Source organism: Schistocerca gregaria, chromosome 8, assembly GCF_023897955.1.
Source record: "Schistocerca gregaria isolate iqSchGreg1 chromosome 8, iqSchGreg1.2, whole genome shotgun sequence".
Classification (NCBI taxonomy): domain Eukaryota; kingdom Metazoa; phylum Arthropoda; class Insecta; order Orthoptera; family Acrididae; genus Schistocerca; species Schistocerca gregaria.
The window spans coordinates 80,192,976-80,337,154 of NC_064927.1; the positions used below are offsets into that span (position 1 = coordinate 80,192,976).

The window sequence follows — 144,179 nt, forward strand, 5'->3', positions numbered from 1 at the left end:
TTTATGATTTCTGAGAATTTGACAAGGTTGGCAGCAATATAATTTTGTGTCGAAATAGGTGATGCCAACATGGGGAGTAAAATCTAAAGTGAGCTAACACGGATGTTATTTACAGATGGAGCTTTGTTTACAGGTGCTGTGTTTGAGCTGCTCGAGCAGTTACGTCACGACTCGACAACGCTCGGCTACTGCGCCTCACCAGCTAGCGACTTCTGTCAGTACAGCCGCCATTGTAATAATAGTCCACTAGAGCTGCTTTTTCGTATCTTTATTTATTGCTGTCGAATTCGAGCGTGGCTCATTTCAACGATTACGCTAAGCATCGTAAATGTTCTTTTTTCAAATAAATAATTTGCGAGTAAAATGTCACGTGATTGCAGCATATCGGGAAATATCGAGCCTTTAGAATGGAAGTGATGTTTTCCCACACTTCTGGGAAGGAAAAAAATAATCATTGATCTCAGGATAACTACTTTAATTTTTAATTGTTTGTTCGACTCATTTATTGGGTGGTTCAGGCTTCGTAGAATTACAGGCAGGTTATGATAAAAAAATCATATTCTGCGAAGAAGCTTGATTATGTTGGAAGCACATGAATATTTTTTTTTGGGCGTGGGGAGGGGGGGGGGGGTCATACGTGTTCCGACTGGTTTAATGCCACCCACTACGAATTCTTCTCTTGTGCCAACCTTTTCATCTCAGAGTACCACTTTCCATCTTGGTCCTCAATTATTTGCTGGGTACATTCCAGTCTCTGTCTTCCTCCATTGGTTTTACTTTCTATAGCTACCTCTAGTACCATGGATGTTAAAGAAACTTTCTGGCAGATTAAAACTGTGTGCCGGACCGAGACTCGAACTCGGGACCTTTGCCTTTCGCGGGCAAGTGCTCCACCAACTGGGCTACCCAAGCACGGCTCACGCCCCGTCCTCACAGCTTTACTTCTGCCATTACCTCGTCTCCTCCCTTCCAAACTTCACAGAAGCTCTCCTGCGAACCTTGCAGAACTAGCACTCCTGAAAGAAAGGATACTGCAGAGACACAGTTTTAATCTGCCAGGAAGTTTCATACCAGCGCACACTCCACTCCAGAGTGAAAATCTCATTCTGGAACCATGGATGTTATCCCCCCATGTGTTAACATATGTCCCATGATCCAGTTTCTTCTTCTTTTCAGTGTTTTCCATACGCTGACAATATTGAGGTGTTGATTTACAGCTGGACTGATATCAGTCTACTGACTGGTTTGATGCGGCCCGCCACGAATTCCTCCCCTGTGCTAACCTCTTCATCTCAGAGTAGCACTTGCAACCTATGTCCTCAATTATTTACTGGATGTGTTCCAATCTCTGTCTTCCTATACAGTTTTTGCCCTCTACAGCTCCCTCTAGTACCATGGAAGTCATTCCCTCATGCATTAGCAGATGTCCTATCATCCTGTCCCTTCTCCTTATCAGTGTTTTCCACATATTCCTTTCCTCTCCGATTCTCCGTAGAACCTCCTCGTACCTTACCTTATCAGTCCACCTAATTTTCAACATTCGTCTATAGCACCACATCTCAAATGCTTCGATTCTCTTCTGTTCCGGTTTTCCCACAGTCCATGTTTCACTACCATACAATGCTGTACTCCAGACGTACATCCTCAGAAATTTCTTCCTCAAATTAAGGCCGGTATTTGATATTAGTAGACTTCTCTTGGCCAGAAATGCCTTTTTTCCATAGCGAGTGTGCTTTTGATTTCCTCCTTGCTCCGTCCGTCATTGGTTATTTTACTGCCTAGGTAGCAGAATTCCTTAACTTCATTGACTTCGTGACCATCAATCCTGATGTTAAGTTTCTCGCTGTTCTCATTTCTACTACTTCTCATTACCTTCGTCTTTCTCCGATTTACTCTCAAACCATACTGTGTACTCATTAGACTGTTCATTCCGTTCAGCAGATTATTTAATTCTTCTTCACTTTCACTCAGGATAGCAATGTCATCAGCGAATCGTATCATTGATATCCTTTCACCTTGTATTTTAATTCCACTCCTGAACCTTTTTTATTTCCATCATTACTTCCTCGATGTACAGATTGAAGAGTAGGGGCGAAAGGCTACAGCCTTGTCTTACACCCTTCTTAATACGAGCACTTCGTTCTTGATCATCCACTCTTATTATTCCCTCTTGGTTGTTGTACATATTGTATATGACCCGTCTCTCCCTATAGCTTACCCCTACTTTTTTCAGAATCTCGAACAGCTTGCACCATTTTATATTGTCGAACGCTTTTTCCAGACCGACAAAACCTATGAAAGTGTCTTGATTTTTCTTCAGCCTTGCTTCCATTATTAGCCGTAACGTCAGAATTGCCTCTCTCGTGCCTTTACTTTTCCTAAGGCCAAACTGATCGCCACCTAGCGCATTCTCAATTTTCTTTTCCATTCTTCTGTATATTATTCTTGTAAGCAGCTTCGATGCATGAGCTGTTAAGCTGATTGTGCGATAATTCTCGCACTTGTCAGCTCTTGCCGTCTTCGGAATTGTGTGGATGATGCTTTTCCGAAAGTCAGATGGTATGTCGCCAGACTCATATATTCTACACACCAACGTGAATACTCGTTTTGTTGGTACTTCCCCTAATGATTTTAGAAATTCTGATGGAATGTTATCTATCCCTTCTGCCTTATTTGACCGTAGTCTTCCAAAGATCTTTTAAATTCCGATTCTAATACCGGATACCCTATCTCTTCTAAATCCTCCTGTTTCTTCTTCTATCACATCTGACAAATCTTCACCCTCATAGAGCCTTTCAGTGTATTCTTTCCACCTATCTGCTCTCTCTCTCCTCTGCATTTAACAGTGGAATTCCCGTTGCACTCTTAATGTTACCAACGTTGCTTTTAATGTCACCAAAGGTTGTTTTGACTTTCCTATATTCTGAGTCTGTCCTTCCGATAATCACATCTTTTTCGATGTCTTCACATTTTTGCTGCAGCCATTACTTCTTAGCTTCCCTGCACTTCCTATTTATTTCATTCCTCAGCGACTTGCATTTCTGTATTCCTGATTTTTCCGGAACGTGTTTGTACTTCCTCCTTTCATCAATCAACTGAAGTACTTCTTCTGTTACCCATGGTTTCTTCGCAGCTACCTTCTTTGTACCTATGTTTTCCTTCCCAACTTCTGTGATGGCCCTTTTTAGAGATGTCCATTCCTCTTCAACTGTGTTGCCTACTGCGCTATTCCTTATTGCTGTATCTATAGCGTTAGAGAACTTCAAACGTATCTCGTCATTTCTTAGAACTTCCGTATCCCACTTCTTAGCATATTGATTCTTCCCGACTAATGTTGAACTTGAGCCTACTTTTCATCACTACTATATTGTGATCTGAGTCTATATCTGCTCCTGGGTACGCCTTACAATCCAGTATCTGATTGCGGAATCTCTGTCTGACCATGATGTAATCTAATTGAAATCTTCCCGTATCTCCCGGCCTTTTCCAAGTATACCTCCTCCTCTTGTGATTCTTGAACAGGATATTCGCTATTACTAGCTGAAACTTGTTACAGAACTCAATTAGTCTTTCTCCTCTTTCATTCCTTGTCCCAAGCCCATATTCTCCTGTAACCTTTTCTTCTTCTCCTTCCCCTACAACTGCATTCCAGTCTCCCATGACTATTACATTTTCGTCCCCCTTTACATACTGCATTACCCTTTCAATAACCTCATACACTTTCTCTATCTGTTCATCTTCAGCTTGCGACGTCGGCATGTATACCTGAACTATCGTTGTCGGTGTTGGTCTGCTGTCGATGCTGATTAGAACAACCCGGTCACTGAACTGCTCACAGTAACACACCCTCTGCCCTACCTTCCTATTCATAACGAATCCTACACCTGTTATACCATTTTCTGCTGCTGTTGATATTACCCGATACTCATCTGATCAGAAATCCTTGTCTTCCTTCCACTTCACTTCACTGACCCCTACTATATCTAGATTGAGCCTTTGCATTTCCCTTTTCAGATTTTCTAGTTTCCCTACCACGTTCAAGCTTCTGACATTCCACGCCCCGATTCGTAGAACATTATCCTTTCGTTGATCCTTCAATCTTTTTCTCAGGGTAACCTCCCCCTTGGCAGTCCCCTCCCGGAGATCCGAATGAGGGACTATTCCGAAATCTTTTGCCAATGTAGAGAACATCATGACACTTCTTCAACTACACGCCACATGTCCTGCGGATACACGTCCTTCTGCATCCTCATGTCGTTGATCATTGCTGATTCTCCCGCCTTTAGGGGCAATGTCCTACCCCTAGGACAAGAGAGTGCCGTGAACCTCTATCCGCTCCTCCGCCCTCTTTGACAAGGCCGTTGGCAGAATGAGGCTGACTTCTTATGCCGGAAGTCTTCGGCCGCCAATGCTGATTATTTATCAAAATTTAGGCAGTGGCGTGGATCGAACCCGGGACTGAAGACGTTTTGATTATGAATCAAAGACGCTACCCCTAGACCACGGGACACGGGTCTATGTTTCACTACCATATAATGCTGTGCTGCAAACGTACATTCTCGGAAACTTCTTCCTCACATTAAGACATATGTTCGATACTAGCAGACCTCTCTTGGCCAAAAATGCTCTTTTTGCCAGTGCTGGTCTGCTTTTTATGTCCTCCTTGCTCTTCCCGCCATGGATTATTTTGCTGCCTAGGTAGCAGAATCCCTTAACTTCGTCTACTTCGTGATCCACAATTCTGATGTTAAGTTTCTCGCCTTTCTCATTTCTGCTACTTTTCATTTCTTTCATATTTATTCGATCTACTCTCAGTTCACATTAATATACATTAGACTGTTCACTGTTCGTTCCATTCAACACATCATATACTTCTTCTTCAGTTTCACTAAGAACAGCAGTGTCATCAGTGAATCTTATCACTACATCCCTGCCTTACACCTTTTTTAATCCTGACATTTCGTTCTTAGTCTTCCAGTTTTATTGTTCCCTCTTGCTTCTTGTACATAATGTATGTTACCCGACTTTCCCTATAGTTTTCCCCTATTTTTTTCAGAATTTCGAACATCTTGCACACTTTTTTATTATCGTTCACTGTTTCCAGGTCGATAAGTCCTATAAACGTGTCTCGATTTTTCTTGCTTCCATTATCAACCGCAATGTCAGAAATGTGTCTCTGGTATTTTTGCCTTCCCAAAAGCCAAATTGGTAGTCACCTAACAGAGCCTCGATTTTTTTATATTCTTCTCTACATTATACTTGATAGTAACTTGGATGCGCAAGCTGTTAAGCTGACTGTGCGATAATTCTCGAACTCGTCGGCTTTTCTGTCTTCGGAACTGTGTGGATGATGTGTTTCAGAAAGTCTGATGGCATTTCTCCAGTCTCTTACATTCTACACACCAATGTGAATCGTTGTTATATTCGTATTTCAGTAAACCCATATTTGAATCGTATTAAAGAGAACTACGTGGAAGGGAGAAGTTGTTGGAAGTTGCAGACTACGCTATCAGGAGATGTACGAATGACTCGAACTGGCTGGCCTGCATGCCTCACACTCCGTTCCCGGTACCCACTCACACATATCGGCCCTTTTCGTCGCTCGCGACACTTGTAGCAGGGCCGTGGATTCTCGGAAGCCGGGAGTATTAGCACCGTTGCGAAACATGTGGGCTGGTCGGCGATATGAGCACTGAGCGTCAGGGAAACTTCCGAGAGACTCGACGACTGGGTTGTCAGGTGACGTTCCGATAGTCAGCTTCTGGCTTCAAACGTTCTGGGTAGTTTCTAATGGCCTTCGTTTCAAACGTGATAGACAACCGCCTAATTTGCAAGCAGTACAATGCGATTTCTCACTACGCGTCATATTTATCGCGATGCCGATAAGATATAATCGGCCATCCACAATAGCAGAGTGACCTCGTGGTGGTATTAACGCTGCTCTGAGTCAAGATCGGCATGTCTGAATGTGAAGTTCAAGGTGGGCTGCTAGGCGTGGTTTTTAAAATTTCTATTTTTGTCACTCCTCGCTTTCGGTAGCCTTTCTTTTCCTCGATGACAGGTTAAAAACAACGAGTAGTCTGTATGCAAAATAAAGTACTATTAGGTTGGATTTGTTGTTTAATAAATCATCATCATAAACTAAAGGTTTCGCCTTGTCGTTTTAGCCACGTCCCTCTCTTCATTGTCATCCTCTTCAATTCTTCATATGATTTTATCCCCATATCTTCTTTGACGTTATTAAAATACGTTGCTCCTAAAACTTTTCCTTCAAATACATTCTGTAGGAACTGGTTGCGTCTCATTATGTGCCCTACCATTTTTGATTTTGTTCTTCCTATATAATTTAGGAGCGTTCTGTTTTCATTCACTTCTCTTAAGACCTGTTCATTACTTTTCTGTCTACCCAGCTTGTTCGCGTCATTCTTCTCCATATCTACATTTCCATTGCTCCCAGTCTCTTTTTCTCTGCCTTTCGCAGAGTCCACACTTCACATCGGTATGTTAAGACACTCCAGACAAAAGCTTTGGCAAACATTTTCCTACTTTCTAGGCTTACATGATTGTCTGTTAGTAAATTCCTTTTATTTTGGAAAGCTTGCTTTGCCAAGTCTATTCTTCTATTTATAGTCGTCAGTGACTGTGCTCCCCAAACAACGGAAGTTCTCAATCTGCTCAAGAACATCATCTTCTAGTTTAATATTAACTTTACCATTTTCTTTTGCCTTCCCTACTGCCATAGTTTTTGTTTTCTTCTTATTTATTTTTAGATTAAGTTCTCTTAGGATTTTGGCAAATTTTAGCAACATAAACTCCATTTCCTTTACTGAGTCAGCAAATACTACTATATCATCTGCAAAACGGATACAGTGTATTCGTTCCCCGTTAATTTTAATTCCTTTGGCTTTTCTTTTCAATTTTTCAGTGGTTTCTTTCAATAAATAAGTTGAACAAATATGGTGATAATGGGCATCCTTGCCTTACTCCCCTCCTTATCTACAGCGAAGGACATTGTGTCATCAATTACATTTCAATAAAAAGGATGCAAATTATACCAGAAGATTTAAACAGGGTTGTGCGACGGGTAATAAGCACACAGTCATAGATCTTAACCATCCCTTGCTCACCTGTACGTGATTCCTTGCCTTCCGATCATTTCAATTAAATTTGCGAGCACTAAATGAATATTTGAAATACGGGTAGCGAGTTGCGCGAACTGGTGACATCTTCACTAGTGTATCGATCGCAGTACTGCCAGTAATATAAAAACTATCGATCTCAACACATTTTCAGTGAATTTAAACGGTCTAAAATATGCAATAAGTGGTGCGTTGACAGTTGCGCATTACGCACTCCCGAACTGCTAAAGCCGCGTGACGCACGTGCAGCACGTGTCCCGCACGCCTTCAGTAGACAATGAAACACCTCATCTCTTCCTGACACACTTGTCTGACGTGACAACATGCATTGGTTTTCTGAGAACCGTTATCTCCTTTGTCTTCTCTCCATACCTGTAATTATTTGAAGGAAAATCTTTAAGTTCCATTGTTTATGACCTGATAACGTTCGGAATTACTGAGTTACGTCAATCAGATTTTGCTGCGATACTTACGCAACCGAATCATAACATATGTTGAGACATCGCCACAGACCTAAACAAATACTGATAATGGTAATGTTAAAATACGGATCAAGCATTTTTACTACATACACTAATCAGTCACAGGTAGCAGATATGTTTAGTAATAATTTCTTAAATATCTTAGAAAATATGGAGACAGTTCAAGAGAAACATCGAAAGAGTATGTTGAACAAGCAACTTCCATGAAGTTCAGCAAATGTATGTTTCACCCACTTCTTATTCTGAAATTAAGAAAGGTATACTGTATATTCTCTCACAAATAATGTTGTTTTCAATAGGATACTAAATCCCTAATAACTAAAACTGTCTATTCTTGAGGGTTTTTTTGTTCTGTCGTTGCAATTGCAAAAACACTTCTTTTTTTTTTACCGGGTGCATTTTGCTTTATTGAGCTAAAGCATCATCAGTGGTGTTGATTTTCGCTTGGTTTTTCTCTTATATCGGGAAATGCCATCTGCTAGCTTTCCCGATGTAAGAGAGAAATCAAGCGAAAATAACCACCGCTGATTATGCTTTACCTGAATAAAGCAAAACGTGTCTGGTGAAAAGAAAAACACATTTTTGTGACGACAGAACAAAAATACTCTCAAGAATTGTAAAGCAACTGCGAACGATATGGGTACACAAATGACTGTCTTTTCTGAAATATGTAATGCATCACTCACTCAGGACATGTTTCCAGAGCGATTGAAATATGCCACTGTTAAACCCCTCCACAAGAAGGATGATAATAGAGATGTCAGTAACTACAGATTCATTTCATTACTGACAGCATTTTGCAAAAATTTTAAGCCAAATATTCAAACATATTATCCCACCTGATCAACAATAATATTCTCAGCAAATTACAGTTTGGATTTCAGAAGAGTTGCTTAACTGAGCATGCCATTTACATATTCACTCACAAGATTTTACAAGTATTAAATAACTAAATAGCACCGGTCGGTATTTTCTGAGATCTGTCAGAGGCATTTGACTGTGTGAATCACAATACTCTCTGGAATAAACTGAGGTTTTATGATATTCATAGAATAATAGACCAATCCATAATTTCATTTGTAACTAAAGGAATGTAGAAAGTTGTTCTTAACAATCTAACCAAATGTAGGCAGGGGATATCTTCTGCCTGGGGAGAAATAACTAATGGAGTTCCACAAGGCTCAAGCTTATGTCCACTATTGTTTCTTATGCATGCAAACGACCTTCCATCTAACATTCAACAAACAGAATTAGTTTTTGTGGATGACTCTGGTATTGTAATCAATCCAAACAGACTACAGCGACAAAACAAATGATAAATAATGTGCAACACAATGGTGAGGAAATAATAACTAAAGAGGAAATGTCAAAAGTTTTGGGTCTCCAAATTGATGAGAATTTAAACTGAAAAATGACCTTTTTATTTGAACTCGTAAAACAACTCATTTGCACTTTGTATCATAGCAAATCTTTGGAGAGACAAACCGATAAATTGACATTTTTGCATATTTAGATTCAATAATGTCATATGAAATAAATGTCTGGGTGCAGCACAAGTTTAAGAAAGAAAGCGTTCATTGCTCAAAAACGTGCTGTAAAATTAATATTTGGAGTTGGATCACGATCATATTGTAGACATCTATTAAGGAGTTAGGAATGTTGACTACTGCTTCAAAGTATATTTATTCCCTCATAAAGTTTGTTGTAAATAATTCACTGCAGTTCAAAAGAACCAATTATGTGCGTAAGTGCAATACCAGAAGAAAAATCATATTCCTTGCTCTGGATTAAGGTTGTCTTAAGCATAAAAGGGATTGCACTATGCTGTCACCAAAAATTTTAATCACTTACCCAATAACATAAAATGTCTGACAGACAGCAAAATTATATTTGAAAACAAATTGAAACAGTTTCTTCTTGATAACTTCTTCTAATCGTAGAATTTCTAATTTTGTAATGTGTAAAAGGTGGTGGTGAGGAATCACTCATTCACAACAACACTAAAAAGTATTCACTTACTAATGTGTAATATGAATGTAAAATGAATCGTGTAACTGGTTCACCATTACGATTAATCGTACATCTGGTCCAAGGAACATGAAAATAACCACCTAATTAACCAACAGATGAGCTGAAACGTTGTGAAAACTGCCTACATCGAGACTGATTGCCATCTGGTTGCGCTGCGGACGAATCAGGAGTTATGAAATGAGTGTATGGGATTACTGACCAGGAGATCGCATTCGGGGTCCCTCGATCGCCTAGTGTAAGTCTTTCTATTCGACGTCACTTCAGCGATGCGCGTCAGTGGTGACGAAATTATGATGAGGGCACCGCAGTGAACGAGCAGAGAAGTATCTCCATCCCGACTGGGGTTCGAGCCCAGGGTACCCTGATCTAGGGCTAGCTTTGTTGTCCATTATACCACGAGCTCCAGACACGCGAGACGGGCAGGGAGGAGCGCAGGCGGAGTAGAGGCAAATGGAGAAATCGACTGACATGAGTGACTTTGAAAAATGGCTCGTACGTACGTCCCAACGTCTGAGAAACAGCATCACTTAAACAGCGTAGGCGGTCGGTTACTCGCATACTGCTGCCGTGAGCGTCAATAAAAAGGTGTTAAATGACTGTGAAACCAATTTACCACACAACGGGGAGGTGGGACGCTTGCTTGCTCTTTAATGCATGATAGGCAATGATCTGTTGCAGATCTAACGAGAGCGTACATTGTTGGTGCAGCATAAGTATTTTAGAGCACACCGTTCAATGCACGCGGTTGAACCGTTGAACGTGGGGATCTGCAGCAAATGAACACGTACGTATTTCCATGGTGGTGGTGATGATTTGCGGAGCGCTCAACTGCGAGGTCTTCAGCGCCCATATAAACTCCCAATTTTTTCACAGTCCAATTTTTACACAGTCCAATCTAGCCACTGTCATGAATGATGATGATGATGAAATGATGACGACAACACAAACACCCAGTTCCCGGGCAGAGAAAATCCCCAACCCATGCTGGGAAACGATCCAGGGACCCCGTGATCCAGAGGCAGCAACACTAGCCACTAGCCCATGAGCTGCGGACATATTTCCATGATCACTCAATAATATTGTGAATAGCAATTGCAGTGGGCATGGAACCACTGAGGTTGGACCGCGAATCGACGTAAACATGTCACCTGGCCTGACCAGATAATCATGTTTCTCATTTCATCCAGTGTGTGTGTAATCGGAGGCATCATGGTACCCGTGGACTAACAGCTATGGCATAGCCCAGCTGAATAACGGCTTGTCACAAGGCCAGAGTCGTGCAGGTTGTTATTCGGTTGCTCTGAACCCGGTGGAACGTACCTGTGACGCTGTCGGGCTCCAGCACCGCGCCCACGAACACGTGGTGCTCAGGGACTCGTCATTCGTTTGCTGGGGACGTGCTGGGCGACTCTGGGGTTCCTGAGCTGCGAACCAGTAACTGCTGCAGTCCTCTGTCATAGTGAGCTGTGGCTGCTTCAGCGGCCACTTTGCGGCATGATGGTGGAAGAGGTCGAAAAATCATTAATGGACAGTCTCTGGCGGACTCGACACACTTCAGTTGTATAAGGCTAACCTAGGCATACGGGGCTCTGTCTAGGTGGACTTTTATTCCCCTAGCTGCTCGTGGGACCGAGATGGAAAGCTCTAAATTCTCCCTTTCTCCTCCAAGAGGGAAGGGTGGGCCGCAGGGAGGTTCCAACATCCAGTCAAACAAGAGGGCTGATGCAGCCAGTCCCCCTGAGGCAGAAACTAATTAAAACAGGTTTTGCTCTAGTCACAGAATGCATGCTGGTAATCAGAATGTGTTTGTGGTAGGGAAAAGGAGAGTTCAGCTTCGAAAAATTTTCATCTTTGTGTATTTAAAAAGGCTTAGATGGCATTGCTGGCACTTTAATGTCAGTCAAGTGATTGGGAAATGGGACTCTGTTCGTAGAAACTTTCAGTTCCCAACAAGTTACGAACCTCCAGAAAGCTTAGTACCATGGGGAATATGCTGTCGAACTCAGATACTCACCCCCATGAACTGCAGCGAAGATATTGTGACATGCAGGGATCTGATGGACATTCCCAAGAAGGAATTAAAAGCTGAGTAGGCTCAAGAAGGTACAGCTGATGTGCAAAACACCATGAAGAGGGTCAATGGGGACCCACTACAATTGGACTCCTTTATCCTGCCATTCAATAGCATAAAACTTCCAGAGCATGTCAAGGCATATTTCCTTCTCCTAAGCATGTGGCCTTATGTCCCCAACAAATCCCCAACAAAACATACTGTTTCGAATGTCAGTGCTTTGGGCACGCTATTCTTCAGTGTGAGGGAGAACCCAATTATGGCAAATGTGGTAAGATCATCCACGAAGAAGTCGCTTGTTCATCTCCTTTGAAGTGTTTGAATTTCTTTGGGGATCACTTTGCCTGGAGCAGGGAATGCAGCATATATAATGAAGCACAGAAGATACAAGGGCTTAAAACTACATATCCCATTTTGTGAGACCAAAGAGATGTATAAAGCCAAGCTGCCCCTCATGTCCGCTACCTCCTTGGCTTCAGCTCTAAAAAGCCTGTTTAGAAAGCCAGTGCTGATACACGAACGAAGGTTGCTAGTGTCGGCACTAGTTCACGGGTTTGTCTATGCACATGTGCTGCTGCAGTTATTTTGAGGCCCATATCTCCCCCAGAAGACGACGAAAGGCGGTAGTTGCCGACGTTGAGGAGCTTCCTGCCCCTTGTAATGTTCAATGTGATCCCCTATCCAGCGTTGCCACTACCAGTTCCAAGGTTGCAGCTCTGAATCCCCCCCAGGCAAACAAATCAGTTGAATTAACCATTGATGGAGACAGTCCAATGAGATCGACAGTCGATGTATTTGCTGACGTCTCTCTCGAATAATCTTAAGAGCAGATGGACCTTGACATCGGACTGGGACAATCGTCTCACTCCAAGACTGAGCCCCCCACCCAATGCGGTCTCCCCTCCCAGCAGCAAGTCAGGGTGTAACTGCTACCCTCTGAAACATGGTTCCAATGCTACAGAGGAACATTAATAGGTTCAGGTCACATGTGGTGGAGCTGAAACTCCTGGCATAGGAACGCCTCTGTGCTTTTGTATGCAGCAAACACATTTTACAGCGCCTGGTGCTTTGTACTACAGGGCTATGTGTTGTATCACAGGGATGACTTGACTCAGGAAAGAGCCAAGAGTGGGATCGCTGTGTTTCCCAACAATGCGCACCACTCCTCTGCTATCCCCCTAGCTATTGACCTGCAAGCGGCTACAGTTCAAGTTCATGTGTGTTATAGGATCACTGTTTGCTCGCTATATTATGTCTGTAAGATGAAATTGAGTGTGAGGTTCTAACAGATATTATAGAAAAACTCCCCCAGCCATTTCTCCTACTGGGACACTCTTCACGTACTGTGGGGCTCAACCCACACTTGCCATCAGAGTCAGCTTTTGGAGAGCCTCATAGCGTCTCACAATCTCTGCATCGTCAACAGAGGCACTCCTACTCATTTCTGTGCTGTTACTAGGTCACTGTCAGCCATCGATCTCTCTGCTCTCCAGCCCTCTCAAACTCTGTTCAGTGGGAACTCATTGACGACCTTCAGTGTAGGACCACTTTACAATTCACCTACTGGATTAACGTGTCCTTGAAACGACACAGTCATGATGGGCGATCAGCAGAACTGACTGGACGCTTTTCAGCCAGCTGGCTATGGCTGAATCCGGTGACAGCATTCACACAAGTGATCCATCCTGCCACTGACTTCACCATCCCAAGACTCTCAGGTCATCTTAGGAGGCAACCTGCCCATTGCCGGACTCCTGAGTGGCGTTCAGTAACGTAGGTCAGGCCTGCAGCTATAATGGTTGAAGTGGAATCCAACAGTGGAAAACCTGGCAGCCTTTCTATCAGCGAGGTTCAATGAGAGCAAGAAAGGTCATGGAAAGCGTTCTGCAACAGTGTGGAAAAGGCAGTCAATTACCTACAGCAGGGTTGATGGATCATGGGTTCCTACAGACAACGCCAGACAACATTCAAATAATAGCAGAGCATATTGTAACAGTTATTGCCACTGCCAGCCAGGATCCAGCATTCCGTCATTACTGTGCCACCAGGGAAAGGGGTGAGTTGGACCTCAGGCCTAACACTTTGGAGACCTACAACTGTCCATTCTTTTTGCAGGAGCTGGATTTGTCAGTGTCTGATGCTCATGATACTGCGCCTAGTCACGACCAAATCCGATATAGATTGCTGTGGAACATAGCTCCAGCGTCAAATGAAGCCCTCTTACAATGTTTTGATTCAATATGGAGGACAAAGCCACTTTCCTGCTCCAGTCGCGTATGGTTCGCGGGAAAGCCTCCGTGCGTGCTCGAATCTCTCTAATTTTACATCCGCGATCTCCTCGGGAGGTATAAGTTGCAACTTACTGGTTTTCCTTTTTTTTGTGTGTGTTCATTTAACTCGTTGTCGTCGTATTTTTAATTTATCTGAATTGCATATGTGGTACACCATTCCCCTTTTGAAGAATCTGTGCAGTTTTTGGATCTCATTTTCAACTTGAACTGTCTTGGTTACTAGATCTGAAGAACGTGAAGACAAGATCCCAAATGTCACTGAACATTTTGAATTTCCTTAGCACATGTATTGGGGAGCGCACAGGGTGTATTTTCTCCAGTTTTATAGAGATTTCATACGATCACAGCTGGACTACGGGTGCACAGCGTGTAGGTCAGCGAAGCTGTCGTACCTGAAGACCATTGACGCCGTACACCATGAGGGGATCGTCAGCCTCAGTGCTGAGTTGGTGAACCGCCACTTCCCATGCGGCGGCAGCTTCTCATGGTGCATCAGGCGTGTCGATTCCTCGCTACTTACGCTTCGCCAGGATAACATACTGTTGTTCGTCTAGTCATGAAACGCCTCTTTACCGATCGCCCATGAGTAATAAGGTCGTTTTGGATCCGTGCAAAGTGTGTGCTACAGTCCTTCGGTGTGGGGCTGGATGTAAAGACTGAAATCTGGGTTTAACCGACTGCCACTCTGGTTAGTGCAGATGCTCAGAGTAATTTTAGATTTAGTACAGTATGGGAGAGATTGCACTCCTGTATATGTTTCTAATACATTATTTTCTTTTTAAAGAAGCACCACAACTTTGTAGCTGTATTTACGGATGGGTCTGAACAGCGGAAACCTCGTTGGTTACTCTGTTGTTTTCACTAATCGCGTCCTCAGAATCTGACTGCCTAAAGACTTTGTGTCTGTGAATCGGAATTATATGCGATATTGCTTGCACTGGAGTAGGTGGGACGTGTTTAGAGTGCTAAATCTCTTGTCTGTTGCAACCCCTGAGCACCCTTCACTCTCTCCAGCTCTTGCACCCAGCAGACAAAGTCGTTCAGAATATCCAGGACGCTCTCCTCCAACTGCAAAGGCTGGGGAAGAAGAGTCTTTCTGCTGGGTACCAGGGCACACGGGTATTGTGGGTAACAAAAGGGCAGATGCACCAGCCACGGAGATGTATCACGCTCCTTAGTTCGTTCCGTGTGCCATGTCTCTGCGTGCTGTCGTAGGGTAAACATGGGGTAAACATTTATGAGTCGACGGGACGACGAACAGCTGGAAGTGACGGACAACAAGCTCCATCTAGCAAAGCCCACAACGCAGCTGTGGCGCACCTCCTCCCAGCCACGCCTTCGGATGGACCACAGCCCCGTGACGCATTGCTCCTTGCTCTCGTGAGAGGACCCTCCAAGGTGTGGTGCCTGTGGCGTGAAGATCATAGTGCGCCACGTTTTATTTGAGTGGATTTTATCTTCAGACTAGAGGACTGCAGCAGATTTGCCGAAGATCTATCCTACATTTAAGTGACGCTGAAACTAAGGTGGTGAGAGTTTTAAATTTTTGAGAATTTTCCAGCATGTTTCGTAAGATTTTTGGGAGATCTTAAAGTGTTAGCAGGGTGACTCGGCCACGTTTTTCGTTAGTGGTCAGCGGTCACATTTCACTATGCCGTCTTTTAGCTCCTCAGTCGTTTTACTTACGTTTTAACCCTGGAATAGCACCAATCACACTTTCTCCATTGTCTTAAGGCATGTTAGTGACTATAGGATAGGTACTTGGTGCAGGGAGTGGCAACTGACCCTTAATATAGACAAATGTATTGCGAATACATAGAAAGGAGCCTTTATTGTATGATTATATGATAGCGAAACAAACACTGGCAGCAGTTACTTCTGTAAAATATCTGGGAGTACGCGTACGGATCGATATGAAGTAAAATGATGATATAAAATTAATTGTTGGTTAGGCGGGTGCCAGGTTGTGGTTCATTGGGAGAGTCCTTAGAAAATGTAGTCCATCAACAAAGGAGGTGGCTTACAAAACACTCGTTCGACCTATACTTGAGTATTGCTCATCAGTGTGGGATCCGTACCAGCTCGGGTTGACAGAGGAGATACAAAAGATCCAAAGAAGAGCGGCACGTATCGTCACAGGGTTATTTGGTAAGCGTGATAGCGTTACGGAGATGTTTAGCAAACTCAAGTGGCAGGCTCTTCAAGAGAGGCGCTCTGCATCGCAGTGTAGCTTGCTGTCCAGGTTTCGAGACGGTGCGTTTCTGGATCAGGTATCGAATATATTGCTTCCCCCTACTTATACCTCCCGAGGAGATCGCGGATGTAAAATTAGAGAGATTCGAACACGCACGGAGGCTTTCCCGCGAACCATACGCGACTGGAGCAGGAAAGAGAGGTAATGACAGTGGCACGTAAAGCGCCCTCCGCCACACACCGTCGGGTGGCTTGCGGAGTATAAATGTAGATGTAGATGTGGGTCAACGTGACTGAGGTGGCAGTGGGTCATAAGTGTTGTTTCGCCCTCACTGTGTGCAACAGTCTTAGCAGTTTTATCCACATTCATTTGTCCTAGCATGTGTAAGGGCGCTGGTAACATCGCTGCTGAAACACACACACATAATTTACGGCAATTGCGTGACCTGTGCGTAGAAATCAGTTGACAGATATTTCGGGAAACCTGTTAAGAACTTGTCGAATCCGTGACGCACAGAATCGCTGTTGTATTTCGAACCAAACTTGGAGCAACTCCTCATCAATCAGGTGTTCACAAAGCTTTGTCTAATCTGCGTATCCGCTCACACCTGCTGTTGCGCCTAAAGCTTTAAATCTGCGGCACGTAATGATAAAAAATCTTTGTATGCCATGATTCCATTATTGATAAGTCGCTATTCTAATCGGGCAGCCATTAAAAACGCCTGGGTGTAACAACTTGTAGGGATGTGAAATGAAACGTGTGCACGCGCTCAGTCCTAGGTATAGCAAGTGACAGCCTGCAGTTCGTTAGTAGGGTGCTAGGAAAATGCTAGCAGTCTACAAAAGAGATGTTAGACTACTACTCAGATGTTACTGACCGTAGCCAAATACACTCCTGGAAATTGAAAAAAGAACACATTGACACCGGTGTGTCAGACCCACCATACTTGCTCCGGACACTGCGAGAGGGCTGTACAAGCAATGATCACACGCACGGCACAGCGGACACACCAGGAACCGCGGTGTTGGCCGTCGAATGGCGCTAGCTGCGCAGCATTTGTGCACCGCCGACGTCAGTGTCAGCCAGTTTGCCGTGGCATATGGAGCTCCATCGCAGTCTTTAACACTGGTAGCATGCCGCGACAGCGTGGACGTGAACCATATGTGCAGTTGACGGACTTTGAGCGAGGGCGTATAGTGGGCATGCGGGAGGCCGGGTGGACATACCGCCGAATTGCTCAACACGTGGGGCGTGAGGTCTCCACAGTGCATCGATGTTGTCGCCAGTGGTCGGCGGAAGGTGCACGTGCCCGTCGACCTGGGACCGGACCGCAGCGACGCACGGATGCACGCCAAGACCGTAGGATCCTACGCAGTGCCGTAGGGGACCACACCGCCACTTCCCAGCAAATTAGGGACACTGTTGCTCCTGGGGTATCGGCGAGGACCATTCGCAACCGTCTCCATGAAGCTGGGCTACGATCCCGCACACCGTTAGGCCGTCTTCCGCTCACGCCCCGTGCAGCCCGCCTCCAGTGGTGTCGCGACAGGCGTGAATGGAGGGGCGAATGGAGACGTGTCGTCTTCAGCGATGAGAGTCGCTTCTGCCTTGGTGCCAATGATGGTCGTATGCGTGTTTGGCGCCGTGCAGGTGAGCGCCACAATCAGGACTGCATACGACCGAAGCACACAGGGCCAACACCCGGCATCATGGTGTGGGGAGCGATCTCCTACACTGGCCGTACACCTCTGGTGATCGTCGAGGGGACACTGAATAGTGCACGGTACATCCAAACCGTCATCGAACCCATCGTTCTACCATTCCTAGACCGTCAAGGGAACTTGCTGTTCCAACAGGACAATGCACGTCCGCATTCATCCCGTGCCACCCAACGTGCTCTAGAAGGTGTAAGTCAACTACCCTGGCCAGCAAGATCTCCGGATCTGTCCCCCATTGAGCATGTTTGGGACTGGATGAAGCGTCGTCTCACGCGGTCTGCACGTCCAGCACGAACGCTGGTCCAACTGAGGCGCCAGGTGGAAATGGCATGGCAAGCCGTTCCACAGGACTACATCCAGCATCTCTACGATCGTCTCCATGGGAGAATAGCAGCCTGCATTGCTGCAAAAGGTGGATATACACTGTACTAGTGCCGACATTGTGCATGCTCTGTTGCCTGTGTCTATGTGCCTGTAGTTCTGTCAGTGTGATCATGTGATGTATCTGACCCCAGGAATGTGTCAATAAAGTTTCCCCTTCCTGGGACAATGAATTCACGGTGTTCTTATTTCTATTTCCAGGAGTGTAGTTCTAAGAAAGGATACTCCACGTGTACAAAGATCGGCACCTCAGGTGGTCAAAGTTTAGTTTGTCAGGGGAATCGGTAGATGCAAACCATCCTGTGACAGCCTGCTTGCAAAAGTCCGTGTGAAACACGGCTATGCAAGCCACATTTCATTATAAATATGTCCACATTAATCTAATATAAACTGCACAGGAATGTGCCCTGTGTCTTCATATCTCGTGAACAGAATGCGCAGTATGTGTATGAACCGTTTATTCTATGTTCTGCTCAGCGTCCTTTCTTTCACCTCCTCCCATTCCACAGATAATCTGTCAGCCGTGTGGGCTCCTATCCATTTCTCTTCCGGGCGATTTTCCCTCGTCTCCGCTGGCGCTACCGCCACGTCGTCGCCGGTGGGCCTAATTTTCGCAGCATGCGAGCCGCGTTTTGAACAGGTCCGTGACGAAGCTGGGACTCCGGGCTCAAGCGCTCAGTATGACGGTTCGCCGATTGTGTGGGAGGTGAACGCCAGAGGTTGATGACTATTGGTTTCACATCGAAAGGTTGTTGCTGGGGCAGCCGCCTATTGTGTTGCCCTCCGTCGAAATGATCTCTTCGTAACAAGCTCTCAGTTGACGATTCACAAGCAACCTTTTCGGTCGCCTGTGGTTTCCTCTGGAGCGACCTTTGGTTGGTCAGCTGGTTGTCTCTGCGTATAACGTGCATTGCGTCTTTTGGTCACTTCTGGCTTCTGTGTACTACTGTTTGCCCACGATTCGTCCCTGTTGCTGCACAGTGAGTGGTTTAAGTATTATTTGAACTGCTTGTGGTACTTTTTTGTGCACCTGCGAAGGGATTCAACTAATAGGAGTCCCACACGGACAGGCAGGGGATTTGTTAAACTCTCTTTTTTCTAAATTCTGTTTTAGAATTACATTGCCATCCCATGGAATGTCCACTAGCCCTAGCCATATACAGGGTGTTACAAAAAGGTACGGCCAAACTTTGAGGAAACATGCCTCACACATATAGAAAGAAAATATGTTATGTGGACATATGTCCGGAAACCCTTACTTTCCATGTTAAAGCTCATTTTATTACTTCTCTTCAAATCACATTAATCATGGAATGGAAACACACAGCAATAGAACGTACCAGCGTGACTTCAAACAGCAAATGTTCAAAATATCCTCCGTAAGCGAGGATACATGCTTCCACCCTCCGTCGCATGGAATCCCTGATGCGCTGATGCAGCCCTGGAGAATGGCATATTGTATCACAGCCGTCCACAATACGAGCACGAAGAGTCTCTACATTTGGTACCGGGGTTGCGTAGACAAGAGCTTTCAAATGTCCCCATAAATGAAAGTCAAGAGGGTTGAGGTCAGGAGAGCGTGGAGGCCATGGAATTGGTCCGCATCTACCAATCCATCGGTCACCGAATCTGTTGTTGACAAGCGTACGAACACTTCGACTGAAATGTGCAGGAGCTCCATCGTGCATGTCCCATATGTTGTGTCGTACTTGTAAAGGCACATGTTCTAGCAGCACAGGTAGAGTATCCCGTATGAAATCATGATAGCGTGCTCCATTGAGCGTAGGTGGAAGAACATGGGGCCCATTCAAGACATCACCAGCAATGCCTGCCCAAACGTTCACAGAAAAACTGTGTTGATGACGTGATTGCACAATTGCGTGCGGATTCTCGTCAGCCCACACATGTTGATTGAGAAAATTTACAATTTGCTCACGTTGGAATGAAGCCTCATCCTTAAAGAGAACATTTGCGCTAAAATGAAGGTTGCCACATTGTTGGATGAACCATTCGCAGAAGTGCACCCGTGGAGGCCAGTCAGCTGCTGACAGTGCCTGCACACGCTGTACATGGTACGGAAACAACTGGCTCTCCCGTAGCACTCTCCATACAGTGACGTGGTCAACGTTACCTCGTACAACAGCAACTTCTCTGACGCTGACATCAGGGTTATCGTCAACTGCACGAAGAATTGCCTCGTCCATTGCAGGTGTCCTCGTCTTCCTAGGTCTTCCCCAGTCGCGAGTCATAGGCTGGAATGTTCCGTGCTCCCTAAGACGCCCATCAATTGCTTCCAACGTCTTCCTGTCGGGACACCTTCGTTCTGGAAATCTGTCTCGATACAAACGTGCCGCGCCACGGCTATTGCCAACTCCGCATTTGTAAACATTGCACTGACTGCAAAACCACGTTCGTGATGAACACTAACCTGTTGATGCTACGTACTGATGTGCTTGATGCTAGATCAATGAGTCTCATGTCAACACAAGCACCGAAGTCAACATTACCTTCCTTCAATTGGGCCAACTGGCGGTGAATCGAGGACGTACAGTACATACTGACGAAACTAAAATGAGCTCTAACATGGAAAGTAAGCGTTTCCGGACACACGTCCACATAACATCTTTACTTTATTTGTGTGTGAGGAATGTTTCCTGAAAGTTTGGCCGTACCTTTTTGTAACACCCTGTATATACGGTCTATCTACATTTATACTCCTACATCTACATCTACATTTATACTCCGCAAGCCACCCAACGGTGTGTGGCGGAGGGCACTTTACATGCCACTGTCATTACCTCCCTTTCCCGTTCCAGTCGCGTATGGTTCCCGGGAAGAACGACTGCCGGAAAGTCTCCGTGTACGCTCGAATCTCTCTAATTTTACATTCGTGATCTCCTCGGGAGGTGCAAGTAGGGGGAAGCAATATATTCGATACATCATCCAGAAACGCACCCTCTCGAAACCTGGACAGCAAACTACACCACGATGCAGAGTGCCTCTGCTGCAGAGTCTGCCACTTGAGTTTGCTAAACATCAACGTAACGCTATCACGCTTACCAAATAACCCTGTGGAGATACGCGCCGCTCTTCTTTGGATCTTTTGTATCTCTTCTGTCAACCCGACCTGGTACGGATCCCACACTGATGAGCAATACTCAAGTATAGGTCGAACGAGTGTTTTGTAAGCCACCTCCTTTGTTGATGGACTACATTTTTAAAGACTCTCCCAATGAATCTCATCCTGGCTCAAAAATGGCTCTGAGTACTATGGGACTCAACTGCTGTGGTCATCAGTCCCCTAGAACTTAGACCTACTTAAACCTAACTAACCTAAGGACATCACACACATCCATGCCCGAGGCAGGATTCGAACCTGCGACCGTAGCAGTCGCACGGTTCCGGACTGCGCGCCTAGAACCGCGAGACCACCGCGGCTGGCCTCAACCTGGCACCCGCCTTATTAACAATTAATTTTATATGATCATTCCACTTCAAATCGTTCCGCACGCATACTCCTAGATATTTTACAGAAGTAACTGCTACCAGTGTTCGTTCTGCTATCATAGAATCATACAATAAAGGATTCTTCTTTGTATGTATTTGCAATACATTACATATGTCTACCATTACATACCTAAGGACATCATACACGTACACGCCCGAGGCAGAATTCGAACCTGCGACCATACCAGCAGGGCGGTTCCGGACTGAAGCGCCTAGAACAGCTCGGCCACAGCGGCCGGCTATGGGGACTCCCGGCGAAACTTTGTCGAATGCGTTCGATGTCTGTGTCAGATGCTAGGAGACGACCGGGTGATTTGCCTTTACACAAACAACCTGTTTCTCGGGACTGTTCATACCATCGTCTAATGCTTTGTACTATAGGAGAATTTATACCATACGTAGTACGAAAGTCGCTCTGAATAGTTATTACTGACCCACACTGCGCAAAACGTAAAACACAAAATGCTTCCTGTTGTCCCGACAGCATTTTCACTAGAACTGAATTCGGCGCACACTGCTGCTACCTAGCGAGAACCACGTAAAACTCGAGAGTCTGCTCTTTCCAACAGTACGTTGTTCACGCACATATCTGAAATAACATAATAGTAATGTATACATCGGAGTTCTGGAGACAAATAATAGTTTTATTGCAGTTATTTTTGAATATATCTTGAACTAAAGTGTTATGATCTTATTTAACAGATTGTCATTTTTTTTTTTTTCAGAAAAGGGAGGACATATTTGCAGAAGGTTCAAGGGGTGATTTATTCATATGTTTTACGTGTTTACTGTCTGAGCTTATCTAACACTAATACCAGGTTGTCAGTTTTGCAGGTTGGCTAGTTAACCATGTTGTATGCTGACCCAGCTCCTGGTTGTCCGACTGGCCAACAAATAGTTCCGGTTTACCTCACCTGCCGGCCGACTTATAGGAAGTGGAACCTCACTGCAACCGTTACTCCGTGCCACGGGTTGTCGGTCACTTCAGTTCTTATGCTTATTACGATGATCTTCTTAATTTTCCGTTCCTCATTAAATTTTCCCTTACCTGCCTTCCCCTCCCAGAATCAAGCCTCAAAATTCTACAAACAGGAGGGTTTCAAGCCATCAGACATTCACTAAATTTCACCAAGGTAAAATCTATTGCAAGTTTAGTTCACCACATGTATATATCTCAAAAAAAGTTTTGCATCACCCCAGTTCCCAAAACTCCTCAAAATAGACGTTGACTGTGGATATTGCATCACAGACACAGTCCCTTTCACTGTTCAGAGATGTCACTAAATTCATCCAAAGATGTAAACAACCATGCATGAGCAGCGCCTATTAGAAGGAGAGGATCCGATAGCCGATCAGTTCTAGTTATTCCAGCAGGATGGAGGTACACGGCTCGTGTTGTCTGTAGTTCAACCATGCCTAGACGGTCAATACCGCGGTTCGATCGCGTCCGCATTGTTACTTTGTGCCAGGAAGGTCTCAACAAGGGAAGTGTTCAGGCGTCTCGGAGTGAACTAAAGCGATGTTGTTCGGACATGGATATAGAGAGACAGGTACTGTCGATGACGTGTCTCGCTCAGGCCGCCCAAGGGCTACTTCTGCAGTGGATGACCACTACCAACGGATTATGGCTCAAAGGAACCCTGACAGCAACGCAACCATGTCGAACAATGCTATTCGTGCAGCCACAGGACGTTGCGTTACGACACAAACTGTGCCCAGTAGGATGCATGATGCGCAACTTCACTCACAACGTCCATAACGAGGTCCATCTTTGCAATCACGACACCAAGCAGAGCGGTACAGACGGGCCCACCAACATGCCCAATGGACCGCTCAGGATTGGCATCACGTTCGCTTCACCGATGAGTGTCGCATATGCCATCAACCAGACAATCGTCAACCCGGTCAGGCTGAACGCTCTAGGCACACTTTCCAGCGACTGCAGTAAGGTGGAGGTTCCCTGCTGTTTTGGGATGGCATTATGTGGGGCCGACGTACGCCGCTGGCGGTCATGGAAGGCGCCGTAACGGCTGTAGGATACATGAACGCCATCCTCCGACCGATAGTGCAACCATATCGGCAGCATATTGGCGAGGCATTCAAGGACGACAATTCGCGCACCCATCGTGCACATCTTGTGAATGACTTTCTTCAGGGTAACATCGCTCGCCTAGAGTGGCAAGCATGTTTTCCAGACATGAACCCTATCGAACATGCCTGGGATAGATTGAAAAGCACTGTTTATGGACGAGGTGAGCCATTAACCACTCTGAGGGATCTACGCCGAGGAGTGGGACAATCTGGACCAACAGTGTCTTGATGAACTTGTGGATAGTATATCACGACGAATACAGGCAAGCATCAATGCAAGAGAACGTGGTACTGGGTATTAGAGGTACCGGTATGTAGAGCAATCTGGACCACCACCTCTGAAGTTCTCGCTGTATGGTGCTACAACATGTAATGTGTGGTTTTAATGAGCAATAAAAAGGGCGGAAATGATGTCGATCTCTATTCCAATTTTCAGTACAGGTTCCGGAACTCTCGGAACCGAGGTGACGGAAAACTTTTTTTGATATATATATATATATATATAACCTGGAACTGTTGCCAATTTTCCAAATATTTAAGGCCCTACAGGCCTGGTTTCTGTCACTGCTTTTATATTGTTGCATTCCTGGTAGCCACCTCCATGGCCCACTTGTTTCGAAGCGGGGCATTTACTCTCTTAAACTGTTTTGTAAAAATTGTAAAATATCTTGATCTGTTTGCTTTTTCTAATTTTTTTTTAATGTAATATTCCTAAGGCTTCTGGGACTCTGTTGATCTCGACCTTCTTGTAATACTTAAAATTGTCAAGGCAATTTTAAGCCTTCTGGCTCTGGTTGATTACTGATTCTGGTCTTGTAATTTTTTTTATAGGAGAGAATTTTAAAGGAAAATTTAAGCCTTCGGCGCTCTGTGGTTATTGATGTGATCTTGTAATTTTTTTAAAGGGGATCAATTTCAAAGTAAATTTTTAAGCCCTTCTGGTTATTAGTTGTTAACTGGCTTATCGCTTAATCCTATTATAAAGGAAAATTTTAAATCGTTTCACGAAATTAATCTAGATACTGTCAACCATAAGTGATTTTGAACATGGGGTTTGGCCCTTCCATGAATTCCTGCCGCCACCAATGAAAGTTCATTTCAATCTCTAGTTAGGTCAAACCTATGAGTTTGAACGTCTGGGTAATTTGGTGAAACAAACAGAATTCTTCTCGTGCAGATTGCGTTAGCTTCATCTAGAGGCGCCTGGTTGTCTTCTATATGACATATTGGGGCACTTCCCCCTGATGGTATTGTTATCCTTTTCCGCAAAGTTCCGCTGAGTTCTCGGCGAATCAAGTGGATTCCTGTTTTCTAGCAAAAGGGCGTCTTGAGCTGTGCGCCCCACGAAATGCCCCACGAAATGCTCTCCGGAGCCTAGGATTGCTTCTGACCGCCTTTAACCTGAGTCGTCGCACACGAGATGCTGAACCGGTGGACTCACCGTTCCTCCAGATCATGATTTAAGAGCAGCTTATTTCAGTTAGGGCGCACAAGTGATACTTCATTGCAGATAGTACCAGTACTGTTCGGATGTGTTATTTCTATTTTTTGAACTAATGTAGTTAATTGTGGCTAGTAAATGGTGCAAACAAGCCTTGACATTGTTCGTCATGGAGACGACCACTTGCGTTCAAGAATGGTCTCTTACTCAAAAAATCCGACACCTCGCTTCCTCACATTATCTAGGATCATATTATTTCTGATAGATGCTACGTATTATTTCTGATTTATTTTCGATACTTGTGCTATCTTTACTTGGTCTGCGTGCTGCGTGTGAAATATTCCAAGCTAAGGCAGACCGCTCATACAAGTCCATCGGTAGCAGCAGTCACTGGAGGACAAGAATACCGCTACGGGAATTACTTTGTGCAGTGGGGGAACGTATGTGTGCTGTCTCGCTACTGCTGATCGCGAGTTCCATCTCGGCACTTGCAGACTCCTCTGCCCTCTGGATAGTCGTCTGCAGGAAAAGACAGGTGTTCGTGAGTGTTAAGAAGTGATTCAGTGGCTACTTGAACATAGAATTACCTTCCCTTTCCTCGTGAATTTAGCCATTCTTTCCATACCCCTTTTACCCTTTTATTGCGAGATTCGTGAGCTGGTTTCATTTACAGTTAACTTCTATCTCTGAAAAAAATGTGAGTAAGGGACTGTTATTTTATGTCCAGTAATATCTGGATCACTTAAGAATGGGCCCTGTCCGTGCCAATAAATTTGTAAATCAGTGAGATTGGGCTACTGAAACTGCCCGTAATTTCATCCCAAGTACACGCCTGGAAATGGAAAAAAGAACACATTGACACCGGTGTGTCAGACCCACCGTACTTGCTCCGGACACTGCGAGAGGGCTGTACAAGCAATGATCACACGCACGGCACAGCGGACACACCAGGAACCGCGGTGTTGGCCGTCGAATGGCGCTAGCTGCGCAGCATTTGTGCAACGCCGCCGTCAGTGTCAGCCAGTTTGCCGTGGCATATGGAGCTCCATCGCAGTCTTTAACACTGGTAGCATGCCGCGACAGCGTGGACGTGAACCGTATGTGCAGTTGACGGACTTTGAGCGAGGGCGTATAGTGGGCATGCGGGAGGCCGGGTGGACGTACCGCCGAATTGCTCAACACGTGGGGCGTGAGGTCTCCACAGTACATCGATGTTGTCGCCAGTGGTCGGCGGAAGGTGCACGTGCCCGTCGACCTGGGACCGGACCGCAGCGACGCACGGATGCACGCCAAAACCGTAGGATCCTACGCAGTACCGTAGGGGACCACACCGCCACTTCCCAGCAAATTAGGGACACTGTTGCTCCTGGGGTATCGGCGAGGACCATTCGCAACCGTCTCCATGAAGCTGGGCTACGGTCCCGCACACCGTTAGGCCGTCTTCCGCTCACGCCCCAACATCGTGCAGCCCGCCTCCAGTGGTGTCGCGACAGGCGTGAATGGAGGGACGAATGGAGACGTGTCGTCTTCAGCGATGAGAATCGCTTCTGCCTTGGTGCCAATGATGGTCGTATGCGTGTTTGGCGCCGTGCAGGTGAGCTCCACAATCAGGACTGCATACGACCGAGACACACAGGGCCAACACCCGGCATCATGGTGTGGGGAGCGATTCCTACACTGGCCGTACACCTCTGGTGATCGTCGAGGGTACACTGAATAGTGCACGGTACATCCAAACCGTCATCGAACCCATCGTTCTACCATTCCTAGACCGGCAAGGGAACTTGCTGTTCCAACAGGACAATTCACGTCCGCATTCATCCCGTGCCACCCAACGTGCTCTAGAAGGTGTAAGTCAACTACCCTGGCCAGGAAGATCTCCGGATCTGTCGCCCATTGAGCATGTTTGGGACTGGATGAAGCGTCGTCTCACGCGGTCTGCACGTCTAGCACGAACGCTGGTCCAACTGAGGCGCCAGGTGGAAATGGCATGGCAAGCCGTTCCACAGGACTACATCCAGCATCTCTACGATTGTCTCCATGGGAGAATAGCAGCCTGCATTGCTGCGAAAGGTGGATATACACAGTACTAGTGCCGACATTGTGCATGCTCTGTTGCCTGTGTCTATGTGCCTGTGGTTCTGTCAGTGTGATCATGTGATGTATCTGACCCCAGGAAAGTGTCAATAAAGTTTCCCCTTCCTGGGACAATGAATTCACGGTGTTCTTATTTCAAATTCCAGGAGTGTATTTTCCTGCTGGAGGAAGGATTTCCTTAGGAAAAAAGGTAATAAACTGTGCAGTGAGATGTAGTAATATATTAGGAGATACGGTTGATTTCTTAATCAATTTAATCCATCTCATATGTAGCCGGCTCGATACGAGGGAGTGTTATCGTTGCACATAATTCTAAACCAAAGGTTCATTTTCAATCACTCATCGTTCGACTGTAGAAGCAAAAAAATAGCCTATCACTCTCACAAGATGCAAATTTAAGTGAGTAATGTCGCCCCGTGTGTATCGGGAAGGCGACGTTAGACCATTCACAGTGCGCGGAAGCTTTTAAGTAACCATTCCTGCAGAACTCCACACGTGAATGGACTGGGAAAAGCTCTGGTGACTAGTGCAATGGGGCGTACCCTCTGCCACGCACTTCAGTTTTGAACAGTACAGTGGTCGATACAGATACAAGTGCCAAAATATTTTGGCGCAAATTGTTACGCTGTTTCCACTTAGAAGTGTAAAGAGAATGAGCATTTATATGCATCTGTACGTGATTTTATCGATTAATTTTATCACCACGATCTCTGAGGATGTAGTATGCAGCCGGCTGAAGATTGTCCGTAGCCCTCTTTTTCAGTTCCAGGCACAATCACATTACGAGTAATGTCCATACATCTTAATTGCAGTCAACTGTACCAAACCATCATATTTAGTAAGCTAAATCGAAACACCTTCGGCCGTCTAAATTTCCAGTTTTATTTTATTTGTGTTGTCAGTTTCAGCTTTACACTTGAAATTTAAACGGCTGAAGGTATTTTGATTTGACATTCTGCACTGAACAGGCCCGGCCAGTCGAGTTACCCAAAAAATCATATTTAGATCTAAGAAGGAAAAATTGGCGAAGTGCGAACTTAATTACAAGTGTAGGTAGTTCATTCATCCCTGCAATCTAAAATCTCCAAGATTTTTCCCTTTTTATCGGGACCGATACTGGTAAGATATTTGTCCCCGAGTTTCACGATTTTCGAGAATGTTTTAATTTGGAGCTTAAATTTTTTGTGTAAGTTCGCATGTGTTATTGTAACTCCTGAGAAAAAGGGGTCTTAGACGGCCAAACTGACAGTCGGATAACAAATGACAAAAATAAATTTCCTGTCATACAATTGCAAATTAACAATTTTCGGATCTTTTTCTTTCCTTGTATTTCTTTCCTTGTACTGTAAAGCCTTGCTCCTTGCCAAATTTCATGGTTCTAGGTCAAAGGGAAGTATCCTACAGGTTTCAGTGAGTGATTTGTATCAAAATATGTGGCATAAATGGCGGTATATTTCGATTGCTTTGACTTAGAAGCTTACATTTTTTACATTCCCAAGGGACGGTAGACATTCGTATTTGAAATAAACTTCGACTTGATATTTTTACCCGTTCTTGAGAAAAAAGGTTTTTAACCGTCGGACTGGCAGGCAGTCACACAACGAAGTGATCCTCTAACGGTTTCGTTTTTACCCATTGAGATACAGAATACTATAAACAAAGAGGACGCTTAACAATATTTATAGGCATTCGTTTTACAGGTGTAGCATTCATGTGTGTCTCCACTATGATTATAAGGCTGTACTTCTCATTTGTAAATTTCGCGAAGTAAACTAGAGAAGTAACTCTTTCTTCTAAAGTTTCCTGTCCCACTTCTTCTTTACGTCTCTCTCATTTCGTCGCCAGGCTAGCTTGTGTCCATTTGTATCACCCTTTGTTGCATAAGCTGGACCGCATTTGTTAGTCCTACCTAGTATGTACACCACACACACACAAATTAGTCGCTGTTGCCTCGACATGTCGCAGTTTACGTACGTCACACCAGTGAATCTAAGCCCGTCATTTCCTTTACGTGCTTGATTGGAGACAGACCTGGTGATCGTGCAGGCCACATGTCGACACTCTCTAGAGCGTGTTGGATTACAACGGTGATACGTAGGCGAACGTCATCCTGATGGATATCCCCCTGGAATGCTGTACATGAATTGCAGCACAACAGGTCCAGTCACGAAACTGACATATAGATTTGTAGTCAGGGTGTGTGGGATAACCACCAGACTGCTTCTGCTGTGATACGAAATCGCACCGCAGACCACGTGTCGGTCGTGAGTGTCTAGCACGCAGACAGGTTGGTTGCAGGCCTCCTTCTAACCAACACACCATCATCGCTGGCACCGAGGCAGAACTCGCTTTTCTCAGAATGCGCAAGGGAACTCCACCATGCGCTCCAACGAGTTCTCGCTTGACACCACTGAAGTCGCAAATGGCGGTGGTTTGTGGTCGGTAGTATGCACGCAACAAGGTACGTGACTCGGAGGTACGCCTGAAATAACCGATTTGTAACAGTTCGCTGTGTCACTGTTGAGCCAACTGCTGCTCGAATTGCTGCTGCAGATGCAGTACTGTGCCCCAGAGCCGTACGCCGAATACGATGGTGTTCCCCTTCAGTTGTCCGGAGCCCGGTCTTCTCGTGACCACCTCTGCCAACAATCATGTAAAGTGGCTACATTCCTGCCAAGTCTTTCTGCAACATCGAAGAGCAACATCCAGCTTCTCGTATCCCTACTGCACGACCTCGTTGAAAGTCAGTGAGATTTTTGACAATGACGCATTCTTGATTAACATCAACTCACCGCGTCCAATGTCAAAGATAACTAAGCCTCACGACCGTTACAGAGTGTATTTAAAGCAAACCTCTTATGCGACTGGTGCGAATTTTTAATAGAAATCATCTTTCATATGTAGAAACACGCCTACCAACTTCCGTTTATGTCGCACAAATCCTTATTGGTGTTGCTATCTTTTCCCGTCATTATACGTCCAGAGATTGCATCAAATACACTAATGGCCATTAAAATTGCTACACCACGAAGATGACGTGCTACAGACGCGAAATTTAACCAACAGGAAGAAGATGCCGTGATATGCAAATAATTAGATTTTCAGAGCATTCACACAAGGTTGGTGCCGGTTGCGGCATCTACAAGGTGCTGACATGAGAAACGTTTCCAACCGATTTCTCATACACAGACAGCAGTTGACCAGCGTTGCCTGGTGAAACGTTGTTCTGATGCCTTGTGTAAGGAGGAGAATGCGTACCATCACGTTTCTGACTTTGATAAAGGTCGGATTGTAGCCTATCGCGATAGCGGTTTATCGTATCGCGACATTACTGCTCGCGTTGGTCGAGATCCAATGACTGCTAGCAGAATATGGAATCGGTGGATTCGGGAGGGTAATACGGAACGCCGTGCAGAATCCCAACGGATCTTGTAGCCACGTCTTGATCCCTGAGTCAACAGATGCGGACATTTGCAAGACAACAACCATCTGCACGAACAGTTCGACGACGTTTGCAGCAGCACGGACTATCAGCTCGGAGACCATAGCTGCGCTTACCCTGGACGCTGCGTCACAGACAGGAGCGCCTGCGATTGTATACTCAACGACGAACCTGGGTGCACGAATGGCAAAACGTCATTTTTTCGGATGAATCCAAGTTCTGTTTACAGCATCATGATGGTCACTTCCGTGTTTGATGACATCGCGGTGAACGCACATTGGAAGCGTGTATTCGTCATCGCCATACTGGCGTATCACACGGCGTGATGCTATGGGGTGCCATTGGTTACACGTCTCGGTCACCTCTTGTTCACATTGACGGCACTTTGAACGGTGGACGTTACATTTCAGATGTGTTACGACCCGTGGCTCTACCCTTCATTCGATCCTTGCGAAACCCTACATTTCAGCAGGATAATGCACGACCGCATGTTGCAGTTTCTGTATGGGCCTTTCTGGATACAGAAAATGTTCGACTGCTGCCCTGGCCAGCACATTCTCCAGATCTCTCACCAATTGAAAACGTATGTTGAATAGTGGCCGAACAACTGGCACGTCACAATACACTAGTCACTACTCTTGATGAACTGTGGTATCGTGTTGAAGCTGCATGTGCAGCTGTACCTGTACACGCCATCCAAGCTCTGTTTGACTCAATGCCCAGACGTACCAAGGTCGTTATTACGGCCAGAGGTGTTTGTTCTGGCTACTGATTTCTCAGGATCTATGCACTCAAATTGCTTGTAAATGTAATCACATGTCATTTCTAGTATAAAATATTTGTCCAATGAATGCCCGTTTATCATCTGCATTTCTTCTTGGTATAGCAATTTTGAAAATAAGTATGTTAATCGACAAATTAGTAAACATTTTCATTTTCCTGTTGCCATTCTTCTGTCTACTCAGAGTTGGATGCCACTTCAGTTTTTTTTTGTGCGAAGCAGTGTAATTTTGTATGCTCCTCTTCCTTACAGGTGACGACTTCTCAGTGGCGTGTTCTCTCCACCATTCAGTGCACATTCTCTGCTCAGCAGAATCAATTGCAATATGTCACGTTTTCTGTGTGCTTCCACTTGCTCTGATTAAGAAACAACAATTACTTTCTTTTCCATTTACGTGGGTTGCCCAGAAAGTAATGCAACCCATTTTTTTCTGAGTCGGAAAAAGTGCTACGAATTCGAAACGTTACGTGTGTATTATTTGAAGCCTCCTGAGTGAGCGCGCCAAGTTTCCGTCACTTCCAACAGATAGCGTAGCTGCAGGACAGTTTCAAAATGGCGGCTGTAGGTGATGTACATCACAAGCAACGAGCTGTCATTGAATTTCTCACTGCAGAGAAAGAATCTGCAGAACGCTTGTGCAAAGTCTATGGCGCATCTGCTGTCGACAGAAGCGCAGTTAGACGCCTGGCACGGGGGATGAGGCGGTTCGGCGGAGCTGCACGATTTGCAGCGTTGGGGAAACCATCCATGGCTGTCACACCTGACACCTCTGACCTAGCCCCCTCGAACTTCCACTTGTTTGGACCGTGAAACGATGGAAGGTATTTTGAGGACGATGAGGAGGTGGCTCACACAGTTAGCACTGGCTCCGCCACCAGGACAAGGATTGGTACTGACAAGGCATACACGCCCTTGTTTCGCGATGGAGGAAGGGCACAGAACTGTGTGGAGATTACGTGTAAAGATAGGGTGCGTACATAAAACACCATTCCTTCATGTGTGTAATTCTCACTATGTTCAATAAAGAATTATTGAAGAAAAAACGTGGTGCGCTACTTTCTGGGCAGACCTCATGTATAAAATACTGACATGCAGTTTCGTATAGGGGTTATTTGAGCACTGTCCGTCTCTTCTTTCGAATTTTCGTTGTACGGGACGAATAATTTCTTCGTTAGTAACTAACTTACATATTTATCTCTTTTCAGTATTAGTGTTATTACATTAACATTTTACCTTTACATTTTAGTTTTTCGGAGAAAAACCAATTTTTATTTTTGTTCTTAATTTTTTTAAATGGTTTTCATGTATCTTGTCTTTCAGCTCTCAAATATCATTAGAAAGAAGTTTTTATATGTGAACCATAGCTCGTACTATTTTTGTGTATAACGCGATTTCACAAGCACCTTCTACAGAAAAATAATTATTAGAGTTTGAAACGAATATGGCTAGCAAACACACGTAGTGACTACCGAAAGCAAGTCACAAACGTCGCCTCACACTATGACAACAAATGTGCTGCATTATCAAAAGGAACGGTTCTGCTGCAGTGCGGATAACGAGCACATCTTGGTGCTGGAGTCAAATGGCGCAGCAACTGGAAAAGCAGTCCAGAGTTGAAGTACTGGAAATGCAGTGCAAAGCTGGCCTCCGGTAGCGGAAGTCTGCGGTCGGATCGCAGCGCGCATTGGCTGCTGAGACAACACACTCCGCCCCTTTCCAGAGTGGCCACCTTACAGCTTATAGAAAAACGAACGTGGCATGGAGTAATGCGTTGCAGAAGTGACAGGGAAGTTGATGGCGAGACGTTACAAGGACCAGCCTCTTCTCTCGATCATTGTAAATAACAAAGCACAACGTACAGCGGCTAGTAGTTGTACAGCCATACAGCTAACATTGGCAACGAGCGTAAAAATTCCCGACCGATACGAAGTCAGCCATTATCCATCGGTCTCAGAGAGGCTAAAATAAAGTGTGTGGCCAGTACAGAGCACAAACCCATTCTTATGAGCAAAAAATAAAGAACAAGAAAAAGGCGAAATTCAGCAACGAGATTGTTTTTCGCACGACGGTGCAACATCCCACACTGTGCGAACAACACAAGCTTTGCTTTAACGTTATCGTTGGGATGTCTGGAAGCATTCACCGGGCAAGTCCAAATCTCGCACAACGTGATTTCCATATTTTCGCTCAAGCTGAAGGAAAATCTGAGGCAAAGACAGTACAGTCCCGTTCACACAGCGGTTATCGAATCTGTCAGCGTCCTAGGAGCGGATTGCTGCTGTCAAGGAATCGAACGATTGGCAGAAGTTCCGACTGTTGTTAACAGACACTGCACCAGGTGCCTGTGATGAAAAGTACAGTCGTCTACCTGTGCTACTTTATAGTGCAGTGCAGCAGTCAGTAAGTCACTTGCCTCAACGTAATTACTTTTCAAGTCCCAACGTGCATTGCATAGAATTGACAATAATGTTAGTAGGAAAGAGCTGAAATGTATAAATTAGGAAATAAATTCGATGAAAACAGAACAAAATGGAACAAACGCATCGAGAGGGTAAGTAGGCAAAGTTCTCTCTCAAAATCATAACACACGAAGCTAAAGGAAGAAGGTATCAAGAAAGACCGAGGAAAATTTGGGCATCGCAATAGGCAAATGCCTGACCCTTGCAGCGTAGAAGACGAACCAGAAGAACTGTGGCGGTAGTAATATGATGATGATGGTACTTTCTTTGTGCCGGCGGCTCCTTCTGTCATCACTCTTCACACTGAGATAAGACCTGCTTTATAATACGAAGAAACTGTAGTTTTCATCTTACTGTTTATCGCGCTTACTTTCAAAACTTTATCTGATACGTCGTTCTTCTCGTTATTAAAAATTATCTCGCAATTGGAGGTATTCAGCACCGTGTCGTGTTGAAGACGATTGCCTTCTTCATTTTTACACCAAGAGTCTGAAAGCTTCCTCTAGCGCTGATAAGGATTTTGTCCTCTTCTTGAGTAAACTCTCTTTCAGTTCCGATTTTTACAGAATCCTGTTGATAAAGTCAAATGGAAGTAATAATATGACGTATTCATTTCTCGTTATATTAAGAAAGCTTGAATCAAAGTCTTTCACAAACTCTGTCAGTCGTAAGCAAATTGCTAATTTATACTCAGTACTCAGTTCTGGATTTTTATTCGTGCCATGCAAATTGTCCACTGGGCTGAATACAAAGTCTCTCCATTCCTCAGTTTGATGAAAATCTGGTGCGATTTACTTTTTTTTTACTTCCGGTTTAACTATTTCTATTGAAATATCGTCGTCTTTTTTCTTCGTACCTCGAATACGCTGACGCATATCAGAAGTGTTATATCACGAAGCCTTAATCAGATATCTATCGAATTTTGCGAAGCTGTTGATCACATGTGGTGTTAAATGAATAAACTTTCGTTCCACTCGAAAATGGTACCCACAATCAATATCGAGATGAGTTGTGAACCCCACAGGCACGAACATACCCTTGTGTTCGTTTTGGCAGACGCCGAACGTAATCTTCAGGAATTTCTTGCTATAGCTGATAGAAAATGTGTCAGTCCGTAAAGTATGTCTTCCCATCGCATTTCGGACAAACTCTGGTTTACATTCTCTCCACATTTTGACGATCGCTCAATCCTCGTTCAACAATCAGCGCACACCACTCTTATAGGAGTCCATCTGATCTCCTCTAACAGAAAAGAGACGCAACGCTAAACCGCTGAACCCCACACAATGCCACTCACTGTCCCACACGACAGTCTCTCTACACCGTGCCAGTCTGCTGTCTGGTATGATGACGGCGGTCAAGGATGCACGGCTACCAGTGGTCTGCTACTGCCGGTCCGTGGGAACGCTTTGCCTGTAACCTCTGTCGGGATTCCAGCTGCTGTTCTCCTGAGCCCATCCCGCCTCCTCCAGCTCACCAACCACTGCAGGAGAGTGGACCGCCCCTCTGACCAGCCCACGGCCCTCGTGCCAATTATTCGACCTTTTTCAGTGTCTGAAGCGCCGATAAACTTCACCTGCACGTGTTCTGGGCACGCTCTGTAGCGAGCTCCACCTTTAAAGCCAACAACCCTCACCTACTCAGGTCATCTGTAGCTATGGCTTTTTCTACACCGAAATAAGTTAGCATAAGGATTAAATTTCAAGCAACATATCCCATACGCATCGAAACACCGAAGTATTGTTTCGGTGCCTTTTGTCAGGGTGTTCATGGTGATACATTTTTCCCTTTCCACCAGCGTAGCTTCGAACGGTCACTGAATGTAGCTGTTTCCATTACTATCTGCTTGTGTTCCTGGTTAATTCCTTAAAATGTGAAAACATTTAAATAAATGTTCAAACTTGCACTGTTTTGTGCAAAGCAGTTCTTGTACGGTGCTAAGCTGGTGTTGATGATTCACTGATCATTCAAAGTTATTGGTCGTTGATTACGTAAGTCTTCCAAATTATTCGTTTCACTGAGGGCGACGTAACCTGCTACTGAATGCCGAACTCAGTTCAGCAATATATCTGTAGTCGGGACGGTTCCATGAATGATTTGAGAACAACTTACTCTTCTCGTGAGTTTGATCTCTGCTAGGTCCTAGTTGTACGTCGCTTTTTACTAGTTATTCAGCCACAATATATAAAACTTATTATGTTATTCGGTTCAAACGCTGGTAATGTTAAAACTTTGTTTGTCTGTATGTAAAGAAGCATTTGCTTGGAGTTCAATCTCCGGTTGCCTCGTGGACATAACTCGACATTCATCTCTTTGTAATTATTAGGTGTCTTGCCTTGTTTCAGAGTCCACATAAGACGAATGCCCATCAAGACCCAACGAGTTGAAACGCTTTTCGATTGGTGGAAGGCTGGGATCTAGCACATCAGATAGGATAGTGCCTAGTAAAGCACCGACATATTTAAACCAACTGGCTTCAGATTTAGTCGTCGCCTGCTGCTTGAGGCAATACTTCTCGCTGTCACGACCATTGCTGCTGCGGTCTGCTGAAGCCCCCCACGCTGGTCTATCCCCTGCAGACCTGCGTAACTACCTACTCTGCGTAACTATCGCAAACTACACCGTCTAACAACCCTACCACAACAAAGGTCAAAATTTAATAATGATTGTGGTGAAACTACCTGGCAGATTAAAACTGTGTGCCCGACCGAGACTCGAACTCGGGACCTTTGCCTTTCGCGGGCAAGTGCTCTACCATCTGAGCTACCGAAGCACGCCTCACGCCCGGTACTCACAGCTTTACTTCTGCCAGTATCTCGTCTCCTACCTTCCAAATTTTACATAAGCTCTCCTGCGAACATTGCAGAACTAGCACTCCTGAAAGAAAGGATACTGCGGAGACATGGCTTAGCCACAGCCTGAGGGATTACAGACCATCACATTAGTTGCATCAGTCCCATAGTTGCAGCAATTGTCGACGTTGTTTCGGGTGCAGAGGAACTGTCGCGACACCGTGATCGTGTGGATGAAAGGACCCGCTGGGGTACCTGGGAATGGGCAAGTAGATGCCCTAGCAACGCAGGCATCTTTGTGTGGAGCAATTAAACATTATAAACTGCCCCTAACAGGTACTGTAGCACCAGAGAAACTGGTATAGGAATGGGTATTCAAATACAGAAATACACTCCTGGAAATTGAAATAAGAACACCGTGAATTCATTGTCCCAGGAAGGGGAAACTTTATTGACACTTTCCTGGGGTCAGATACATCACATGATCACACTGACAGAACCACAGGCACATAGACACAGGCAACAGAGCATGCACAATGTCGGCACTAGTACAGTGTATATCCACCTTTCGCAGCAATGCAGGCTGCTATTCTCCCATGGAGACGATCGTAGAGATGCTGGATGTAGTCCTGTGGAACGGCTTGCCATGCCATTTCCACCTGGCGCCTCAGTTGGACCAGCGTTCGTGCTAGACGTGCAGACCGCATGAGACGACGCTTCATCCAGTCCCAAACATGCTCAATGGGGGACAGATCCGGAGATCTTGCTGGCCAGGGTAGTTGACTTACACCTTCTAGAGCACGTTGGGTGTCACGGGATACATGCGGACGTGCATTGTCCTGTTGGAACAGCAAGTTCCCTTGCCGGTCTAGGAATGGTAGAACGATGGGTTCGATGACGGTTTGGATGTACCGTGCACTATTCAGTGTCCCCTCGACGATCACCAGAGGTGTACAGCCAGTGTAGGAAATCGCTCCCCACACCATAATGCCGGGTGTTGGCCCTGTGTGCCTCGGTCGTATGCAGTCCTGATTGTGGCGCTCACCTGCACGGCGCCAAACACGCATACAACCATCATTGGCACCAAGGCAGAAGCGATTCTCATCGCTGAAGACGACACGTCTCCATTCGTCCCTCCATTCACGCCTGTCGCGACACCACTGGAGGCGGGCTGCACGATGTTGGGGCGTGAGCGGAAGACGGCCTAACGGTGTGCGGGACCGTAGCCCAGCTTCATGGAGACGGTTGCGAATGGTCCTCGCCGATACCCCAGGAGCAACAGTGTCTCTAATTTGCTGGGAAGTGGCGGTGCGGTCCCCTACGGTACTGCGTAGGATCCTACGGTTTTGGCGTGCATCCGTGCGTCGCTGCGGTCCGGTCCCAGGTCGACGGGCACGTGCACCTTCCGCCGACCACTGGCGACAACATCGATGTACTGTGGAGACCTCACGCCCCACGTGTTGAGCAATTCGGCGGTACGTCCACCCGGCCTCCCGCATGCCCACTATACGCCCTCGCTCAAAGTTCGTCAACTGCACATACGGTTCACGTCCACGCTGTCGCGGCATGCTACCAGTGTTAAAGACTGCGATGGAGCTCCATATGCCACGGCAAACTGGCTGACACTGACGGCGGCGTTGCACAAATGCTGCGCAGCTAGCGCCATTCGACGGCCAACACCGCGGTTCCTGGTGTGTCCGTTGTGCCGTGCGTGTGATCATTGCTTGTACAGCCCTCTCGCAGTGTCCGGAGCAAGTATGGTGGGTCTGACACACCGGTGTCAATGTGTTCTTTTTTCCATTTCCAGGAGTGTATGTAAACAGGCAGAATACGGTGCTGCGTTCGGCAACGACTATGTAAGGGAACAAGTGTCTGGAGCAGTTGTTAGATCGGTTACTGCTGCTACAATAGCAGGTTATCAAGATTTAACTGAGATTGCGCATGGAGTTAAGGTCCGCGCACGAGCGATGGGACACAGCACCTCCGAGGTAGCGATGAAGTAGGGATTTTCCCGTACGACCATTTTACGACTGTACCGTGAATATCAGGAATTCACTAAAACACCAAATCTCAGACATCACTGCGGCCGGAAGAAGATCCTGCAAGAACGGGATCGCCCGCATCTCGTGGTCGTGCGGTAGCGTTCTCGCTTCCCGCGCCCGGGTTCCCGGGTTCGATTCCCGGCGGGGTCAGGGATTTTCTGTGCCTCGTGATGGCTGGGTGTTGTGTGCAGTCCATAGGTTAGTTAGGTTTAAGTAGTGCTAAGTTCTAGGGGACTGATGACCATAGCTGTTAAGCCCCATAGTGCTCAGAGCCATTTGAACCATTTGAAGAACGGGATCAACGACGACTGTAGAGAGCCTTTCACTGTGCCAGAAGTACCACCCTTCGGCAAATTGCTGTAGATTTCAATGCTGAGTTACCAACAAGTGTCAGCGTGCGAACCATTCAACGAAACATCCTTTCTTCCAGGAGTGCTAGTTCTGCAAGGTTCGCAGGAAAGCTTCTGTGAAGTTTGCAAGGTACGAGACGAGGTACTGGCGGAATTAAAGCTGTGAGGACGGGGTGTGAGTCGTGCTTGGGTAGCTCAGTTGGTACAGCACTTGCCCGCGAAAGTCAAGGGTCCCAAATTCGGGTCTCGGTCTGGCACACAGTTTTAATCTACCAGGAAGTTTCAAGTATCTTTGATACGGGCTTTCGGAGCCGAAGGCCCATTCCTGTACCCTTGATGACTGCATGGCACAAAGCGTTACGCCTCGCTTGGGCAGGTCAACACCGCTATTGGACTGTTGATAACTGGAAACTTGTTACCTGGTCGGACGAGACTCGTTTCAACTTGTATCGAGCGGGTATGGAAACAATCTCACGAATCCATGGACACTGTGTATCAACAAGGGACTGTTCAAGTTGGTGGGGGTGCTGTGATGATGTGGGGTGTGTGCAGTTGGAATGATAAGGGACACTTGATGCGTCTAGATACGACTCTTGACAGGTGGCACATACGTAAGTATCCTGTCTAAAGAAAATGGTTCAAATGGCTCTAAGCACTAAGGGACTTAACAGCTGCCGGCCGGAGTGGCCGAGCGGTTCTAGGCGCTACAGTCTGGAACCGCGCAACAGCTACGGTCGCAGGTTCGAATCCTGCCTCGGGCATGGATGTGTGTAATGTCCGTAGGTTACTTAGGTTTAAGTAGTTCTAAGTTCTAGGGGACTGATGACCTCAGAAGTTAAGCCCCATTGTGCTCAGAGCCATTTGAACCATTTTTTAACTTAACAGCTGAGGTGATTAGTCCCCTACACTTAGAACTGCTTAAACCTAACTAACCTACGGACATTACATACATCCATGCCTGAGGCAGGATTCGAACCTGCGACCGTAGCAGCCACATGGCTGAAGCGCCTAGAACCGTTCGGCCAACGCGGCCGGCGAGTATCCTGTCTCATCACCTGCAACCGTTCAAGTCCGGACTTGGGCAATTCCAGCAGGACGATGCGACACCCCACGCGTCCATAATTTCTACAGAGTGGCTTCAGAAACACTCTTCTGAGTTTCTCCTGGCCACCAGACTCCCCAGACACGAACATTATTGAGCATATCTGGGATGCCTTGGAACGTGCTGTTGAGAAGAGATCTCCACCCGTTCTTACGGATTTACGGACAGCCCTGCAGGATTCATGTTGTAAATCCCTCCAGCACTACTTCAGACATTAATCGAGTCCATGCCACGTCGTGTTGCGTGCTCGTGGGGACCCTACATGAAAGTCGGCAGATGTACCAGTTTCTTTGGCTCTTCATTGTATAATACCCAAGATTAGAAAGCAGTTGCCTCTTACTGGCAAGAGGAATCCTCGCGGAAATCTAAAATCGAAGGCAGTCACTCCACATCATTTCATCCCACTGTTCTACCAGTACCATGATATGTTGTTGTTGTGGTCTTCCGTCCTGAGACTGGTTTGATGCAGCTCTCCATGCTACTCTATCCTCTGCAAGCTTCTTCATCTCCCAGTACCTACTGCAGCCTACATCCTTGATGCCTCAGAACATGTCCTACCAACCGATCCCTTCTTCTGGTCAAGTTGTGCCACAAACTTCTCTTCTCCCCAATCCTATTCAATACTTCCTCATTAGTTACGTGATCTACCCACCTAATCTTCAACATTCTTATGTAGCCCCACATTTCGAAAGCTTCTATTCTCTTCTTGTCTAAGCTATTTATCGTCCACGTTTCACTTCCATACACGACTACACTCCATAAAAATACTTTCAGAAACGACTATACTCGATGTTAACAAATTTCTCTTCTTCAGAAACGCTTTCCTTGCCATTGCCAGACTACATTTTATATCCTCTCTACTTCGACCATCATCAGTTATTTTGCTCCCCAAATAGCAAAACTCCTTTACTACTTTAAGTGTCTCATTTCCTAATCTAATTTCCTCAGCATCGCCAGACTTAATTCGACTACATTCCATTATCCTCGTTTTGCTTTTGTTGATGTTCATCTTATACCCTTCTTTCAAGACACTGTCCATTCCGTTCCGTGATATAATAAGGCACAAACATCAAGGAGCTCCACGACGATTATAGAACGGCTGAAATTTAATCACTGGTACTTCGACAAACACTTCTATAGGCTCAGACTAAGCGCCGCGCCTTTATGTGCTTGCAGAGAGGAAGAATATCGAAACCGTATCTCTAAAGTGTCCTCGGAACACGTATCACATAAACGTCCTTGCAAGTAATCTTCACCAGTTGCCAAACAGTCTCCAAACTCGTTAGCATGCTACGATGTAGCAACGTAAGAGCTAGTGTACGTGCTCGTCGACGATGCCAACAACAAGATGCAGCTCTGTGCTCCTCAAATCTGGTGCTCCTCGTACTTGGAATGCCAGGAGAGGACCTAAGCGCAGTTAGCTCACTCTGTCTCCAAGTGCCGCTCTGCGGAAATGAGCTGCTCAGCCCCTAAATGTGGTACTTACCTACGTGAACAAATATTCAGTTCTCTGTCCGCAGATTTGTAAAAAATTCTCACATGACGTACAAAGAGGATTTTATTAATAATTGAGACATACGGTCATTCATATGGACTGAATTGGAAGTATCCCAAATGTGTACCAGCGGCAATTTAACACATCTTCCTGTGTTAGCATTATACTACACTGTCACTGGGTATTCTTTGTTTCATTTTTGCCTTGTTTACTCGTTTTAGTATACTCTCATTATAAAACTTCATGGAATGGATCCTTTGTTAACCCTGTTTTTCATAGCACATGGGTATGACTTAATGTCCGAATGAATTGTCAAAACCAATTGTAGTATAACATTCCCTGTGTTTGAATGGCTAAATGGTGCGTTCCGAAATCCAAGAAATTTACAAAAAAGGTCTTACATTTATATTCTATGTTAACAAATGTCTGTTTTTAAGAAATACTTTCTTTTTCAGGATTGCCAGTGTACCTATTATACCGTATCTACTTCACATATCGTCTGTTGTTTTCTGCAAAATACCAAAGCGATCTATCACGTGTGGTGATTCATTTTCTAACCTAATTCCCTCAGCATCACCTGATTTAATTCGCCTACGTCCCATTATCCTTATTTTAGTCTCGTTGTCCATATTATAACCTCTGTTCAAGACACTATCAGTATTGTTTAACTGCTGCTGCAAGTCCTTCGCCGTCTAGACAGAATTACAAAGTCTTCGGTAAATATCCAAGTTTTTATTTCTTCTCCGTGATTCTCTTTTGCAGATTTGTGTTATGTTTCCTTTACTGCTTGCTCAGTGTTCAGATTAACTAACATCAGGTCACAACTTCGTCTTACTCGTTTCCCATGCAGGTGAGAAACATGAAATAGTAGATATGCTATCGGTCAAACAAAGCTTGCTAACTGAGCTACCCAAGCATGACTCACGCCCCGTCCTCACAGCTTTACTTCTGCAGTACCTTGTCTCCTACCTTCCAAACTTTACAAAAGCTCTCCTGCAAGTTCTGCAAGGACGGAAGTGAGCCGTGCTTGGGTAGCTCAGTTGGTAGAGCACTTGCCCACGAAAGAAAAATATCCCGAGTTTGAGTCTCGGACCAGGCAGAGTTTTAATCTGCCAGGAAGTTTCATATCTGCGCACACTCCGCTGCAGAGTGAAAAATCTCATTCTGAAAGCTTGCTACTTTACAAAGGAACCATTAGGAGAACACGCTACTTGCGGCACTAGTGCTAATGATCCTGAAAACAGATCAAATTTGCAAACTATTAGAACCATATCACTCCCACAAAATAGCGATTTCGTGATTCTTTCTTTAACAGCATTAAGATCTTTACGTAAAGGCATCAAATCAGAGAAGCTGTGTAGTTAAGTCACAAAGAAGAGCATTATGGAAACATATGCATCTATCGAGTGACCTTGAGCTTTATATCTCGATTGCTCCTCTCAAAACACCATATAGTTTTTTTTTATCAGAATAATGGCTAACCTATGTCCTTGAAGATAGCATCTCTCAGAATTATCGAGCGAGGTGATGCAAGGTTAAGTCTTTGTAACACTCATTTTATATTTGCTCTAGTTCGGGAAGCAGAGTGTTATTGACGACGAGGGAATGGAAAAAAGTGAATCAAGTCATGAATATGACTGCTTTTATTTTGTAGGTTTTCATATACGAGATGGTGTCCAAGAGTTCCTGGAATTTGAATTTTGAGCACAGATAATTATGAGTACATTAGCATACCGCCAGCTGTCTTCCCACACATGCTTTTTTGGGTCAGTGAGGCAAATGGCTACTAGCGGAGTGGTTGGATTAGTTTCTAATGAGCATCTATCTATTGTCACACCATCACGAGTTTTCGTTTTGCGACGGCTGACCTGAAAGAGTTGCGTATCTGTATATATTTTTGATTAAATCTTGGGAAATCCGCTGCGAAAGCGCACCAAATGTTGAAGAAAATTTTGGGAGACAATGGTTTCCGTCTGACACTAACTTACTGCTACAAGCATTTCAAAAATGAGCGAACGTTAACTAACGATCATCGAGTCGGCCGTCAACCGGTATCATGTCAGAAAACGTTCAGAAAGCGAGGGTTCTTACTCTGCAAAATTGTAGATAGATCTCTGCAACACCTTAGCAATAACTTCTCGTACGTTTGAACGTACTGAGTCAGAAGTACTAAATATAACAAGGAACGTGGCGATGTTTTTACCATGACTACTTCAAGGAGATGAGAAGTGACATGACGTTGTTGTCTGCAAGGAACTTAAATGACGGCTTCTACACAATTCAAACTCAATGGCTGTAACTGCTGAGGAAAGTTGGGTCTGGAGCTATGACGAAGGAGCAGCCGTGAGATGGGAGAGTTCTTTTTCACCTCAGCCAAAATAAGCCCATTCTGATATGGTTTTAAATATTTACTAGCTGAGTACCCGCATTGCCTTTGTTTGTATTTATTCCAGTCTTCATCTCCTCCTCCTCCTCTACCCCATTTTCCTCTACCTCATTTTCTACCCCAGCCCCCCTGTCTATCTCCTCCCACCCCTCTCTCTATTCACCTGCTCCTCCCCTTTCTCTCCTGCCCCCTCTGTCCACCTGCTCCTTCCCTCCTCAATCTCTTCCTCATAGTTTCTATCTCTTTATCCATTACCTTTTCCCCTCTCTCTGTCCATCTCCACCTGCGCCTTTCTATCTCCTCCACCCTTTCACCATCCTCCTCCTCCTCCTCCCTCCCGTGACAGTCTCTTCTTCTTTCCTTTTTGTCCTCCTCTACCCTCTCATTGTCCATGCCCTTCTCTTCCCATTCTTTATCCATCTCTTCCTTGCCCTCTCTCTGTCCATCTCTTCCTGTCCCCATCTCTATCCATCTCCTCTTCTTTCCTTTTTCTGTCGATCTGCTTCTCACTCCTCTGTCCTTCTTCCCCTACATCCAACTCATCCTCCCCTCTATGTACATCTCCTCCTACCCCTCTCTACTTCTTCCTCCCCCACTCTCTGTCCTCCCCCCCCCCCCAATCTGTCTGGCGATCTCCTCCTACTCCTCCACCTTTTTGTTCATCTGCTCCTTTTCCCTCCCTCTATTCATTTGCTCCTTCCCCTTCTGTCTGGCCATCTTTTCCTTCTCCCACTACCCATCTGCTCTTTCTGCCTCTCTTCGTCCTCTCCTCCCCCTCTATGTCCGCTTCCCATTCTCCTCACCTCTCATCTCCTCCATTCCTCTTTCTCTACATGTCCTCCTCCCCTTTTCTGTGTCCATTTCCTCTTCCACATCTGTCTTACTCTTCCCTCTCCCTGCCTGTCCATCCCCTCATCTCTTCTCTCTCTTTGTACATTTCTTCCTACCCTCTCTCTAATCATTTCCTCCTTCCCCTTTCCGTGTTCGTCTTCTCCTACCCACTGTCTGTATATCTCTCCTCTTAATGACCTCCATTGCAGTAGGAGGTTGCTGGTTCTTAGGAGAAGCTTTTTACCCATGGCTGTGCCAACGTATGCATATGTTACATATATTTCACCTACATTAAAAATATTTCACAAATATTTGTACACATATTTCGCGTCTATCTCTAAAGAAGTTCCGTTTTCTCGCATCTCAATGTTTATGGCGTCATATCTCGTGAACTATGTGTCGTACAATGATGTCACTTTGCAGGTAGACTCAGTGGTATAAGTGAATATTGTCTGTGAAATGTTTTGCAAACAAAGCGTGTAGAAAAGAGCTAATAAATTAAAACATCACGTCAGGTGCCGATGTTTTGCTATATGAGAAGTGAAAATGTAGTAAGCCATAAACATTTTTTTCATTATTCTATGGAGGCCATCAGCGAGAAAAAGACTTAAACTTTTAAAATTCTGTATAAAGCAGGTTACAAGTCATTAAGTGCTCTCCTCAAATAGTGGATGAATATAATCTGGCTGCGCGTCATGAGCTACGCTTATTTCTCGCTCCCATACACATCTCTTTGAGAAGTGGGTGATTCTTATCCACGCAGTGGTTCTTTCCAGACAGTAACTCGTATGTGTAAATTTTGGTTGAAACCGATCTAGTGGTTTAGGAGGAAATGTTGGACAAAGATAAATACTTACATACATGCATACAAATATAGACGTTTACACCCGCCGCAGTGGCCGAGCGGTTCTAGGCACTTCAGTCTGGAACCGCGCGACAACTACTACTTAAACAGGAAACATTATGCCCATCAGCAGATATTTACAAGGGTGAATTCAGAGTCAATATGCTATATGGAAGCCAGTTATACAGTAGGTCTGCTACTGGCAAAAAATCAAAGCCATATTGAGACGGCGAAATAGTTAAGGAATGATTAGGGGTCGTCTTTAATATGGTTGTGTTCAGAAAAGAAAAAGGATTTCCCAGAAATAAGCCTGTCTCGTCAGACTATTACTAGACGTGTGGACGACGTTGAAAGACAAACTGAAGACCATTTAGGCCGAACAGTTCTAGGCGCTTCCGTCTGGAACCGCGCGACCTCTATGGTCGCAGGTTCGAATCCTGCCTCGGGCATGGATGTGTGTGATGTCCTTAGGTTAGTTAGGGATAAGTAGTTCTAAGTTCTAGGGGACTGATGACCTCCGATGTTAAGTCCCATAGTGCTCAGAGCCATTTGAACCATTTGAAGACAATTTTAAAAAATCGTGCATCTGAGAGTGCATGAATGAACGGCCTTGCCGCAATGGTAACACCGATTCTTGTCAGATCATCGAAGTTAGGTGCTACTGGGCTGGGCTAGCACGAGGATGGGTGACCATTTGGTCTGCCGAGCGCTGTTGGCAAGCCGCGCGGAGTGGCCGAATGGTTTGAGGCGTCGTGTCACGGAGTGCGTGGCCCCTCCCGCCTTAGGTTCGAGTCCTTCCTTGGGCATGGGTGTGTGTGTTGTTCTTACTATTAGTTTAAGTAGTGTGTAAGTCTAGAGACCGATGACCTTAGCAGTTTGGCTCCCTTAGGATTTCACCCAAAGCAGCTGCTTGCAAGCTGGGTGCGCTCTGCCCTTGTTCCGCAAACTGAGGAGCTACTTGATTGAGAAGTAGCGGCTCCGGTCTCGTAAACTGAGATACGGCTGGGAGAGTGGTGTGCTGACCACGTGCCCCTCCATATCAGCATCCAGTGACGCCTGTGCGCTGTGGATGACACGGCAGCCGGTCGGTATCGTTGGGCCTTCTAAGCCCTGTTCGGAGTTTAGTAGTTTTGGATGAATACATATATGTGGCGTATACCGCCCAAGTGGCGGTTTATGTCAGAGATGTTGATGCCCATTGTAATAAAACAGAAGAACCAACGGCGTTGTATCCACTTAAGAATACCACGAAGTCACGAGATTTGTTGGAAGCAGTTATACCGACACGAAGTCGCTTTTCGTTAAAACTTAACAACCTATCGGTGCTAACGACGATGGTGCTCCAGCAATGGCTGGGAAAGCCGAAGGTTTAGTTCACTTGACTGAAAACGAGGGCAGCAAAATTGGCAATGCGTCGATGCTAAACTTCTATTGCATTATCCATCAAAAGAAATTGTGCAAATTCCCATAAAATAGGCCATATCATTAAGGTAGTTGTCAAAGCAGTGAACTTTTGAATCACCGTCAGTTCCATGAACTTCTGAAGTCTTTCGATTCAGAGCATGATAACATTTTGCAATATACAGAAGTAAGATGACTAACCAGTGCGAAAATGTTGAAAACAGTGTTTGGTTTGAAGCAAGAAATACAATCTTTCTTCGAAAGCAAGTCAGAGACTCCCGGAGCTCGAAGACAAAAATGGCCTTCCGACTTTGCGTCTTGGTCGATATAACTAGCCACCTAAATTAACACTGACTGCCAGGAAAAAAATCAGCAGATTAATATAATGCATGATTTTGTTTCCGCATTCCAAATGAATTTTAAGCTTTGGAAACAACAGTTGTGAGCTGGCGGTGTTCCGTAGCGTAGTGTGTTAACATCGTTGAGTCGCAAACTGCAATGCAGCAAAGTCTCTAGACAAGGGGTCGCCAACCTATTGGGCAAGCGTGCCAAATTTTTGAGAGAGGATTACCCCGCAGACCGCATAACCAATTTTTGTTTTGTGAACCAAAACAAGCAAGAAATATTAATTTTCTTCAACCGTCAAAGCATGTCAGACAGGCGGCAACGTTAAACGTTACGGTTCTGTGATACCTGACGTGAAATACGAATTCGAAAACAGATTTCAAGATTTTAAGAAACATTGTCTGCTTTTTTCTGTATTTGCTACGCCATTCTCCGTAAACATTATTTCACTACATGGACATTTACAAATGGGATGCTGCGAAATGCACCATGATGCTCAGTTAAAAGAGAAACTTAATCATGTTGGTTTTTAAGCGTTCTATAAAACATATTCGAACAAGAAGAAATATCCAGCGTTTTACAAATATGTTTAAAAAATGATATTCTAATTTAGAAACAGTTACATGTGTGAATAGTTTTTAATCGGATGAATTACATCAAATCACAAATGAGAACATGAGCTATTGATGTTCATCTGGAAAACTCTTTGCATATACCAACAACTTCAGTTGACGTCAATTTTGACTTACTTAGTTGAGTCTAACGAAGCCAGATATCCCACTAACATTGTATTTCATGAAATTTTGTAATCAACGTCTTTCCCCAATTTGTTTTATTTTCTTTAAAAAATAAATTAATATTTCTTGCTTGTTTTGGTTCACAAAACAAAAATTGGTAATGCAGCCTGCAGGGTAATCCTCTCTCAAAAAGTTGGCACACCTGCCCGACAGGGTGGCCACCCCTTGTCTAGGGACTTTGCTGCATTGCAGATTGCGGCACGACGTTGTTAACACACTACGCTACGAAACACCGCCAGCTCACAACGGACTCGTCGAATTGACGTGTGTTGTTTACATTTGTTAGTTCGAGCAGCTGTCACCGTAGTTACTGCGCTGACGTCGCTGGTACGCAAGCAATAAAATGTCTCAGAACGTCGTATAAAACATGTCCCAGGAGAAAGGGTCAGTATTCAGGAATCTGACAGGAACGCTCATTTCAAGCGAAAAACTTCGTATGGCCATATGCTCTGTTTCGAAAGGTTTCTGAGATAGAACTCATTTAATGTGCAATTCTTTTTGGGTTAGTGGCGCCCACGTATGTGTGTTACTCACCCAAGCTATGTTTCATTCTAGTTCCCCTGCCTCGTTGCTTTCAACTTATTTACTCGGGATGTCTTTCTGCCGTTACACTAGGCCGCTGAACGCGCCGTTGTGGGTGAAGCAGTGCGAGGTGTAGAGAGTGTTTGCTAGAAAACCGGACGTGTGGCTACCACAATTGTTACCGTAGCAATGTTGGAAATTTGTGGTAAGGTCTTACGGGACCAAACTGCTAACGTCATCGGTCCCTTAGCCTACACACTACTTAATATAACTTTAACTTACGTGATCGACAACACACACACCCATGCCCGAGGGAGAACTCGAACGTTCGGACCGTGACAAGGCGCCTAAGACTGCGCGGCTAACCCGCCCGGCGTTATCGCAGCAGAAATGGGAGAAAAAAATTAGCTTTGGATTTCACTGTACTGTCGAAATGCCGCTATTTTTGATCAAGGGCCAGACTTGTTTTTGTGGTTAAAACATCAATTTCAGCAGCCAGACGTACAGTGCTTGATCAAAAATAACGGCCTTTCGACAGTACAGTGAACTCCAAATGTACTTTTTTCTCCCATTTCTGCTGCGATAACAGTTCGGGCAGCCACATGTCCGGCTTTCTAGAATACACGTGTGAACAGCCAGTTCTGGTACCGGATGCTAATCTCGTACCCCTCATCAAGCAGCTGTTCACAATCTCTGGTCTGATAGAGTCACGTGCCCTTGGTATCACGTGCAAGCAAGCGACCCACTCAGAAACGACGCAGGCACATTGTCAACGCGTGTTCTCGACTGCTGCGACGTTACACAAGACAGATCTCGGGCGTTACTGCACACAGTCGAATGGCGTCACCAATTCGCTTTGATGTTAAAAGAATCTTACGTCAGTTCTTGGTAGAACAACATTGTAATAAATGAAAGACACCAGCTTGCTTTTGTTCTACAATATTACTTTTATTGTTAACCGGTATTTGGCTTACAAGGCCATCTTCAGACATTTACTGTTGTTGTTGTTGTTGTAGTGGTCTTCAGCCCTGAGACTGGTTTGATGCAGCTCTCCATGCTACTCTATCCTGTGCAAGCTTCTTCATCTCCCAGTACCTACTGCAACCTACATCCTTCTGAATCTGCTTAGTGTATTCATCTCTCGGTCTCCCTCTACGATTTTTACCCTCCACACTGCCCTCCAGTACTAAATTGGTGATCCCTTGATGTCTCAGAACATGTCCTACCAACCAATCCCTTCTTCTGGTCAAGTAGTGCCACAAACTTCTCTTCTCCCCAATCCTATTCAATACTTCCTCATTAGTTATGTGATCTACCCATCTAATCTTCAATTCTTCTGTAACACCATATTTCGAAAGCTTCTATTCTCTTCTTGCCCAAACTAGTTATCGTCCACGTTTCACTTCTATACATGGCTACACTCCATACAAATACTTTCAGAAATGACTTCCTGACACTTAAATCTATACTCGATGTTAACAAATTTCTCTTCTTCAGAAACACTTTCCTTGCCATTGCCAGTCTACATTTTATATCCTCCCTACTTCGACCATCATCAGTTGTTTTGCTCCCCAAATAGTAAACCTCCTTTACTACTTTAAGTGTATCATTTCCTAATCTAATTTACTCAGGATCACCCGACTTACTTCAACTACATTCCATTATCCTCGTTTTGCTTTTGTTGATGTTCATCTTATATCCTCCTTTAAAGACACTGTCCATTCCATTCAACTGCTCCTCCAAGTCCTTTGTTGTCTCTGACAGAATTACAATGTCATCAGCGAACCTCAAAGTTTTTATTTCTGCTCCATGGATTTTAATACCTACTCCGAACTTTTCTTTTGTTTCCTTCACTGCTTGCTCAATATACAGATTGAATAACATCGGGGAGAGGCTACAACCCTGTCTTACTCCCTTCCCAATAACTGCTTCCCTTTCATGTCCCTCGACTCATAACTGCCATCTGGTTTCTGTACAAATTGTAAATAGCCGAAAGCTCCCTCTATTTTACCCCTGCCACCTTTAGAATTTGAAAGACAGAATTCCACTCAACATTGTCGAAAGCTTTCTCTAAGTCTACAAATGCTAAAAACGTAGGTTTTCCTTTCCTTAATCTTTCTTCTAAGATAAGTCGTAAGGTCAGTATTGCCTCACATGTTCCAGTATTTCTACGGAATCCAAACTAATCTTCCCCGAGGTCGGCTTCTACTAGTTTTTCCATTCGTCTGTAAAGAACTCGTGTTAATATTTTGCAGCTGTGGCTTATTAAAGTGAATGTTCGGTAATTTTCACATCTGTCAACACCTGCTTTCTTTGGGATTGGAATTATTATGTTCTTCTTGAAGTCTGAGGGTATTTCGCCTGTTTCATTCATCTTGCTCACCAGATGGTAGAGTTTTGTCATGACTGGCTCTCCCAAGGCTGTCAGTAGTTCCAATGGAATGTTGTCTGCTCCGGGGGCCTTGTTTCGACTTAGGTCTTTCAATGCTCTGTCAAACTCTTCACTCAGTATTATATCTCCCATCTCATCCTCACCCACATCCTCCACCATTTCCATAATACTGTCCTCAAGTACGTTGCCCTTGTATATTCATACAAGTGGTTCTCTTGTCTCCAAAGGTCTCTTTAATTTTCCTGTAGGCAGTATCTATCTTACCCGTAGTGAAATAAGCCTCTACATCCTTACATTTGTCCTCTAGCCATCCCTGCTTAGCCATTTTGCACTTCCTGTCGATCTCATTTTTGAGACGTTTGTATTCCTTTTTGCCTGCTTCATTTACTGCATTTTTATATTTTCTCCTTTCATCAATTAAGTTAAATATATCTTCTGTTACCCAAGGATTTTCCTTAGCAAAAGACCACCTACTTTACACTTCACTCTTAGCACTGCACATGAAGGCAGGAAACATGGCAAGTAACCAAAATCTTTCTATCAGACTGCCACAAGGTATAGCATGATCTGTCACTCCAAATAAATTGCATCCGGTGTCCAGTGACATCAAATTTTACAGCAGACCCAACATCACTTAGCATTCACTACAGAAATGTGTGGCTCTTGAGGAGTTGCTTGACCATTGTACCTCAATCTTTTTAACTCACTATGCACAGTCACTGTGCTGGACTGCTGGTAGCACTCTAGAACTCGTTAGTTTTTTGTTCCACTAGTTTCATGACATTTTCTACAATCAGCGTCCACGATGTTCATCAGTCAATGTCTGTCAGCACATGACATATGGCTGGCTTGGTTTAGCTGTGGTTGTTACTTCACATTTTTACTTTAGAATCACATCACCAACATCCAACTTGGGTAGCTTTAGAAATGTTTACATGACCTTGATGGTTGTGTTATGTAACATCCAATGACTAGTCTTAAGTCACTGAGCTCTCCTGTTGCTGCTATTTCTGCTTATCTGCTGACAACAGAATACTGTCTCCTTTTATACTAGCAGGGCTGACTTTTGTGACCTCTAGTGATCTAGTGGTCAGTTCCACATTATATACTGATGCTCAGATATTTCTGATCAGATTTCCTCTGTGAATGACATAGCACTGCCTCACAAGTGGCTTTTTGAAAGTACACACACACACACACACACACACACACACACACACACACACACTCTCTCTCTCTCTCTCTCTCTCTCTCTCTCTCTCTCTCTCTGCAGATTTATAGTTTTATTGTTCCTCAAAAGTTACCAACATTGCGTATAAACCATTGTTAGTGATTTGGAAGTCATAAAATAACTTTAGCAGTGACAGTTGTATTGATAGTTTGAACGGAGCAGTATTTTACCAGATAAATCTTCCTCAAATTTCTGAATCAAGTGCCATGAAGTGATTCCTTCATCTTAGGAATCAAATGGAAGCTCCAAAGGCTTAAATTCAGGGACTGTGGACAATTTAGTCTCAACAATTAAACAAATCATTCACAGCTTGCACTGTATGTGCTGTTACATTGTCTTCTAAAACGATGGGTCAGTCACAGCTTGCACTGTATGTGCTGTTGCATTGTCTTGTAAAATGATGGGTCAGTTCTGCAGAAAGTATCTCCACTTATCTCTCTAAGCTGGTCAGTGGTTGTGTTCCAACACTAAACAGTAATACAGCACAATAGTGGTGGACCTGTGGTGAAATGAATGCATTTACAGAACACTATTATGCTCATACATATGAATTACCATAATTTCATTGCTGGGCTCCTGACAATCTTCATTCATTATGGCAGTCTGTGATGACATTTTGTTTGGCTTTTCAAGCATATTTCATAAGATTTCACCGACGTCTATGCAGCCTAGCAATATTGCATGAGAAAGGCTATGGGTTTGAGCCGAGTCATTTCATAGCCATGTCTGCATTTCCATCAAGTAGTATGGAACCTCTTGCATTTGCAGTTTTTCTTATGTCCAGGTGTTCCTCCAGAATGTGTGCTAATCCTCTCTCTTGCACCAGATCACAAACCGTTTGATGCTGAAGTTTCATGGGAACAACCTGACTGACAAATATCTGCCACATTTTGGTGTCCCTTGATGAAAGTTTTTGCCATTTTTGCACATTCTCTATAGGAATGCATGTTCCACGCAAGCCTCTTGAAGACCTTTATGGCACTAACATTCTGTACACCCTCTGGCACAGTTTATTATTCACTGCAATGTTCTTGATTTGAAAACATCATGAAACACCATGACAGCATATTAGACAAACCACTACATGAAGTTATGATCTCAACTGCCCAAGCGTTAAAGAAGTGTCTATTTGCACCAAGATAAGGCAAGTATATGTAAATAATAATTGATATAAACAACATTATAGAAGTAGCTCATACTAAATATTACATCCCTTTTACTTCACAAACTGTTCAACATATTGAAATGAAGTTTCCAGTACAGGATAGCACATGAATGATCCATAATTTTGATTTTAAGTGAACAAGTACACTTTGTGAACAGCATTTGAAAGCTCTGAAAAAGTAGTACAGAGATAAGGCAAGGCTTCTTAACGTGTTCATACTCTGCAAAAAATATCCAGAAATGAGAAAAAGGCAGTGAAAAACTATTGCAGTGTGAACACTGCTCGAACTCTTGGTGCCGTGCAGAGAACATCTTACCTGCAGACATTTCACCAACACAGGACTGTACTTAACAAATGGTACCTTAATGGAAGATACAACACCCTTGCACAGTTCAGCACTGCCCACAGAAATGAGGTTAGCACAGCCAACCCTTGATGGAATATTAATGTATGCATAAGTCTTCAAGACTTACTTGTTTGTAAGACTCAACCATTTGAGAGGGGGGGAGGGGGAAGAGAGAGAGAGAGAGAGAGAGAGAGAGAGAGAGAGAGAGAGAGACTGCCCATGTAGGAATATTTGCACTAGTATTTTGCTTTCAGATAAAAGCCTGTATTACATTATTACTTGTTCCATAGGTCACAAATACAACATTTCATTATGACATGAAATGTGTCAGTTTAACATACGGTTTATTTATTGACTTTTCTTTTTGACAAGATTTGTAATTTATTGATGTAGAAGTAAAGAGTACAGCTTGGAAATACAAGCTAAAGAATCACACGTACAATATTACTCTCATTTTTGTTTACAACTTCAAGTCTCACGTGTGCATACATTTGTGACGACTCTACGACAAATCTCCTGGAATGCTCAGCCTAACTACACAATGATAGCCCTAAGTTGCACTGCATTTTCCGGTTTTCTGTGGTACACCTCTTTAAGGAACATCCAAAGGAAGAAGTCACATGGGTTAATGTCCGGGCTGTGGGGGCCAAGCCCTTCATGTAGGAAATCAAGCACAATGCTGGCAATATGGGGGCGTGCTCCTTCCTGCATGAACCATTGCGTCTGCAATGGAAGACATGAGGCCTTGAGTTGAGGAAATAATTAGTTTCGTAGCATGTATAAATAGCATTCCCCCGTTACTGTAGCATTGAATAATCCAAACTGCAGTCTCTGCTCCTTATCTCTAGCAGTAAGCTTATGCACCAGTCATTTTGTATGGATACAAGAAAAGGTCAGATTGAACAATTCTTTTTACAGATCAACACGAAAAACCCAACTCAGCACTGGCTCTTCTTGTTGGTGTACTCTAAGAGTCAAAGCCACTCAAACTGCTTTGACGTTTTACGGTGAATGTACGATACGTGCATGTCGCTGCTGATACTCCAAAATAGATCCAGTAGCTTCGAATTTTCTATGTCGTATTGTCTGAGCTGGAAGCCCGAGTGCCGAAATGAGCATGAACACTGTGTGTCAATGTAACTGTTCATCACTGCGAACAGTAACACAATCTAAGTCTTTTGTGCAGTCAACTGTCCTTGGACTCAACATGGAAGCAATAAACTCTCAATGACATCTGGCATAATTGCCATGAACTGCACCAAGCTGATCGCACAATTTGAAAGCTATTGCCCCAATAGTATACTTACATCAAAATTCAATCAGGTGACTATCGGGCACCACCTTGTACTATATACTTAAAAATTCTTCTACTGAGTATGAGCCGTCATTTAGAAAGTCTTAATTTGTTTTTAAGTATTGGTTGATTGGCTGTGTCAGACTTAATGCTATTAGGTAAAGACTTGTTTTGCAGTGTGTGAGATGTTAGCTGCATTGTTGACATCTGCAAGGACTGCAGGTGGTGTCCTATCACTCTTCATAGTTTTACACTGGATTACATGTAGATTCTACATCATTTTAACAGCAGCCATCTTACATCTTGGTTAATGTTTTGTTTTAATTAATAGGCCAGTTATGTAATTAGGAAAACCTAAAACAGCACTATGAAAACTCTTCTAGGTCACTCCAGCCATTGAAATTTTCATTTCATACCTGAACTTCAGTTTGTGCATCACATGTCAACGTTTAATATGAAGTCATTAATTCTACCAATGCTTCTCTGAATAGTATTTATAAGCAATTAACACTCAATGTTACTGTTAAGCAATACAAATTTGATTAATGGGTTATATTATTAACAAAAGTATGCAATATGTGCCAACACAACTTTACGTTGAGGAAAAAAAATTCACAAAATCTGTTTCAGTAATTACAACAAAGCTGTAAGACGGAACATATTAAGATTGTGTTGTCATGATTGGCCTCTGTTATAACTTTATGCAATGTAAATTGTAATGTCCATTAACAGGTGACAAAAATTCAAGCTCTGGGCAGGCCAACAGCTCCAGCATACCAAATAGGTTTACAGTGTACTACATTAAGTAATTTTAAAAAATAGATTTATTTGTACGTTTTTAATGTCAAAAATAGCTCACATACAGCAGTCATGGCTATAAGTAGCAAAAATTAAAGCTCTAAACAGGTCAAAATACCAATTAAAATGCATTCCAGAATATAAATACCTGTAAGAAAGTTACAATAAGAGTACAAATGTTACTGCGCTAAACATGTAATTTTGAATAAGCCACAGCATAACTAATTTTATATAGACGCAATTTCATATACTTTTATGCAAACAAATATTTATGACAAAGACAATACTAAATGCAGCTGATGCTTCAGATTCATTTCCTGCCCTCACTGATCAACATGTGACTAGAAAAGATACCAGCCTTTTCAGCCTTTTATGTTTTACATGTAAGGGCTAATTAACTTACATTCAAACCTTAAAAATTAACATTGTAAACCAGCAATAAATACATTTTGACAGTGAGCAACTAATGGATTTATCTCTTACATTAGAAACATGTCAGTTCACAGATTTCTGTCTGCTTTACACACACACACACACACACACACACACACACACACACACACACACACACACACACACACACACAATAAAAATAGAGATTTGTGCTTTTTAAGGCATGACTTGGTAACAGTGGAAAACATTACTGGCATATTACAAATGATCAGTTTAAAAAAGTTAAAGGAAAAATTAAAAACCCAAAAATGATGTATAATCATTAAAATACAGTATTTACACATCTTGATAAGGTATTGTTAAAACAACTTTGAAGATATCATCCCTGCAAGTTACAAATAACTTTTGCTGACATAAGTTCCCAAAGCAGCAAAAAATGTTAGTTACCATACAATATTTTATTATTTAAAACTGATTTTGTTCTAAATTTTCACATACGAACATTAAGCCTAACATGCACTGTACACTATAGACAATTTTGGCAAGACCTAGTTGAAAACCACAACAGATCCCATCAATAATTGTAATGTGCATCACAGTATCTGTAATAATCAACATTTAGTCCAGGTCAATACAGTTTTCCAGTTCACACAGGTCATTCACCACATTTCACAATATGAAATAACAAATTAATCTCATCAAAAAAATTTCCAAGTCTATGACTTTTCAGCTGAAAACACTGATAATATATGTATTCTTTAATAAAGCATCAATGTAATACAACTCATGATTTCAATCCTCTGTTTTTCCTTTTTATGCGGGCATAAGGTCCAATATCAGGGTCCATGACGAAGTCGTACAAAACACTAACCCAAGAATTGTGCTGTGGTAGGTTATCATAATATTCCGCTGCTATCCGTTTCACCTAGAAAATAAAATTAAAAGCATAAAGCATAAATGTTCTGATTGTATATTTTAAGAAATATTTTACACACAGTTTCTAAGAAAGATTTGATTATGTATGAATGAAATACCAGATCATTTTCATAATGTTCTAAATGAGGAAAATCCTAATGATAGTAAGTTGTCCTTTTATCAAAATCATTCATACGGAGACTTCTTTAATAAGCGCAATTACAAACAGTCTTCCATCCTTAAGGTGATGCATTCTTTTACATTAAGGTTTGTTCCATGGATCTTGAATAAGAGAAAGAGAAATATCAAGTCTGAATCACTTGTTAACCAGCCACAAATTTACTTTCAGTTCCTTTATTCAAAGGATACCGTTTCCGGTTTTGAATCATCGTGATTCATCCTCAGACGGTTTACACACTTTATGACATGTGGGTTTTTTTTTTCAGATTGTCGTGAAATGTCGTTTTCGAGTGTGTTTTCATAACATTCATCCAACAGATGTAAATGCGTTCCCACCGCATCCTTGTTGACACGTAAATAGTTCTCACTGATCACTTTAAATTTGTCATTGAGATGATTTCTACCATGCACCACATTTTTTGTTAGTGTTTACATTTTAGCACAAGACATGTTTGCAGAATTTTGACAATGGCCCCTTCTAGTGCTTGTTACTAGAAACTATTTAGATCGTTTGTTTTATGTGTGTGTATGCTACGCACATGCTCTAGTGATTTGATGTGCAACCATGCAACTGATGTGATGTCAGGCTTGTGTTAGTCCCAAACGGGAAGTGTGGTCTTCTTTGTATGATTTCGTCAACAGAACACAGTATGATTGCATGCTTCGTTCTAATTTTGGACTTTCTGCACATTACAAGATTACAGTGAGGCAATAACTGCTTGCCTCATGGCAACTTTTGCCACGATGTTAGTTGAATGCACATATTTTTTAATTTTCAGATGTGTGAGCCTTTGTTCCAAAACAAATGCTGCATCACTGCCAGACGTAATGCCAGATAGGGTGGTCTTTTTTTTTTCCAATCTCCGATCGCTTAGTACAGAAGCTCCGCAAGCAGCAGAAAGTGGACATGCACTGTAGGCTACTGCGCAACTCTCTCACTACACACTCCATCATTGGCGACCTCAAGGCATGAGTCTGCGTTGCAGTACAGCCACGTAAACAGCAGTACAGCCACGTAAACATAGCTACCATCATTGTTGCTCCCGCCAAGTGTGAATTATGAAGTGTAATTTGGTTTCTGCAAGCAGAACTGAGTAGTGCAGGAGAAATTCATCGGAGAATGAGCCGGATGCATGGTGCTAACTTCGTGACTGATGGTGTTTTGCGTGAATGGTGCCGAAAGTCTAAAGATGGCCGAAATGACGTGCGTGATGAAGGGGGCCAAGAACGCAAATTTGTTGTTACAGACGACTTTGTTGAATGAGTTAACAGAATGGTTAGTGAAAATCATAGTTCATCATAACTGCACTGCCTATGGAAATTACAGAAGTTTCAAGATCAGTATTACTCTATCATTACGGCTACAAAAAGCTTGGTGCTCACTGGGTTCCAAAAATGTTGACGGATGTCCACAAAAGTCACAAGTGTACAAACCTTTTGGTAATAAAATAAGTGTTTTCTATCAACTTGTCTTATTTATAGCCTGTTAGCGGGTGGAAAGAAATGACCCTTGTACCTTCCAACGTGATGCAGTTTTCATGTACACTGCATTAAGGTGTGCAATGGTCACGTCTTATGACACGTTTCTGCTCCCTTTGCTTCAGTTCACTGGTTTCAGTGTTTTTTCATAATATTTGGCAGAAATGTGGTTGCAATTATTAATGCAGTTTACCAGGTTTGTGGTTAAATGCGAAAACACTCAGTGCATCAAATCTAGAAATACAAACTTTTAAAAATGTTATTGTTTTAGTGACTGGCTTGACGACCGTTTAGGGTGTCAAACATTTTAAAACAAGCATCTCACATTGGTTATAAATAGTGTTTGCGAGAGTCTAAGAATAATGAAAAGGTGATCTCTTGGCGATACAACTTGCAACATCTTTGTATCGTTTATTTCAATATTTTTTATTGTGTCAAAGGTTAGAGATTTTTAAAAACTACATTTGACATTCACAAGGTTTTTAAGTTGAATGTAGTCCTCTTTAAATCCATTCAATAGTGTCTCTTGATAAATATGTATGTTTCCGTATCCACTGCTTCAACCAAACATTTCTGTTTTTCCTCGACATTTTTATTTTCCTCACTATTTTTCTTCTTTTTCATCATCAACAACAACAGCCTTGTTTTATAGCACGATGATCTAACGATGCATCTATAGTGGAAATTGTCTCTTTAAGAACTCACAAAGAGTTGCTGAAATTAACTTGTTCAAATGAATTGCGGAAGTAAACTTGTGCAAGTTTTTATTCCAATGTAAAAATCTCACCAAGTGGTTCCAGAAGTTACTTGCTGAAGTGACTTGCTAGTGGACACAGGCCTTTAGTCAACAGAAAATAACTTGCTTACCCACAAAAATCTGCGATCTTAAAAGTTTAAATATTACATCTAACTGCATTTTGGTAGGAAGACACTTCAAACAATTATCTTTAATTACTTATGAGACCATTCTGATAATATGTAGTGTCTACCACATTTAATAGTGAAAAATGCTGGTCTGCTGCAAGAGCTGGAGTATGAAACATCACCATGAGTGACCCCCTAACAATGAGGGAAAATAGAAACCAACTCAATGAGAGCAGGTTAACTGAAGGCCTCAATTTAAAGCAAATGAAAAACGTAACTGTTAGGCAGGTAAAATTCTCAGTAGCCAAGCTGATAACAGCACAAGTTATTTCCACTGCGGGACAGGTCACCAATTCTAATACCAGATGAGATCAGTCACCCGGCTTACCAAATAAAGAGAAGGCCACAACCGAAACCTAATTTAAACAGAATACTTCCAAACTCAATTTGAGTTTATAGTAACTTTCTTTAAATCACAACAGAAAACAATGAAGATCTAAAGATATGTGCCATCTTCTGACCTCTGATGGCTACCAAGAACACCATACCTGAAGAGCAATGCAAGTATCACAGTTCTTACTGCAAAAACATGGGAATTACTATCCATTTTTATGGTGTATTTTAGGTGATATTGTTACTCCAAATGACAAACATATTGGAGTATGTGGAAATCCATGGACGAAGTATTCCATAGTAGATATTACTGTTGAACCAGATATATTTTATAACAAAACAATAATGTAACCATTAACACTTCAGACAATGCTCTACATGCAAAATACCTGTAACATTGTTCCACCCATCTCACCAATCACTACCTGCATATTTGACAAGTTATCAATTACTTCTTTCTAACAACTAACAGAACCTTACCTCTGGAAGACGTGATCCAGGAACTGCAGGAAAATCATGATGCTCATTGTGATAGCCAACATTGAATGTTATCCAATTAAGACACCCATAATACGAGTATGTCTCGTAACCTTTTCGAAACATGTAATGTTCAGAAATGAAATGCCCAGCGACTGGATGCAACCCCATCGCCAATAATGATCCAGCAATTAAGTACACTAGTACTTTGCCCCCTAAAAGAGACAAAACATTAGCAACACGTTACAGAAGTATAAATATTATTCCTCAATTAAGAAGTGTATGAACAGGTCAACAATACTGTATTAGAAATAGCATTCTTGCACTTATTTTTAATACAGCTTACATTTCCTAGAAATCAACAGTTCAAATTTTCTCTAAATGGGAAAGATGAGCCATCAAAACAGTTTACATTTACAATATGAATCTGAATATCAAAACTTTACGTACCAAAATAGTAATAAACGAAGACATCAAAGATTAGCTGGATAATGACATTAACTATTTCCAAAGTCGTTGGCGACTTTGGGTAAATAATAACTGGCCTCAAAGCATAGAAAAATGGTTGCAAACACAACCAGCAAAATTTTCCGAAAGTATTGCAGAACAGCTTCGCCTCCAAGTAGGTTGGTATGTCAGTGTCCTTCATTTCATCACCCTGGTACTGAGCAGAGAAGATATGAATAAAATCAAACTGCCGTACATAAAAAGTAAAAATAAAGCTGTCAGAGCTTCACTAAAACCAAAACTAATATCAAACACCTGTAAAATTGGCACACTATCCAAACTGCATTGCAAACATGGAGAGGGGGGAACAAAAATCATTTAACAACATTACTCCTACTTACCTATACCACTTATTTCCATCATAGGAATCTAAACTGGTAGTGTAATTTAATTATCTCACAACTCAACTGAGTACGCACTTAAAAAAATAAAAAACACTCACCCTATGATGCTCCAGGTGATACTTCTTAAAACTGATTGAAAATGGTATACCAATAGGCAAGTTTGTGAACATCCCAAATGCTTTATTAGCTAAAGGTCGTGCATGCCCAAAAGCCAAATTATGTGAAATTTCATGAATAGCTGTAAAGGAAGCAAAAAGGACAAGGCTAAATTATTTTAAATGTATTACAGTAACCCGAAAGAAATGTTACTTCTCGTAACAGATCACAGTAAACATGTGCACTCCCCTTGTCCCATTTCAAAAATCCACCCCAACATTTTCTCCAGGAAGTGGCAATTTTTTTTACAAATATGCAACTTTTCCAGTTTACTTACATTCATAACAGAGCATATTCATGTTTATCAATACCTAAAATTACTTTAATATGTGATGCTCTCATAGGCATCCTACAGATCATATTGTATTTAGCATGATCTCTTCTACATGAATGAGCCTGTAAGGACACAGACATCGATCCAGTACTTTATGAATCTATATACCCTTATGCTCCTTTGCTAAAGCGCAGTGGCATCGGTGACTGGGATGCCCAATCATTCTCAAATGTACAGACTGGAGCTATGAGACCATTTAGCAAGAAGGAGCGAGTCATACCTGAGCCATCATATGATTAGGACACATTTGAGAGGAAAGTAATTGTGGTTAAAATAATAATTATGAATCTCAGGATTCTTTTCCTATCAGGGGCTTTCTATATAATTGAAAGGCAATCCTGCAGTAAGGCAATGGCAGTCTAATAAGCTAATCATAAGTGAGTGATTAATTGGAGAGTGTGCAATCACAAGTACGGACATGGTTCTTTAACATAAAGTGAAATGAATTATAACTAAGATACCAATGTCACCACCACCACCACCACCACCACCACCCATTTTGAAAGGGAATAACTAATAGTATGGGAGAGCAGCTAAAGCATGTGTTGTAGGGTCACAGAATTTTAGCGGTCGGACCACTAACCTTGGAAGTTCAGTTTGCCGTCAAAATCTGTCTATGAATGTTCAATTCCTAATTTTCCGACCAGCCAGACTACATCAAGTAATATTCAAGTAACAAATAGTATAGACTGGCAGCTTACAAGTATTTTAAGTTAAAGACAAAAATAGCAATTCAACACAGTTATAACCTAAGTCATTAAGGAACTCTTAAACATTAAGTAACAACCAACTAATTATGTAACTTAACTTTCGTAACTATTGCATGGAAAGACTGGGGAGCATTAGAAGAGGGGCACAGGACAATCTACATGAGTTCCCTCTCATCCTTGGGTCCAAGTGATCTGCCTGTCCATCATATTTCTCTTTCCTCCATGAGGAAGACACTAACAATTCCTATTACAGCAAGGATACTTAGGGCTTTGCCTTCTGGGGCTAAGTAATGATCAGCCATTCCTCCTCATCTTAGGGTATTTTTCCTCCAAAATTTCGTTTTGACAGAACACAAAAAAAATCTCTTATCCGAGAAATGTAGCGAATTATTAAAAGGCTGAATCTGCATACTTAAGAATAAGCATATCTCAAAATGGCACTATAGTTCACTGTGTGTTAACGTTTGATAACTAGAAATTATATTAGGCATTGTGTAAATAAATTAGCAGTAAAGGTACCAAATTGCAAAGAGTAATGCTGCAGACATTTACAGGCACAAACATGACTGAAAATATCACTGGCTTTTGGAAGAAGCACCAGAGAGTAGAGTCCACAGGTGGGGTGGGAGTGGGGGAGGGGTGGCACACAACATGCACCTGCAAGTTGTTGTCACCTATGTACATAAATTATTTATATTATAACCAGATTTTCCAATGTCGTTATCTAACTAATGACAAGCAATAACTTGGCAATAAGATTAGTATATCTGTGAAACCTACTCACCAAGCATTAATGAATGGTTTATAACACCACCAAAAACATATGCAACCAAAAATATCATTGGCCATGACTGATCTTTCATGACAAATAACATCATGAACTGCACAAGTACCATGCCTGTTACCACCCACTTGAAATTAGGATCATAACCAAATAACTTCTTTATCTGTGGGTATTTTGCTGAAAAAGTAAAAATCAATCTTTACTGATCCTTTCATTATGGTTTATACAAATAAATCAAATCCTTATGTGACAACTCTACCAAAACAGAATTCCAATTTACATGGAACTGAATTGATATATTCCATTATACCAATTACCACAACCAATACAGAAATCTACTTGTCCTAAGTCTACTTATGATACACAGAGTCCTTTACATCAATTGCAATGTAACTTCCATTGAATAAACTATATACTGTAGATCTGAAGCATCTCATTACTGTGTTGATTCAACTTCTGACAGTTTGAAAGTAGTTTAATGTCTAGACAAACTTACAAACAAAGAGCAATATAAACTTAGCTATTTTGAAATTCACTATTTATTAGTTACTGTTAACTGCACCTACCTGATATAACAAGAGTTTTAAACACTGGAATTTTGACAAGTATAATTTTTGACATAACAGCAAAAAGTCCACGAGTTTTATACAAACATACTAAATGTGTAATAAATAAAAAGAGTTTATACAAAAGTGATATTTCAGTATCGAGCTGAATAAAAATACCTAACACATAAAAATTCAATAGGTAAGAGTTTCTTTCCACAGTTTCTTCATTGTTAAACCAACAGTATTGTTCGGGGGACCTGCTAATGTATGTGATAACTTAAATAAGTATGGCTGGATCCCCTCATACGTTGTATCAAAAACAAGATCCACTTCTGCCTCAACGGGAAATTCTGGAATATATGAGTTTCTATTCATTACTTCGACAATATAGAGTATTTTTTCGGTCAACATATCACCAACTTTCTCTCTTGATAGTTCTCTTTCGTATTCACTGTTTAACCTAATAATTTCCACACGTACCGTCCACACTTCCCATGTACTTTCTATAGGAAATGGCCACCTGTTTTTCTTCCGCTGGAAAAATTCCAATGATATTTGCCCAGTGGTCTGCTGTGCACTCCTATGTAGGGAGTCCGAAAACGCCGAAATTTCTTTCTTCAAATTGCGATCTAAATCCTCGGAATCACAACAAACATAGGTAAGATCTATAAAATCACAATCCACATCGCAGAATCCAATAGTTCCAACTGTATAGCGTGGCGTTTCAGGAATGAATTCAAACTTTCCCACTGTTCGGTGAAACAGAACTGTATGAAATAAACTAGCTACAGCTTCCTTTACCTGCCTGGGTTCTACAGTCAGTTCTAGTGTCTGAGACCTGGCGTTCATAATTTCAGATTGGTTAGATGAATGGCGTAGGACTATGCGAAATAATTTATTAGTTCAATTATCACTTTCTGCAATTTTATTAGTCACATGCGGCTAACTTTACGACGAGGAACACGAACCTACACCTTTACAATGTAAACACGGAAAACACACTGTCACCCATTGCGAACACATTGGCAAACCAATGAACTAACGCATTCGGGCAAGAAAAGGCATTTCCAACACTACGAACATACGGTAGCAAGCGTCTTCAGAAGAAACTGCGACAGAACCGTTCCACTGGTATAAAACTGTGTACAAACGATATCTCGACTCAAAGACCTGTACACAGTCTAGTTACTGGGTACGTGATGTAACACGGGAGTGACCTCATATTTAGTTACACCCATACTCTTTGAGCAGAAGCGAGTAACAAGAACAGAGGCGTATAATCCGACGATGTCCACATAATACGCGTTTTCCAATGATTGTAAAACGACTTCCTAAAGTCTTCACGCTTAAACCGAGTCCATACTTAATCATAAAACATTCGAAAATTGAGAACCTACTAAAATAGCCAACTCTTGCAAATCAAATAACAAATGCAGTCCAGCTTACCCAAAATTTCTTTTCTTCTACTAGCATGTGGTTCTTCAGTATAAGACCATTCAAAATCTGTCCGCGAAACATGGGCTCCCATCCTCACAAATTTGTTTCACATCAACGCCTACTTCCCACACAACTGATTCATGGACAGAGCCGGCTGAATAGCTGAAGCACGAGACATCTGCTTAACAATATAATCACGCCCCTCTCCGTGTCAGACGAAAATCGATAGTAGTATCGAGAGCCATAAGAACTCAACTTGATGGGAGTTAAATAGTTTATTCTGTGGTGCCAGTGGCTAATATTTACTCTTTGCCGAGTATTTGAGAAACATAAACATTTTTACAATCGTGGTTTAGAGTGAGTATATCCATAAATATCGTAACTTATTAGTGAGAAGAAGTGTGGATTAACCATGCAAAATCAAAAGCAGTGTGCCCAACATAAGCGATGTAAAAACTCAAAACTGTCGTATGAGTTTGAAGTATGGTTGACGAAGCTACAAAATCTACATTAAGCGGTATTCCGTTACTTAAAACTAAAGCAGGGCCAAGAGAGAAAGAATTATGGGTACAAAGATTAAAGGAAGAGTACCAGTGCCTTATTAAGGTATGTAATATAGCAAGCTACTATATATGTGGGTGCACCATATGGAACGTAACCTTACCAGCAGAAAACAAATTATGTTTGTGTCTATTTCAGTACGTACAAAATAATAAGGCTGCTGATAACGATTGGTTTCGACTAGAATCTAACAAAGAAGGGACAAGATGGTTTGGGAAGTGCTGGTATATCCATAACCTTCTGAAATACGAGTTTGATGTCGAGTTCGATGTAAGTGTTTATGAACATGAATATGTGCCTCCAAAGAAAGAAACAGAATTAACTGCTGTTTTGTATTTTGCAGATACCAGTTACCTATCCGACGACGGCGCCGGAAATAGCTCTTCCAGAACTTGATGGAAAGACAGCAAAAATGTACAGAGGTGGAAAAATTTGTTTAACCGATCATTTCAAACCGTTATGGGCCAGAAATGTTCCGAAGTTTGGAATTGCACATGCGATGGCGTTAGGGGTAGGTATATGTCTCTGAAAGTTGCTTTTCAATCACTCTTTACCTGCTCCTCCGCGTATATTAGATGACAGACAACTAATTTCATGACAAGTCTGGCCTTAACAGTGGGATAGTCCTTGTAAATGAATTAGCAGAATCTTGGAACGGTCTCTGCTGCTTTTGTAAGTTGAAGAACGAACATCTGTTTGCTAGTCATAAGGGAATCTAGTAGCCTAACTAAAGAATACATGGTAGGGGCCTATGTAATTGAAGACATACCATTCTAAACGTGCTAGGGACCAAAATTAATATTTTGAAGTATAACAAGACCAGAATTGTATGATATACAAAATTAGCACACACACGTTCCATTGCATCAATACATTTATTAATATCCAAGAAATATAAACTATAATGCAAGTCCAGAGAAAATTGCATTGAGTTGTCCAAAGAAAGAAAATTAAAATCTTGAGAGCAGAAGGTGTTTTCCACATTGCCTTAATATGCAACACATATCTTAGGTTTGCAGTATCATCTATCTGTATCGACACTGTGCAGACCACTTTGTGGTGCATTACACAACTCGGTAAACTGCCAATGGTAATGTGGTATAAAGGTTCCATAGCAAGCTGCTACTTCGTTTTTCAGTCTACAGTCATGGAATTGAGGCAGTACTGAAAGTTGTGTATGAATGAAATCATCATAAGCTTTGCCTTTCTTTAGGATGTTTGCACTTTCCCATTGTTGAATGTCCTTTTGATGTACGCTACTCCAAGGGTCACCCCAGGGGGTCCACAACTCTTTTGTGGATACGTGTGTAGCGAATACGGGACCCTGAGCTAGTGTGGCCCTCCTTCCTTTCTGGGCTACATACCTTCCTTTTCAACATCCTTCCCCATCCCCCATCTTCCCCCCCCCCCTCCCTCACCACCACCTCTCGTCCAGAGATGGACACTCGAAACTGTAAAACAGTCTCTCTTCTTCTCTTTCTCTGCTGGCAAGTCTTTGTCCATTTGTCCTCTTTTCCTTACCTCTTCTCTTTACCATCTTCTCTGCTGTGGTGTTTGACAAAACTCTTCTTTCATTTCTTTTTCTTTGTTCCTCCCTTTTCCTTTTTTCCTCCCTGTGCGTGTCTGAAGGCCTACCCATGTATTCCCACGCATAGCCGGTGACGGGGTAATGCATAATTCCCCACCCTGAGTAAACAGGTAGGACACGTACGTACCCCCTCGTAACAGCTAGGCTCAGGGAGGGGTGATTACCCGAGCTGATACCTTCCGAACGTGCTGATTGGTCCCTCCGTCCATTTCTCTGAAGGTGTGATGTGAGGTGTGAAAAATCGCCTAAGGCGGGAGTGTCCTCAGGGAGGCCCCCCCACAGGGAAGAAGCGCGCCATTGGAGACGCCGTTAATCGTGGGGGATACTTCCACAATGGTTTCCTCATCATCTACTCTGTCTGCTCACAAGCGGAAGTTAAATGAGTCAAAGACAATTCTTCCATTGTTGCCACAGTTCCTTCTTGTTTTTCTGTCGGACAAAGGTCAAGACTTCTCCACAGTCAACCCTTTCATTATTCAAAAAGGTGTCAATGCAATTGCAGGTCCTGTAAAATCTTGTTCCTGATTACGAAATGGCACCGTGTTGTTAGAAACAGTCACTGCCCTCCAGGCACAAAAAATGCTGCGTACTTCACTGCTACACACCTTCCCTGTGCGGGTGGAAGCGCACCACACTTTAAATTCATCACGTGGGGTCATTTACACGTGCTCCATCACGGATTGTCCGATGAGGAAATTCAAAACTACCTGTCTGACCAGGGCCTAACGGCTGTTCGTCGAGTCATGAAAAGAGTTGACAAGAACATCATTCCAACCTGTACTGTCTTCTTGACATTTGACAGACTTCAACTTCCATCGACCAAAAAAGCGAGCTAGGAGATAATTTCCATTCGCCCTTACATCCCAAACCCTACGCGTTGCTATAGATGTCAGCGGTTCAATCATACCAGCCAGTCATGTTCCAATCCGGTCAAATGTGTTATGTGTGGCAAGGATGCCCATGAGGGTGCTTGTCCACCTCCATCCCCTCGTTGCATCAACTGTATGGGTGTCCACACTGCTCCCTCTAGAGATTGCCCCATTTTTAAAGACAAACGGCTCATTCAGGAAATCAGAGTGAAGGAAAAGGTGTTGACCCTTGCTGCTCGAAAGTTACTCTCCAGCCGAAAGCCCAATGTGCCTCATGGAGGTATATACAGCACTGTCCTTGCCTCTCCTCGGCCAACAAAGGAGGCAGCCACACAGACTTGTGATCTCACCTTTAGTGCCACGGTCGTCAGATCGGCCAGTGCAAAGATCGCCCATTCAACCTCCCCACTCTCACGTGCTCCCTCTATGGCTCACCTTTCATCGGGTTCTGCTAAATCCCGGGCCCCAAAATCGCACTCTCGGACTTCCAAAAAAGAGCCTACTCGTGAAGATTTTTTACGTACTCCGACTTCGCAACCATCGATTCCTTCTTCCTCTCAACGTCCTGTTTCCAAGAAGGCTAATAAGAAACCCAGTTCCTCTCCTCTGCCACAGCATGTCTCATCTACAGCACCACCTGGTGGTAATCACCCTCGGCCGTCTTCTGTGTTGCCGAGGCACAATGCTAGTGGCCGATCAACCGGCCAATCAGTGGTGGCAGGAGCTGCTCCAGAACAACCTATGGATCAGGATCTTCTGCCTTCGGCATGAATGCCGTTCCAAGCTATCGGTCGCCAGCTCTGAGCAATCGTTGCGTTGAGGCAACCTTGGTCACATTCCTCCCTTTTCTGTCCATTATCCATTGGAATATCTGCAGCATTACAGCCAATCGGGATGACTTGTCGATCCTCCTAAGATCATACTCGCCGGTCATCTCCTGTCTTCAGGAAATAAAGCTGCGTCCCCACAATCGCTTTTTCCCCCCATTTTCAATCAGTCCGATTTGATCTCCCCTCTGTTGAAGGCACTCCAGCACATGGAAGACTCATCATTCTTCTCCATGATACTTTCCATTATCACCCAATCCCCTTAAAACAGTTCCTTCCAAGCTGTCACTGTCCGTCTTTCCCTTTCTGGACACATCTTCTTTCTTTGTACTATATACATTCCATTATCCACACCAATGGCAAGAGCTGATCTCCTTCATCTACTTGTTCAGCTTCTGCCCCCCTATTTGCTGGTTGGGGACTTCAATGCCCATCACCCGCTTTGGGGATCTCCGTGTCCTTGTCCGTGCGGCTCACTATTGATAGACATCTTCCACCACACAGACCTTGTTTGCCTCAACACTTGGGACCCTACATTTTTGTCTGCCTCTACGACAAATTTCTCTCATTTGGACCTTTCGGTCGGTACTGTTTCGCTAGCTCGGCACTTCGAATGGTTCGCTCTTGCCGATTCACACTCGAGTGACCACTTTCCATGTGTCCTTAGATTGCAGCCACAACTGTCGTATATGCGCCCAAGATGCTGGAAGTTCGCCCAAGCCGATTGGACACCTTTTTTCGTCTCTAGTGGCATTCAATGACCGTCACTTTCCTAGCATCGATGATGAGGTCACTCATATTACAGAAGTTATTCTTACGGCTGCGGAACGTTCCATACCTCGCACCTCCGATTTGCCCCGGTGCCCCCCAGTTCCTTGGTGGTATGAGGCATGCCGTGACGCAATAAGTGAGCGGCGGCGTGCTCTTTGCGTATTGCAGCTCCATCCTACTTTGGCCAACTGTATCCGCTATAAGCAGTTCCATGCGTGATGCCGTCACGTCATCCACGATAGCAAGAAGGCCAGCTGGGACTTATTTATTAGCTCATTTAACACCTTAACTCCCTCCTCGGAAGTTTGGAGTCAGATTCGACGGTTATCAGGCGATCCAAGTTTCTCCCTGGTCTCTGGGCTCACTGTCGCACATGATACATTAGTGGACCCCGTCGCAATTTCTAACTCATTGGGTCAACGCTTTGCTGAGATTTCGAGCTCTTGAAATTACCTGCCAGCTTCTCTCCCGAAGAAACGTGCGGCGGAAGTGCAACCTCTTGCTTTCTCCTCTCAAAATCGCGAAAGCTATAATACTGTTTTCTCCATGCGGGAACTCCAACACGCACTCTCTTCTTCTCGCTCTTTCGCCCCAGGACCGGATGGTATCCACATCCAAATATTGTTGCATTTATCATACCATAGTCTGCGTTAGCTCCTTCGCCTTTAGAATCGAATTTGGACTGACAGTACTTTTCCCAGAAGATGGCAGGAAGCTATCGTCGTTCCTGTTCCGAAACCTGGAAAGGATAAACATCTCCCCTCTAGCTATTGCCCCATTTCTCTCACGAGTAGTGTATGTAAGATTTTGGAGCGTATGGTGAATTGCCATTTAGCCTGGTGGCTGGAGTCCCAAAGTCTTTTAACAGCTGCCCAATGTGGTTTCCGAAAACATCATTCCTCCGTTGACCATCTTGTTGCTCTCTCCACTTATATCATGAACAATTGTTTGATCTGGAGAGAGCATATGATACCGGTTGGAGGACAGGCATTCTCCGCACGCTGTTCTCTTGGGACTTTCGAGGTTGGCTGCCCCTTTTTCTTCGTGAATTTATGGCAGAGCACACATTTAAAGTGTGGCTGAACACTACCTTCTCCCGTACTTGCTCCCAAGAAAACGAGGTACCCCAGGGCTCTGTGCTGAGTTTTGTACTGTGTGCCATTGCCATAAATCCAATTATGGATTGTCTCCTTCCTGATGTTTTGCGATCTGCTACAGCTCTCTCGACGGACCAGCCTTCTTGAACGACATCTTCAAGGATGTCTCGATCACCTCCACTCTTGGAGCATCGAAACCGGCTTCCACTTCTCTCCCAGTAAGATCATTTGTGTCAGTTTTTGGTGTCGTACAGAGTTTCGTCCACCTTCCTTACACCTAGGCTCTGTCAATCTTCCGTTCGCAGACATCGCTAAGTTCTTGGGTCTTATGTTTTACAGAAAACTGTGTTGGTCCTCCCACATTCCCTATCTTTCGGCTTGCTGTCTGCGACCCCTTAACACCCTCCGTATCCTGAATGGTACTGCCTGGGGAGCGGACTGAGTGGTCCTTCTCCGCCTCTATTGCACCTTACTGTGCTCGAAATTGGACTATGGAAGCATAGTTTACTCTTCTGCTCGGCCATCTATTCTTCGTCGTCTCGACTCTGTCCACCACCGAGGATTATGTTTAGTGTCTGGAGCTTCTTACACCAGCCCTGTTGAAAGCCTTTATGCTGCCCTTTTGAGTCATTATGCTAGCCATTTGTCTTCCATGCCTGCTAATCCGGCCCATAACATTTTTTTCGACACCTCCTTGCATTTAGGTTATGCAGGCCTGGAGTCCACTTTTGTCAACTGTTACATTCTCTTTCCTTCCACTTTCCTAAGCCTTTCTTGACAACTTGGGGTACAGCACAGCCTTTGCTCCGGCCCTGGACCTGCATGCTCCATGACCTTTGTAGTTTCTCAAGGATGGTACCCATTCTCTTTTTTATTGTCGGGCATTTGCTGCTCTATGCATACAAATGAATAATGCTACACTTATTTACACTGATGGCTCAAAAACATTGTTTGGTTTTGGAAGTGCCTATATTGTTGACGACACCCCAAATCGATTTCAGCTTCCCGACCAGTGTTCGATTTTTACTGCAGAGCTTTACGCTGTTCTCCATGTTGTCCAATACATCCGTCGCCATCAGCGGATACAGTATGTTATCTGCTCAGATTCGCTCAGCTCTCTCCTCAGTCTCCAAGCTTTCTACCATGTCCACCCTCTGGTCCACCGGATTCAGGACTGGCTCCACTTAGGGGACGTCTCTGTGGCGTTCCACTGGATCCCAGGTCGTGTTGGTATCTGTGGAAATGAGGTGGCCAATATAGCAGCCAAGGCTGCAGTCTCTCTTCTTCAGCCTGCTATTCGCATGATTCCCTTCGCCAATCTGCGGAGTTTTTTATGTCGTCGTGTTGCTCTTCTATGGCACGCACATTAGTCGACACTTCCCAATAATAAATTGCAGGATGTGAAAATTCTTCCCTGTGCTTGGACTTCTTCCTCCCGAACTCGTCATCGGGAGGAGGTAATTTTAACTAGACTCCGGATAGGGCACTGTCTTTTAAGTGGCGATCCTCCCCCACTCTGTCCACACTGCTCTCGACTGTGGACGGTGAGACAGCTTTTACTTGAGTGCCCTATTTTACTCTGTTACGCGCCCGTCTACAGCTGTCGCCTGATATATCTTCCATTTTAGCACATGACACGCGCTCAGCCGATCGCGTTCTCCAGTTTATTAGTGCCAGTGAGATGACGTCAGTCATTTAAAGCTCTTTTTGGGGATAAACAACCCCCCTTCCATAGTGGTGTTATTAGCTTCCCCACTTTTTTAAGTTTCACTCCCATTGCTGTTGGTTTCCAGTTTCATTTTTTTTTACCTTTTCCTAAGTCATAGACCGAGTGCTAATGACCGTAGCAGTTTTGCACCCTTAAAAAAAAAAGCTTGTCCCCACCCTAAAAACCCTCATTTCCCTTGGTTGTCCCATTAATGTGATTGTATTTTTGGAGGGAGATATTACTGTCGTACTTATATGTACTTTTGTGTGTTTGTGTGTGTGTGGGGGGGGGGGGGGGGGGGGACCATAGGAACCATATTGGAGAAGCTTAGAATAGCCATTTCCACCATGTTAATGACATTATGGGTCAAAGCAGATGGGTGGAATCGGACACTTCTATAATCACCTGTTCAGGTGAGGTGATTTTAATGTGTGTGGCAGAGCTGATGTGTAGCATTGTTGTGTTGATAACTTTACCAGCAGCAGTCTTGAAGTCAATAAAATCCTTGCAGTTGTCACTCCAAATCACAAGTTTTGTTTTGTTGCCAGTTATGCTGACAGTATTTTTAGTGCAATTCAGGACATGAAACAGACAGGATGCTTTGTTGTTAGCTCCCGGAGTCCCTTCACCTTCATGCCACAAACACATTATTCCCTCACTGTTGTCATGAACAGAAACACAGAAGCCATAACACAAAAGCTGGCATAAGTAAAATATATGCGAGTGTGTAAGAGTTGGAACAAACAATAATTGCTACAGATCGATTGCCAATGTAAAAGTGTTAGCTCCAGGCATAGTTGAAGACTTTGCATCATTCTTCATGTTTGTCATTGCACTTTCTGCCTTTCTATGGTGCAGTTCTAGTGCTTTCTGATTTTCTTGTGTTCTCTGGTGAGTGCCCTTTCCTGTCAAGGTGCAACGAGTCACAAGTATATTACCCTAGTCTTCCAAATGATAGATTTGGAAAGTATTTAAGAAATACCTGCCTATACTGCATTTCAAGATGGAAGGAGTATATAGAGGGTCTATACAAGGGTGATGTAACGTATTTACACGAATCCAAGCCGCACTTTTTTTCCAGTTTTTGTAATCCAAAAAACCGCCTGTGGCTTAGAAACGAGTGCAAAGCAAGCGGAGATTCTGAAAAATGTTAGTAGGTGCCGCCACAATTAACTTCTGCCGACGAATATATGTAGCGCTACACAGGCATGCTTTGTAGGCACAAAAATAAATACTGCATTTTCATACATTATCCAATGAAGTAAATGCCAATTCCGTATTGTTCATCCTCGAATGTAGCAGAATTTCAATGTACTATGAAAATCCGACTGGCAAGACTGTTTGGGATGTTTGTCAATATGGCCAACTCTACGTTCTGAATTTTTTCCTACCTGTGAGAAGAGATGGTTGCTAATAGGAACCTGGTGAAATGTGAATCACATACAGTATTCTCTTCACCATAAGAATAATATGAATATAAATATTTTGCCATGTATTCTTTCGTGTTTGCTACTATCTCATTTAAATCCTGTCTGCCTAAAAAACTACGAAACTAGTGTGAGACAACAGCAAACGCGGAAGAATATACGCATTGTGTCATGTTTATATTCGTATTATTCTTATGCCTAATAGTGATACAGTCAGAAATGAAGCACGTCAATTGACTAGATTTTTAAATCTAAGATGACTCTAATTTCTGTGCAGAATTTGATGTACTAAAGAAGCGGCCGCAAAGATTTTCAAACGGAGAAAAATTTTCACCTAACTCTCATTCAGAACATGTTCTATTATACGCAGTCTATTATTTGGTTCTTGTTGATCAATATCAAAGAAAGCAGGAGTGTAAACAATGCATGACACAGTACAGTAATGCATTTTCAACTTAGAGTGACGTAAAGACCTATAACGAAGAAAACGGCACTTATCAGATCAAAGCAAAATAAGCAATCAATTCATACAAGACGAAGCACGTGAAAAAGGAAGGGTACCCGTATAAATACGGACAGAGCGCCTGACGCATAGCAATGGCTACCTGGTAAAGCTTAACTGCTAAGCTTACGACTCGCACCAAACTGCTGTAACTGCATCGTCAATCATTCGACCTAAATTGTCTCTCATATTACAATGGACCAACTTTGTTTCGATTTGGAGGTGCGGCCTAAACCTATTCTCTCCCTTGAATTTCGAGTCTCAAATTTCAGGTGCAGCTTAGATTCGGGAAATTTTGTTTTCCTTTATTTCGAGTCTCATTTTTCAGGTGCGGCTTAGATTTGAGTGTGGCTTAGATTCGAGTAAATACAGTACTTGAGGACAGTATTATGGAAATGGCGGAGGATGTGGGTGAGGATGAGATGGGAGATATAATACTGAGTGAAGAGTTTGACAGAGCATTGAAAGACCTAAGTCGAAACAAGGCCCCCGGAGCAGACAACATTCCATTGGAACTAATGACAGCCTTGGGAGAGCCAGTCATGACAAAACTCTACCATTTGGTGAGCAAGATGTATGAAACAGGTGAAATACCCTCAGACTTCAAGAAGAACATAATAATTCCCATCCCAAAGAAAGCAGGTGTTGACAGATGTGAAAATTACCGAACATTCACTTTAATAAGCCACAGCTGCAAAATATTAACACGAATTCTTTACAGACGAATGGAAAAACTAGTAGAAGCCGACCTCGGGGAAGATCAGTTTGGATTCCGTAGAAATACTGGAACATGTGAGGCAATACTGACCTTACGACTTATCTTAGAAGAAAGATTAAGGAAAGGCAAACCTACATTTCTAGCATTTGTAGACTTAGAGAAAGCTTTTGCCAATGTTGACTGGAATACTCTCCTTCAAATTCTGAAGGTGGCAGGGGTAAAATACAGGGAGCGAAAGGCTATTTAAAATTTGTACAGTCGAGGGGCATGAAATGGAAGCAGTGGTTGGGAAGGGAGTGAGACAGGGTTGTAGTCTGTCCCCAATGTTATTCAATCTGTATATTGAGCAAGCAGTAAAGGAAACAAAAGAAAAATTTGAAGTAGGTATTAAAATCCATAGAGAAGAAATAAAACTTTGAGGTTCGCCGATGACATCGTAATTCTGTCAGAGACAGCAAAGGACTTGGAAGAGCAGTTGAACGGAATGGATAGTGTCTTGAAAGGAGGATATAAAATGAACATCAACAAAAGCAAAACAAGGATAATGGAATGTAGTTGAATTAAGTCGGGTGATGTTGAGGGTATTAGATTAGGAAATGAGACACTTAAAGTAGTAAAGGAGTTTTGCTATTTGGGGAGCAAAATAACTGATGATGGTCGAAGTAGAGAGGATATAAAATGTAGACTGGCAATGGCAAGGAAAGCGTTTCTGAAGAAGAGAAATTTGTTAACATTGAGTATAGATTTAAATGTCAGGAAGTCTTTTCTGAAAGTATTTGTATGGAGTGTAGCCATGTATGGAAGTTTAACATGGACGATAAATAGCTTGGACAAGAAGAGAATAGAAGCTTTCGAAATGTGGTGCTACAGAAGAATGCTGAAGATCAGATGGGTAGATCACATAACTAATGGGGAAGTATTGAATAGGATTGGGGAGAAGAGAAGTTTGTGGCACAACTTGACCAGAAGAAGGGATCGGTTGGTAGGACATGTTCTGAGGCATCAAAGGATCACCAATTTAGTATTGGAGGGCAGCGTGGAGGGTAAAAATCGTAGAGGGAGACCAAGAGATGAATACACTAAGCAGATTCTGAAGGATGTAGGTTGCAGTAGGTACTGGGAGATAAAGAAGCTTGCACAGGTTAGAGTAGCATGGAGAGCTGCATCAAACCAGTCTCAGGACTGAAGACAACAACAACAACTGCATTTCATAAACTTTGGTCTCTGGAAATTTGAATTTAAATGCTTTGCATAAGTGACTAATATTAAGATCGCAGCTGAGGTATTTAGAAGACTTCCTTCAGCTATGAGTTTCCTCTCTTGGAACTGACAATATGTGTTGCTTTATCAGTAGAGCATCGTCCTTAGTAAATTTGCTGTTGTGCGCACCACCTCTGTTGTCATGGTGCAACACTTGGCCCATCTTCAGTGTATTAATGTCGCAATCCTCCTCTTTGAAACACACAGTACATCCCTGAATGTTTTACAGCAGACTCTGAAATGACCATCTTTTCCGTCGGGAGCCCTATACACTACACTTGATTGATGAAGGCTGTTCTTTGGTTTGACATATTTATCCCTGTACCGCCTGGAGACTGGTGTTATTTTCGTTAAACCCATTAGGCCAGTTTCATTTTGCTTATAGAAGTTGTGAAATAAATTTGTTTTTAATTCGTTCAACGAAGACTCAAATGATAGGCTACATTCCCATTTCAGCTGAAATGGGAAATGTTACTTACTTAAGTTTCAGTATATTGCAAACATGTTCTGATTACACTAGGTATATTTCCATTCCATGTGTTTCACAAAATAAATACTTAAGTGCATTCATTGTACACTGTTCCCCATCACATTAGTCAAACCTAAACAAAAATCGAACAAGACAGTGTATAAATCAAATACCTACCTGCTTTCTTTATGTATTTTGCTGGAATTGTTTTCCCAGAACTTGTAATACGTTCTATCCCCTTTAACTTCTGCATTATGCCATTGAACTTTCACAGATAAGCAATTTTTGGGACGTTACTAGCATTATTTTGTTTTTCCATGGCAGAAATATGACAACAACACAACTACTATATGGCAGCATTAATAGGCATGTAAAACTGATGTAATATAATTAAACAGTGATCGACGAATGAAGAAGGCCTTGGAGCTAAGAGCGATACCATCTGTTGGTCTCTGTTAAAACTTTCTACCTTTGTCATAAAATGAAGCGCTTCTAGTATAATGTACTTGCATGGATGTATCTCCTTTAGAGTGAATAAAGTCAATTTTTTTTAAAAAAAATGGCACTTATCACATTCAGAATATTAGTTTTTCAGTTGTAGTAATTGTGATTTAGTTATTGTAGTTAGATTAGATTAAATTAATACTTGTTCCATAGATCATGAATACGACACTTCGTAATGATGTGGAACGTGTCAGGTTAATAAAAGATGTCTGTACAAGAAATTACATTACACAAAATATTGCATGACACTAATGCTTAAGTTAGTTTTTTCCCTCCCTTAATTTATATCTAAAAATTCAGCCAATGAGTAGAAGGAGTTGTCATCTAGAAATTCTTTTAATTTATTTTTAAATGTTGGTTGACTATCTGTCAGGCTTTTGATGCTGTTTGGTAGGTGACCAAAGACTTTTGTGGCAGCATAATTTACCCCCTTCTGTGCCAAAGTCAGATTTAACCCTGCATAGTGAAGATCATCCTTTCTCCTGGTTTTATAGCTATGCACACTGCTATTACTTTTGAATTGGGTTGGATTATTATCAACAAATTTCATAAGGGAATATATATACTGTGAGGTTACTGTGAGGATCCCTAGATCCTTAAATAGATGTCTGCAGGATGACCGTGGGTGGGCTCCAGCAATTATTCTGATTACACGTTTTTGTGCAATGAATACTTTTCTACTCAACGATGAATTACCCCAGAATATGATGCCATACGAAAGCAGTGAATGAAAGTAGGCATAGTAAGCTAATTTACTGAGATTCTTATCACCAAAATTTGCAATAACCCTAATAGCATACGTAGCTGAACTCAGATTTTTGAGCAGACCATCAATGTGTTGCTTCCAGTTTAACCTCTCATCAATGGACACACCTAAAAATTTTGAAAATTCTACCTTAGCTACAGACTTCTGTTCAAATTCTATATTTATTACTGGAGTTGTGCCATTTACTGTACGGAACTGTATATACTGTGTTTTATCAAAATTTAAAGAGAGTCCGTTTGCTGAGAACCACTTAATAATTTTGTGAAAAACATCATTTACAATTACATCACTTAGTTCTTGGTTTTTGGATGTTATTACTATACTTGTATCATCAGCAAAAAGAACTAACTTTGCATCTTCATCAATATGGAATGGTAAGTCATTAATGTATATCAAGAACAGTAAAGGACCTAAGACCGAACCGTGTGGGACCCTGTGCTTGATAGCCCCCCAGTTTGAGGAATCAGCTGTTGTTTTAACATTACACGAACCACTTATTTCAACTTTCTGCATTCTTCCAGTTAAGTATGAATTAAACCATTTGTGCACTGCCACACTCAAACCATAATGATTTAGCTTATCTAAAAGAATTCCATGATTTACACAATCGAAGGCCTTTGAGAGATCACAAAAAATACCAATGGGTGATGTCCGGTTATTCAGAGCATTTAATATTTGATCAGTGAAAGCATATATAGCATTTTCTGTTGAAAAGCCTTTCTGAAAACCAAACTGACATTTTGTTAGTACTTTATTTTTACAAATATGGGAGGCTACTCTTGAATACATTACTTTCTCAAAAAATTTTGATAGAGCTGTCAGAAGAGAGATTGGGCGGTAGTTGTTGACATCCAACGTATCCCCCTTTTTATGCAATGGTTTTACAATGGCATATTTCATTCTATCAGGGAAAACACCCTGCTCCAAAGAGCTATTACATACGTGGCTGAGAATCCTACTTATCTGTGGGGAACAAGCTTTAAGTACTTTGCTGGAAATGCCATCAATTCTGTAAGAGCTTTTACTTTTCAGTGAGTTTATTATTTTACTGATTTCAGAGGGAGAGGTTGGTGGAATTACAGTTGTTTCAAACTGCGCAGGTATGGCCTCTTCTATTAATAGCCTTGCCTCTTCTAGTGAAGATCTAGATCCTATTTTCTCCACAACATTTAAAAAATGATTATTCAAAATATTTTCAATTTCGGATTGTTTGTTAGTACGCTTGTCATTCAGTTTTATTGCACTAAAGTCTTCCTGTGCTCTTGGTTGCCCTGTTTCCCTTTCAATAATATTCCAAATTGCTTTAATTTTATTATCAGAGTTACTGATCTCAGACATGATACACATGCTTCTGGACTTTTTAATAACTTTTCTTAGTACCGCACAATAGTTTTTATAATATTGAACAATTTCGGGGTCAGTACTCCCTCTTGCTGTTAGATACAGTTCTCTTTTACGGTTGCAAGATATTCTTATTCCTTTAGTTAGCCAAGGTTTTTTATATGTTTTCTTGGAATTATGTTTAACTATTTTCTTGGGAAAACAATTTTCAAATACCCTTAAAAATGTATTGTGAAATAAGTTATATTTCAAGTTTGCATCGGGTTCCTTATACACTTCATCCCAGTCTAGCTGCTGTAGGCTTTCCCTAAAGTTTGCAATATTTATATTGTTAATTGAACGCACTGCTTTGAAAGTCTGATTTATTATACTGCATGGAGCTATGTCATGTACTGTAACAAGCTGTGCACTATGATCTGAAAGACCATTCTCAACAGGATAAGCATTTATGTCCTTAAACTTATCTTGGTCTATAAAAAAGTTATCTATCAATGTACTGCTGTTCTTTGTTATCCGAGTAGGAAAATCAATGACGGAGCTCAAATTGAAAGAACTGAGTAATACTAAAAGGTCATTCTTCCTATTACACTCTTTCAGGGAATCAACATTGAAATCCCCACAAATGATAATTTGCTTCCCCCTGTCTGACAGATAGCACAACAAAGCATACAAGTTTTCTAGAAATAGCTGGAAATTCCCTGAGGGGGACCTATACACTGTTACAATTATGAAAGTGCCATCATTTAGTTTAAGTTCAGTGGCACTTGCTTCCATATGTTGCTCTACACAAAATTTTTTAGTTTCTAAATTTTTTGCACTGTGGAAGCTTTTGACATATATGGCAACTCCTCCTCTCATCATATTATCTCTACTTACATGTGAAGCTAATTTGTACCCATTGATGCTAACCTTCTGCATATCAGTGACAATGTGATGCTCAGACAGGCATAGTATATCTATTACATTCTTGGTTTCTATATCTTCTAAACAAAGCAGAAGCTCATCAATTTTATTCTTCAATCCCCCAATATTTTGATGAAATATACTAACAGTATTTTTCACTTTACTTTTGTGAGTATCTTGAACTTTTTTAACATCTTTAGTACTTGCCTGGCTGAGTTTCCCACCATGAGATGTAGTTCCTCCCCCCCTTTAAATTTCCTGCTATCAGCCCAGCCAGTTTACCCTTCCCTTTCCTGTTGAGGTGTAGGCCATGTCTAGTATAGTCCCACCTACAGAGTGAATCAACAGGAACCACACCAATGTGTGACCCTGCACCAGATCCAAGTAGCCGTTCCATCTCCAAATTAACTCTCCTGACAGAAGAGGACAAATGAGGTCGGTCGTGGCGCTCCAGAACCGACACAAACCCAACACTGGTATGATTCGATGCCGATGCAATCTTTGCCAGGTCACACTTTATGCTGTACCCCGGATCTCTGTCAATACTGTTGCCCGGCCCACCCACAATAACCACGGTGTCTTCCTTAGTAAAACCTTTACATAGTGAACCTAAATCCTCTGTAACCTGCCCAAGTTCAGCACTAGGTTTGAAAAAACAATGTATTCTAATTAACATATTGTCTTACCTCTAGTTTTCCTTTAAAGATAATCAGCCCTATATATTCTTTACAATTTTCATAAATTAACTCTGTTTTTGAGTTTGCTAACAACCATAATTAACCGCAAAATGATTTAGAAAAATAGTGATTTTTACCACAGGTTTTTGTATTGGCTTATGTATTTGCTTCAGTTCATAAAGGAAATTAGCAAAGTTTGAGCTCAACAGATTAAAAGACAATCAGCAGACTTAATGAAAGTTATTTCTTCACTGTGTGTAATACACTATGCCAGCCAAAATGCAGTCCAACTGTGAATGCTGTTCTTGAACACAGGACGAGTTGGTTAACCTTCGTAAGCAGCTGGAAATTGCGCTGACTATTGTTGAACCAGCAGCTGTGAATCGGAATGTTGGAAGAGCTCCCGAGAGCCGTGTACCTGTGATACCTGTACCAGAGGTACTTAAAAATACTATCCTCTCCTGTGGATTCTGTCCCCGGTACAGAAAGTACAGAATACATCATTACTTATCCAATTGGCTGTGAGGTGTCCTGTACAGGGTGCATGGGGGCCAGAGAGGACACAGGGTGTTGTACCAATTGCCCAAACCAACATGTTAGGGATAGCCATTGAAGCTCACTTCACTTGTTTGGGGGAAGCCTGCTTTGACTAGTGTGAAGAGGAGGCAAACACAAAATGGTAGGGGTATATTAACCATTGGCAGTTCCAACATGGGGTAACTGATTGTACCCCTTAGGGAAATGGCAGCAAGGGACAGGAAAAGACATCAGGTGCACTCAACATCATGAAGAGGCTATTCCAGCAGCCATTAAGGGAACAGAGTGCAATTAACTGCAAATTGTGTTGTATGTTAGAACAAATGCCTTTCATCTGGGCTCTGAGGTCATACTTGGGTCATTCCAGCGACTGGCAGGGAAGGTTGAGAAGCTCACAATTTGCAACAATGTCCTCAGAACTGATCACGACTCTTTGTTTCTGAGGTGAGTGGAAGGACTGAACCAGAGACTTCGGAGGTTCTGTTACAAGCTAGGCTGCGACTTTCTGGACTCGCGCCATGTGGTTGAGAACTGCAGAGTCTCCCTAAATGGACCAGGGATGCACTACACATTTTAATATATATTGAAGGCATAGGCATAGGGAAAATGGAGGTTGTGTATTTGTCACAGTAGAAAGGAAACTCAAATCCACCGAGATAGAAATTGAAGCTGCATGTGAGATTGTTTGGGCAAGAAGCAGTATCAAGAGTGTATATAAAATGATCCTTCTACTATCATGCATCAGACCCATCTCCTAATGTAACTAAAAAATTTAGAGAAAACTTCAGTTAGATTGTGCACAAGTTCCCCAAAGATGCCGTAATTATCAGTGGAGGCTTTAATCATCCAACAATCAATTGGGAAAATTACAGTTTTGTTAGTGGTCAGTATGATAAGACATCATGTGAAACATTACTAAATGTCTTCTCTGAAAACTACCAAGAACAAATAGTTCAGAACCCATTCACGATGGAAATATAATTAAATAGATCTAATGGTGACAGAGAGATCTGACATCTTTGAGGAAGTCCACATCAAAATTGCACAGACAGTTGTTTTTTCCTTGCTCAGTTTGTGAGTGGAAAAGAAGGGGGGGGGGGGGGGGGGGGTGACAAGTAGTGGTACAGAGTACCCCTCACTGTGCACCATATGGTGGCTTGTGGAGTATCTATGTAAATATGAAATGGAGTTATCACATAGGCTCAGTCGTGGGTAAAGCAAGTGGTAGACTTCAGTTTATTAGTAGAATACTAGGAAGTGCAATCAGTCTACAGAGGAGACTGCTTACAAATCACTCATGCAACAGGTTCTAGACTATTGCTCAGGTGCGTGGGACCAGTACCTTATAGGACTAACAGAGATTATTGAACCTATACAGAGAAGGGCAGGTTTGTTTGATCCATGCGAGAGTCACAGAGATACTGAAGGAACTGAACTTCAAGGCACTTGAAGATGGACATAAACTACCCTGAGAAGATCTATTAACAAAGTTTCAAGAACTGGCTTTAAATGATTACTCTGGAATGTACTATAACTCCCTACGTATTACTCTCTTAGGGTAAGATGAGAATGCTTACAGCACTCGCAAAGGCATTGGAAATAAGTATTCTTCCCATGCTCCATATGTGAAAGGAATTTGAAGAAACCCTTATCACTGGTACTTACTCCTTGCCGTGTAGTAAACTGTGGTTTGCTGAGTATAGATGTAGATGTAATGCACCTAAGAAGGCATATTTTGTTATCACACTGAATACATTTAACTATCCTATTGCTACCTTTCACTGAAAGAGTGAGAGTCAGCCTTGACTACAGATTTAAGAATATGGAATTAAAAAGCTTACAAATTTTTCTTGCATAATCATACTGTTTGCTATTTCATTGTCTTCCACAGTTTCCCAGTGTCAAACTGCTGTTGAGTCTCGAACTTCGTGTTGTTGACTAGTTGTAGCTAAGCATTCAAACAGTCATTCTTCCTGTACTGCAGGTGTGAATGGCATCGGAAAAAGCCCTAACGACTGTTACAATTCATGACTTCCATGCACTTCACATTTCCTTGCAGAATGCAAATGTAGATGTAGTAGGTAACAGTAATAGTAAAATCAGGCATGTTGACAAGCATCTCAATATAAATTTACTCCCATAACAGTGTTCGTTGCAAACAAATGGGGTTAGAGCGTGGCATAGGAACAATCTTCAAGTGAACCACATCTGATAAATCACCCTCTTTCCATTTAAGGGTTCTGCCATGCTCCAGGCTTGGCTTACAATGCTCTTTAAGAATGTTTGTTCTCTTTATCTTTGTTTTTCAGTTGATTATTCTTCTCCTGTCTTCTGTTTCTCCGCCTCGGTATCTCAAGTTACAGATTTTTTTCAGTTCTTCTCACAGTCTTACTCTGCTTGACACTGGACTTGTAGCTGTGATAAAGAATAGCTCTTTTTTACGCTAAGCTTTATTCCATCATCTTAAACCTATACCTTTTACGTATCTAACAGATATTGGGTTTCTTGTTTTTCTATTCCCATAACATTTTTCATTTCTCATGTTTTCTTCTCCAGTCTTTCTTGTCTCGTTGAATTTCTCTGTTCTAGCCAATCTGTACTGTTCATACCAACACTTACCCACCTTCAGGTTCTATGTAAAATAAGGGAAAGGCAACCACTCACCTATATTGAACTGATGTGTGGAGTGCAGAGACACCTAAAAGGAAACAGCATTTACACTAGCTTTCGAGCTCTTGCTCCTTTTCTAGCAAAATTACACACAAAACCACACTAAGACCCAACACGCCACAGCAAGACTGATTATTGATACACAGTTATTGAGAGTAGTTGTGTGAGTTGGTGGAGGTTGGGAGGGAGTAGGGAAGGACACAAGGAGGAGATAGCAAGAAAGAGGAAGGTCCCTGGACACATGGCTCTGCAGCCACACAAGAATTCGAAAGGAGTATAGATGGTAGTAATGAAAAAGATGTGGAAAGAGAGAGGGGCAGAGGGAAGGCATTGAAAAGAGAGAGAGAGGTGGAAATGAAAATGGAAGAAGGAAGGGAAGGGAGAAGGGTAAAAACTACCTGAGAATTTCATTGTACCAATCAAACCAATAGCAGTATGACTTTCTGCTGCTAGATGTCTCAAGGTACACGTCTTAGTTACTGCAGCACAAAGTTGCATCATCTTTGATGCATGCAATTGTGAGTTCTAGTGATGCTTATCAGGATGTGTTTCAGTAGTTCTATGAATTGTGAATAGGACAGTGTATGGAGCAACAGGTGTACATCAAATTCTGTTGAGAGTTGAAGAAACCTGTACCTGAAACCCACCACATGCTGACAGAGGCATTTTATGAGAATGCACTGAATCAAGCAACAACATTTGAGTGGTTAAAGTGCTTCGAGGAAGGCTGAGAATCTGTGGAAGATGACAAACATTCTAGTATACCCTGAACAGGTACAACACCGGAAATGATCATGAAAGTACTTGACATGATTCATGAAGACTGAAGACAGACAATTCAATGTTTGTAACAGACCGGGCTGTGATATGGTAAACGTCAACAAATTCTAGCTGATGAACTGATGGTGAGATGAATTGCAGTGAAGTTTGTCCCTCACATTCTCAGCATCAATCAATGAAACCTCAGGAATCAGATGTGTGTTGAGCTGCAACAAAGAATTAGAGTGTATCCAGAATTCTGATTCAATATTATGAAAAGGGAAGTTGCTACTTGCCATATAGCAGAGATGCTGAGTTGCAGAAAAGGCTGTCATAGAGGAAGCCTTCAGCCATTATGGGCTTTGTCAACAAGAAAAAAACACACACACACACACACACACACACACACACACGACTGCAGTCTCAGAGTACCAAAACCATACTCCCTAAGGGTCCAGTCATGTGTGTCACATTGCGTAATGGCTGAAAGCTTTATTTGTGATAGCCTTTTTGTTGTGCCTAGATCAGCAATTATGACACTGAAATGAAGCAACAATGGTCACAATGGAAAATGCCATTTTCTACAAAGCTGAAAAAAGCTCAACAAGTTTGTTTTTTTATTTATTTTTTTTTTCACTCAGGGAACAGTGCATAAGGAGTTTGTCCCACGTGGTCATACTGTCAGTGGGCAGTTTTACTGCAGGCTTTGGAGGCAAGTGGGGAAAATGGTCGGTGCAAACAGCCAGAGCTGTGGAAGAAGGAAGACTGATTGGTGCATCGTGACAATGTTCCCGTGCACATCTCACTCATTATGAAGGAATTTATGGCCAGAAACAACTTGGCAACGGTCCCCTACCCTCCCTACTTTCCAGACTTAGCCCCGTGAAACTTCTACCTGTTCCCAAAGATAAAAATTGGGGTAAAGAAGCAATGTTTGACTAGACTGAAGACAACTAAGTAGAATCGCATCGAGTCTTGAACACCATTCACCTTCCAGACATCCACAAGTGCTCCCAGAAAGGGGGACAAGACTGAGAGTGTTGCATATATGTCCAAGTTGACTACTTTGAGGACATTAGGATGTAAGACAGTTTTCTGATTTTTACAATGAAATTCTCAGATATTGCATCTTGTGTGCCAGCATGGGAGAGGGGGGATGACAGTGATAGTGGGAGGAATGGTGTGAACCAAAGAGGGAAGGAAAAGGGTAAGGTGAGGCAGTGAGAACAGGCGAGCAGGGGTTTAGGCCAGGGGGATTGCGAGAATGCAGGATATGCTGGAGAGATAATTCTCACCTGTTTAGTTCAGGGAAACTTGTGCTGGGAAGGGATATCCAAATGGCCCACACAATGAAACAGCTGTTCTGATAATTTGTGGTGTGGTATGCAGTGTCTTCAGCAACTGGATGATCAAGTTTGTTGTTTCCTTCAGTTTGAGGGTTGCCATGTAAGTGAGTAGGCAGTTGGTGACATGTCATGCCCATGTTGAATGCTGTACAGTAATTGCAGCATAGCTGATATATAACAGTGTTTCACATGTGACACTGCCTTTTATTGGGTAGCAATCAGGTTTGTGGGACAGGTCTTGCACCTGGGTAAACCACAACAGGATGAGCCGTGGAGTGTAATATTGAGAGGAGGATTGGAATAGGGATGACCAGGGTATACTGTACCTTGAGTGGACATTAGAACATTGCCTTGGGCGATGTGGGTAGGATTTTAGGGGGGATATCCCCTATCCCAGGGCACAATAAAAATGTAGTTAAAGTCCAGGTGGAGATAGTGGTTGAAATTTTAAAGGTCAGGGTAATACTAGGTGATCGGACAAGTGCTTGTCAATGGGTGGTTTACATGTTTACTGGTGTCAGAGGAGCAGATGGCATGGGAGATTTGTTTATGGACGAACTGACTAGGACATTGTCTGTCAATAAAGGCTGTGATAAGGCTGTTAGTATGTTTCAATAACTGCAGATGCAGTTCACAGATGTTGAGGCTAGAAGGAAGCCTTTTTGATGTCAATAGGGTGGCAGCTGCCAAAGTTGAGGTGTGCTTGATGTGGACAGATGTATCAATGGAGTCATCTGAGAGGTGGGGATCGACAGCTAGGAAGATGGCTCATTAAGTTGAGAGGGGGCCAAGTGAAGCAGATTTGGGAGGTGTTGAGGTTATGGAAGAAAGAAGAAAGCTTATCGTTGCCATGAATCCAGAACATGAAAATGCCATCAGTAAATCTGAACCAGACGAGTTTTCTGGTGTTGACTGGATAGGAAGAATTCATCCATATGGCCCATAAGTGAATTGCCATAGGGTAATACAATACCTATGGCAGTATCACAGATTTGTTTATAGATTTGATATTTGAAAGTGGAAAAATGTGGGTCAGGGTATGATTGACTATGAGAATTAGGAAAGAGAGAGTGGGTTTGGTGTCTGGAGGCAGTTGGGGTTGTTGTACAAGGACCCCCATCCGCAGTGACTATGACAAGGAGTCTGGGTTTAACACAGTGGGGGACTATAGAGGGGAGATAAAGGAAGTAACTGTGTGTTAAATGTAGGATAGTTGATTACAGCCTATAATTTGGAGGAGTTAGTGAATAAAGGCAGAGATTCGTTCTCCGGGAGCATTATACCCAAATACAATGGGACAACCTGTAAGGAAACATGGCGTTGGTTTTGAGGAATTTGGGAATAGGTAAACGAAAGGAGTATGACGAGTTTCTGGTGTGAGGAGGGAGAAAGGTTCACTTGTCAGTTTTTAGGATGGCCCTAAAAGACCTAGAGGAGCTGCTTGAAGTCATGTTGAGCCTACTGGATGGGATCATGGTTGTAAAGTTTGTACGCAGAGGTGTTGAAAAGTTAGCGGAGACCATCAATCGCATAGTCTAAGATTCTGGACCACTGTGGTGGAACCTTGGCTTTGGGAAGGATTAGGTTGGATTGGTTTTCTGGTTATGGATTGCAGAGTGTTACATAGGACTCAAACTGGGAAGTATTTAGCAAAAGAAGGCGAGGCCATGTTAGAATTGAGGAATTCCTAAAAGATTACCAAGGAATTACTTGTTGGAAGGGGAAGGGAATCATAGTTGGAGAGGGATTGGAACTGTTTTAAACAAGGTTATGTATAGAGTTTTGGTTGACTGTTGTCAGTGGTGAAGAAATCTTTCCACAGGAAAGAATGAGTAAAGGAAATAAGGTCCTTTACAAGTCCAGCATGGTTGAAATTAGGTTTGAGGCTAAAGGGCTGAGACTTCTGCAAGGGTCAGAGTTTTGACAAAAGATTGATAACAGAGTTGTAGGATGGGTGTTCAGGAGCAGTGTGTTGCAGTGTGTTTCATGGAGAGTGGAGGAAGTTTTTTAGGAATGTGGAAGATGTAGTAATTCAGAAAGACATGGTCAGGAAGCTATGAATAGTTGACTGGGGGGAGGTTGGATCAGAGCGGAAGCGCAACAGGCCCAAGATGTAAAGACGATGGGAGAAACCATTTGCACCGCCAGATATTCATACAGACCTTTTTGTCAGTGGAAAAAGGGAAGCCATTGTCAATGCTCCAGGAGTAAAGACGATCAAGACATCACTGAAGACGCGACTGAGTGAGACAGATTGGTGGACAACTGTTACAGATGGCAAAAAAAGGGAAGCCGGATATGTCTGGGGGGGAGGGGGGGGGGGGACAGGCCATTATATGGTTAATGACGATAGCAAAGAGGACGTCACTCAGGATGGAACCCTGAGGCATACTGTTTTCCTGGATCAGAGTGGTGGATTTTTTCTTGGTGATAGGTAATCCCATGTGGGCGCAGGACAGGAATTGTTGGGACAGCTTCCTCAGATGTAGCTGTAAAAGCTGTTGAGAAAAATTTGAGCGCCTACAACCTGTGGCTAAGACCACCTCTTATGCCACCGCTACAATTACAGTTGTAGCCCCATCAGTTCTGCGAGTTCCAGGTGGTTCTCAGAGCTGGAAGACTACACCTGCCTCTTTGGTGGTGGGGGCCACTTCCCTCCTTGTTGCTCCCACACCACCTACCTTGGGGGCACTGTCCCCTCCCCCCCCCCCCCCCCTAACCTTTGGGGACACCAGACCCACTTCTCAGCCAGAGAAGTGTTACTCTTCTTCGGCTCCTCTCGCTAGGAAAAATTCCGTTGGGACCACTCCCTTCCCAGGTTTCTGCTAGTGGGAAAGATGACACCCGCCAATGGCTGAAGTGCCCGAAAGCAGCTGGTCATATGGCTCCACAATCATCCTCATTTCCAGAGACTGAATCAATGGAGCCGTCCCAGCCAGAGAAACTCGAGGATCAGTGAGAGAAATCCAGAAAGAAGACCCCCAAGACCGAGGGAATTGCAGTGACACCCACATGGCCGCTGCCTAAAAGCCCTGCGTCTGTGGATGATGTGAAAATTCTGCCGTCTGCTGAGGACCTAGTTCTCGCCAGACCCTGACGAAATGGATATAGCCTGTTCAGGAAATAAGTTGGTGGTAGCAGGTGACCCAGAGGCATAGACTACCTCATAGAGTGTTTAATGCCTCACAATCATGTCATCCTCCAGTGAAGTTCCAGCGATAATCCCCCCCCCCCCCCCCCCCAACCACCTGGCTGAGCTACAGCAACTGTTAAGCTTTACACTTGCTTTCTGCATTGCCCTCCAGGAAACCTGGTCCCCAGTAATGCAGACCTCTGCTCTCTGTGACTACAGGAGATATTACAAGAACCGTAGTGAATATAATAGTGTCAGGTGGAGTTTGCGTTTATGTCCTGAACTCGGTATGTAGTGAACCTGTGCCCTTTCAAACTACTCTGGAAACGCTGGCTGGCAGGATACGGATGACGCGGGAAATAACTGTTTGCAACATATATCTCCCTCCAGATGGTGCGGTAACCCTGAATGTATTGGCTGCACTGATTGATCAACTCCCTAAACCTTTCCTACTTTCAGGAGATTTTATCACTCATAATCCCTTGTGGGGTAGCACCATGCTTACTGCCCGCAGCAGAGATGTCGAAAATTGACTGGCCCAACTTGACCTCTGCCTCTTAAATACTGGGGATGCCACACATTTCAGTATGGGTCATGGTCGTTACTCGGCCATTGATTTGTCAATTTGCAGCCCAGAACTCCTATCTCATGTCACTACCCCGGCGTCATGCCCATGGACATCTACCCAGATGGGCTTCAAACAAGGCACACTGGGTAGCCTTCACCTCTGCTGTCACCGTTGAATCTTCCCCACATGGTGTCATTGATGTTGTGATTGAGCAGGTGAAAAATGCGATCCCTCATTCTCAAGGGTGCCCCTGGCGAAAGACCATCCTTGGTGGTCGCCAGAAGTCGCTGAGGCAATTAAAGAGTGTCGGCGAGCTCTGCACAGACATAAGCAGCACCCTTCCCTAGAGCACCTAATAGTCCTTAAGCGGCTCCGTGCATGCATTTGCCTGCTTATAAAATGCAGAAACAGGAGTGTCTGGAGAGGTATGTGTTGACCATTGGGTGCCATACATCACCTTCCCAAGTCTGGACAAAGATCAGATGTCTTTTTGGATACCAGACCCCAACAGGTGCCCCTGGCATTAACATCAATGGCGGGCGCTCTACCGAAGCAAATGCAATTGCCGAGCACTATGCTCGAGCTTCTGCGTCTGAGATCTACCCCCCAACCTTTCGCACCCTCAAACGGCAGATGGAATGGGAAGTCCTTACGTTCACTACATGCCACAGTGAACCCTATAACACCCCATTTACAGAGTAGGAGCTCCTCAGCGCCCTTGCACATTGTCCTGACACAGCTCCTGGGCCGGATCGGATCCAGTCAGATGATTAAAAATATCTCGTCTGATGACAAGCGATATCTCCTTGTCATCTTCAACTGGATATGGTGTGATGGCATCCTTCCATCGCAATGGCGGGAGAGCATCATCATTCCGGTGCTAAAACCCGGTAAAAATCTGCTTGATGTGGATAGTTATCATCCCATCAGCCTCACCAACATTATCTGTAAGCTGCTGGAATGTATAGTGTGTCGGTGGTTGTGTTGGGTTCTGGAGTCACATGGCCTACTGGCTCCAGGTCAAGGTGGCTTCCACCAGGGTCGATCTACCGCTGATAATCTTGTGTCCGCAGAGTCTGCCATCCGAACAGCCTTTTCCAGATGCCAACTTCTGGTTGCCATCTTTTTTTACTTATGTAAAGCATATGACACGATCTGGCGGCATCATATCCTTGCCACATTGTATGAGTGGAGTCTCTGGGGTTGGCTTCAGATTTTTATCCAAAACTTTCTGTTACCCCAAACTTTCCGTGTCCAAGTTGGTGCCTCCCATAGTGCCCCCCCCCCCCCCCCCTCCCTCCATATTCACGAGAATGGCATTCTGCAGGGTTCCATATTGAGTGTATCTCTATTTTTAGTGGCCATCAATGGTCTAGCAGCAGCTGTAGGGAAGACGGTCTCACCTTCCCTGTATGTGTATGACTTCTGCATTTCATATTGATCCTCCAGTATTGGTGTTGCTGAGTGGTGTCTACAGGGAGCCATTGGCAAGGAGCAGTCATGGGCTCCAGCACAAGGCTTCCAGTTTTCAGCTATAAAGTCATGTGTCGTGCACTTCTGTCAGTGTCGTACCGTTTGTCTGTAACCTGAACTTCATCTTAATGACAATTCACTCACTGTAGTGGAGATTCTTAGGACTGGTTTTTGATGCCCGATTGACTTGGCTACATCAGCTTAAGAGGTGGCAGCACCTCAGTGCTCTTCGCTGCCTGTGTAAATGGGGGTGTAGATCGCTCTATGCTGCTGCAGCTCTACAGAGCCCTTGTTCAACCCGCCTTGACTATGGGAGTCTGGTCTGTGGGTCATTCGGTGTTGCTCTCAGGATTGCATTTCCTCGATCCAGTTAATCACTGTGGTGTTCGCCTAGTGATGGGGGCTTTTGGAATGAGTCCGGTGACCATTGTCCTGGTGGAGGCAGGAATCCCTCCATTGCATATTCGACATGCATAACTGCTCGCTAGTTATGTTGCGTACATTTGTAGTTCTGAGCATCTGAATTACCGTCTCCTTTTCCCACCCGCAGCAATTCATCTGCCGCATTGGCGGTCCAGGTCAGAGCTCACGATTGCAGTTCAAATGCAATCCCTTCTCTCCGAACTGGAGTCCTTCCCTTTACCTCCTCTACTTGAGGTCCATTCATGTACACCTCGGCTAAAGCTTTGTCTGGACCTTTTGCATGGCTGTAAGGACTCCATTAACCCCGCTGCTCTCCCCTCTAGATTCTTGACATGTTCTGAGTCTGTGAGGTTGTTTACACCTATGGCTTGATGGCTGATGGTAATGTTCGCTTCTCCTATGTCCACAGAGGCCATATTGAACAGCATTCCTTGCCCATTGGCTGAAGTGTATTCACTGCAGAGCTTGTGGCCATATCATGTGCCTTTCAGTACATCCTTTCTTGTTTTGGTGAGTCCCTGAGCAGCTTACAAGCTATCGACCAGTACCACCAACGCTATCCTTTGGTAGCAAGTCCCTGTCCGCCCCAAAACGGTCCAGTCATTCAGTGGTGTTTTCGTGGACCCCAGGACTCATCAGAATCCCAGGCAATGAACTTGCTGACAGGCTGGCCAAACAGGCTACGCAAAAACTGCTCCTGGAGATGGGCATCTCTGAAACTGACCTGCATTGTGTCTTATTCTGCAAGGTTTTTCAGCTTTGGGTGGCGGAGTGGCGTAATAGTATGCAGAACAAACTGTGCGTCATTAAGGAGACTGCAAATGTGTGGAAGTCTTCCATGCAGTTCTCTAGCAGGGAATCAGTTGTCCTCTGCCGGCTCCACATTGGCCATACATGGCTAACGCATGGTTACCGTATTTACTCGAATCTAAGCCGCACTTTTTTTCCAGTTTTTGTAATCCAAAAAACAGCCTGCGGCTTAGAATAGAGTGCAAGGCAAGTGGAGATTCTGAAAAATGTTGGTAGGTGCCGCCACAGCTAACGTCTGCCGTCGAATATATGTAGCGCTACATAGGCATGCTTTGCAGGCACAAAAATAAATACTGGCGCAAAAACCTCTGCGACAGTAAATAAATTTAAAAAAAAAAAAAAGGTGGAAGATGAGCTTTTTTCTCTGCCCCAAGTTTCGACCACTGCCTTTTCATAAATTATCCAACGAAGAAAATACAAATTCCATATTGTACATCATCGAATGTGGCAGCATTTCAATGTACTACGAAAATCTGACTGGCAAGACTGTTTGGGATGTTTGTCAATATGGCCAACTCTATGTTCTGAATTTTTTGCTACCTGTGAGAAGAGATGGTTGCTAATAGGAACTTTTATGTATTGTGAATCACATGCAGTATTCTCTTCACCATAAGAATAATACGAATATAAACTTTTTCCATGTATTCTTTTGTGTTTGCTGCGATCTCAATTAAATCTTGTCTGCCTAATAAACTTCAAAACTGGAGTGAACCAACAGCAAACATGGAAGAATATACATATCATGTCATGTTTATATTCGTATTATTCTTATGCCTAATAGTGATACAGTTAGAAATTAAGCACGGCAATTGACTAGATTTTTAAATCTAAGATGACTCTAATTTCTGTGCAGAATGAAATGTACTAAAGAGGTGTCTGCAAAGATTTTCACATGGAGAAACATTTTCGCTAAACTCTCGTTCAGATCATCATCTCCCACATGCAGTCTATTATTTGATTCTTGTTGGTCATTATCAAAGAAGTCAGCAGTGTAAGTAACAACAAATAGCAGTCTATTACCATTGTTTTGCTAATGAGACGATTCCTCTCCTTTTTTCTTTTTTTTATTGTAAGTGGCGGCAGCATGCAGAAAAGCAAGCCATGCCGCGAGCGGCGACAGGCTGTAAACACGCACTATAAGAATGCGACAAACAATGCATGACGCAGTATAGTAATGCATTTCCAGCTTAGAGTGACATAAACACCTATAACAAAGAGAATGGCACTTATCAGATCAAAGAAAAATAAACAATCTATTCAAACCAGACGAAGCACGTAAAAAAGGAAGGGTACCCGTATAAATAAGGACGGAGCGCCAGACTCATAGCAATGGCTACCTGGTAAAGCTTAACTGCTAAGCTTAAGACTCGAACCAAACTACTGTAGCTGTATCGTTATTCAATCGACCTAAATTGTGTCTCATATTACAATGGACCAACTCTGTTTCGATTTGGAAGTGCTGCCTAAAACTTTTCTCTGTCCTTGAATTTCGAGTCTCAAATTTCAGGTGTGACTTAGATTCAGGGAATTATGTTTTCCTTCATTTCGAGTCTCATTTTCCAGGTGTGGCTTAGATTCGAGTGCGGCTTAGATTCGAGTAAATACGGTACCTCCTCCATCACAAGGACCCACCTCAGAGTTGCTGTGGCTCACAAATGATGGTCGTCCACCTCTTGCTGGACTGACCACAGTTAGCCACTCTGCGACAGACTTAACTTTCCCAGCACCCTACCTTCTGTGTTGGGTGACAATGCCTCAGCAGCAGCTTTAGTTTTACGTTTTATTCGTGAAGGTAGGGGTTATATCATTTGATCTGAGTTTTAGCACATGTCCTTTGTCCCTCTTGTCCTGCATCCTAGGGCTTTTAGGGTGGAGTTTTTAATCTGTTGCAGAGTGGCTGGCTTCTCCTTTTTTTACTCTCATGGTCACCCAGCCCTGGTAATCTGCTTTCTTGTTTTTAATCACCTCTCCCTGTTTCTTGCGTCTCTCTCTGTTTTTCTTGTCCTGTTTTGTCCATTGTAGTGTTTATTGCCCTTGTTTCATTCATCTGGTTCTTCCTTTCTTCTTTGTTTTCTTCTTTCCCTTGGGTAATTTTTCTACTGGGAACAAGGGACCGACGACCTCGTTTCTCCCCCTTTGAAACCAACCAACCAACTTCTCGGCCCTCCCACCAGTGCTGCCCGCTGTATCCGAGCAGTTCTAGGTGCTTCAGTCCGGAACTGTGCGACCGCTTTGGTCGCAGGTTCGAATCCTGCTTCGGGCATGGATGTGTGTGATGTCCTTAGGTAAGTTAGGTTTAAGTAGTTTTATGTTCTACGGGCTGATGACCTCAGATGTTAAGTCCCATAGAGCTCAGAGTCATTTGAACCCTCCCACCAGGAGGAGGTCATTTTAACTAGGCTACGTATTGGGCACTGCCTTTTTATTGATTGTAATTTGATAAGTGGTGCTCCCCCTACACATTGCGCCCAAGTTTTAACTGTCCACCTCCTGATGGACCATTTACATTCCCAGTTGGGTTTGCCATCTTAGTTATCGGATGTTTTAGCAAATGACACACAGGCTGTTGACCGTGTTTTCCTTTTTATCCATCAAAGCAATATGGCGAAGGCACCCTCTATTTCTGTATGGTGTCTTTTGTAACCCTTTCTCCCCATCCCTTTTTTAGCTGCTTTCTCTTATGTCAATTGGGATTGACATATAGTCATTTCTTAACTCCTCTCTGTCTTCGTGTTTTATTGTTTTGACTTGGGCGCGTATGGCCCCAGTTGTTTTCTGCACCCGGCAGCAAAACACAACCACAATAGGTGATAAGGCTGTATGGGGGGCACATTTTGGTGTGGAAGAGATGACAGCTGTCAAAATGCAGGCACTGCAGAAGATTACTAGGTTTAATATGTATAGAAGTGTAGATGGAGCCATCAGAGAGGTGGAGGTGAGCACCCAGGAAGTTTGGGTTGAACGAGAGCAGATGGGACAGATGGAAGAAAGGTGTTGAGGTTATGAAGGAATGAGGGTAGGATGTCTTGGTCCTTAGACCAAATAATGAAGACCTGAGTCAGATAAGGGGTTTGGGGTTTTGTGAGGCTAGAAAGGGTTCCTCTAGATGATGATGATTGGTTTGTGGGGCATTCAGCTGCGCTGTCATCAGATCCCATAAAAAGTCCCAATTTTTTGCACAGTCCCAATTTTTACTCAGTCCAATCTAGCCACTGTCATGGATGATGATGATGATGATGATGATAATAACACGAATACCCTGTTGCAGGGCAGAGAAAATCCCCAACCCAGCCGGGAATCGAACCCGATTCCTCTAGATGGCCCATAAATTGATTAGAATAGGAGGGTGCTATGCGGGTGCCCTTGGCTGTGACACACTTTTAATTGTATACATTGCCTTCAAAGAAGTAATAGTTGTGTGTCAGTATACAGTTGGTAGGGTGTGTGAGGAATGAGGTGGTGGGTTTGGAGTGTGAAGGGTATGAGAAATGTTGGTGTATAGGTAGGTGGCATCAACAGTGACTAGTAGGGGTCCAAGAGGTAAAGGGGTTGGGATGATGGAGAGTCGCTGAAAGAAGTAGTAAGTATCGTGGATGTGAGAAGCTAGGTTTTATGCAATTGATTGGAGTTGTTGGTCAACAAGAATGGAAATTGTTTTGGTTGTAGCATGATAATTTATTACTGTGGGATGTCCAGGTTTGTTGGGTTTATGGTTTTTGGGTTCTTCCACAAGTATCTTGTATTAATCCTCAGGTTTCTTCTTTAGCATTCCATTTGAAAAGCTTAAATTCTCTTCTTGTCTGAACTGTTTGTCAGCCATTACAAGGGTACACCTCAGCAAATAGCTTCAGAAAGTACTTTCTCACACTTAAATTTGAATTTGATGTTAACATATTCCACTTATTTATTTTATGTCCAAACAGTAGAAACTTTTAATACTTAATTGTCATATCTATCTCACTAATTAATATCTGATTTTTACTGAGTATATTCCATTACCCTTGTTGATATTCATCTTGAAACTCTTTCAAAACAGTGTCTTTTCATTCAGTTACATTTCCAAGCCCTTTGCAGTCGCTGAGAGAATTATAATGTTCGCAAAAAATTTAAGACTTCAATTTCTTTTTGCCAAATTTTTAATTTCTTCCCAATTTGCCTCACTGCTTGTTCATTGTGTATATTAATATATTGGAAATAGGTCCTGCCTCACTCCAGTCTCAACTTTTCCTTTTGTGTCTTGTGACTTTTATGGCTAGTCTGATTTCTGTAAATGTTGCAGATAACCTTTCGCTCCCTGTATTTTGTCCTCACTGCATTCAGAATATTCACGTGAACACTGTCAAAACTTTCTCTAAATCTAAAAACACAGTACACACAGATTTGTCAGGCTTCAGTCTTTACATATTCTCGCGTTTCTCCAGAATCCAAAAAAAATTTTCCAAATTTGGCTTCAACCAACCTTTCTACTCTTCTGCAAACAATTCATGTCAGTATTTTGTAACTGTCGTCTTTAACTGGTGGTTCTATATTCACCCCTGCTGCCTTCGGGACTATAATTAGTATATGCCTCCTGAAGTCTGAGGATATTTTGCCTGTGATCTTCCACATCAGGTGGAATAGTTTCATCAGTTCATCTCCCCAGGATCTGAATAATTCTGGGTCACTGCCATCTACTCCTGGTGCCTCTGCAATTTCTTCTCCAGTGCTTTGATTTTTTTTCCCACAGTATCTCATCTCCTGTCTCATCTCCACCTACTTCCTCTTCCTGTTCCGTAATATTCTCTTAAAGTTAGTTTCATTTGTATAACCCAGCTAAGTATTCCTACCATATATCATCCTTAACTTTTGTGCTTAATATTAGCTTGCCACCAAAGCCTGAATGATTGTTCCCCACTAGAATGTGAAGACTTGCGAAAGCTAGGTCAGATGTGGGCCGGTTTCTAATCTCTACTCGGCTGTTATCTGCAGGGGTATTGGAGGTCCTACAATACATTGAGGGCTCAGTTCAGTTTGTGATATATTCCAGTATGACAGTAGTTATGATTGTTACCAGAAAGTAATTCATTAATTTTGTGTAATAAAGAAATCAATTGGAAAAAAGAATAATCAGGTGGTGATAAAAGCAAGGTTCCTTGATGACAATCTCCCTCCTTGATGGTAACAACCCATTGCCAAACCACGAAAGTCTTGGTAGTATTGTTCTTGCTAACACTGCTGTTGGTAGAAACTGAGTACATGTCCTGCCACTGAGGGAAAAACAGAAAAGAAAATACAGAAAGGCAGAATTAAGAGATCAGAGAAAAATACAACTTTACATTACTGAACTCTTGAGCATAAAAGTGCACAAAGATACAGTAGAATGATCCAAGCAGACCATATCTTAATAAAAATGAACTCAGTCTCCTTATTACATAGATAGCATTAATTGATTATCACAGAGGAAGCTGCTATTTGCAATAACAAAGAATGAGGTGCAAGAGTAATATACACTGATGAACAAAACCTTACGAGCTCTGCCCACCATAAGACTGAATGCCTCCTGGTGGAGTTGCGAGCATATAATGTGACAAGTAAAGTGTATAACCAGAGCAAAGACAAACTAGGTAATCTTCCTAGTGACTGTGTGAGCCACAAATGGAGAAATTCACTGACCCAAGTGATTTTCAGAAAAGGCATGTTGTTATGGCCCAACATCTGGAATCGAACAGCACTGAAACAGTGAAGATGGCGAGCTGTTTGTGTCCTGTTGTCAGGAGCTTCTATGTATAGTAGTTAAATGGTGAATCCATGAAAAGGTGATAAGGTGTTGAAAGTCCACACCTCATCAGAGAATGTCTGCCTGCTCTGTAAACCAGGCTGAGCTGTAATCTAATGGCAAACTGCAGTGCTGGTGCAGACACAAATGTTTCAGAACAGACCATTTTGACCATGTTTTTAAACATGGGAACCCACAGCATATGACCCCTACATATTTTCTTGTTGATCCTACAATATTGCAGTGGACACAGAATCATTGAGATCTGACCATAAGTCAACATAAATGTGTCACCTTGATGGATGAACTGTTTTTCTTGTTACAACAGGTTGACAATTGTGTCTAAAAATGGCATCATCCAGACAAATATCTGCTCAAAAAGTGCACTGTGCTGTGGGCAATGGTTGTTGGAGCTGCATTATGCTATGGAGGCCGTCACCTGTGCTTTGATAGGGCTTGTGATAGTAGTCGAAGGCACTGTGACGAACTTTATGAACATTATCATAGACCCTTCATTCTTGATGTCTTCTGCAACAGCAGTGGTATCTTCCAGAAGGATAACTGTCCGATTCATAGGACCAGGACAGAACCACAATAGTTTTTGGAGAGCAGGGAACTAATTTTCTGAATGATGCTCTCACCATTTGACTGAAATTATTTTTATTTTATTGTTATCGTTTCGGCCTTAGGCCATATTCATGTACAGAAACACATTTATATGTCAAAAAACATCAAACTGGTATAAAAGTCCTTTTTGAAAAAGCATATCTGGTCATACAGGCCAGATTTGTCGTTCATAAAATTTAATTGTTTTGAAGAGGTCTTCACTTTTACTAATGACAGATCTGGCCAATATGACTAGATGTACTTTTTTTAACAAGGACTTGTATTTCATGCCAGTATGTCGTCTTATGACTTACTTAAGTTTTTGTACTTGAAAATGGCCTAAAGACAAAACAATAACACTTATTACAGTCAAATGGCAGCAGCATCATTTGAAACATTTACCATGACTGTAGCTCCCCAAAATAAAAATTATAAATATGGAACTAATGTTTACAACTCGACCACCAAATGATCCTGATTGGAAACTGGTGGGACACATCAGGCACCAGTTTTGTAATCACAAACCACTGGTGTGTAATTGAACAGTGGAAAATTCAGGATGGAATGTAACAATATTGTGAAAAGGAAAGTTGCTACTCTCCATATAGCGGAGATACTGAGTCGCAGATAGGTACAACCAAAAGACTGTCACAAATATAGCTTTCGACCAGTAAGGCCTTTGTCAGTTTGTAAATGAGAAGTAATTGTGGTTATTGGTTTGGAATATGTCGGACGTTGGGAAAGGTAGTGTTGAATAGCGATAAGGCCATGGGCATTAGAGATGTTAGTGTAAAGGGAGGTAGTATCAATAGTGACGAGCAGGGCACTGACGAAGGCCTTACTGGCCAAAAGCTATACTTGTGACAGTCTTTTTGTTGTGCATCTTCGCAGTATGGTCTGTAATTGATCTACATATACATCCATACTCTTGAAAATATGAAACGATTGTACAGCATCAACGCCTGGGAGTCTCAACCTGGGGAAGTTATACCACAGAGTTGCAAGTCTTTCCAGTTGATGCTGTGTCAGGCAATTTGCGTGTTGATGGTGACGAAATGACGACTGGGACAATACGACACCCATCCCTGAGCAGAGATTTCAACCCGGTCGTGAATCAAGCCTGGGATTGCTGCATGGCAGTGAAATGTGCTGACCACTCAGCTAAGAAGATCGACCATACTCTGCAAATCGCTGTGAAGAGTATGGCTGAGGCTACCTCCCATTTACTACTTATTGGGCCATTTTACCTCATTCACTTGTGGAGTGTAGGAAGAATAATTTCTTAATCACCTGTGTGTGCATTGTAAATAGTCTAACATTGTCTTCATGGTCCCTACGGTCCTAGATTTGTCACTTAAATTTGCTTCTTGAAACTAAACAGGCTTTCATAGAACAATTATTTTCATCCCATAAGACCTTACCATAGAACAATTTGCTTCTGTCATTTAACATTTGCCGTACCGAGCGAGGTGGCGCAGTGGTTAGACACTGGACTCGCATTCAGGGGGACGACGGTTCAATCCCGCGTCCGGCCATCCTGATTTAGGTTTTCCGTGATTTCCCTAAATCATTCCAGGCAAATGCCGGGATGGTTCCTCTGAAAGGGCACGGCCGACTTCCTTCCCCATCTTTCCCTAATCCGATGAGACCGATCGATGACCACGCTGTCTGGTCTCCTTCCCCAACCAACCAACCATTTAACATTTGCCAGTTCTGTTCTTTCAGCATCTCTGTGACTGTCCATTTCGTTTATATGTGCATTACCTCCTGTGAGTCTCATTTTCTGTGGATCCCTACACACTTGAGTAATTTTCTAGGTGGATCACTCTCACGAGTGACTTGTAAGCAATCTTCATTGTAGTACACTACTGATAAACCAAAGTTTGCCACCTGCTTCAATTGTGTGGCTGAGCCTAGGTGATAGTGCCTTTTCATGTCCCTATAGATTATTACAGCCTGATACCTGTATCAGTAGACAGATTCCAGTTGTGATGAACATTTTAGCCATTGTTGTTGTTGTTGTCTTCAGTACTGAGACTGGTTTGATGCAGCTCTCCATGCTACTCTATCCTGTGCAAGCTGCTTCATCTCCCAGTACCTACTGCAACATACATCCTTCTGAATCTGCTTAGTGTACTCATCTCTCGGTCTCCCTCTACGATTTTTACCCTCCACGCTGCCCTCCAATGCTAAATTTGTGATCCCTTGATGCCTCAGAACATGTCCTACCAACCGATCCCTTCTTCTGGTCAAGTTGTGCCACAAACTTCTCTTCTCCCCAATCCTATTCAATACCTCCTCATTAGTTACGTGATCTATCCACCTTATCTTCAGTATTCTTCTGTAGCACCACATTTCGAAAGCTTCTATTCTCTTCTTGTCCAAACTAGTTATCGTCCATGTTTCACTTCCATACATGGCTACACTCCAAACAAATACTTTCAGAAACGACTTCCTGATACATAAATCTATATTCGATGTTAACAAATTTCTCTTCTTCAGAAATGCTTTCCTTGCCATTGCCAGTCTACATTTTATATCCTCTCTACTTCGACCATCATCAGTTATTTTACTTCCTAAATAGCAAAACTCCTTTACTACTTTAAGTGTCTCATTTCCTAATCTAATTCCCTCAGCATCACCCGATTTAATTTGACTACATTCCATTATCCTCGTTTTGCTTTTGTTAATGTTCATCTTATATCCTCCTTTCAAGACACTGTCCATTCCGTTCAACTGGTCTTCCAAGTCCTTTGCCGTCTCTGACAGAATTACAATGTCATCGGCGAACCTCAAAGTTTTTACTTCGTCTCCATGGATTTTAATACCTACTCCAAATTTTTCTTTTGTTTCCTTTACTGCTTGCTCAATATACAGATTGAATAACATCGGGGAGAGGCTACAACCCTGTCTCACTCCTTTCCCAACCACTGCTTCCCTTTCATGCCCCTCGACTCTTATTACTGCCATCTGGTTTCTGTACAAATTATAAATAGCCTTTCGCTCCCTGTATTTTACCCCTGCCACCTTTAGAATTAGAAAAAGAGTATTCCAGTCAACATTGTCAAAAGCTTTCTCTAAGTCTACAAATGCTAGAAACGTAGGTTTTCCTTTTCTTAATCTTTCTTCTAAGATAAGTCGTAAAGTCAGTATTGCCTCACGTGTTCCAACATTTCGACGGAATCCAAACTGATCCTCCCCGAGGTCTGCATCTACCAGTTTTTCCATTCGTCTGTAAAGAATTCGCGTTAGTATTTTGCAGCCGTGGCTTATTAAACTGATAGTTCGGTAATTTTCACATCTGTCAGCACCTGCTTTCTTTGGGATTGGAATTATTATATTCTTCTTGAAGTCTGAGGGTATTTCGCCTGTCTCATACATCTTGCTCACCAGCTGGTAGAGTTTTGTCATGACTGGCTCTCCCAAGGCCGTCAGTAGTTCTAACGGAATGTTGTCTACTCCGGGGGCCTTGTTTCGACTCAGGTCTTTCAGTGCTCTGTCAAACTCTTCACGCAGTATCGTATCTCCCATTTCGTCTTCATCTACATCCTCTTCTATTTCCATAATATTGTCCTCAAGTACATCGCCCTTGTATAAGCCTTCTATATACTCCTTCCACCTTTCTGCCTTCCCTTCTTTGCTTAGAACTGGGCTGCCATCTGAGCTCTTGATATTCATACACGTGGTTCTCTTCTCTCCAAAGGTCTCTTTAATTTTCCTGTAGGCAGTATCTATCTTACCCCTAGTGAGATAAGCTTCTACATCCTTACATTTGTCCTCTAGCCATCCCTGTTTAGCCATTTTGCACTTCCTGTCGATCTCATTTTTGAGACGTTTGTATTCCTTTTTGCCTGCTTCATTTACTGCATTTTTATATTTTCTCCTTTCATCAATTAAATTCAATATTTCTTTTAGCCATAGTGTACTTCAATTCTGCATTTTATTAACTACCAACACATTTCTAGACATTTAAAGCAAATTGCCAATCTTTTTACTACTTTGAAATCCTATAACTTCACTGAATAAAAATTAAAAAAAGATACTACTTTATCTATAAGTTCATAACCTACAAAAAGTCTGAGTTTACTGTTAATATTGTCTGAAAAGTCATTAATATACAATATGAACAGGTAAGATTCCAACACACCTCCATGTGACACACTTGAAGCTACTTCTGCACCTGTCTATGACTCTCCATCCAGTATAACATGCTGTGTTCTCCCCAGCAAGAGTTGCTCAATCATTGGTTGGTTCACCATACTGTTGTACTTTTAATATCAAGCTTATGAGTGGTACTGACAAGGGAACCTCCCCATCGCACCCCCCTCAGATTCAGTTTTAAGTTGGCACAGTGGATAGGCCTTGAAAAACTGAACACAGATCAGTCGAGAAAACAGGAAGAAGTTGTGTGGAACTATGAAAAAAATTAGTAAAATATACAAACTGAGTAGACCATGCGAAGATAGGCAACATCAAGGACAATGGAAGTCAGGGAGCGCCGTGGTCCCGTGGTTAATGAGAGCAGCTACGGAACGAGAGGTCCTAGGTTCAAGTCTTCCCTTAAGTGAAAAGTTTAATTTTGTATTATTAGTTTATGTGACAAACTCTTATGTTTTCATCACTTCTTCGAGAGTGATTATCACATCCACAAGAAAACCTATATCAGGCAAGGTAGAAGAATCTTTTTACCCATTCGCTAAGTGTACCAGTTAGGTGGGCCGACAACTTATTCCTGTCATGTGACGCACATGCCGTCACCAGTGTTGTATAGAATATATCAGACGTGTTTTCCTGTGGAGGAATCGGTTGACCTATGACCTTGCGATCAAATGTTTTCGGTTCCCATTGGAGAGGCAGATCCTTTCGTCTACTAATCGCACGGTTTTGCGGTGCGGTCGCAAAACACAGACACTAAACTTATTACAGTGAACAGAGACGTCAGTGAACGAACCGACAGATCATAACTTTGCGAAAATAAAGTAAAATTTTCAGTCGAGGGTAGACTTGAACCAAGGACCTCTCGTTCCGCCGCTACTCACACTAACCACAAGACCATGGCGCTCCTGAGTTCACACTCTCCTTGATGTTACCTATCTTCCGCAAGGACTACTCAGTTTGTATATTTTGCTTATTTTTTTCATAGTTCCACACAACTTCCTGTTTTCTCGATTGATCTGTGTTCAGTTTTTCAAGGTCTATCTACTCTGCCAACTTATAACTAAATCTGAAGGGGGTGCGATGGGGAGGTTCCCTTGTGAGTGAAATACCTTTTGGAAGGCCTTCGGATGTCACATGAGAAAGGTGTGAGTTGGGTTTCACATTTACAGGAATTGCGTGATCTGCACAGACAACTAGTGGCACATATCTCGGGTAGCCTACTAATTAGTTGTTGAAAGAACACCACCTGTAAACAGGTCAACAAGTTTAAACTTTTTTCTGCACCTTGTTTGCAAATGGATGAATTTGCATAATTTTAGGGTCCTGAATTCTACTGGTAAAATCAGTTTTTCTCTATCACATCACATTTCCTAGATAGACAGCAGAATAAAAACAGAAACAAACAAACAAACAAACAAACAAGAAATATTCATTCAGAACTTTAAAACTCAATACAATTAAATATTTATATATGTACTTGACAACAATAAGAGATCTAAATTAATTCACAACATATTTTCAACTTTTTACTTTCTGTGCTGTTTGAAAAATGCTCTTCTTTTGTCTTCCATTTTTTCACTCTCAGTAACAAGACCCCAACAGTGGTTGCTCATCATCAGAGGGTTCCAATGACCTTGATAATAGCATTTCATCATACAAATTTCTCAGTGAAAGTGTTCACCTTGCTAGTTGCTCATGACTCCAAAATTTTCTGGAAAGATATCAAGGTAAGAGTATAAAAAGTGAATTTTTAATGAAATTCTGCACCTCATGTTCTTGCATGTGTCAAACAGATAGTTCATAATGGAAACGTGGTTATCATCTCTTCTGTTGCCCAAAAACCCCATCACAATTGCTTTAAAGGAGATGAGCATCTAATTCAATGTCAAAGGTTGGACTTTTCATCAATTTTTTAAAATGCCATCCAACAAATATACCTTCCTGCAGCTTTGCTTCACTCAATTTAGGAATATTTTCTATCAAATTATTGAAGGCCCAATAGTAAAAAAATAACTTTAAAACTCGGAAATCTTACTTGCTAGAACACTTTGAAAAGTAGATTCAGATTCTACAGACCAAACTACATATTAATTGATGTATCACAACACAGATGCATTGGTATAATCAGAATTGTCATTAACAAGCTAATGAAAAAAAAAAACTATGACTGGTAATCTGTGCAAGGGAATAATCAATCATATGAAGTCCACGGGTAGTGCAACCTCCGGGCCTTCCTGTGTTCACTTATGTTTCACACATTTTATAATGTCACCTACCCACTTCCATTAGTGCATCATTTCAGAGTTTTCTTACCTTTTGGAATCCACTAGAGATACTTCAAAAATCCATTTACCTGACTGCAGGCTCTGCCCATCCTCATGTCATTTGCATTACAGCCATATTAAGTCATCTGCTCTAGTCTGTTCCCCCAGTCCATTTCTATTTTCCATGTGCAGCGTGCATCTCTCAATTCTTTCCTGATAAATCGTCATTTGTGAATGGTTTTGGGATTAGAAGTCTGCCTTGCTGCTAAAATAGGCAACAAACTATGATTGTAAACTTTGCAGAGACATGTTGAGTACTCTGTTTTGAAAACTCCATGTAGCCTACTTATACAATTATTTCCTTTACTGTGTTGTTGTATCCAACTGATGTTAATACAAAACAAAAAAGTCTACTGGTTTTGTGACTACGTTGTTAGTCTGTACTTTTTATGTGTTGGTTACATATTATTTTAATCTCATTGTAATTGATTTTAAGCCTACTTTTCAATTTGCTCTGTGAAGTTCTGCCAGTCGTTGGCGATGTGTTTCAGCACTGGAAGCAAAACATGCAGTATTCCCTCTCCCCCCCCCCCTTTTTTATGCAGGGATTTACTCTTGCCACATTGTTTTTCAGGATATGACGAAGACCTACAAACATCAACAAAACACATTTATTCTATTTTTGTTGCACATTTTAGAACTCTCTCTCTCTCTTTTATGCCAGATGAAATCTTTTGTTCTGGTTTTAGATTGTTTTAGTTTATTTTTAGTCAGTGTTTGAGTTTCAGTTTTTGGATGCAAAAGTTGAATGGTCATTTGTTCGCACTATTTCTTGCTTGGATTCTCCAAGTACTTGTTGAATGCACTTTGCGGGTTTCAGCTGCTTCTTAGATACTGGTATTGAACTCTGATGTTTTGTGTGATTTTTTTAAAGATTATGCTGTAATTTTTCTTTGCTTCATATCTATTTTCTTACAGTAAATTTATTTGGGAATTATTTTATGTAATTGTTAATGTTTTGGACATTATTTAGAATTTCTTCACTTAGAATTTCCTTGTTCCTTTTAAAATAACCTTGAGAACACAATGGTGTTTGTGGTCAGCATAATAGGTCACACAGAAACCTTTAAATAAAAATTTTGAGATAAAGTCAACAGGCACCACATGTTAGAGTAACAGTACAGAAAAACTCCATTAACTTGAGTGATTGCACCTTTTCCAGTTTCTGTGCCTTAAGTTCAGCACTGTAGTACAGAAATCTTTTTCTTAAGAGTTACGGCTTACCTGTGATTAATCCAGCTCCACACACTATTTTTAAAATGTAAATACAATTCAAATTAATAGCAAAAGATATTTAAGAGTGCATTGCCAATTCCATTGGTGTGACTTTTCATGAACTTCCTCCCATGTTTCTCTAGTCATTTTGTTCACTGTAACTTCTAAAAATTGTCTTGCAGGTTGTTTTAAAAGCTGTATATAGCCTTTTAGTCAATAAATTTGTTGTGTAGTCTAAGCTGTAAAACCTGTACATTAGTATGCCTTACAAACAAAGGCAATAAGGCTGGAATCATTGACCAGTATCTCTGCGAACATGCTGGGAAAGATTACATACACTTGTCAGCACAAAAGTGGTCGTTGAAAACTATAGTCAGTCAGTCTAATACAGCATTTTCTGGATTTTTTTGGGAGCACACTGTAGAGAAATTACTACTTGAAATATTATGTAAAAATGGTCCTGTCTGTTTGTCTGTTTCTTGACCTATTCCAAGAAGGCACAACAAATTTTTTGTAAATAAAATTCTCAGTTATTACATAAAGTTACTCTACATGGACCCTTAACAGGAAAATTTTTGCTGGGTATCACTGTAGCTGAATGACCAACCTGTAGGCTTTCTACGAAGGCAGAGATTTAATTTCATGTTAGGTTGCAACAGGTTTTTTGTATTAAGATTTACGTACCATCTGGAAAATATCCCTCTATTCCACTGATGTACAATTAATTTTCCACAGTAGATGTAACAGTTTTTAGACTTGGTCAATTAGGGTCACTTCTGGTGGCAAGTAGGATCAAAAGATGATTATTCAGCATATACAAAACCAGCACAAAACATACATGTTCCTATGATCATATTACTGAATTGTGGCAAGGGGAGGCTGCACTAACCTACCTACTTATTTTGGTGTGCTTTGGCACCCCAAATGGGCCCAATCAACAGTAAATCTTGTAAGGATGACTCAGTTCACTACACCTTCCTTTTTGAAAAAGTATGTAATCATAACACAGATCATTTAATATTATTGTTCTGGCAGTCCCTTCCCGAAGTTCACCTTAACAATATGTCATGATAAATCTTGTAAAACCTTTCAAAATACACTTCTTCTGCACCATGCATGTTGAATAAAAGACACTGAGGCACTCACATTTCTTTGGTCTAATAGTAATTGGAAAAGAAACTTGGATTATATTTATGAAATGTATCTGTCTGTACGGTTAATGGTAAGAGACTGTGTGAGTAATGATACAAACAAAATGTGCTGTGATTATCTGATGTACCATATTCTATTATTCTGGCCTGTATTACAAAAAATATTATGAAAAGGATAGATTGCTACTAACAGTAGAGAGGAGATGGTGAGTCACAGTCACAGCAAAAAAAACTGCTGGTCTGGCCTCAACAACCAGAGACAGTGGTTATGTGTGTGCCAGCTGTGTTCCAATGAATGTCTATTTCAGGAGGCAGCCTTCTGGCCAAAAGCTTACGTGTCCAATAGATTTTTTATTGTACCTGTCTGCAACTCAACACTCCACTATATGGTGAATACCGATATGTCCTTTTCATAATATTGTCATTATTCCATCCTGGATTTTCCATTGTTTGATCTTGTCTATATTATGTTATTCTGTAATTATTGCAGTAGTAAAGTTAATCTTTAGTTGTATTAAATACATTTAATTATTCAGCTGGAAAAATAAAAACGTGATTGTGGTGATTTGAACACATGATGTCCTGGCTGGTTGCGATGTCTCTTGATGCTTTTTCTTCCCAAAAACTTAAGTTCTAGTGATTTAGAGAGACTAAACTGCTTACCTTACTTTTGTAGAACCGTCTCAGGTAAAGGGTAACGTCATTCGTAATTTATGACGTTAAATATTATGCGCACAAGTGATGGTAGTATTTTGCTGCATTGACTGACAGTCTTAAAGCAGCAAGGATCTGTTTTGTCGCCCAGTGTACTCATTTTATAGGTAATGCTATGATCCAGTTAGTATGACAAGTATATTTTGGGTGACTCGTATGTTTCTTACAAGATCAGTCTCCCATATAGTTGTCACCTGCAGTGCAGGAATGATTTGCAGAATAGAACAAGGTTCTCTTTGAAACTCGTAAACTCTTTGTCTTACTCACACCAAAATCCACAGTCAACATTTTGAATTCAGTGCTTAACTTTATTCCATTTTTCAATTAAAATTGAATGCAAATTCTTTGATCCATCTTTTTTGAAATAAAAAACCACAGAGCACTTGAAAACACACATAACCTTTTCAATTGTCAGGAATAAACTAAATATTCAAAACAGCTCAAAATGGAATCATACATCAGGAACATGTGTACCAACAAGTTAGAAAATAAACTGAAAATCATATGTATAAAGTCTGTGTAATTACAAAATACCCATTACTTTTTTATCACACCTCATACTGCTCTACATTATTCCAGTGGTAGAGGAAATAGCTGAAAGATGGAGTTGTTTAAATGTAACTGACTGTTTTTTCCTGAATACTTACTGAATTTTATTTATCCGTTTATTGTTCCTCTCCCCATGAACCATGGACCTTGCCATTGGTGGGGAGGCTTGCGTGCCTCAGCGATACAGATAGCCGTACCGTAGGTGCAACCACAACGGAGTGGTATCTGTTGAGAGGCCAGACAAACGTGTGGTTCCTGAAGAGGGGCAGCAGCCTTTTTAGTTGTTGCAGGAGCAACAGTCTGGATGATTGAGTGATCTGGCCTTGTAACACTAACCAAACCGGCCTTGCTGTGCTGGTACTGCGAACGGCTGAAAGCAAGGGGAAACTACAGCCGTAATTTTTCCCGAGGGCATGCAGCTTTACTGTATGATTAAATGATGATGGCGTCCTCTTGGGTAAAATATTCCGGAGGTAAAATAGTCCCCCAATAGGATCTCCGGGCGGGGACTACTCAAGAGGATGTCGTTATCAGGAGAAAGAAAACTGGCGTTCTACGGATCGGAGCGTAGAATGTCAGATCCATTAATCGGGCAGGTAGGTTAGAAAATTTAAAAAGGGAAATAGATAGGTTAAAGTTAGATATAGTGGGAATTAGTGAAGTTCGGTGGCAGGAGGAACAAGACTTCTGGTCAGGTGACTACAGGCTTATAAACACAAAATCAAATAGGGGTAATGCAGGAGTAGGTTTAATAATGAATAGGAAAATAGGAATGCGGGTAAACTACTACAAGCAGCATAGTGAACGCATTATTGTGGCAAAGATAGATACGAAGCCCACACCTACTACAGTAGTACAAGTTTATATGCCAACTAGCTCTGCAGATGACGAAGAAATTGAAGAAATGTATGATCAAATAAAAGAAATTATTCAGATAGTGAAGGGAGACGAAAATTTAATAGTCATGGGTGACTGGAACTCGGTAGTAGGAAAAGGGAGAGAAGGAAACGTAGGTGGTGAATATGGACTGGGGCAAAGAAATGAAAGAGGAAGCCGCCTGGTAGAATTTTGCACAGAGCACAACTTAATCATAGGTAACATTTGGTTCAAGAATCATAAAAGAAGGCTGTATACATGGAAGAACCCTGGAGATACTAAAAGGTATCAGATAGATTATATAATGGTAAGACAGAGATTTAGGAACCAGGTTTTAAATTGTAAGACATTTCCAGGGGCAGATGTGGACTCTGACCACAATCTATTGGTTATGACCTGTAGATTAAAACTGAAGAAACTGCAAAAAGGTGGGAATTTAAGGAGATGGGACCTGGATAAACTGAAAGAACCAAAGGTTGTACAGAGTTTCAGGGAGAGCATAAGGGAACAATTGACAGGAATGGGGGAAAGAAATATAGTAGAAGCAGAATGGGTAGCTTTGAGGGATGAAGTAGGGAAGGCAGCAGAGGATCAAGTCAGTAAAAAGACTAGGGCTAGTAGAAATCCTTAGGTGACAGAATAAATATTGAATTTAATTGATGAAAGAAGAAAATATAAAAATGAAGCAGGCAAAAAGGAATACAGACGTCTCAAAAATGAGATCGACAGGAAGTGCAAAATGGCTAAGCAGGGATGGCTAGAGGACAAATGTAAGGATGTAGGGGCTTATCTCACTAGGCATAAGATAGATACTGCCTACAGGAAAATTAAAGAGACCTTTGGAGATAGGAGAACCACTTGTATGAACATCAAGAACTCGGACGGAAACCCAGTTCTAAGCAAAGAAGATAAAGCAGAAAGGTGGAAGGAGTATGTAGAGGGTCTATACAAGGGCGATATACTTGAGGACAATATTATGGAATTGGAAGAGGATGAAGATGAAGATGAAATGGGAGATACGATACTGCGTGTAGAGTATGACAGAGCACTGAAAGACCTGAGTCGAAACAAGGCCCCTGGAGTGACAACATTCCATTGGAACTACTGACGGCCTCGTGAGAGTCAGTCCTTACAAAACTCTACCATCTGGTGAGCAAGACGTATGAGACAGGGGAAATACCCTCAGACTTCAAGAAGAACATAATAATTCCAATCCCAAAGAAAGCAGGTGTTGACAGATGTGAAAATTACCGAACTATCAGTTTAATAAGTCACAGCTGCAAAATACTAACACGAATTTTTTACAGACGAATGGAAAAACTAGTAGAAGCTGACCTCGGGGAAGATCAGTTTGGCTTCCGTAGAAATGTTGGAACACGTGAGGCAATACTGACCCTACGACTTACCTTAGAAGAAAGAATAAGGAAAGGCAAACCTACGTTTCTAGTATTTGTAGACTTACAGAAAGCTTTTGACAATGGTGACTGGAATACTCTCCTTCAAATTCTGAAGGTGGCAGGGGTAAAATACGGGGAGCGAAAGGCTATTTACAATTTGTACAGAAACCAGATGGCAGTTACGAGTCGAGGGGCATGAAATGGAAGCAGTGGTTGGGAAAGGAGTGAGACAGGGTTGTAGTCTCTCCCTGATGTTATTCAATCTGTATATTGAGCAAGCAGTAAAGGAAACAAAAGAAAAATTTGGAGTAGGTATTAAAATCCATGGAGAAGAAATAAAAACTTTGAGGTTCACCGATGACATCGTAATTGTGTCAGAGACAGCAAAGGACTTGGAAGAGCAGTTGAACGGAATGGACAGTGTCTTGAAAGGAGGATATAAAATGAACATCAACAAAAGCAAAACGAGGATAATGGAATGTAGTCGAATTAAATCGGGTGATGCTGAGGGAATTAGATTAGGAAATGAGACACTTAAAGTAGTAAAGGAGTTTTGCTATTTGGGGAGCAAAATAACTGATGATGGTCGAAGTAGAGAGGATATAAAATGTAGACTGGCAATGGCAAGGAAAGCGTTTCTGAAGAAGAGAAATTTGTTAACATCGAGTATAGATTTAAGTGAAAGGTAGTCTTTTCTGAAAGTATTTGTATGGAGTGTAGCCATGTATGGAAGTGAAACATGGACGATAAATAGTTTGGACAAGAAGAGAACAGAAGCTTTCGAAATGTGGTGCTACAGAAGAATGCTGAAGATTAAATGGGTAGATCACATAACTAATGAGGAAGTATTGAATAGGATTGGGGAGAAGAGAAGTTTGTGGCACAACTTGACCAGAAGAAGGGATCGGCTGGTAGGACATGTTCTGAGGCATCAAGGGATCACCAATTTAGTATTGGAGGGTAAAAATTGTAGAGGGAGACCAAGTGATGAATACAGTAAGCAGATTCAGAAGGACGTAGGTTGCTTTAGGTACTGGGAGATGAAGAAGCTTGCACAGGATAGAGTAGCATGGAGAGCTGCATCAAACCAGTCTCAGGACTGAAAACAACAACAACAACAACAACAACGTTTATTGTTTGGTAACTGATTTGTACATATTGGTGATCTCTAATAGGACCATGCCTAGTATGACACTATGATGTTCAAACCCACTTTCAGATTGAAAATAGCTTTACTTTATCTATTGCTCATTGTTGTAAAATAATGTGTTCTCACCGGTCTCATTAAATTACTTGAAAAATTGGATCTTAACAGAAACAAATATGCTGGCATGTTTTGGAAATAACATCTGTTTTCAGAAAAATTAAGATATGACATTATTGTTGCAGTTGGGACCATGGTTGGCAGTGGAGATTCCAGATATGGTTGAGAAAGGAGTCATTTCGTACAAGGAAAAATCGGAGGGATGACCCATATGAAGAGAATAGGACAAATCAGATTTGGTGTCGACAACAAATGACATCCAGAAATTCACTGGCTGTGAATGTCATTCCTTGACCATAATTTCTATTGTACTTTTGCGTGCACATGTATGAAAAGTTGACATACAGAGATATTTGTGATTTAATGTAATGTCTGTTTCTATCTTGTACATTTTTTTGAAAGAATGTAGTGTCCTTATGCTGGCTATAAAGATGCATATGATGTTGTTTTGAAAGAATATTGTATTAAATATTGTGTATCATGGATATACAGGGTGTTACAAAAAGGTACGGCCAAACTTTCAGGAAACATTCCTCACACACAAAGAAAGAAAATATGTTATGTGGGCATGTGTCTGGAAAAGCTTACTTTCCATGTTAGAGCTCATTTTATTACTTCTCTTCAAATCACATTAATCATGGAATGGAAACACACAGCAACAGAACATACCAGCGTGATTTCAAACACTTTGTTACAAGAAATGTTCAAAATGTCCTCCGTTAGCGAGGGTACATGCATCCACCCCCTGTCGCATGGAATCCCTGATGCGCTGATGCAGCCCTGGAGAATGGTGTATTGTATCACAGCCGTCCACAATATGAGCACGAAGAGTCTCTACATTTGGTACCGGGGTTGTGTAGACAAGAGCTTTCAAACGCCCCCATAAATGAAAGTCAGGAGGGTTGAGGTCAGGAGAGCGTGGAGGCCATCGAATTGGTCCACCTCTACCAATCCACCGGTTATCGAATCTGTTGTTGAGAAGCGTACGAACACTTCGACTGAAATGTGCGGGAGCTCCATCGTGCATGAACCACATGTTGTGTCGTACTTGTAAAGGCACATGTTCTAGCATTCCGTATGAAATCATGATAACGTGCTCCATTGAGCGTAGGTGGACGAAATTAAAATGAGGTCTAACATGGAAATTAAGCGTTTCCGGACACATGTCCACATACCATCTTTTCTTTATTTGTGTGTGAGGAATGTTTCCTGAAAGTTTGGCCGTGCCTTTTTGTAACACCCTGTATACTACTGTTTCTCAAAATTGCAACACCCAGAAGAAATAGTCTGAATCGTTCCAGAAACCAGATGATGTGTAGAACAGTGGAACCATAATATGTGATTAAGATTGCAGAGAGATTACATGCACTTATGCCCATCAAAGCCCTCTTTTGTGTGACTGGACAGGTCAGCATTATGCCACACTGTCGGTAGACAGTTGTCAAATGAAGTGGAAACATGCAAGCAAGTGTCGATATACCTTGTTGATGCCAAGGGGTGCAATATCAGCGAATGAGATTTCGAGCAGGGTGGAATCATTAGTTTATAGAAACATGTTTATCACACAGTGACATTGTGGCTCATACAGAGCATGTTGCTACAAGTGTGATGCATGTGTGGAACCAAAGGTCCGAATACAACTACAAGTGAATACTGGATCACATAATGTGACCAGAATGCAGAATGACCACCATCTTGTCTGTATAGTAGTAAGTGATAGAATGGATTCATCCACAGTGTTGGCTGGATAAAAGGAGTACTAGAATGGGTGTGAAGATTTATGTTTATGCAACTTGTGCCATCTACTCGGGGCTGAACTGGTGTAACATGTGCCAATCCCATTAATTTCTGTTCACCATACACTGCAGACTGCAGTGGGCTTGTGAACTCTCACTTTTGTGTTGAGTTGTGAAATATGCTGTTCTCGGATGAGTCCCCCTTCAACTTGACGAACACCAATGATCACATATGTGTTTCACAGTACTGTGTTGAACACAGTTGGGGAGACTGCATTGTTGAGCAGCATAGTGGATAAATGCCAAGAGCGATAGTTTGGGGTATCATTGGCTATAATGTGCTACTTTTCTCCCATGGTTTGAGGACAATATGAGAAAAGCAAATGCTACAGCATGCAGGTTTTAGAGCTGAAGGCACTGCCACCTCATGCATGTCATGTTTCAGCATTTTTTATTTTAAACATATGGTGAGTAATGTGCAAGCCTACTTTAAAAAACAAGAGGTACCACTGCTTCCCTTGGCTGCATGTTCACCTGACATGCCTTGTTAAACATGTCTGAGATATGGGTGGTCAGCATCTTGTTTGTTCTGATCTTCCTGCAAGCACTGTTAATGCTTTGTGGCCCGGCCGTGCGGTTCTAGGCGCGTCAGTCTGGAACCGCGAGACTGCTACGGTCGCAGGTTCGAAGCCTGCCTCAGGCATGGATGTGTATGATGTCCTTAGGTTAGTTAGGTTTTAAGTAGATCTAAGTTCTAGGGGACTGATGACCTCAGCTGTTAAGTTCCATAGTGCTCAGAGCCATTTAGAGCCAATGCTCTGTGGACACAGCTACAAACAGTGTTACAATGTGTTTCCTAGCAGCGTATCCAGGCCCTCTTTGATTCCATGCCTCAATATCTAGAGACTCTGACTTAGAATTTAGCACAACTGTCACATTCCACAATCAAAGTGCATGTACAGTTCTGTAATTCTAATCATTTGTGGATTGTCATATCCTTAATATTTGGAATAAATTTCATTGTAATCAACATCTCCTTGGTGTTGCAATATCAGGGTGTATACGGCCAGGGACAACTGGGAGATCCAGGAAAAACTTAGGAATTTTTTCATCTGAGAGAAAACCGGGAAATACCCGGGAATTATTCATTGTCTTAGTTTTCTATTAAATTTTTTTTACTGGTAAGAAGCAACACTCTACTAAAGGTTATTACTGTATCCCGGTACTGCAGAATAATACTTCAACAATAAAACATAAACGAGAGAAAAAAAGAAAATAACTTAAATTGCAAAGGAAATGCGCCATATACGACGACGACACACAGTGCTCATGCTAGCATCTGCCAACAGCATAATGTGTCAAAGGCTGTAGGAAGACTATGAAATGCTTCGTAACAACAAATTGCCTCTGATGAGTGTGAAGTCACAACTGTTTACATTAGATTCGTTTTAGCAGTTATGTGAAGGCTCATGGGCATACACAGTTGAGTCACATTTGAGTAGTAGATTCTCCCACTTCTGGCTACAAGAATGTGGCTGTTGGCTGTGCAAGCAGTCGGAGCAAGCAGCTAGATGCTATTAGGAAAAGCGGATGCCAAATTCATATTCTTGAGGAAAACAAACTTGTTTCACAAAGAACCTAGCATCCAGCGCATGTTGCTCTATTGATTATTCGTATGATTTTGAAACGTATCCCTGTAGGTTTTTGAACAAATTTTAAGTTGATTTTTGAATGCGTGCATAGTGTACATGATGTGTCTGTCAGGAGAATACTCATCACACTTAGAAATAAACTTTCTGCAGACAAAAGGCGATGGGGCTATATGAGCTGAGTGGAGTAGAGCCGAATGGATGAATACCAATTGCTGTCTGATTATGTAGTTGATTGGGTTTGTGAATGACCAGCATTGTTATAATTACTAGTGAAATCCATAGATTCAGATTACCAGAATGGAAATAAACCACTAACAGGAATGGCAGGTGAGAAAGATTATGTATTATCTTCTCAGAGTATCCAAAAAAAAAATGAAATTTTGACCGAAAATTTTTGGCCAGATCACTATAGTAGTAAGGACCAGTTGTACAGTCCCCGGCTTGCAGCCACTTAAGTTCTATTCTGGAAATAACACAGAAAACGTGTTGTACAAACATGTAACAACACCTAACCGGAGAATAATTGCTGGATAACTAAACCTGTGATTCTAGTAGGGTTAGTGAAGTTAATCGGCGAACAAATTTTGACAATGGCAGGAACAGCTACAGAATTGTTGACAAGATTGTTTGTTAGAACGAGGAAGGAGAAGAAACGGGGACATCACACAAATTCTGGAAGAATAAGACGATTCCAAATTTATATAAAAATTTCATAATACTACTTTTCAATCACATACTTGAGAAACTGGTATGTATGAACGTAGTGTGAAACTGTTTCCGAACGTAAAGCTTTTTGCTTGTAGTAGGCCTAATAAGCATTTGATAATGGTACTTCATGAATTATATTCTGTCGTGTTATAAAAATGACCATTTCTGCCAAAACAGTCTCTTTTATTTGGTGTGTGTTACAAAATTGCTTCAATATTAGAAAGGTCTATTTCGTTTTATCTAGCAGACAGTGAAAAAATAGATGTAATCAGATCGAGAAACCACACCAGTCTTGGGTATTATTTGTATTAACAGCTTTTTCAGTATTAGATAATGAAATTTCCATTTTTCATGTAGCAAAACGTTTGACGAACTTTGATGAGGTAAAGCAAGGAAAGCACTCCGTGTAAAGCTGTAGCAAGATTAGAGAGAAAAAATGCTAGGAGCTAAGGATTGAAAAAATGTGTACTTTCTTGCTTGTCTCTTGTCTTTATTGGTTTTATGTATCCTACATTTAATTTTATGTCACACAAAACAGCAAGTTATTAGCTAATAGGCAATAAAGAGTGCAAATTTTCTGAAGAGGGGCAGGCTGTCGAACGGGCCGACTGGGAGCAGGAGAGGCACCACAGGACATTTCAATTTCCACTCTCATGTGTAGGTTTGGTGGCATCGATTACAAAATATACATGTTTCAATTCCACAGAATAAAATACAGTGATGTGCTTTAGAAGAATGCTGTATGGAGATGAGCCAGTTTGCAAATACCATAGATCCGGGGCTGATGCTCAGAGCAGTCTGAGTTATATAGGGTCTCCACATGACCCATGTTTACATTTAGTGATTTTGCTGTTTCTCCTTCATTTACTCTCACATCAAATGAAAACAGAATGGAAGGCTAAAATATGTTATTAGTTTCAGATTTTATTTCCACCTTTCTGACAGTTAAGAATTAATCGCCTTGCAGAACAATGAAGTTGTTTTTGTCTGACTTTTATTAACCTTTCCCACAGAGGCAGTCAATGTATTTGAAACTAAATGTTTAATTCCACAATACTGGCTAGTTTCAACTGCTTGCTGCATTTCAAGTGCATTTTTTTTTTTTTTTTTTTCAATTTCTAGCACACGTTTGCAACTTCTAGCATGTATGGCATTATGTCATAATAAAGAACCAAACAGGATATAGTACAGTACTGGTGCTTCAAGAAAATTTACATCCCAAAAACCACACTGGAAAGCCTAATATCAGGCCACGGTCTACTTCATTGGGAATCTGGACATACAAATGTGCACTATAAGTATGTACTTTAAATGTGCACATTTTAGTATGGTTCATGAAATTCCAATGTTCTTGGGGTATCCTCTGATGTCTTGTTTCTTGTATGGCATAATCTATGATCTTTTAATGTTTTACACATACGGGCTTCCTTCTCATGGTAGCTGCGCAAGCGCGGTGTCACCTGTTATCTGCGCTCTCTGGCAACTGCTGAAACGAACCTATTTCTAACAGGTTGCAGGAAAATATTGTGAATGGTGGTTTGAAAAGTGTTACTTTCAAAGTAAATATCCTTTTATGTAAGTTGAACTATGTGTGAGAATGTACCACGAATTTCTTAAATCACAGAGCGTTTGACTCTCATTTAAAAATCAACTCTTTAATGATGAGCCATTTACATAATTTTGAGTCCTGAAGATCAGACATTGATGTAATTATTAAAAATTTTACTGGGGCATTTGTATGATGTATCTTAAAGTGTAACGCACGCAAAAAAATCAATATTATATGCGAAAACTTAGCTTCTCCTGTAGCAACACTATGTATATTAATTTAACTATTTACTTTCCCTGTTGATGTGTTCATGCTACATAACAGTGATGTTACATCACATGTCCATATCCAATGTCGTCGGCTGGCAAGATCATGTGACGAGCTATGACCAGCTTACAAAAGTGCATCGCAACCTCAATTTCCATGATTAGGAAAAAGTAAAATGCGGTGTTTGGTGGAATTCCAATGTATCCTTTTCGTCATACAAAAATACGCAGCTTACATGTTGTTGCACGTCAAAGATATTTCCAAAACGTGTCTTTTTCCCCAAGTTTCATTTTCTAAAGTGCCGGGATATTCTACGTCCATGTGTAAAACCATAACCATTCAAAGGATTGATAAGTTTTGTAGTTCTGAGGGAAAATATACTGTCACTTAACACGGAAAAAGTGTATTTTCGCCCGGGAGAAAGTGTATCTTTAACCGGACTCTCCGGGAATTTTTTTTCCTTGTCTGCGTATACACCCTGAATTTCAGTTGCTCTATGTACTTCTATTGCCCATACGACAGTCTCCATGTAAAATCTCTTAGGAATACTGAAAATGGACACACATCTAAAAAAATGTTCAGTGTGGGGGAAAAAAGTATATAGTACAACTGAATGTGAAGGCAGTGATTTAAAAAGTAAATTTTGTTGGCTGCAAGTCATTTACCTTAACAAGTGATATAAACTACAACAAAAAGACTATGCTGATACTGAATTTCCGTAGTTTTGACAAACACACACACACACACACACACACACACACACACACACACACACACACACACACAAGATGGAGGAGGCAGGAAGAATTGTTGGGGATGGGTTGCTAGCAGTTCAGAAGGAAGTGACAGATTTGCTGGCCAGGAATGTGGGAGGGAGGGGTGACAGGTGTGCATATGATGCACAGGTATGGGAAGTTGGTGAGGTGCTGTGCACGATGAATGTGACATGATGGTGTGGATTGGGAGGGGGTGACAAGACAGTGAAAGGTGTAAACTGTTGGGAGGACAGTGTGGGGACAATGGCTTGGAGCTTGAGGCCAGGAGGGTTAGGGGAGTGAAGGATGTGTTTCAAGGGTAACTTCCATCTGTGTAATTCAGAAATTGTAACGGTAGAGGAAAGAATACTGATGGTTTGGGTTGTGCAGCAGCCATTGAAATTGAGCATTTTGTGCTCATGTCTATGTTGTGTCACTGGGTGGTCAACTTTGTTCTTGGCCTCATTTTGGCAGTGGCCATTCATTATTGTGGACAACTGGTTGGTTGCTACAGCAACATAAATACACTCCTGGAAATGGAAAAAAGAACGCATTGACACCGGTGTGTCAGACCCACCATACTTGCTCCGGACACTGTGAGAGGGCTGTACAAGCTATGATCACACGCACGGCACAGCGGACACACCAGGAACCGCGGTGTTGGCCGTCGAATGGCGCTAGCTGCGCAGCATTTGTGCACCGCCGCCGTCAGTGTCAGCCAGTTTGCCGTGGTATACGGAGCTCCATTGCAGTCTTTAACACTGGTAGCATGCCACGACAGCGTGGACGTGAACCGTATGTGCAGTTGACGGACTTTGAGCGAGGGCGTATAGTGGGCATGCAGGAGGCCGGGTGGACGTACCACCGAATTGCTCAACATGTGGGGCGTGAGGTCTCCACAGTACATCGATGTTGTCGCCAGTGGTCGGCGGCAGGTGCACGTGCCCGTCGACCTGGGACCGGACCACAGCGACGCACGGATGCACGCCAAGACCGTAGGATCCTACACAGTGCCGTAGGGGACCGCACCGCCATTTCCCAGCAAATTAGGGATACTGTTGCCCCTGGGGTATCGGCGAGGACCATTCGCAACCGTCTCCATGAAGCTGGGTTACGGTCCCGCACACCGTTAGGCCGTCTTCCGCTCACGCCCCAACATCGTGCAGCCCGCCTCCAGTGGTGTCGCGACAGGCGTGAATGGAGGGACGAATGGAGACGTGTCGTCTTCAGCGATGAGAGTCGCTTCTGCCTTGGTGCCAATGATGGTCGTATGCGTGTTTGGCGCCGTGCAGGTGAGCGCCACAATCAGGACTGCATACAACCGAGGCACACAGGGCCAACACCCGGCATCATGGTGTGGGGAGCGATCTCCTACACTGGCCGTACACCTCTGGTGATCATCGAGGGGACACTGAATAGTGCACGGTACATCCAAACCGTCATCGAACCCATCGTTCTACCATTCCTAGACCGGCAAGGGAACTTGCTGTTCCAAAAGTACAATGCACGTCCGCATGTATCCCGTGCCACCCAACGTGCTCTAGAAGGTGTAAGTCAACTACCCTGGCCAGCAAGATCTCCGGATCTGTCCCCCATTGAGCATGTTTGGGACTGGATGAAGCGTCGTCTCACGCGGTCTGCACGTCCAGCACGAACGCTGGTCCAACTGAGGCGCCAGGTGGAAATGGTATGGCAAGCCGTTCCACAGGACTACATCCAGCATCTCTACGATCGTCTCCATGGGAGAATAGCAGCCTGCATTGCTGCGAAAGGTGGATATACGCTGTACTAGTGCCGACATTGTGCATACTCTGTTGCCTGTGTCTATGTGCCTGTGGATCTGTCAGTGTGATCATGTGATGTATCTGACCCCAGGAATGTGTCAATAAAGTTTCTCCTTCCTGGGACAATGAATTCACGGTGTTCTTATTTCAATTTCCAGGAGTGTAGCTTGGCAGTGATTGCAGCACAGTGCTGGGTGGGCGGATTGGGCAAGTCTTGTACCTGTATCTTCTACAGGGATATGACCCCTGTGGCCAGGGAGTGGGAGTGGTGTAAGGCTGCAGTAGGATGTTGTGTAGGTTGGGTAGGTGATAGGCTCAATCCCACCCCACCCAAGTCCATCTGCCAAAATGCAGTCCTAGCACTGTCTATCCACCGGTACTGTGTGTGTATGGGGGGGGGGGGGGGGAGGGGGGGGGCTAGAAAAGACGCCATAGATTTCCTTACCAGCCTTGTCCTGCTTGAGGTTGTGTTCCGACCTTACTGACCTATTTGTCAGTGAAATGTAAAATTCTATTCTTTCTTCCTTCACATAATTTGCACTAACTCCTACACATTTTTGTTGCTGCCAAAGTGCAATGCTAAGATTTTGTAGTTTTTTGTTTCTTTGTTATACATGTTGATGATTGTATTCATTCTGCTGGTCTGAAGCTAAATAAGGAGATACAGTTGTTCTAAGGAAGACAATCAGAGCTTTCTTCAGAGTTAACTCTTATTTCATCCTTAGAAACAAACATAACATTTATCCATTCACTATCTCCCTTTGTGTAATAACTCTTCTCTAAGTGAATACTTACCCTGATATCTTACAATCCCTGATGTTACACAGTTGGCTGCTGCCTCCCATCCAGAGCACAGTCCGCTTACTGTCTGGTTACCAACTGACAAGCTCATTATTAGAAATATTCAGTTCCTCGCAGATATTACCATGCTTTGTAATTCAGACATTTGCATTTCCATTCTTTAGATTGCAGCTTCTCCAGGTAACAAATGTGTCTTTTATTTTCCAAGTATTTTCTGTTCAAATGTTTGCCATGTCTCACTTCCACTGTGCACCTTAGCCCTGAAACAGTAATTGACCTAACTTTGTCCAAAATATTCACCTGTTCTAAGAAAACAACAGAGCAGTGAACTTCAGAAAGCTTCTGATAAGACACTACTTGCATGACTAATTGCCAGAAGCATCCAGTCTGGTTAGGTTTCCACGCTATTCCAGTGATTCCCACTGTTTTGCCTTGATCTTTTATTAGGGTACATTCACCCAGAAGAAAGAGCTACAGAATAAATACAAGTTACAGTTGAACCAAGTACTAGTAGAACAAAATATTGCAGCTTGAACAACATCAGTCTTGGATCGCAGAACATTTTATTCTTGATAACTGGTTTCAACCTTTTTGGACCATCATCAGACCATTAAATGTCTCCTTTAGGGATCTGCATTTGTTGACGAATGTGCCTTTTGATATATGTTTTGCTCCTCTCATTGTCTCTGCAGGACACCAAAGGAGACACTTGATGATCTGAAGATGATCTTCAGAGTTTGAAACTGACTACCATGAATAAAATTTTTACGATCAAGACTAATTACTTTATTAAAACTAAATTTAGAACACTGATTTCCAATCGTATTATCAAAAATCATGGCTGTTAAAGAAAATGCAGTAGCATGCTATTAACAGACTCTTATTAGACCAGCCCAGTTTTTAGTTTGTATGCAGAGGCTGATGAACCATCACTAAGAATATGATGTGCCTCCTTGTGGGAAGAGAGACCCAGCAAATATTAACACTGGCTCAGTCACTGATATTTAGTCTAGTGGGCCATACAAACTATGAATGACCTGTGACCCAGCTGTTCTTGATCCAAGCTGGACAATGTCTCGTGGATCTGGAGTTATCAAACCTCAGGATAAGGAGACTGGAATGGAACAAACTGCTGCTGTGGCATATTCAAATACTAAAGTTATTTAAAGCTCGAAAGAGTGCATGAAATCATGTCCAACAGATTTATTTTCTGAAGTTTGTTTTATTCACTTTTAAAGGGCATAAAGATTTTTACCACGAGATATACGGATCCACCTAAGTAGCAGAATACACTTGGTTGTTCATCTGCCTACTCTGATAGTCCTCATAGTTCGCCTTCCAGAACAAATAACAGATTATGATGCTAAAGTACTCAAAGTCCTAAAGGCACTGGAGATGCCATTGTAACTTAGCAGGAAGATTCTTGTTGGTGCTGGCTCTCTCAGTGCCATGTAATCAATGCAACAAATTAATTCAGCAGAAAAAAAAGATTAATGCTGCCCAAAGCAGATCCGAAAAACAAGATGATATTCTGCTCAGTACCAGGACATGTTGGGATATGGGGGAACAAAACAGCCAAAGAATCATATAGAGGAGGTATTGTGATTGTTTTCCTTATCCTTGCACACTATAGTCTTGTTATTGGACAGAAGGAGCAGGTCAGTGGGAAGGTGAGTGGTGGTGGTTGATAAACAACAAACTGTGGTCAGCCTGACCAGCCACCCACACTTGACAAACCTTGTGCTGTCAACACCAATGGAAGGATTAAGAATACAACACACACCATAAACGCAGTGCCTCTTTCCAAAGGAATGGTTCACCATCATGTGAAATCTGTGTGGTACCACTTTTCAGTACAACATATTTTAATGAAGTGTTTCATATGCTGCCATAAGGACAAACCTCTGCTTGTGTGGAGTCGTGACCACCATAATATCAGACAATTGCAACTGTGTAAACGCATTATAAACTTCTGTGAAGTGTCAGGTCTCCTACCAAATGTGCTGCAGAGTGGAAGCTAATTAGCTCCAAGACCTGTGTTTTTTGTTTAGGTAATCAGCCATCCTTATCAAATGCTGTGCATCATTAAGATGTTTCTCCAGAAAACTGGAGGATTTTAATACATACGAACCACATACCTATGAGGTGCTATCCAAAATTTTCGGGACTGCTGCTGCCATTTGTTGAAAACCTTACCTTTGGACTAATGTTCACCATCACCCTCAAAGTAGTTCCCATCCACACGCACACACCAGTTCCAGCGCTTCTGCCACTGGTCTAACGATTCCTGGAAGTCCTGTCCTTTGAGGGTGTTTACCACTGCCAGTGATGCTTCGTGAATCCCCGCTACAGTGTCAGACCGACGGCCTTTCAACTTGAAGTCGCAAGGTGGTGGGTGGGGTACAACCGCCATATTGTTTTTTGCTAGAAAGGTCCTGGTGACCAAGGACTTGTGACAGGACACATTGTCATGATGCAGCAGCCACTTTCCTTGATGCCAGAGTTCGGGACGTCATCGCTACACGATTTCATTGAGCCGTCGCTAAACTTCACAGTAGTGCCACTGAGATTATACGGTCTACCCAAGTTTCATAAGAAAGGGGTCCCGCTTCGTCCGATCGTGAGTAATTTGGGCGCTCCTACCTACAATCTAGCCAAGTATTTAGCATCTGTTCTTGGCCCTCACGTCGGTAAATGCGAACATCACATTTCCAATTCTATGGTGTTTATTCAGAGATTGAATTCCTTGTCTCTTAGTCCCTGGGATTTGCTTGTGAGCTTTGATGTCGTGTCGCTTTTTACCCGGGTTCCTCTGGAAGAATCCTTGCAATTAATTGGTGAGAAACTGGATGAGGAAACAACCAGGCTTTGTCGCCACGTGTTAACATCGACGTACTTTTTATTCAATGACAAATATTTTGAACAGACTGACGGAGTGGCTATGGGGAGCCCTTTGTCCCCAATAGTCGCCAATCTTTTTATGGTAGATTTTGAGGACATGGCGCTGAAGACAGCGTCCTTAAAACCAACCTGTTTTTGGAGGTACGTTGACGATACGTTTATGGTGTGGCCTCATGGGAGAGAAGCTCTGGACCGCCTCCTAGATCATTTCAATTCCCTGCATCCTTGCATCAAATTCACGATGGAGGTGGAAAATGATGGAAAGCTTCCGTTTCTGGATGTTCTGGTGTACAGAAAGGATGATGGGACACTGGGACACAGCGTTTATCGAAAGCCTACGCACACGGACCGTTACTTACATGCTTCTAGCTGTCATCCATCATTCCAGCGTACGGGGGTCCTGCGGACGTTGGCGAGAAGAGCTTATGCCATTTCAGATGGAGAAAGCTTGACACAAGAATTGGACCATCTTAAGATTGTGTTCAAGCAGAATGGCTTTACAGATAAACAGATCCGTCGTGCTTTCCAGTTTGGACCTTCGCCTGAACCACCAGAAGGTACCTGCAAATCGGTAGCTTTTCTGCCTTTTGCTGGGAGCATTTCCTCGAAGATAGGAAGGATTCTGAAAAGATATCACATCAAAAGTATTTTTCGTCCACCAGCCAAGATTAGACCGCTCCTTGGCTCTGTTAAGGATGACTTGGGTTTGAGGAAGCCCGGTGTTTACAAGATCCCTTGCCACTGTGGAAAGACTTATATTGGTCAGACAATCCGGACCATGCAGGAGCGATGTGTTGAGCATCAGCGGCACACAAGACTGCTTCAACCTGAGAAGTCTGCAGTGGCGGAACACTGTCTCACCGAGGGACACAGAATACTATATGACGAGACACAAATGGTTGCCCCTGCATCTCGCTATTGGGACTGTATTTTAAAAGAATCCATAGAGATTCGGTTATCTGACAATCTTATTAATAGAGAAAAGGGTTTTCTTTTAAGTAAGACTTGGGACCCAGTGTTATCTGACATTAAAAAACAACGGTCTGTGGTTCTATCGTCGGAATAAAAAATTTTTATTTATTTTTATTTTTTAATTTTTGACAGCGATATCTCGATTTCGCCTCTTTCCATCACTGGCGGCGGGGTATGTCTACTGCGCTAGAGGGTGGTTACGGCACCTTCTCGCGCACGCGTTGTGGGTCTTCTGCGGCCTATATAGGGGCCGCCGCTTGCGCTGGGAAGTCAGTTCCGGCGAGATCGTGCACCAGCACTCTCACCTGAAGATGGCGGCCAGTTGGACCGCAGAAATATTGTGTCATGAAGACGTCATGATCCGGCTGCATACCCGAGAAGAATATTATCAGTAGACTTGTGGTCAGTCCTGCTTGTAAGCATCTTCCACCCAAGCTCTTAGTTCACAGACAGGTATACAAGTGCCATTTGCAGTGAATGTTTACCTAGGTTGTTGTTCTTTTTGTTTTGAATGGGCCTATTTCGGACCATGCTTGTTGAACTGTTTAGCTTTGATCTTTGCCCAGTACTGTTGCATCCGCTTCCAATGTAACTCCTTTTCTTCTGTCCATGGGGTACCTTTCCTTCGGGGCTTTTCCTGAAATACTCGGGCTTCCTTCAGGGTACGTCTCACCGACTGTCTGTTATGAAGATCAGTTATTCTCAGTTCCTTAATGTCCTTTTCAGTTTCTGTCAGCCAAGTTGTGTGAACCTTCTTGTTTTGCCAGAAGGTGAAGATACTGTTGGTCAGTCTGTCTGGAGGCAATCTTGCAACATGACTATATAAAGCTACCCTTCATTTTCTTGCACAGTCAGATAGCCACTCGATATGTTTGTAAAGCTCCGAGTTATGTCACCTTCTGAATTCCCCATCTTGTTGACTCTCGTGGATAATGACGTTTTTTCTGATAAGTTGAGTTCAATACATTCGCCAAGATACTGAAACTTCTCAGTCCTTTTGATGTTTCCCTGCTCTTGTAATGTCTCTGTTAGCTTCTTTGATGTTGGTGAAGAACTCTGTTTTCTCAAGCAACACTTGAAGACCCATTTTGGCTGCCTGTTTTCTGAGGCAGTTTACCTGCATTGTTGTCATTTCAAGAGAATCAGCAATAAGTGCCATATCATCTGCAAAAGCCAGGCAATCTACAATCAGTCCTTCTTTCTTACGGCCCAGGTAGACACCACTCTGAACACCCAAATTGGTCAGTTCCTTGCACCATTCTCTCTCAACCTTTTCAAGGACACAGTTGACGAGAAGTGGGGAGAGTCCATGCCTTTGTTTCACTCCAATTTTTATCTCAAAGCTTTCTGAGATCTCACCTCTAAATTTGACCTTGACATGAGTGTTGGTCAAGGTTTCTAGAATGGGTCTGCAGATTTTGTTGCCGAGTCATAATTCCTGGAGTATTTTGTTAAGCCTTTCTCTGTCAACAGAGTCGTAGGCCTTCCAGAAATCAACAAAGGTGACGACCACCTTGTGGTTTCTCATCTTGAAGTATACCAGTGCAGTTTTAAGGTTGAGGATCTGTTCAGCACAGGATCTGGTCTTCCTGAAGCCTCACTGATATTCTCCCAGTTGATCTTCTGCCATTGTTAGTAACGCCTTGGAGAGAATCTTGTATGTTACTGGGACGACAGAAATTCCACAATAGTTGTTCACATCTGTAAAATCTCCCTTTTTGTGAAGCGGATGGATCAGAGCCGCGTTCCAATCAGGTGGTAATTGCTCTTTTTTCCAGATGTCCTGGATGATCTCAGTCAGCTTGCCTATGGCATTGCTTCCAGCACATTTCCACAGTTCGGCAATGATAGTCCTCTCCAGCTGCCTTATTATTCTTTAGAAGTTGAATGGTTTGTCCAACTTCTGCCAATGACAGACGCAGTTTGGGTTTGTTTGTAGTCAAAGTGTTTGATGGGTGGATCACAGTTGAATAGGTTTTTAAATTACTGAGCTACTAGGTGGCATTTGTCCTTGTTGTTAAAAACGAGTTTGCCCTGCAAGTCTCTAAAGTGGAGGCTTGGCAGATTGTATTTTCTGAGTGTCTGCTTGAAGGTTCTGTAGAAATCTCTGGAGTTATTCTTAGCAAAGCTCCCTTCGATTTGGTTTACTTGGTTTTGTGTGAAGGCCCGTTTGGTTCCTCAAATTATCTTACCTGTAAGCCTTCTTTGTTCCAAAGAGTTCTAAATTTTATTGGTTTTATTACAATTCCACATCCCCCAGAGTGTCTGTCTTTGGGCTATTGCATTGTCACAGTCTTCATTCCATCAAAGATGCTTCCTTCTTCTCATGGGGGGATGAGTTCATTGGCCGTCTTCACAAGAGTCTCCTTCACTTGGTCCCAGCTTTTCAAATCTGTATTGTTCAGTCTCTGGCTTACTTCTTGTCTGTTCTTAAGTCACTGTACGTCAAATCTTACCATCTTGGAGGTTCTGTGTACTCTACTGTTTCTAGACTGGAGTCTTATTTTGATCTTTGAGAGACAGTGGTCTTAGTCCAGATTAGCACTTCCTGTATTTCCTTTTGAGATTTTCTGGAAAATGCCACATGATCCATCTGCAATTCACCCAAGTTGGTGTTAGGTGAAATCCAAGTCTTTTACTTCCTTGGCAGGTGTTTGAAGGCTGTAGACTTCATGACCAACCCAAAAGTCCTACACAGATCCACCAATCGTTCCCCATTGCAGTTGGTTCTTGAATGTGTAGGGTAGTTGCCCACTATATTTCTGTACTTTCTCTCTTCCCAGTTGAGCATTGATGTCAGCAAGCAGTATGATGGTGTGTGTCTCTGGAACTTCAGAGAGAATATCTTCTAAGTCTTGCCAGAATTTGTCAGTTCTGTCTGGATTGTGTCTGTTGTCCTGGTTGTTTGGGGCATGTACATTGATTACACTGTAGCACTGTAGCCCTTGTTAGCACATTTGAGGGAGAGGATGGATACATGAGTGCTTGGTGGGGGGGGGGCAAATCATGTCTTACTCCCTTCTCAACTGTTGCTACTCTCTCATGGTCTTTGACTCTTGTCACTTCAGTCTGGTTGCTACACAAATTGTGAAATGACCTATCACTCTCTGTATTTTATCCCTGCTAAATCTGCAAATGCTGTAATCTGAAGTTTACCTTTCTTTAACCTGTCTTCTAAGAAAATTCATAGGATCAGTATTGCCTTGGCCCAAACTCTTTGCCTTAACAAGTGTCTGCTCGTGTGTGTTATGTGTTGTGTGTTGTGTGTAATGACTCCTTACCCTCTTTCTTAAAACCCACATCCTTTCGTCTTTCACTCTCCTTCCCTCTTTCCTGATGAAGCAACCGTTAGTTGCGAAAGCTTGAATTTTGTGTGTGTGTTTGTTTGTGTGTCTATCAACATGCCAGCGCTTTCATTTGGTAAGTTACATCGTCTTTGTTTTTAGATATATTTTCCCCCTCTATTATATTTATATCAGACTATATTATATGTTATTCTTGTGGATTCGTCTATGTGCAGAAAGAGAGTGAAACTACATAACAAATTTAGGAATTGATTTTTGGTCTACTTTCATTCATAAGATTTATGTTGAATTTCCCACAGACAACTACAGTGGCTCTTTCAGTAAGCCCCCAGGGGCTCAGCATTCACTTGCTGAGTACGGGCTTGGCGACCCCGGGGTCCTGAGCTGGGGACTGGTCTGCGCCGCCAGTGTCCTGACACCGTAACCCCCGGACATGCTTCAGCGACCACCGTACGGCGCGGCGGTGAAATGTTGTGTGCTGCGGGGAATGGTAATCTTGGCTTGACCGCCTGGATTGTGAGGAAGGCCAACCTCTATAAAAACCCCTCAATCTTTCGGTGTGCTCTGCGCCTAGAAGATGCATGGCTGTTGGGGTGGAACAGTCGCAAGCGGGCAACCTCTGGGGCACCTGCCGCACCCCAGTTGTATAAGGCTTACTCAGGCACGCGGGGCTCTGTCTGAGCGGACTTTTAGTTCCCTAGCTGCTCGTGGGACCGCAATGGACCCTTTGACCTCTACATTTCCCCCTACCAGTGGCTTGGGTGGGCCGCTGGTAGGAAAACACACCCCATCGAAAAAGCGGCTACGCGCTGCGAGTCCTCCAGCGCCTGGTGTTGCTAGAGATTTAACAGAATGTAGTAACGGAGCACATGCTGATAATCAGAATGTGTTTTTGATTATTAAAAGGAAGGAGGGTAGCTTTGAGAGGGTTTCTCCCTTTTACATCCACAAGGGTCTTGAGGGAATTGCAGGAACACTGAAATCTGTAAAGCGACTGCGCAATGGGACTCTGTTAGTTGAAACTTCTAGTTCCCGTCAAGTCGCTGCCCTTCAGAAAGCAAATTGTCTAGGAGAGTACGCTGTCGAGACCGAGCTCCACTCCACTTTGAATTATAGTAAGGGTGTTGTGACGTGTAGGGACTTGGTGGATATCCCCATAGACGTGCTAAAATCTGAGTGGGCTGACGAAGGAATTGTTGACGTGCAGCACATTATGAAATGAGTCAATGGGGACCTCGTCAAATCTGACTCGTTTATTCTCACATTCAGTTGCCCGAGACTCCCAGAGCATGTTAAAGCGGGGTTCTTACGTTTGCCCGTACAGCCATATTTCCCCAACCCAATGCGCTGTTTTAAATGTCAGCGCTTTGGGCATACTACGTTGGGGTGCAATGGGATAGCCACTTGTGGTAAATGTGGTCAGCCTGCCCATGACGGAGCCGATTGTTCATCGCCTGTGAGGTGCGTGAATTGCTCTGGGAGTCACCCTGTCTGGAGCCGGATCTGCCCCATCTATCTCGAAGAACGGAAGCTACAGGAGATTAAAACATCTAAGCGCATCCCCTATGGTGAGGCCAAGAAGCTCTTTAAGGCCATGCAACCTCCTGTGTTTTCAACATCTTTCGCTTCCGCTCTCAAAAAAGCGGTACAACTGGCCACTGTTGCTACACAAACAGAGGTTGCTAGTGTTAGCACTAAAACCTGCGCTTGCCAGTGCACTTGTGCTGCTGCGGTTGTTTTGCAATCTGCGGCTCTCCCCGCTACATCGGACAAGGCCGTGGTTGCTGACATTGAGGTACTTCCAGCCTCCCCCCATATGGCGCCTTCTGCCCAGGCGAGTCAACCTCCAACTGTTGACAAGGCTCTGCATTCCAAGCCCCCCAAGACAAAGCCTCAGAAGATGAAGGTTCTGCCACCTGAGGAGACTAGTCAGCGTTGGTCCGATGACGAGGCCATCGTACTGTCTGACATCTCCCGTGGGTCGTCATCGGAGCTTATGGACATTGATGTCGACCGGGGGCGATCTTCTCGCCCCAGGAATAAATCTCCGGCCAGTACGGTCTCTCCTCCAAAGCACAGAGGCAGGGTGAAAGTTCAGCCACCCTGATCACTGGCTCCCATATTACTGTGGAACCTGAATGGGTTCAGGACGCATGTGGCCGAATTACAACTCCTTATACGAGAGTGCCCCTTATGTCTCCAAGAGACACATTTTCGGGCCACTGATTCTCCTTCTTTACGAGGCTATACCGTATATCGAAAAGATGATCTGACGGGGCAAAGGGTGGTGTTGCGGTTTTTGTCCGTGACATGCACCCATCATCTGAGCTCCCTCTCGTCACCGACTTCCAAGCAGTTGCAGTTGACATTCTTGTAGGTCGGAGGCTCACAGTCTGTTCTGTTTATTTACCACCTCCGGATACGATAGACTCTGAGGCTCTCACGGACCTTATTAGCCAACTCCCCCGCCCATTTCTTCTTCTGGGGGACTTCAACGCTCATAATGTCTTATGGGGCTCTTGGACTACTTGCCCCAGGGGTGGCATTCTGGAAAGCGTCATGATGTCTGAAGAACTGTGCCTCCTCAACTCTGGTGCTCCCACTCATTTCTGTACTGCTTCCGGATCGTCATCGGCTATTGACCTTTCTTTTGCTCTCCAGCACTCGCGGATTCTGCTCTGTGGGAGGCTGCAGCTGACCTCCATTCTAGTGACCATTTCCCCCTCTGGATTCGCCTCCTGGATGAGGCTGTGGCATTACCAGTGCCGCCCCGGTGGCACCTTTGCAGAGCTGACTGGACACTTTTCAGCCAACTGGCTGTTTTGGAACACCGTGCCAGCATCCACGAATTGGTAGACCATGTTGCAGCCGTGATCTCACATGCTGCTGCATTGTCAATCCCACAGTCATCCGGTCATCCCAAGAGGCGTCCTGTCCCTTGGTGGACCACTGAGTGCCACTCAGCCATCCGCGCCCGCCGTGCAGCACTGCGCCGCTTCAAGTGCCGTCCCTCAGCTGACAATCTTGCGGCCTTTCGGGTGGCAAGGGCCAGAGCGCGGCGAGTGATTAAAGAGAGCAAACGACGGTCATGGCAATCGTTCTTGAATTCCATCTCTCGCTCCACTAGTTCTACGAAAGTATGGGAAGCCATCAGGAGGATTTCCGGGAAACTCAGCCAGCTACCTGTCACGGCATTGCTGCATCAGGGATGTCTCCTCACGGCGCCGAGAGATATTGCCCAGACACTGGCCATGCATTTTGCGGAATCTACCGCCACTATTAACTGTGATCCAGATTTCTGCCGCTACCGCACTGCCATCGAAAGGGGTCACTTGGACTTCCGGTCTCTAAATTCTGAACCCTACAACTGCCCCTTCACAATGTGGGAACTGGATTCTGCGCTGTCTGTGGCTCATGATACTGCGCCTGGTCATGATCAAATCCGGTACAGCATGCTGCGGCACCTGTTGCTGCCATCCAAGGAAGTTCTCCTGAACTGTTTCAATATGATATGGTTATCTGGCACGTACCCTGACTCGTGGAGGGAGGCAATTTTGATTCCCCTCCTCAAACCAGGGAAGGACCGAACGCATCCCAGTAGTTATCGGAGTATTGCATTGACGAGCTGTGTTGGGAAGACGTTGGAACGCATGGTCAACCGCCGCCTGGTTTGGCTGCTCGAGACCAGGCAGCTCCTTAGGCCCTCTCAGTGTGGCTTTAGGAGATGTCGTTCCACTATAGACAACTTGACCCTGCTTGAGGCCGCCATCCAGCAGGCCTTTCTACGTAACCAGCATTGTCTAGGGGTCTTCTTTGACATTAATAAGGCGTATGACACTACTTGGCGCCGCCTTATCCTCAATCAACTCCATGAGTGGGGCTTTCGTGGCCGTCTCCCCATCTTCATTCGGTCCTTTCTTTCTCACCGCCTCTTTCGGTATCGGGTTGGTAATGTGCTATCGGATTTGTACGTGCAGGAGAATGGTGTTCCTCAAGGCAGCCTTTTAAGTGTCACCCTCTTTGCCGTTGCTATTAACAGTATCACGTCCACTATCCGGAGTCCTGCCCAATGCTCCTTGTTTGTGGACGATTTTGCTGTTTTCTGTTCTTCCTCCAGTCTTGTCAGTGTTAGTCGGCAGTTACAGCTTACGATAAAGCGCTTAGAGGCATGGACTGCAAAGACGGGTTTTACCTTTTCTGCAGACAAATCTGTGTGTGTTCATTTTAATCATTCTCGGCGTCTTTTTACCTCCCCTGAATTGCGTCTGAGGGACACCGTTCTTCCTTTTAGAGACACTGTGAGGTTCCTGGGCCTCACTTTTGATTCCAAGTTGTCGTGGTTGCCTCACCTTAAAGACCTCAAGGTGCGGGCCCTGAAGGCACTGAATATTTTGAAGTGTCTGAGCCATCGGTCCTGGGGAGCAGATCGGGCGCGTCTCTGCAGTTTTATAGGGCTTTCGTCCGATCGCGTCTTGACTATGCTTGCACCGTGTATGGGTCAGCAAGGCCTTCGTATCTGAAGATCCTTAACGCAGTGCACCATGAGGGTATCAGGTTGGCCACTGGTGCCTTTCGTACCAGTCCCATCCCCAGCCTGTGTGCTGAGGCAGGGGAACCGCCGCTCGCCATCCGGCGGAAACTCCTCATGGTGCGACGGGTGTGTCATTTCCTTGCCTGTCCTACCTCCCCTGCTTACCCTACCGTTGCCCGACCGCCTATGGAACGTCTCTTTTTCCAGTCGTCCCAGGGCAAGAAAACCATTTGGGATTCGTGCCAAGCATTTGCAACGACAAGGTTTTACTCGCCTGCCTCCCTGGTTGCTCCAGAGGCCCAGCATCCTTCTAGACTTGTCAGAGTACCGGAGGAACTGCACTCCGGCGTTTGTTTTTACCTCCTTATTTTACGATATTTTAAACCAGCATCCGGACCATGTACCTGTATTCACAGATGGCTCTAAACAGGGGGACTCTGTTGGTTGTGCTGTTGTTTTCCCTGATCGAGTCGTCAAGTTACGGCTTCCTGCGGCGTTTACCATCCTCGATGCCGAATTGTTTGCAATCTTGCGGGCATTGGAGCAGATGAGATGTGTTATCAGTCTTAAGTTCCTCATCTTTTCTGACTCCCTGAGTGCCCTTCAGACCATGCAACACTTGTACCCAGCGGATACGGTCGTCCAGAACATCCATGATGCCCTACTCCACCTGCAACGGCAGGGGAAGGAGGTTTCTTTCTGCTGGGTGCCGGGGCACGTGGGTATTAGGGGAAACGAACTGGCGGATGTGGCTGCCAAAGATGCATGTTCCCTCCCTCACGTTGTTGAATGTGCCGTCCCCCTCCATGCTGTAACCTCCCTTTTGCGTTTTCGTGTTATGCATCAATGGGAAGAGGAGTGGTTGGCAGTTTCTGACAATAAGCTGCGTCTGGTAAAGGCCACTACGCGACCATGGCGTACGTTCTACCAGTCATACAGGCGGGATGAGGTTCTCCTCACTCGCCTCCGCATTGGACACAGTCCCTTCACGCATGGTTTTTTACTCCGGCGGGAGGACCCCCCAATGTGCAGTGCTTGTGGCGTCCAGATTACTGTCCGCCACATTTTACTTGACTGTCTTTTATTCTCTGACCAGAGGGCGGTGGTTTCCTTGCCACCGGATTTGCCCTCTATTTTGCAAGACGACGCAGCGACTGTGGTTAAGGTCTTACGGTTTTGTGTCCTGTCCAATCTGTTGCCTCGGATTTTAGGGAGAAGGTTTTAATGTGCTGCTGGGTGACTGGCTCACCCAGGTTTTAGGTAAGAGGTCCGCCAGTCACGATTACCTCCTTGTTTCCCTTCGGTATCTGTTCTCTTTTCCTTGTGTTTCCTTTCCTTTTTTAGTGTGTTTCTTCTCCTCTCGTTTTGCCTCTGTATGTGCGCATCTGGAACTGCGTCAGGCCTGTGTCTTTTAGCCGTTCTCCTTGTTCGGCGTCCGTCTTCGTCCCTTCACCGCTTGTGTTCCTGTTTCTATGCGTTTGGGCGCTGATGACCACGCTGTTTAGCGCCCATAAACCTCAAACACACACACACACTCTTTCAGTAAAAAGAATGCTAAGCAGTGCTTTTAATTGATTAATGAGTATGTCTGTATTCCCAGTAGGTGGTCTGTATATTGCTATGACTGTGACTTATCCCTGTATTTCATACAACTGCATAGCTGCTGCTTCAAAATGATTTTCCACACTCAATGATTCAGCTTCACACCTGTTTTTGTACCTGATACTTGATTTAGTGAAGATACATACACCTCTGTTTCTGGCATTTTTTGTACAGTACTGACTTGTCGAATTATATGGGTGAATATACATGCTACTTAGTTCGAAATGTCTGCACCAATACTCCATGATGCACATGCAGTCAGTGCTTGCACCATTCATCCAAAACCTCCAGTTTTCGTGATTTACTTCTAAGGCACTGAATATTTAGGGTTAAAATCTGCAGATGACTAGGATGAGAACTGGTTACAGTTTTATTCACATTTTGTCTTGTCCTGTGTCCTGGTGAGATACCAAAAATCCTTGACAAGGACAGGTTTCCTGCACCTCTCAGGTCGTACCTGGCCGTTGGGCTGTGGTGAGTTGCTTTTTGCTATTATTGGTGCTGCTGCTAATGTGCTTAATACTGTCATTTCTGTTGTTGTTGTTTATGCTGTTTCTGACACTTCAAATGTTGGTTTTGCCACTACTGCTGTGCTTTCTTGTGGATTTTGAGTCTTGCCGCTTAATTTTTATTTTTCACCTAAAAATTATTTGGATGATGAGGAACCGTAGTTCTTTTGTCGTTTAAATCGCTGCCCACTGTTCTTTCTGTTAACACTTCGTCTTTTTTTACATGCTTTGCTCATGCTGATGATGGTTTACCTCTTTTTCATGTGCTTTCATTGTGGAATCTGGCGATAGTGATGCAACTTTAATGTTGGTTTTGGATTTCTTTTGATAGTTTTTTCTTCCCTTGGTTATCAGGTTTGCCAGATATTCTTTTCCCAAGCTATTCAGGTGAAGTCCGTGTTATGTGTGGAATTTACTCACAGTATTGCTTGTATTAATACATATCATGTTTTTAAAATTTCTGCGAATTTTTGCAAACTGGCTGTTAGCACTTTTTATTTCCGAATGAACACATGACCTTCTCACAAGGTCAAAGATATGCGGAATATTGACCATTACCACATATGTATGACAGAGATTTTCTCAGACACTGTTTTAAGATCGCGCATAGCACTCGCTGTTTCATTTTTGTAGACGCTGTTTGCGCCTCCCAGAAGTACAACAAAGTCTTCATAGGTGCCGATTATTTACCTCTGCAGATGCAGACATGTTTTAAAATTTCGCTAAGTGGGGCTCCCGGTTTCACTATACCACATGAATACGTTTTAGTTGTTTCTTTTAGCTTACTCGCAAGTCCATGACCATGTTGTTGTTGTTGTGGTCTTCAGTCCTGATACTGGTTTGATGCAGCTCTCCATGCTACTCTATCCTGTGCAAGCTTCTTCATCTCCCAGTACCTACTGCAACCTACATCCTTCTAAATCTGCTTGGTGTATTCATCCCTTGGTCTCCCTCTACGATTTTTACCCTCCACGCTGCCCTCCAATACTAAATTGGTGATCCCTTGATGCTTCAGAACATGTCCTACAAACCGATCCCTTCTTGTGTTGTGCCACAAACTTCTCTTCTCCCCAATCCCATTCAACACCTCGTCATTAGTTATGTGATCTACCCCTCTAATCTTGAGCATTCTACTATAGCACCACATTTAGAAAGCCTCTATTCTCTTCTTGTCTAAACTATTTATCGTCCATGTTTCACTTCCATACATGGCTACACTCCATACAAATACTTTCAGAAACGACTTCCTAACACTTAAATCAATACTCGATGTTAACAAATTTCTCTCTTCTTCAGAAACGCTTTCCTTCCCATTGCCAGTCTACATTTTATATCCGCTCTACTTCGACCATCATCCGTTATTTTGCTCCCCAAATAGCAAAACTCCTTTACTACTTTAAGTGTCTCCTTTCCTAATCTAATACTATGAGCATCACCCGATTTAATTCGACTACATTCCATTATCCTCGTTTTGCTTTTGTTGATGTTCATCTTATATCCTCACTTCAAGACACTATCCATTCCATTCAACTGCTCTTCCAAGTCCTTTGCTGTGTCTGACAGAATTACAATGTCATTGGCAAACCTCAAAGTTTTCATTACTTCTCCATAGGTTTTAATACCTACTCCGAAATTTTCTTTTCTTTCCTTTACTGCTTGCTCAACACATAGATTGAAAAACATCGGGGAGAGGCTACAACCCTATCTCACTCCCTTCCCAACCACTGCTTCCCTTTCATGCCCCTCAACTCTTATAATTGCCATTTGGTTTCTATACAAATTGAAAATAGCCTTTCGCTCCCTATATTTTACCCCTGCCACCTTCAGAATTTGAAAGAGAGTATTCCAGTCAACATAGTCAAAAGCTTTCTCTAAGTCTACAAATGCTAGAAATCTTAATCTTCCTTCTAAGATAAGCCGTAAGGTCAGTATTACCTCACGTGTTCTAGTATTTCTACGGAAGCCAAACTGATCTTCCCCGAGGTCAGCTTCTACTAGTTTTTCCATTCGTCTGTAAAGAATTCGTGTTAGTATTTTGCAGCTGTGACTTATTAAACTGATAGTTCGGTAATTTTCACATCTGTCAACACCTGCTTTCTTTGGGATTGGAATTATTATATTCTTCTTGAAGTCTAAGGGTATTTCACCTGTCTCATACATCTTGCTCACCAGATGGTAGAGTTTTGTCAGGACTGGCTCTCCCAAGGCTGTCAGTAGTTCTAATGGAATGTTGTCTTCTCCTGGGGCCTTGTTTCGACTCAGGTCTTTCAGTGCTTTGTCAAACTTTCCATGCATCACCATATCTCCCATTTCTTCTTCATCTACATCCTCTTCCATTTCCATAATATTGTCCTCAAGTACATCGCCGTTGCATAGACCTTCCATATAATCCTTCCACCTTTCTGCTTTCCCTTCTTTGCTTAGAACTGGGTTTCAAACTGCGCTCTTGATATTCATGCAAGTGATTCTCTTTTCTCTGAAGGTCTCTTTAATTTTCCTGTAGGCTGTATCTGTCTTACTCCTAGTGGGATAATCCTCTACATCCTTACATTTATCCTCTAGCCATCCCTGCTTAGCCATTTTGCACTTCTTGTCAATCTCATTTTTGAGATGTTTGTATTCCTTTTTGACTGCTTCATTTACTACATTTTTATGTTATCTATCATCAATTAAATTCAATATTTCTTCTGTTACCCAAGGATTTCTATTAGCCCTCGTCATTTTATCTACTTCATACTCTGCTGCCTTCACTACTTTATCCCTCAAAGCTACCCATTCTTCTTCTACTGCATTTCTTTCCCTCATTCCTGTCAATTGTTCCCTTGTGCTCTCCCTGAACTCTGTGCACCCTCTGGTTTAGTCAGTTTATCCAGGTCCCATCTCCTTAAATTCCCACCTTTTTGCAGTTTCTCCCATTTTAATCTACAGTTCATAACCAATAGATTGTGGTCAGAGTCCACATCTGCCCCTGGAAATGTCTTACAATTTAAAACCTGGTTCCTAAATCTCTGTCTTACTATTATATAATCTATCTGATACCTTTTAGTATCTCCAGGGTTCTTCGATGCATACAACCTTCACCACGTCCATGGTTGTCTAAAAGCACAAACAGTGTGTTTATTGGAGTTCACAATGTGGGAATCGTATTGTATTGTTTTACTAAACATTTCGGCACAATTTTTGGTCGGCACACTTTCGTTCACGCTTGATTGCGTCAGTAAATATTCTTCTCCTACCTTATTCACAGTGTGTTTTTTCTTTTATCATCGTCATGCGAACTACGGGGTGTTCAAAAAGTCTCTCCGCAGTGCCGTATGATTGTTAGCCGCGCGTGCCGTATGTCGCAGTGAATATACAGAAAACTCAGTGAAATATAAGTTATTAATTTATTGAATATTCATGTTTACTTATAAAACTGCCCCACCTGTTGTTGAATACACAATTCAATTCGTTTAATCATGTTTCCAAACACAAGCTGTAACAAGTGGATATTGCAGTTTTTAATTCATCGATAGATTTTGGACGGTTCTTATAGACAGTTGCTTTCGCTGCACCCCAGAAGAAAAAGTCAGGTGGTGTTAGGTCAGGCGATCGTGGAGGCTAAAGTCCCTGTGAAATTATGCGATCACTAAAAACATCTGCAAACAGTGACATGTATGCGCGATTGCACCATCTTGTTGAAAATACCGTTCAGTGTTTCACTTAACACAAGTTCTCCAATGAATGGGTACTGAATATCACTGCAGTATCGTTGTGAGTTTATTGTTTCGCTGAAAAATATGGGACCCACAATTCGTCGTCTAGAAATTGCAATCCAAACTCCTATTTGCACAGAATGAAGTGGTTCCTCACGAATACACAATGGATTTGCAATACTCCACATACGAGAATTGGGCGAGTTCATGTACCCGGATAAATGAAATCACGCCTCATCAGTGAAATACGTTTCCTTCCATTTGGTTGAATGAAATTTTTGAACCACTGCCAATAACGCAGTCTCTTGCAGTGATCAGTATTTTTCAGTTCTCACACGACTGGCACTTTGTATGGCAAAAGTTCTAATTTGTACCTTACAGCTGTGTGCGCCGTTTCGACACTAACATCGATTTCCTTGGCGAGTTTTCTTACTGACCCCTACCATGTATCTATATACTAGAATTTGTAATGTTCCTAAAAAAAGCATGCTAAAAAATGGAAATTTATTTTTTCAAAATAAATCTGTACATCAACACCATTAAAGGGTAAATAGTGACATAACCGGACATCATTGTTATACCACACTGTTCAAGAAAGGTGTATATCACTCAGGTTCACATTTGTAACCTAAAGGCCATAAACAAAAACCATATCTTTTAAAAATCTGTAACTGCATATCTCTTGGAAAACTGTTTTTACTCAGTAACACAGTATCTTGAAAAATAAGTTAATTTCGGTTGTAACAATATAAAAATGTAATGTAGCAATATAAAAATGTAACAATTTATAAATGTAATGTATACAATCAATGTAACAGTATATTAATGTAATGTCATTTTGTCCAACATCTAAGGTATAGTATATGTACCTCAAAGATTCAGGACGTAAATAAATAAACTTTCAGGTCAACACGTAACGACACACACCAACGATACTACTGACGCTAGCTGAGATAAACGAAACAGTGGAATGTTGGGAGAGTCCTCTTGAAGGGAAGTAACCAAGGCAGGCGAACAGTCATACGGCACGCGTGGCTAACAGTCATACGGCACTGCAGAGAGACTTCTTGAACACCCCTTATTTGTTGCATTTTAACTGTATATGTTGCATTTTACTATCGGCAGTTGAAAGTACTTGAAATGAGTTTTCGTGCCCAAAGCACAGGTCTTCTATTTTTTGCACTTTGGTCTTGCTGTTATAGCACTTCACATTTGACCACTTTACCATAATGAACGAAATATCTCGCATATTTTTTAGCGTGTTCAGCTGACTATTTCCTTGTATTTTCGAAATATCCGTTTTCAGAATACCAATTATGAGCTGTAAGCTCGTTATGCGTTCATTCAGTTTCGTAATTTCGTCATTATAATTTTCTCACGATAACTTTTATACTGCAAAGTTTACGTTTTTCTAGAAGGACACGTGCGTAACTTTTATTCTAGCCGCCATCTTTGTGTTTTCATCTGTCAGACACTTTACATCACTGGATAAGTGATCAAAATTTTTTGTTGCAACATAGTGCACGTCCATTCTGTGATAAAAACAACCTTAATGTGGAGTAATGAATGTCATTTTTCCTTCTGGTATTGTAATTGTGTACCTCACTGTACCTTTTGAACTGCAGTGGATTATTTACAACAAACTTCATGAGGGAATAAATACACTGTGCAGCATTTGTCAGACTGTCCATCTCCTTAAACAGATGGTGGGAGATAACCATATATCATTCTTACAGCTGGCTTTTGTGCAATAAAGACTTTCTTTCTTAAAGATGAGTTACCTCAAAACATTATTCCATATGACATCAGTGAATGGAAATATGCAAAATTGTCTCTCCCCAAGATTTACAATGAATCAAAGCACAAATGTGGCTGAACTAAAGTGTCTTGGGAATTCAAAAATGTTTCTTTTTTTCAGAATTAAGTTCACCTCAGTGTGGACCCCTAAGAATTTTGAAGTTTCCAACTTATGTATTATTTCCTCACCATTTGTTACACTTAACATATGTGTAACATCTCTAGATACTATGATACGCAGCTATGATACAAGGAAAAAATTGGATGTCCATGTTCAAAGCGCCAACACAAAGTTATTTCAAAACAGCCTTATCCATCCTAGTATCATAGTATCAAACTGTACAACGCCTTACCAGATACCATTAAACACATACAAAAAATTGGTCACTTTAAATCTAAATTGAAATCATACTTGGTTGATCACTTCTTTTACATAGTAAATGAAGATCTACAAAACTAATTTTTTCTATGTTAACCCAATGTAGTCTCATTCAGAAGAACATTTGTATTTGATCTCTCTGTATATAATGTAACAACATTTATTTAAGATATAACTGATATATTAATGTGTTTTATTATGTACAAAGGTATATTAAATGTAAAACTGTTAATATTAACATAAAAATCCAAATATCTCTTGCATATTGTGCAGCTGTAGATGAAAATGGATTAATAAATCAATGTGCAGAACTGAGTATGTTGTGTCTTTTTAAAATAGTTTGTGAGACCATTCGAAGAATACCAGTCAATAATACATGTAAGAACTCCGTTTTTCATTTCTTCTGTTTCTGTATTTATGCTTGGATTGATTACAGAGCCAGTGTCATAGCGTCATTTGCAAAAAGAACTAATTCTGCTTGTTGTTTACTACACTAAAGTTCGTTTACATGAATGAGAAACAGTAGGAGACCTATGATTGAACCTTGGGAACCCCTTCCGTGATTTCTCCCCAGTCAGAATTATGACCCTGGACTATATTGCTTGGACTACTAAATGCAACTTTCCACGTTCTTTTCATTAGATATGACATCATCTATTAGTTGACTACACTGTCAATCCCATAAAATTCCCTATTCTCATTTAACTATCCCTGGATTTATAATGAGATTGTGCAACCCATCTTAAGATGTGTATTACTAGAATATTAAGCCGGGTTCACACAGGCAACAAAAGTATCGCCACTGCGAAAAATTCGAACTGCAGTTGCTTTGTAGTTGCATGTGTGAACTCCTAGTTTTCGCTGGCGCCATTTACGAAGCGCAACTTTTGTCATGCCACAAAAAGTTGAACTAGGTTCTACTTTGTTGCGCCATTTTGCCTTCTCCACAATCGAATAACTTCATTCGATTGCTACCTCGCGACTGGATTCAAACCTTTCTAGTGCGTCTTCATTAGCAGATAGTGCTTTTGTTTGCGCGTTTGCTATTAATATGTCGAAAAAGTGATCAACAGCGACAATTATGAGATTATTGTAGGTGTATCAAGAACGAGAATGCCTTTGGAACCACAAAAGCGAATCATACAAATACAGAAATTTGAAAGATGCTGCATTAATTGAAATAGTAAACAGTATACATGAATATGTAACTGGAATTGATTTAGTTACAACAAAGTTAAAAATTCGAAGCATTCGAAATGCTTACATGAATGAACATAAAAAAGTACTGAAATCACTTAAGAGTGGTGCGTCTACAGATAGTATTTATAAACCCAGCCTTGCTTGGTTTGAAGCTGCAGACCCGTTCTTAAAACATTTAGTCGAGACAAAATAGACGAGAAACACTTTGGCAAGTAATATTTTACATTTATTATGTTTCCAAAACATCTTAGTTAGTAATATGTACAGCCGTTTAATCAGCTGATACAGGTGACGCCATTTTGCAAACTGCGCAATTACGAAGAATTTGTGGTGTCCTGTATGAACGGTATCTCACAGCGCTACTTCAGAATGACTTGACTTGTGGCGATACTTTTGTTACCTGTGTGAACCCAGCTTTAGTGTATATTAATTTATTAATCTTAAAATTTAACTGGCATTTCAAGTTTTATTGTTTGTCTATTTTGTTAATTATCTGCAGGTGTAGTGTTTGGTATAATCTACCTCTGAATGTCTTATTTTA

At 42.6% G+C, this 144,179-nt stretch overlaps 3 protein-coding genes across 4 annotated transcripts; 1 reads left to right on the plus strand and 2 right to left on the minus strand.

Moving 5' to 3' along the window:
* Positions 1-56,266: 56,266 nt before the first annotated feature.
* On the minus strand, positions 56,267-65,943 carry LOC126284391 (sphingolipid delta(4)-desaturase DES1). Of its 2 annotated transcripts, none has more exons than XM_049983285.1 (6): positions 65,789-65,943; positions 63,795-63,971; positions 61,909-62,048; positions 61,410-61,623; positions 60,963-61,174; positions 56,267-57,576 (listed from the first exon to the last, which is right to left on the minus strand). In XM_049983285.1, the coding sequence occupies exons 1-6, from the start codon at positions 65,868-65,870 to the stop codon at positions 57,436-57,438; spliced, it is 966 nt and encodes a 321-aa protein (XP_049839242.1). In that variant the 5' UTR covers positions 65,871-65,943; the 3' UTR covers positions 56,267-57,435. The 2 variants fall into 2 exon arrangements, with proteins under 2 accessions (XP_049839242.1, XP_049839243.1); XM_049983286.1 differs by lacking the exon at positions 65,789-65,943 and adding an exon at positions 64,361-65,516.
* Positions 64,535-65,191, minus strand: LOC126284392 (autophagy-related protein 101-like). The gene has a single exon (XM_049983287.1). The coding sequence runs from the start codon at positions 65,189-65,191 to the stop codon at positions 64,535-64,537; it is 657 nt and encodes a 218-aa protein (XP_049839244.1).
* Positions 65,944-66,009: 66 nt separating the features above from the next.
* LOC126284393 (ubiquitin-fold modifier-conjugating enzyme 1) lies at positions 66,010-113,859 on the plus strand. The gene is made up of 4 exons (XM_049983288.1): positions 66,010-66,385; positions 66,479-66,610; positions 66,684-66,851; positions 113,621-113,859. Exons 1-4 carry the CDS (start codon positions 66,263-66,265, stop codon positions 113,699-113,701), a joined length of 504 nt encoding a protein of 167 aa, XP_049839245.1. The 5' UTR covers positions 66,010-66,262; the 3' UTR covers positions 113,702-113,859.
* The last annotated feature ends 30,320 nt before the right edge of the window (positions 113,860-144,179 follow it).

Bases quoted from the DNA above. Each gene is read 5' to 3' on its own strand.
- LOC126284392 (XM_049983287.1), bottom strand. From the start codon at position 65,191: ATGAACGCCAGGTCTCAGACACTAGAACTGACTGTAGAACCCAGGCAG.
- LOC126284391 (XM_049983285.1), bottom strand. From the start codon at position 65,870: ATGGGAGCCCATGTTTCGCGGACAGATTTTGAATGGTCTTATACTGAA. The intron at 61,624-61,908 runs GTGAGTGTTTTT...TTCTCTGCTCAG, and splicing joins ATCACCTGGAGCATCATAGG to TACCAGGGTGATGAAATGAA. The intron at 61,175-61,409 runs GTACGTAAAGTT...TGTCTCTTTTAG, and splicing joins CTTCGTTTATTACTATTTTG to GGGGCAAAGTACTAGTGTAC.
- LOC126284393 (XM_049983288.1), top strand. From the start codon at position 66,263: ATGGTTGACGAAGCTACAAAATCTACATTAAGCGGTATTCCGTTACTT. The intron at 66,386-66,478 runs GTATGTAATATA...TGTCTATTTCAG, and splicing joins AGTACCAGTGCCTTATTAAG to TACGTACAAAATAATAAGGC. The intron at 66,852-113,620 runs GTAGGTATATGT...TTATTGTTGCAG, and splicing joins CACATGCGATGGCGTTAGGG to TTGGGACCATGGTTGGCAGT.